Source organism: Tympanuchus pallidicinctus, unplaced genomic scaffold (assembly GCF_026119805.1).
Source record: "Tympanuchus pallidicinctus isolate F22 unplaced genomic scaffold, pur_lepc_1.0 scaffold5, whole genome shotgun sequence".
NCBI classification, from domain to species: domain Eukaryota; kingdom Metazoa; phylum Chordata; class Aves; order Galliformes; family Phasianidae; genus Tympanuchus; species Tympanuchus pallidicinctus.
In genome coordinates, this window is record NW_026294769.1 from 45,856,320 (window position 1) to 46,000,498 (window position 144,179).

A 144,179-nucleotide genomic window follows, 5' to 3' on the forward strand; every position below is an offset into this window, starting at 1 on the left:
GCAAGCATTGATGAATTTCAGTGCCATTTTTTTTCCACATGGAGGAGTTCACTGACACACCTTTGCTTCATATGCACCTCCATGTCTGACGCCATTCTGTCAGACTGTAACTCTGCTGTCATCTGTCACACGGCAACAAAATATTGGATATTGATGGGAATGTTCAGCTTCTATTGTATACCACCACCATCTGTTCCTGAACTTGTGAGCTGACATAATAAAATAGAAGGTATTACTTTCTGAACAGCCCTTGTAAAAATACCTTTTTTGGAGGAATTTTCTTATAAGTGTAGGTAAAATCAGAGGAAGAGGGAGGTTCGCCATACTTTTATAAATATATCTGTAGAGATACAACAAAGACAAGTTCAGTGAATGTTGGATTTGCATTTTTTGCTTCTTTCCTAACTGCCTTTGCTATTCTGAAGTCTCCATCACTTGGCTTGAAGCAAGAAGCTGGAAGCCCTCTCAGGGCTTGCCCTCATCTCTACAAGAGAAGTTGAACTGCAGAACTGTTCAGAAATCCTATCCAGAAGTGTCAGTGGAGCTCCCAGGAGAGAAAAAAGTGAAGTGGTTGTGCAGTGTGTCATGCCACGGGAGCCATCGCCCGAGTTTAAGCCCAGCACTGCAGGCTGTTCACAGTGCAGGGTGGGAGCTGGAGCAGGAGGCTGTGGTGGTAGTCTGACAGAGCACTGTGGGGAGGCTCCAGGTGAAATCACACATCCCAAGCTTTACCTATGTAAATATTTATTTGCTTTTTTAACCCAATGAAAGGGAAACAGAAGTAGCAGAAATGATGACGTGATGGGTGCAACTGTGCAGATAAAGATTCTGCAAAGAGCAGTCCATTGCAATTACAATTCAGCAATGTGTGAGCTTATCTTTCTAATTCACAGTAGAAGAATGAATCTTATCTTAAATAAAACGAGCTAGATCATTACTAATCATAAAGGAATTTTTCAATTTGATGAAATTGATCTGACCCTACTGGTTATTGCTAAAGTATCAAAAAATAACCTCCTGTTATCAGACCATGTCTGTGGTGAATCACTAGTTTCCTATATCTTCTTTAAATTTTTTTTTTTTTAATTGCCTATACTACTGCCTATACTGATAGTTTTTTAGATTTTGGTGTTTTGGAAAGGAATTAATTACCAGATATTTATCAAATGTGTTTTGTAAGACTGCATATCTTACTGATGCTAAAAATAAAAGTAATTCAAACTGACTGAGTTATAGAATTATTGTTTCCATACTGAAAATGTCACTGTGACAGGATAACAAATTCTAGAATAATGAGCCTCAGACATCTGTTGGTTTCTGAACTGTTACCATTCTCTCACTGTCGTGTATGATGCTTATTTTTTTCTGTACCACTTTTAGATTGTTTCTGTGCCATATGAGCATCTCTTGATATTTGGGAAAAACTTAGAATGGAGTCACTGTGATGTACAAAGTCTGATTTGAAGTGAATTCTTTCTTCTAGTTTTGCTCCAAACTGCAGGAAGCTTGGTCCATACCAGGAGCAAGGGAAGAGAAACTGGGCAATGCGTTTGTTTATGTTATAGAAGGTGCTGCCTGTTGTTGTACCCCTGTTAAATCGTTTAATATCTCCTCTAATTTTCATCTTTCCTTCCTCTCTCCTCTGCCATGTGCTCAGCATGTGCTGCATGAGCAGGTTTGTATGATGCTGTTGTCAACAGAGGTGCATGATCTGCATCATGTAATTACAGCTAAATGTTTACCAAGATGAGAATAGTCACACTGTTCAAGAGTGATTGAGAGGTCAGTTCAACTATGCCTAATACCCTATGCAATCTTTGGGTTAAATTCAGTTTATTTTTCTAGAATTTATAACATTATCATTCAGGAAGACTTTTTTTTTCCTAAATTGTACCTCTAAGTAGAAAACTCTGGCTTTTTTACCCCCTCCCCGCAGAAATAAGCTGCTAGTATGCTGATTTATTACACTCAGATCATCAGTTATTTCTGTTTCTCCGATGGAATCAAATTCCACTGGACTAAGTGTACTGTGAAGTGTATAGCATTCTTCCAACAATGCGTATCTTCAGGCGTTAGAGAAGTACTGATTCTGAAACAAAAACAAGTGTAAACCCCCAGTGTGAATGGGGAGGAAGCCAAGCATGTTTCTGCTGAACTGACAAGCTTGGGAAGTCAAGAGACAGCTTAATTGAGCAATTGGTTCATCGGCTGGATGAAGTCTTAAGTTACAAGAATGACGAAACTATCAATTATTAAAAAAATCCACAAGGTATTTATTTCTTGCAGCAGAAGCAGCATGGAGTAATTAAGGGTTGGGCTGTCTTGCTTTTATAGCTGAAGAGAAGGATGAGACTCCAGTTCCAACCAACGCAGCATGGATTAATTGTACTTTTTCATAATGCAGCTTTAGAAATGCTTCATATCTTACATTTAACTTCATGTTTTTCCTTGGTTGTAAGCAACAGTTTGAAAAAAATAGCTGTTTTACGCCAGACAGAAAACAAATCCCATTCCTACCCTCCATCCCCCTTTCCTCCTTGTGGTTATTGTTCTGCTTTACATTATTTTCCTCTGTGTTTGCAGGCAGATTGCTAGTGAACAGACCAGATAAGCAGAGTGAGAAGGTAGCAGCTGCAGCTCAGCATCCCCACTGATACCAGAGGGATGCCTCCTATATGGTTTCTATATGCTGCCTTTAAATACAAGACTCCCAGAAAAATCCAGGAAACAGAAGTGGGGGAAGGTGCTGAGAGGGAAGTGGGAAGCTTGGATCTGCTTATAGCTCTGCCCTGACCCTCTGACCTTCTGCAAGTCACTGCCATGCTCTGCCCTCCTGTACGTGCCTTTGTCCTTAGTGCTGCTCTGACAGCTCAAAAAGTAACCTGAGAGATGTCCCAAGCAAAAGGAGAACCACACTTGCAAGCTATGGGTTTATCTTTGTTCCTTCTTATCTACTTAAGCTTATCTACTATCTACTCAGTGCTACAGCTAGCTGTTTCCAAGGGTGACTGGAGATCCCTTTATTCTGTTTGCCTCCCGATTTATGCTGCCCAAGGGGCCCCCGATAGGTCTGTTATGTTTTCTTTTCACCTGATTTTTGGATCTCTTTGAAATTTCTTAGTATTGTGTGCAAATTTATGTATGGAACTCTACTGAAGATAACATGTTTTGTCTGGTTATCTTTGAGCCTCAAGGTGTTGGTGGACAGCAAGTTAAAAAATCCATTTCTGTTTGGTGAGTCCTCAGCCTTGTTAGTGCTATGAACCCCCAAATGTGGGAAATTCCAACACCTTTCTCTTTAAGTCTCATCACAAAGATGAGAAGAGCTCTCTCTTATCCCTCCACATGCTCTGTATTCTGGTGATTATATCTGAACAGTAGCATTTGGAAGTTTTAAAATGCAAATGAGACAGAGTGGTTTTATTTTCGTAGGATTGTTTTTTTTTTTCTTTCCTTTTTTTTTTTTTTCTTTTTTTCTGAAGAGCAAAGCCCTTCAAACAGACAGAAAACCCCATGCCTGCTTCCTGCTATTTTATTCTTCAAAGCTGCAAAACTTCACCAGTCATAAGGGATTTAGTAGACGGGCAAAGAAAAGAAAGCATGACATCTCTATCATTTTGCTACTAATTAACTTTCGATCCTCTCATTTCTCAAAACTCGTTTTAAATTTGAGACACGGTGATTCTATATACAATATATATTCAAGGGAGCTCATAGGTGGGACATCACCAGGACCTCATTTATATTCTTAAATTTATGAGGAAATGGACAGTATAGCAGTGATAATATTTCTAATGATACGAAATTACACAGAATAATTTTTAAAATTTGATTATTAAGAGCTGCAGCAAGATCCTACAGTAATGAATGTAAAAGGCAGATGAAATTCAGTGCTGTTGAGGGCCAAGTATGCATGTGGGGAAAAAGAAGTTTAAGCATGTCAATGCATTGAATTTTTTTAGCCTACCAGCACGGGATTTTGGGGAACTGCTGCAATTTCACGCAGTGACAGCTCAGGATGCAGCAGTGCCACATGGTGTACACACATTAATAAGAATCTCAGCAGCACTACTGGGAGACTGGCTGGTATTCGTTATCTTGATTATTAAGTTACAGTATTCTGTTTTCCAACATGGAGGATGCAAATAAAGTACAAGTTATTTGTGTGTTCTTAAGGTCAGGAGTTCTGAAATGAGAAGAACAAAATAAAACTTTATTGTCTTTCTCCTTAGAACTGTTACTAGAAATCTCAGTTCTCCAACACATTGAATCTGAAATTCCCACTAAATGTCATTTTACTTCAACGTTTTGAAATGCAGAAAAACAATGTCTCTGTTTGGAATAAAGAGGCAGGAGCTTTTGTTATTAGAAGTAAATAAAAATCTTTCTCAAAAGATTGCAGAAAGAGAAAAAAATAATAGAAAATTTAAAAAAAAAAAAAGGAAAAAGAAAGGGGAAAAGAGAAAGGAAAGAGGAAAAAAAGAGAAAGGAAAAAGGGAAAAAGGAAAAAAAAAATAAAGTGAAAAAGAAAGAAAAAGAAAGGGAAAAAGAGAAATAAATAGAAGGGAAAATGAAAGAAAAATAAGGGGAAAAGAAAGAGTAACGGAAAAAGAGAAAGAAAAAGTATTCAAAAACACAGAGCTCAGTTGTGAAACTGCTTTGTTTTTTGTTGAGCTTACTGACATCTGTGAGAGTGCTGTTTTGGCCTTAGAAACAATAAGGCAGTGAGATTAAGAAATGAGTACAATATTTGGCATTTTAATTATTGGTAGGAAGCTAAGAGACATGAACACAGTGCTTTAGGAAAAGAAATCTGAATTCAGGATGTACTCCTCATTGTTTACACCAGAACTGTGCTGGTCTGACAGTAAAATATGAACTGAGGCACTCTTTCCACTGTTTTTTAAGAAGCTTATTAAGTGTTCTCTTTAGCTGATTAAATTAGTCTCTTTTCAGATACACAGCCTGCAAGCTAAAAGTCTGTCTTTAAGTTATGGGACTTCCATCCCAAGACATTCAAAACGCATGAATCAGAATGTCAAAATCTTGACATTTTGAAATACAGTAAAGCCCTGGATTTTCTCACTTCCTGGATTTTCTTGAGCTTGGAAATGCCACGTTTTCGTTCTCTTCTTTGTAACCACAAGAGACCAACATTTTATTGATTTACGTACTTATTTTTAATGGAATTGTGCGGCTTTGGGAGTTGAAGTCTCACTTTCTAGTTCTGGCAGACACAAAAGAAATAGTAGTGCATATGAAATTATCCAAGACTTTTAACAGGAAAATGAGAGCTGACAGTTGGATGGTTAACATTTAGGTAGTATAAAAAGAACAGAGCCCAAAGTCTTACTTGCAGGGCTGTTCTGTGAGGTTGGTATGGGGTTTGGCAGCTGGACTGCTCCAGGCAAAGCACAATACCGAGCTCCTGAAGACCACTGGGTGCTCTGTTAATGGCCATGACTGCAGCGTGCTGCCCAGCCTTTCACCTATAGGCTTCTCCTAAAAGTTCGTATCTAACTTCAGAAAACTGTGTCCACTCAGTGCAATTAGAATATAACAAACATCAATGAGGTGGTACTTTGAGTACTTTTTATTCCCCTTGGGAATTCAACTGTTTCACAGTTTTCTTTCTACATTCCTAAAGTCACCCAATGTAACAGTGCAGAAATAAAAGCACTTATTAAAAAACTGCTGACATTTGTGTCCTATTTAAAATGAAAATACTGTGTAAGAAGAAAGGGATACGGATGCTGAAGATATACTAAGTAAAATAAATTCCTAAGTGAAATCTGGTGGTTGTCATCAATGCAGATCTCACGACACTGCTCCCAAAATGGAGGATAAACATTTTTCTGTATGCAACATCAGTGTTATTTGCACAGAAGTTTTAACTTAATATGGTATTCCTTACTTTCTGACAGAAGCTGTTATGTAGGATGCTGTGAGCTTTTCAAGCTGTTGATGCATTTTTCTCTGGACGTGGGTGTATTTAAGCGATAGGCATAAGGGATAGACAGATAAAGACAGAAATCAGATAAATCCCCGTGCTGGAGCCTTCCTGTATACCCACACCACCTCGCACACAGTGCAGCAGGTCACTGCTCTCTCTGCATGGCCTACCCACAGCATAGCATCCAGCCAACCTCTCCAGCACAGAGCTGCACAGCGTCAGCATCTCGCCACAGCAAATCTGCTGCTCTCACACCCAGACAGTGCCCGAGAAATGAATGTAACACCAGCTTTGCTAACTGGCATCGGCAAAGTCACTTCATTTGCTGACTATTTATATCAGACTTTTTTCTAGGCCTGTCTTTGGTGGTATAATTTTTTAGTAAGACACAGTGCAGTCTCAAAGTGCTTCGTCAGAGCCGTACATTTCTACTCTCCTCCCAAGTGCAATCATTTTAAAATACAAATTAACCTCTATTTACTTCTGGAATACAAACCTCTACCACAGTCCCTTTTACTAGACAAGCACCCTAGAGAAGGTAAAGGTGTACCCCAGGAGCATGAGCACAACCAGCAGCTTCTTTCACCTCAACCCCTTCACAGTAAAGCTGGAAACCACATTGCTGGATTGAATCCACAGGCACACAGCAGTGCTCTTGCTTTTCTAGCCCTGTGCTCAGGCTTAAAGGTCACTGCAATGCTCAGGTGCCTGCTTCTTGGCTGGGATGAGGGGTCTGGGATGCTCACCTAATGGGTCTTCTTGAAGTAATCCAAATATAGCATCCACTGAGCCAAAAAGAATAGAGTGAATGTTGTTAGAAAAAGTAAATCAATATCTCATTGATTTCTAGGTGCACACTGGCAGCTTTCTGCGCAGGTTTTTACATTATTGGCTTTCTGGAAACTAATAGGAACAATTCAGTGGAAATGGGAGGTTTTTTTTCTTTTTTCTTTTTCTCTTTTTTATTTTCTCAAGCTAATTCCCAGAGGTAGAATCTCCTGGTAAAAACACAAAATGTCCATCTTTGAAACCCCAAACCAGCCTCAGTTTAGGCTCAGGTAATAGGGGAATTTATGGAGGAGGGCTGTTCCTCTCTCCTTTAGAATTTGCAAGGTCCTATCCTTGGACGTGTTCAAGACAGGCTTGGATGGGGCCCTGGGCCGCCTTGTCTAGTATTAAATGTGGAAGTTGGTGGTTCCTGCCTGTGGCAGGGGGTTTGGAACTTCATGATCCTTCAGGTCCTTCCAACCCAGGCCATTCTGTGATTCTGAGATTCTGTGACACACAGCCCAGACCCAGAGAGGGCTCAGTGCTCCTTCAGTAGACACACAGAAGAAGAGAGCACTCTCTCCATCAGACCTCTCATTGCAGGCATTCCAAACACCCATCTCAGGATGAGATGTCACACTTTCTGGATACATCTTTCCCATAACATGCACTTAAACCAAGTCATTCTCCTGAAAATGTCCACAGTGAAAGATAAACATGGATTTCTCCAAAGTCCAGAAGTCATGAAAAGAACACCAGAACAAATAGCATTTGGGATACAGATCCTCATCCTTGATTACCAGTATAAGTCTAAACCAGCATTTTGCCAAATTTATCAGGATTCTATCAGAACATAGAGACGAGGGAATTCAGGTGACATTTTGCTGAGAACTGCCTATTTACACTGCTCTGCAACCTGCAAGAAAAGCATTATCCTGTGACAAGCCTTATTTAAATCACTCCTTAGCATACACTTGATTATGGCAATGTAAATAAACCATCTTTCATCTTGGATTAGCCATCAGTTTTCTGAAACTTACTCAGCTTGAGCGTTCACTCCAGTGAATTTGAAGCAATCTCACCTGAAATGTGTGGACATTCCTGCATTTAGATGTTACAAATGCTTTTTTTCACGTAGGGCTTCCTGAGTAGACTGTCTAATGAGGTAGGAGAATGTGTATCCTTGGGGACTAGTGGGACCCAGCTGAGCAGATACCCCTGGGAGCAGTGTAGGCACTACTGGTGCAGCACAGCTGTAGCTGCTAGGAAGTAGCAGGGAATTCCTGAGCTTACCCCCTGAGATCCTTCTCAAGTTGGTTTTCTGCAGGGTATCCTCATTGCACAGCATGGTTTGACTAGCTAACAGAGGAGCTGTCAGCTGAACCTGTCCTGGATTTCTGGTAAAATCTCCAGAGTTTGAACTTGAGAACTCATAATTCTTGAAGACAATACTATATGCAGTGAATGAATCATATAATCTGAATGAGTTTACCTAGGACCTGGTCGTATCTACAGAGAATTGAAATTTGCTACTGTTTTCATACAGCAGTTCTTCCATTTACTATGCATTCATACATGTGTTTTCTTAATGAATGTATTTTTTTGTAGCTGAGACTGTAAACACCCTAATTTATCTTTGTATTTTTTAGTTGTCTCATTTGGATGGAGTTCCAATAGACGATAGGTTAGATGTGAATGTTCATTTGATGAGCAATAACTGTCAAAATGATGAGAGTTTTTACATGCTTCTTGTCTTAGGATGCACATTATATTTCATACAGTCAACCCAATAGAAAGATTCAGAAAGCTCTGAAGGTACAGAACACAGTATCTGCTACAGATCAATTCTTTGAAATTTTGCTTCCATTACATAATTTTCCAAATATATATTTTTTAATAGTCTGATGTCTATTCTCGTTTCTGTTAACAATTTGAACTGAGTTACATGCTTCTTTCCTGCTGAATGCTTACATGAAATGGTTCACACATAACTCATTTCAAATTAAGCAGATAAATTGGACACATAAGACCCAGAGCCACCAGAAAATAGCCTGTAGTTCTAACACTTCTGTAGTCAGTGGCAGAACTAACTCAAAACTACTCAGCCTCTTCAGTTCTTGTGGGATTCTCTTTTCAGCTAGATGGAGACTTGCTGTTAGGAGAGACTCTCTAATCAAATTGATCAGATCAGCTGGATCACATGATGATCCTGTTTCTTACCTTAGCAGTGGGGATGCATCTTCTCTGAAGTCTTTAATAGCTTTGCAATCAAAACTTAGCAGTACTGCCTGTGTTTTGCTTGTTTTCCTGAGCAGTGCTGTGCCAGACTCTCAGAATGGCTTGAAGTTAATAAGTAGTATCAATAAAATGGTGATAACTGTAGTAGTGATTTAAATTCACTAATTATTCCCTGTACTAGACAACTATTCGTCAAATACATGTGAATGAGAATGCAATCAGACAGCAACAATTCTCCTTCTTTCTTCTCCTTCTTTCTTACCATAGCAGTGTTGATGCTAATGTGACTTCAGCCTATGATAATCGAACGAGATTAAAAAAAAAGAGAACTGGTCAAAACATGCAAGCAATGAATGTACAACATATGTATACCTTCTCATCCTGTGGGGCCTAAGGTTGAAGATGCCTTTCATGTACCCACGGTGCCTGCTCAATAATTGAATTTAATTGTTCTGCTTGCATCCAAACCCAAGGCTGGGGAAGCCAGGACCTTTCAGATCAGTTGCAGTGCTCCATGGAGATTTTGCTAACCTGAATTTAACTTCAGAACAAAATGCTGAGATCTAGGAGAAAGAACGAAACAACGCAGACACCGTCTGAAAAGAGATGAAGATTAAAACTCTGGTTTTGCGAGGGAAAGGAAAAAATTGGTGTAGTGGAGGTCTGCAAATAGGACCAGTGTCTGCTCCTGAGGTGGGTGCTCTGTGCTCCTGATGTGGGTACCCTCAGGGGCACGTCAAGGAAGGTGTACACAGAGCTCATGTCAGCTCCCTGCAGGATGCTTTGGTTATGGCAAGTAAATTGTTCTGGACAGAACATTTCTTATATTAAAAGAATCCTACCAACTCCGTTATTTCTAAGAGGGGAAGCTGTGCTACCAGATCCCCTGACATGAGGAGGTTTCAGGTGCTTGCTGCAGACTGCAATCCTTTCTGTAGAAGACCTCCTTGGGTTTAGAAAAAATCACATCAGTTTGCTGAGCTCACCAGCTTCACGCTCTTTCCTTTCCCTTTCTCACAGCTCCATCTGTTTCCCAGTTTTCCTGTTTGTGTGCTCTTTGGGGCTGGCTGTCAGACCTGACCCAGGCATCCCCACTGGGGAGAGCTCCTTGAGATGCGCTGTGTAGTTCAGCCTTGCTTTGCAGTAGTGGTGTTTTTGGAGCTGTTTCCTGCCAACTTTATGAAATTAGGGCACACTGACAAAGTCTGATAACAAAACCACAACTCCTTTGTTTCTCAGCTGGAAGGGAATACAGCAAAATTGCGTATGGAAGAAAAAACTGTATCTCCAAATAAACTCCAAATGATATTCCAGATCGTATGATATCATGTGTAAAAACTTAAAAACCTGAGGGGAGTTGGCTGGGGGGCAGTGTGGGCATCGATAAGTGGTGAGCAACTGCATTGTGCATCACTTGTTTTGTAAATATAACATATTATTATCATTACTTTTATTATTTCCCTTTTCTCTTTCTGTGTTAGTAAATAATTTTTATCTCAACCCACAAGTTCTACTTTGTTGTTTTTTTCTTCCAGTTCTCTCCCTCAACCCTCTGAGAATGGGCAGTGAGCTGTGTGGTGCTGAGCTGTCTGCTGGATTACACCACAACATGTTGCCAGCTTAGAAAGCATCTGGGCTTTCTTCCTCTGCTTTTTATTATTATTATTGTTATTATCATTATTATTATTATTAGTAGTAGTAGTAGTAGTGGTGCCATCTGTGAGCACATAGTCTGTCATATTTCATGGAGAACTGTACCCTTCACATCAACAATTACACATTTGCTATGCAATCATTTGTTTGCATTTGTATTCAAAATGCAAATAAATGTAGATTACTATAATCCAGAAACATCGAAGGGAATTAAAATACAAACCCATGTGAATGTCTGTCTGTAGTTTCCTTCCTTCTCTTTTTAAAATTTATTTTAGGGCACAAATGTAAAAATTTACCACTATTTAGACAGTTACCAACAGCTGTTGATACTTCATTGGAGCTATCCTATCATTACTAACATAGCAGATAGTCTCTGTATTTGCTATGATCAAAATAAATTCATCGTGTGTTCCCATCTTTCAAGCTTTAATGGGAATTTCATTGTAATTTAGCACAACTGACATGTTCATTCAAGCCAAAGTACTGTTAATGCCTGAGTTAAGCACAACTCTCTCTTTGCTGGAGCTTTGTAATATTTGTTGCACTGGATGCTTTAAAGTTGCACAGTCCTGGACTAAATACCCTAAAATGCTGAAGAACTTCAAAGGATTGTAATGCTCAAGTAATCCAACAAGCATTAACAGTCTCTCATCCCTAAAAAGAGAATCATTTATGTAACTAATTAATTTGCCATAGTAAATAATCCGTTGACATTTACGATAAGCAACTCTATTGGCGGTTGAAACAAATATTATGTTGCACATAAAACTATAAATAGTAAGAATTTTGATGCCAGGCAAGGTTTCAAAATACTATGGAAAATAAATGAGCACTGGCTACGGGAAAGAAATTTGTAGGTCTCAGAAACTTGAGCGGGTTAGGAGAGTGCAGAAAGCGGCTATCTGCGAAAGTAACCACAGCTTTGACCCAGCAGCACCCTTCTGCAGCTCAGGTGGGGCACACTGCTCAAGACATTCTCTGTCTAATCAAAGGAAAGTGTCTGCATTTTGTTTCTCATAGCATCAGCTTGTCTCAGCTAGAGATAACTCAGCACTAAGTCTCACTTTAAAGGTTGATGCATAGGGGGTGCAGGCTCTGGAGTCTCACTCCCACTGCCATGGGAGGTGAGGAAGACCTCTTGCAGGATAGATAGGATAAAGATGAGTGGTTGGCGTGGTGTTGGACTTTATAGGCAGGGTGCTGTCATTTTGACTGCTGTCACACCTGCTGATATAGCTGGCCTGTGAGGTTCTTGGCCAAAGTTGCCTGTTGTGCCCACTTCTCTCGCTGGAGGTTAGGGAACACTCCATCTGGTTCCCTTTTGCAGATGTTCTTTTTCTGTTTATGTGCTCTGTGTGCAAATTATATTTATTTAAAATGTTCTTGTGCAGCTCCACAGATGTAATGCATATAAATGTATTACAAGGCCACTAGCATAAGTTGGCAGGAATCATTTTGGCAGCGGTGGGTGAGAGAATGATACTCCACATCTCCTGAGCAGCTGCAAGGAGCACAGCCCCATGGCATGAAGGGCAGTCTGTGAGCTGCTTCCAGCCTCCATCTCAGCTGCGAAGAGGCAGCAGGACTCAGAGTGAGTTAAAGTGCCAAAGAAGCTCCAAGTATCCAAGCTGCAAGCAGAGTGTTCCAGACCAAGAGTAGGACACATAACTGGACTCCATTCCCACCCAGGTTTGAAGGCAGAGCAGTGTGGCTCAGAGTTGTCTGCAGACTTCATTCTGCAAATCCACTGCTCGAAAGAGGAATGCTGGGAGTCAGCGGATGTAGTTAGCTCAGTGGTGTGACTGGAGGAAACTCTGGGGACACAGGCAGCTCAGCAAACTGTGCAATGAACTGTACATGCAAAGGGCACATTTCTGCTGAGAAACAAAAGCTAATGCAAAGCGTGATGCTGGAGTAAGTCAGATCTCTGGGAAGTGCAACACAACCTGCAAAGGAGAATGATGTTTCACAACAGCAGTGGGATGAGGATACTCTTGAAAACAGCAGTGTTTTATATAACCTGGTCAGCAGTGATCAAACTAAGTTTAAAAAGATACTGTAGGAACAGGGGAGATGGGTGGATGAAAAGAACTGGAATACCATATGAATAAACTGTCAGAAAGAAGAGAACTTGACAAAATAAATGAAGAATAAGACAGAAATGTAACACAGCTATTCAAAAGACTAAAGAAAGGGAATTGTTCTACTAATTTATCTTTCCATTTAATGTAAGAGCAAATGGACTCTTCTGTTTCAAATAAAATGAGCAGTGAGAGAGTATGTGGATTTATTCAAAGACCTATAAACAAGACTCAAGCCCACTCCTGGATTTAAACCTGCTAGATATCAAAATGGAATCTATAGGTATATATATAGATATACACCTGGCTTTGCTATCCTAACCTCTTTGATTAGTTCTACTCTTGAACATGTTTTCCACCTGTAGTGCCTGTAAAGGGGATGCTGCCATTGCAAGACAGTGGTTTTAAGGACTTTCTCCCTTACACTCTGCTCATGAATCAGCGAAATCTCTGATGTACATAAAATACATTTTCTGCTTTGGTAGCTATTTCATTTAAGATTTAAATGGTGCACATGCCTGCTCTACTCTATTACTCATCTAAATCTTGTGTTGAAAGGGGTAGCTTTGAATGGAAGGGGTGCATGAATTCTCAGTGGGTAAGATCACTTCCATAGATACCTTTGTTAAAATGTAGTATGGTGAAGTGTCCCAGGCATAGTGTTGGAAAATCAAGATACTGCCACGAGCTTCCATTGGAATAGATCATATTACTATGAAGAGGTGTAAAATAGGCAAAAGTGGCTACTCAGAAATTGAAATCTCACATGTATTACATACATTGCAAATAACATGAAGATGCTAAAGCTCACGTCCCTCTTCTTCCAGCGAAACGTAGCTCCTTTTGCAAATGCTATCCCAAATCTGTTAGTAGGAAGACTTCAGTTTCTATCTCAAAGATGAGCATCCCAACATTTACCATTGCATCTGCCTGGAGTCACGGATTCTGCAAAGCCCGACTTGAATTTTGCTGTTTTTTTCTTTGAATTTGCTGAATGTGAGGGGAGGTTGTATTTAGGCACAGTTCCGAAGGTTGTGAAATACCCAAATTTGAGAGCTTCATTTCACTTTTAATCTTAATTTAGTCTAATCTTCAAGCAAACATGCTGAAAACAGTTGGACAGATGTGCACATGTGTATGCCCACTGATACGTCCTTTCCTCCCCAGAAGGAGTGCTCTTGAGTTTGGATGACTGTTTATTTTTTTATTCTTTAATTGCAATAACACTATGATTAAGCAGATGCTAATTACATCCTTAATGCAATTGAATTAATGTAATAAGTAATCTTCTATCTTTTTATTAGATTCCAAGTAATTATTTAAACCCTCATTACACTCTGATTTTGTTTGTGTGTTATAATAGCTTAAATTTTCTATACTTTCTGGTGAAATGTGTGCATTTCTCAATGAGAGACTTCAAGCCATCTAAAGTTTCGATCTACGTGAACTTTTCAAGTGGATGGGCATTCATTTTGAAGTCATATGATCATGACAAGAATAGTCTCTGTGAAGTCAGGGAGAAACAACGTCTAGAAACTTTGTGTCCTCAAACAAGCTGTACATTTCAGTAAATACCAGAGATTTATTGGTGGCCAAGAGGGAGATGAAGGAAAGGCTAAGGTTAAGACTATCACATGTAACTTTCACATCACTAATGAGCAGGATGAAAATGTAGCCCTTTGAAGTCCCCCAGACTGAATGGTGTGAATACTTACCATCTGCCCACTCTGCTGCTCCTCCTTGGAGCTGGGCCAGCATGGCACATTCTGCACTGACGTCCAACGTGTAGTGGTCTTTCAGGAGTTAAAAGGAAATCTAGCATAGAGTGGGGCCTCTTGCACATTCAGTAATAAAATGTTGCATTTTACATTTCTTATTCACTTTTCATTTAAGTACCACAAGGCCAAATTATGTGAATCTCTGAAAAACATGGAAAAACTCAGGATGCTCAGGTGAGACATAGGAAGCTCTTGTTTCTGGTCTGGCTTTTCCACTTGCATCACTCATTCATCCAAAGCTGCTAGCCAAGATTCTTTCAGAATCAAATAATATTTCCTTGTAGAAGGCAAATCAGCTTGTAAGAACTCCAATCCTTCTATGCCAGTAATTCTGTTTGGCTGCTATCACATTTTCTGCATTTCATAAATAATTCTGGTTAATCACCATTATCACTGAATTATAATATTAATTTTCTCGCTTAGGAGATTGAAGTAATACAGCAAAGGGAGGTGTAGGAACAGTTTCTGATGTGGACATGCCCTGTGTGGCACCTGCGCCTCCCAGAACAAAGCCTCTTCTTCAGGAGAGAGATGGTGTCTTCTTTAAAGGACACGGATCGTGAAGGATTTAAAGGCAATGTGATTCATTCCAGAGCAAAGTACGCCAGCCTGCTGCATTAGATCTGATCTCGTGCTTGACTTGGATTAGTTCTGCAGTGGTGAGTATTAAGGTTAGATGAACTGAGCGGCATTTTGAAAATCAGAACGAAACCATCAGCTGTAGTAACGGGGCTTGTGCCATTCCGGGTTAGACACATTCAGTAAACAACAGTGATAACTCAAGACTGCAAAAACAATTTATCTGTGTCATAATTTTTGGAAACAATACTTTTTTATTGAACACATTCAAGAATCCGTGTTACAAAAAATGGTCAACACACTTTTTTAGGGTCTGGGCAGTAATGCAGGAGGATGCAGTCATACAGCTACTAAGCACAGCTGTAAGCTGTTCAAATGTTCTTACCTCAGCTTTCCTTGGCCTTTCCCGGTGCCTCCATAGGACGTATTCCAGACACATTTTAGGTCTCCACTGCTGTCTTTTTTGGAATAAAACCCCATAATTCCACTCTATGTCATTAAAATGAATATACTGTAAAAACACCCCCCAGCACACTTCGTCTGCTCTGAAACAGGCTTGTATTCAGTCCCCCGACACAATGAGAAGGTCAAGAGAATAGGGAAGAATGACACAGCCCGTGCACTTGTGTCATGCCAGCTCCTGAGTGCCAAAAGTTGTTCTCAAGCACCTGGCAAGCACAATTCATTCATTTCCCAAATGCCAGTGGCCAGCCAGCTCTTCAGAACATTCCCTCCTAACATAGGGATACTCAATAGGCACAACAGGGCAGAACCTGGCACCAGCCTCACTCCTGGTCACGTGTGCAAACTGTAAGGATGGAATTGCATCTTGTTTCTGTTTTCATCTCACAAGCGAAAACTTTTGCTGTTATCCTCGATGTTTGTTTTAATTTGCCATTAGCATTTCATGGAATTTCAGCAGGGCTTTGGTAGATGCGTAGCTGGAATATTGAAAATGCTCCATAGGTACCAAGATAGAGCAATTGGCTTCTGATCTAATGCACCAAATACAAATGGCCTGCTGCAGTCACCCGGCTCTGAGGTGCAGAGCCCACCCAGCTGCAATTTGGCACGTGTGTGTGCTTGCTGTGTGCTCCACATCTATTAGTGCCTCTTCTGGAGGCATAGCCCCATCCCATGTTCTCTGTGCTGTGGGGCTGAGCTGAGGGTGCTGCTTCCCAGCACCTGTGCTTGCAGCTCCTGCCCTGCAACTGTAAATCCCATTGCTGGTCCTGCATCCAAAATCCTGCAAGTGCGGGTGGCTGGATTTCCCAGGAACACTGAGCTGAAAGGAGCCCTGTCAGCTATACAGAGGATGCTAGCTGGTTGCAGTAGGCCTGTGTGCAGCCAGTCTCACTCAGCTCCAGTAGACACAACATTTCCATATGCAAATCATCCTTGAAGTTCTCAGACATGCAGCTGTAATCTGGAAGCTCAGGTAATTTCCACCAAAAATTAACTCAAGTCATGCTTCTCCCCAAGCTTGAAAATACATCTTCTTCAAGTGTTTTCACTCTCTTTCATTTTAATGTGAAGACTACAAGGTGGGTGAAGCTGGGATTCGGAAATGTCAGGCAATTAACGTGTAGCCATAAGATGAACTGAAAGTGCTTCTCTTTTTTCTATTTTTTTTTTTCCTTTATAACACAGCATCTCACGTGTTTAAACACTTGATGCTCAGATTCCTGCCATCTGAGGCCAGCCTTCTATTATTTGTTTCAGACACTCCAGGATTTCAATTCAAACAACCACTGAAGACATTCTGATGGCTAGAATAAACAAATATTTGTACAAGTGCCCAGCAGAACTAATGACAGACTTTACAGCTGGATGTGTGCTCTATGCATGTGGTATATTACCACTTTGGCAGCTATTGAGCTACGCAAGTGCTCGGTCTATTCAATAAAGGATGAGCATCACATGTCCACACTGACATGGAACACCTTTGCTGTCTTCAGGCTGCCCAACTGAGTGAAATGTTGATACAGGCAGAAAATAGTAAAATTGCTGTTTCTGTCTAGCTGAGAAGAAACATCAATAGACAGCAGTGGGTTTGTGTTTGTGTTTGTATTAAAAACATCCAAGAAAATAAAAAAACACCCTCCCATTTCTATGAAGAGTAATGAGCGACTTTGGTCTGTCTGAAACATACATGCGAAGCATGGACACGTGCATGGGCACAAAGCATGAAATCATTGAGCTAGCTCTCTGGGCTAGGGGCTTCTGGTTTTGAGGAGGCAGCAGAAATGCTGCATCTTGTGCTGTGTGTGTGCAATCAGCCAGAATGTGGAGCTGCAAGCAGTGTTTCCAGCTGTCATTTGGATATCACTAGTCATCTGACCACAATAAAGCAACATCGATGGAGGTGGGGCTTGGGTGATGCACCCATCCCTCAGAGGTGTGTGGGTACCCACATATTCTCGTGGGGTCTGGCATAAGCTGATGACTTAGGTAAGCCAGAGATAGAAGAGGTGTGGGTTATTGGAAGGAATCCTTGGTTTAGAAGTTGTCTGCCATCTCAGATTTGTTTGTCTTCAGGGGAAAACTCTTCCACCAGCCTGGTCAGGCTGGAGACAGGCCGGAAGGTGCATGGTCAGGGAGAAGGAGAATGCTAATTCTTTGGACAACTGACATTTTTTTTTTTTGGAAAGAGGATGAAATTCATGATCTGCCCATTAAATACATGGTTTTGTCAAGGATAAGGTGAACACAACACTTTATTAGCAGCACATATGGCCATTGGTGCCAACAGAGCATCATAGCTTACTCTCTGGCTATGAGTCATCTCCCTCCGAGGAAGTTGCATGCAAATAACACTTAACAAGGATGACAAAGACTGTAGAGATAAAAGAGTGAAGAATCTGTTAGCAGTATTTCTGTAGCAAGCAGATGACTGAATGTATTTCCAAATGTTACATAATTTTTTGCATGACTCACAATAACAGAGTCTATAGAGCATATGCAACATTTGGTACAGCAGCGAATCAGTGTAAATACCAACAGCATTTTTGTTGTCTGAGATGCTCACAGAGAAGCAAAGCTGTAGCTGCGTGCTAATGTTCTGAATTTCAGACAGGCAGCTTGCATGATTATTATATGGTTGTTTATTTCTTTCTTGTGTGTTTTATCCTATATTAATAGAGAGAAAGTCCCATTGGATAAAATAGTTTTCTTAGAGTGGTTAAAGCAAAAAGTCAATAAATAATACTGCAACTCCGCCTGCATTATTGACTTCTTTTGTGGAAATCAAGACTGCTGCAACAACAAACTGTTATTTTCTATGGGCTTTGAATATAGATGTTTCTTTGAACGTTTAATAAAGAAGAGACCTCCTGAAAACTTCAATTATTCCCACAGTTTAAAAATTGTATGAAATTCCATTGGATGTATTTGGCTGAGAAAACAAAGGGGATGTGCTGCTGCTGAAGAGCCGGTGCACTCTTGAAGTTGGTTCTCTGCTCAGGTCTTCTTTAGGCTCCCTGGCTGTGTTTCAGCATAGTGCTCTTGTAGGACTCCCAGCCCACTTCTTGCTTACTCTCCTTTCTGCACTACATATCCTTCACAGTTCAGATTTTTACTATTTTTTTAAATTTGGTCAACTGTCCCCTCCTCTTATGTGTCAAATCCTCACATTCTTCTTAACTTTCTATTGTTCAGGTTTTCTTCCCTACCATCTGTTCTGTCCTTGCATTCTCCTATTTCATTTTTTGCAGTATACCCTCCTTTTGCTTCCCTCAGCCTCATGGATGTGCACTCATGTAAAGAAGGGCTCACTCTCCAGTCCTCCAGCTGCCCTTCCATCATACTTCTGCCCAGTGCCCAGATTCCATCAGAAATATCAGGAATCATAGAAAATGATTTGTAATGGTTAACTGGCAGTCTTTCAATGTGTGACCTTGTTCAGAGTAAAAATACATTGCCTTGAAATCCTACAGTTTTCTTAGTTATTTAATTGAAAGACATTATCCTTACAATTATATTTTTCTTCCTGCCTGACACAGATCTCAATTTTCATGCAATTTACACCCATCTGTTTTTGTCTCAATCTCTGTGGGCACAGAAAGCAGCTTTCTAGATCAGCTGTTATGTACCAAAGATGGTTATTTTCCAGCCTTCTAACTTCTTCACATTTCTACAGAATAAGTCTCAGTTTATTATGTATCCAGTATCGTCCCTTTTCTTTGTATTCTTTTTTCTCTCCGTAAAGTCCTTTTCCATCAGGTCTCCATCCTTCTTTTTCCCTTGCTTTCTACTCTCTTTTGTTTTCAGCTTCAACATGCCAGCACTTCCTTTTTCCTAAACACTCTCTTCCAGCTCTCCTGACAATGCATGCTCTGCTCTATATCATGGCCACATGTGGAGGCTTGTTGCAATCAATGCCTGGAATGTGTTGCCTCGGTATGGCAGGAATGCATGGAAGCCATCGGCTGAAATGTAAATGCCTTTTTACTTTCTCTTTGCAGAATGTCTTTTTTAATCCTAGCCCCTGCGGAATGCTGCTGGTGCTCAAATGTCTTCCCAGTTTCCATGGTAGCCGATCCCATACTTTCGTGACTTTCTCATCAGTGGCCTAAACAAAATCCAGAACTGTCACAATTAACATGGAAGGCAGTATACAGTCTTTTTGAAGACTGGGTGGAATTATATGATAAAAGTACTTTGTGGCTAAAAATGGCTAAGTAATTAAGCACCATTATTTTAAACTATGACATTTCAGAGATATTCTGTGGAACATGTCCTGAATACAGTAAAATTGCAATGTTAAGTACAGCTAACGACACTGTTCTGCAAGTACAGAACATAATGGTTTAATTAACCCAGAGTTAATGCAGCCCAATTTATAACGAACTTCCTCCCCTCCCCCCTTCCTTCTAGCTCCAGCATTTCACCTGTGTGCCTTTGGAACCAGACCTGGGGTTGGATTCTGACAGAGACCCCACACAGAGAGCCTGTAGCTCTAACGGCTGATCCAACATCCAGCCCTAAATGCTTTCAACCTACAGCAGAGTTGTAGGCAAGATTCATAGGCTGCAGTTCCCGGAGAAATGCCTGATTTCTTCCCACTTTCCCACCTCCCTTTCCCACACACATCTTTGAGTGGAATGCTGAAAAATGTTTCAGCTTAGGTCATTAAGCTTAGAGCGAGGGCATCAAATGTAGGCAGCCGTTCTCAACACTCCTGGCCAAGATTTGTTACTTGTGCTCTAACACCGTGCCTTTACCAAGATGCTTTTTAGTGAACTGTGCCAGTTACAAATTCAAGAAAGGTAAGTCTCTTCTTTCAAATTCAAGGACTCACCTCGAAGGAATTCAGGATTACCACACAAATTATTGCTTTGAGAGTTAGTACCTGGAATTGTACTCTTCCACTTACCTCCATTGTTTTTTTCTAATTCAGGTAAATCAGCATAAAAAAGCAAGAGTTCAAAAGCTATAGCTTAATGTCTGCAATTTCTTCTCTGTCATCTATTCTTCCCTAATTAATTAATCCCAAAGCCACAAAAGAAAATAAAACCTAGCCTTTGTCTAGGTATGCATGCCTCCGCTTCCATAAAGCTTCCTGATGAGCAAGTAGGACATAGAGGGAAACATATGAAAGCTGAAGCAATTGAGCAAAAATGATTTTCCAACACAAGATGCATTTTATTCCATCTAAAAATCCACAGGTTTGTGTACCAAAACCAGTAATCACCATACCACACAGTCACAGTAAACCACAGCCCTCAAAAGGACTCCTCAGTGTTCTTGGTTGCACTTCATCTTCCAGCTGTAAGTACAGTCCTTTTCACAGTCCTACCGTGGACATTTGTGGTGGAGTTCACAACCCGGGTGACAGCAGATTTTTTCCCTCTCTGATGACACCATTTGTTTCAATGAATTATGAAGAGCCCTCATAAATCTCTGTGCATGATTTTCAGTCATTTTCTCTTCAACTCATTAAGTACTGTGGCTCAATCACTGTCCTGATACTGGAGACAGTGAGTGTAGCTTTGCAATTAGAACACAGTCACATAAACTAGCACCAGTACTCTGCAGAAAAATGGACCAAATTGGATTTGTGTCATGACATGTAGTTCAGTGTAGGACAAGCTGCAACAGAAATACCCTCCATAGCCATACTGAGTTAAACTGGAACAAGTGTTCTCAACAGGAAAACCAGAAGTTATTGGAGTGAGTGGCAAATAGCTTTCTGTGGGGAACAAAGAATGAGCTGAATTTGCCAGATAGAGGGGTGTGGGGGCAGTGAAGGATAAAAGGCAATTAAAAAAGTAGAGGCAGCACAGAAAAATTACAACAAAAGCTGCCTGGAGGGCTGATTAAGGAAATACTTATTTTTCCATCATTGAGAAATCACTTCAAAACCTTCCTCTTGGAGAAATGGCACTGAATATACAGCCAGGTTGCACCTACACCCCCCAGATAACCCATCCCAAGTGATGATGAAAAACATTACCTGAAACAAACACATACTGACATGATGAAATTTAGATGATTGGACTAAAAAAACAAAAAACAAATCAATTTAACAAAATGAAGTAACATAAGATATTTTAAAAATTGTTTTGCATGCTTCATATTTGCCATCATTTTCATGGGGCTGAGGGGTATACTCAACTGTTCCAGTGATGGCCACATTATAAACTATTTAGACACAGAATCATAGAATCATAGAATGGCTCAGGTTGGAATAGACATTGAAGATCATTGAATCTAACCACAACCTAACAATACTACCCTAACTCTAACAACCCTCCACTAAATCATGTCCCTGAGCACCACATCCAAACAGTTTTCAAACACATCCAGGGATGGTGACTCAGCCACCTCCCTGGGGAGCCTATTCCAGTGCTTTCAACCCTGTTTTTCCTGATATCCAACATAAACCTCTCCTGCTGCAACTTGAGGCCATTTCCCCTCATCCCATCGCCTGTCACCAGTGAGAAGAGACCAACCCCGCACTCGCTGCAATCACCTTTCAACATGGCACGGTTTTACTTTTTCCTCCTAAAAAGCCTTTGACATTACAGACAGTTTTCCTTAAAGATGCTGTGTATGGAAACTAAATTATGTCCTACAAAGACGGGAGGCATAATGTCTCTTACTGAGGAGATTCTTTATTCAGGAGAAAAAAACCTGAGATGGATTCTGTGGATGGCTCAGTTACAGCACTTGGCATATGCAGCTTCATGCTCAGACTTAGCCCATTTCTATTTTTTCCTTTTTCTGTGAATATTAAATGAGAGAATGAGAAGACTACTTCATTTGAAAGGCTTATTTAATTTCCACTCTTCATTTGCTTTGTTTGCTGAATTACATTTCCATAAGAGGACAGTACATACAATGGGCTCCCCTTTCTAAGTGGCTCAAATGAGCTGTAAGTAAAGCCATTCAGATATAATTCACGACCGTGTTTTATTAATAACAACTAGTTAAGAATGTTACTGTATCTCAATAAGTAGTTTTTGCAGGCCTTTATCTTTGCATACGGAGTGCTGTCAGTATCCTTTAATCTAGCATAACTGTATCTTCAGAGAGGTTTGTATGGCTGCATAATGTAATTAAAAGTTAAGTAAATATTTCAAAACTTTTCATCAGATGCTTGTGAAGAGGTGTTTACCCCTTTCTAAGTCAGCACTCAGCTGCATTAATTATTCTAACAGCAGCTATGCATGGAGAAAGCACTTTGCTGATAAAAAAATCCTTCACATTGAAGGAGGGTAAAGCAAATCTTGCTGCTTTAAATTGTGTGGCTATGCTGCTTTTTTTTTTCTTAGACATAAGAAGTGCTTCTCCACTTCAACCGACATCAATGTAAGCCACCAGTATAAATATTTCAGAGAAGAACTATTTGTTTTCTGACAAATCATAGAACAAAAATGTATTTCTACGTCCATGTTGATTTTTAAGAATTATCAACATTTATGGGCAGGGAAAGATGCAATTTCTCAGTTGGCTGTGAAAACATCTTTTCTTCTATTTTCAGGCAAATCTTTTGCTTGTTGCTTTTAAGATGCCTGCATGTATTATCATATTCATATTCATTGAAGAAGTGCTTCAGGTTGCATTTTTGATCACGTAAGGGTATTGCGTGGATCTCAAAATGTCAGCAATCATTGTGGAAAGGCAGCTCAGTGATGTCTGCTTAAGATTCTAAAGAACATACATTTCTCTATCTGAAGTGCAGGGAGTGGGTTCTCATGTAGAAAATGCAAATTCTTAAAATTAAACTTCATGGTGATTGAGTTTAAAAAAATAAGACAATTGACAAGTACATCAACTGCTCCAAAAGTAATTCCTCCTATTTATTTCCATGAAAACTACAACAGATACAAAGATAACGACACCAAAACAATGACACCATTTGACAGAGGAAATTCTTAGCTACAAAACACTACTTTGTATCTTGGGATCAACCATTAGCTACACATTTTTCACCAGTGATGAACAAGAGCCTGTGCCACGCATGTAAAAACCCGCACCAGTGGAGGTGACCCACTGCCACCGCCACCACTGCTGAGAGGCACCACTCACTGCCTCACTGTGCTCTCATCCCCTGCACAGGGGAATTCAGCGACACACCTTTGCTTCGTATGCACTTCCATGTCAGAAACCATTTTGTCAGGCTGCTCCTCTCTAATGGCATGCTGGCGGGAAGGTTCAACCCCTGCTGCCTTACCATCAGTATCTGCCTCTGACAGCATGCGCCAACATAACAGAACAGGAGGCATTACTTTTGGAGCAGCCCTCCTACTTCAAATATTACTACAAATATGTTTCCAGTGAACAGGAACACTTACTCTCCTTTATAATTAGAATGTAAATAGAGTTGGCCAGTGATCCGAACAGGAACCAGAAAATAAAATTCTGCGTTCATGAACTAATTCATCAAATGTGATGCTCTTAAGGCAACTGTACTGGTGAATTTTCTCTGTGTAAAATATTGGTTTGTAATACTTCACTTTAACCGTGAATCAGTGAAGACCTTGAGAAGGAGAGAAATCTAAATAAGGCATTTGCTTACGAGGACAGCTCCTAATGGATCAGCCACTGATTAAATCAAGATCAACTAAACCATCTCTGCAGAGGCAGTATAATTTAAGATACGACATTTCAGAGATCCAAAATTGTGTATCAGACCATGAAAAAAAGACACATAAGGAAACTTGTCTTTTTTTTTTTTTTTAATGTATGTTTTAAATAACTTACAATAATTTCAAATGGGTCGAGACTTATATTCCTGGCTCATTTCTTTTTTATTTAGTTTGCTTGAAAATTCATTTCTGGAGAGTGACAAAAGCAATTTGTAAACAGGAAGAACCAGTCTGAAACTCTATTAATAACCAACTTATTTTTATTAGAGCAAATACAGTTGTGAAAACTGTACATTATACATTTTGGGTCAAGAATTATAAATAAACTCATAGATAAAGAGTTCATTCTTTGACAGCAAGAAACTTTAAATAGACAAAATGACATTATTAAGTACATTGGCAGGCTTCATTGTGCTGTCCAAAATGTAGTGTACAGTATAACAACCAATTATAAATAGCCTTTCATGTAAAATACAGCTGTGCACATTTTAGAAAAATACCAACAATTTGTTTGAGCTTTGATTTAAAAAAGCTTATAAATCATACATATTTATAAATGGTACTAACATGCTTACTTAAATTTATAAACATTTTCATAAGCTTTGTTACCCATTATTTCCAGAGCATAAAGTATTTTAAATAAACATTTAATAGGAATTAAATATGTCAGTTACAAAATTACCTCTCCACGTAAGGAGACAGGGGGGTGATTTCACTGTTGGATGGAACATTTTGTCCATTACGTCAAGGCTTACACAGTAACTTTTAAAACTTTGTTCTTATTTAAAAATCACCTTCCTAAATTTAAAACACAATTTTGACTCTTTAAAAAATAAATATACAAGTTTTATTCTCATTTGCTCTCTTTCTGCTTTCTTCTTTATCCACACTGGTGAAAACACAGGATTCTCAACATACTTCTGTAAAAAACACCACGGTGTTACTGCACTGCTTGGAGCTGCTTCGCTGCACTCTACTCAGTCCGCACCTACGGTACTTTAATATGCTGCATCAAAAGATAGCTAAGGTACTTTTAAGAATGTCGCCCGTTACACCATGCAAACACTTATAAAGTTTACAAACAGGTTCAAAAACTATATTGTATGAAATATCGTCTAACAGAGATAAAATAAACTGTAATACAAGCCCTTTGCTTTTTGCAGCTTCAAATTAAAATGCTTTCTTTCCAAATGATCACACCACATATTTTCAGCAAATAAGCATGCTTTTGGTTAATATAGGGTACAATAATTACAGTATAATGGCACATAAAAGAAACATGATCACATCATTGTAACAAAGGGCTGTGAAGCTATTTAAGACAAACTTTCCAAACAAAATATTTTGAGGATTTTTTAATGCTGAGGTAAAATTATAAAAGGACTTCAAAGACACTGAAGGCATCAAATCGATAAACGATCACTTAACATGTCTAAATGCTCTACCTGAATGTATTCAACACGAAACTAGTGTTCAAAAGTCACAATAGTTTATTATGAGCATTAGCTAGCTTAACTGTCACTGGCATTAATGAGCACTCAGACAAGACTTTATTTTAAATGCTGGCAAAACACCTCAGTGCTGAAACATAATAATTCAAATCACTAATTATCACAGCACCAGAATTAAAAAAAAAAAAAAAAAAAATTAAAAAAAAATCAACATGCAAACTCCGCATCTTATCTTCCTTGCATTATTCTGGTATTTCATCTCCAGCTCAGGATGTGCTGATATCGACTTCAGATTCTTATTTTTTTTCATTAAAAAGAATTTTGCTTGCTACTGGCATAAGCATTTGAGCACTTTTAGGAAGATGTCAATTTTTGCAGTTACGGTATATCGCTTCCTAAACCTTAAAGTGAATAGACTCTTCAGATTTAGGAAAATGAATTTAAGAATTACATCTTCAGATTAGAGTAAGGTTTTATCTTCTGTTTCTGCCACTAGGCAGAACCGGTAGCGCTCCCCAGGTTGGACTACACACTACATTATGGCTATACATCAGATTTCATAAACAACAAATGAACAGAATCATGCACAGGCAAATGAAATTCAATCTCCCAGAACACTGTGGGAGATGTTAAAAGCAGCAGGTAATGGAATAAGACTGGTGACTGATGCTGCTAACTATTTCTTCTAATGAGATAGGAGTGAACGCTGGAATCACTTCCACAGCAACAGAATCCACTGACCACATTCCTCTGGCAGTCGTTTTCCCATCTCCCCACTAAAAACATCAGACGGTAAAATAGTAAGGCAGCTGTTAGCTTCCATCAACAAAAAGTGCAGCTCCGTACATTTCCAGTTTAGTCACACTCTGCTGGAACAGATGGAGAAGCCAACGCACTTCACTGGTGGGGCTGCTTCAGCAGATTATTTTGTTTACTTTCCGACATGGCTGCTTGCTTCAGCTTTCACAGGACCCCAAAGCCACAAACCATCAGCAGACAAACTGATCTGGGCCCCTGGCTGAATTTTCCAAGTTTCATCTCTCTTGCGTCCCATCATCCTAACGCCAAGCCTCCTTCCCTGTGTCTGAGTATGTCTGGTGCCATTTAAAAGGCTGATGACACAACTGCAGAGAACTGTGGGCTAACACCACTAGTTGTCATGACTTCACTGAAGGGTCAAAACAGTTACATAATTAAATAACTATGTTGAATCACATTCAGGCACAGCTAAAATTAAAGTAGGAAACATTAAAAGTATGCAAATAAATTCAATCTTTATAATTTGAGGGGGGGTGGATGTGGTGAATGTATATGAAAACAAGACCTTGCTTACCTTTCCTAATTCCAATCAAGTTAGAAAATGGACAAAAAGAATGGCTAGACCAATATTCAACAGCATTACCAGGGCAATCATGACTGAGTTAGGGCCCTGAAAATAAACAGAGAGAATGAAATTAATCATAGAACCATAGAATCATTAAGGCTGGAAAAAAAACACAAAGATCATCTAGTGCAACTATCAACCTATCACCACCATGTCCACTAAACCACATCTCCAAAAATGCAATCTTTCACATAGTGCACAGCAACAAACAGGATCTGACTTTGCTCTGAAATACTATCTAAATATCAAAAGCACAGACTCTGCTTGTGAAACGTAGCCTTGGTTAAACTCTTCTTTTCTAGTGACCTAAATATCATCTGTATGAAAATGAACTAGATAAATAAAGGTAAGTATATTATTACACTGCTCTTAATCATACTGAGAATAGCTGTCTGACAAATATGACTGTGCAAATGTAAACAAAGCCATAAAAACAAGAATGGTACCAGCTTAAAATAAAAGAGAATAAAGAAGTCAAACTTGAAGCCAGAGCACTGTTCCTTGTCCATACAGAGGGTTCCTTCTCTGACGCCAACCCATTACAAGACAGAAGCAGGGTCTTGCATAGCAGTGTGTCATAAGAAAAGAACACCTTTTTATAACCAAAAGGAAAAAAAATACTATTGCCACTCCACTAAAATCCCTAGCAATATATCCATTACAGACAAGAACAAAAAAAAAATTCAATCCACAATACTAAAAACTTGTTTTGATCCACTTTGAAACTTGGTTGAAAAGCCTTATCTTATAGAAGTATTTAGCAAACATGGATGCTTTCCGATAAACAACTTGAAATAATGTATTCAACAGATGGAGTTCCTAAATTTTTCCATTCTTCTGTCAATGTATTTGGTTTACTACAACATATTTTCACATACATTTGTACGTGCCAAGGTATGTATTTAGTGCAAGTAGAAACAGAAAAACCCTTTACTCAAACAATAATTTCCTAGATCACAAAAAGCCCATCAAAAATTCTCTGCAGAAAGTTGAACTACTTAAGGATTACTGGCTTCTTGTAGAGTGAATTAATTTCATTAGAAATTAGATTTTTTTTTTTTACTTTTCACAAGAGGCATGCCTTGTAGAAGTTCATTATGCTTTATGGCAATGGCAACAATACCTATGCAGTTTCTGGAATAAGAAGTTAAAATAAATTACTATTAAAATTTTGCTAGGAAAACTAGCAAACTAGGAAGCTGCTGAACATCATTAGTGCCACTATTATATTGCATACTCTATCCTGAAACACTCACTTAAACATCCACCAGAACACACATTTACACAGTAGGTATGATAACAGGCAGGATGTGGACTGCTAAGTTCTTGAATAAGTCACAAAATATGTTTTAAGCGCTGCTTAAATCTTGGGGAAGACTCACTCTAATTAGCAGTTCTATCCCTACAGGTCATGAGGTTCCCCTTGCACCTCTTCAGAGACATGCCAAGGAAACAGGCACTGAAGTTCGACCAGTGCCTGTGACCATCAGAATAGGATGCTCCTTAAATTTTGCTGTGGGGTAATGGTATTAGTAACAACATTAGCCTTTTGCCTAGTGGCAGAATGTCAAAAACATTCACTAGGAAACTAAAGACTAGGGTTTAGGGTTACCTTAGCCAAAGGGATTTTGAATACCAAGAGCCCACTTACCAGCGGTATGTTTTAACCATTGGGTCACAGAACCAAAGTGGAACCGCGTTCCCTACTTCCTACTGGAAGTGAGCCACCATGCACCAAAGAATATGAGAAGCTTGGTGATGGAGAACAAGCATAAAAATTGAGAGTGCAACTCCAGGTATGGCCACATTTCTAATAAGAGGACTGTAAGCCGCCTAACTGTGTTCATGTGCAACTTGAGCTTCATTTCTTCTTTCTCTTTCTAGCACTGTCACAGCTGTGCTAACTGTGAATCTTCTGTGCTTTCCTGCTTCAAAGGCAATTTAAGTTCCCACCAATTCTTTCAGAACTGATGACTCTCACCAACTACATTTGGAAGAAAGTCGCATCGGGAGAATTTAAACAACTAAACTTGCTTTACTTGAAATAATAGCCCATTTTAAAATCTCTCAGTTTGGCAGTCCTGAGTATTAATGTCAATACCCTCAGTGTGAGTGACTTTTTCTTTTGAAAAAGAAAGATTTTTCTGAAAAAAATCCCAGAATCTCATATGACAAACAAGAGTAATACATACATGTTAATGTTACATCTCTGTCCACAAGGAGTGTGATTACACTACTCATTTGTGCTCAGACTTGAATTCAGCATCTGCAGGGACTCAGTTTGATCAAAGTCAGGACAATAGATTCTTTATAGTTCAACCTCCAACCTAAAACTGCACAGAAATTGTGAGGAACAGTGAAGTAGATCAACGCCTTATGCCATTAAAATTCACTGGGATTTGGGTGTCTGATATTTTGCATATTTTAAAATAAAATCCATCAAAATCAAGTTGCTTTATTCCTATTGAAGACCTACCAGGAGTTCAAGGAGCCAGGAACTTACTCATTACCTAAAATATGTCCTGAGACAGCATTCTACAGCATAGCAACAAGACAGTTTTCGATGGAAGGATAAGTTGGGACTGCAGCTCAAAGAGCAATGCAGCATCATTAATCTTAAGAAAGGTTGGTGGAGGAAGAAGGGATTTCTTTATGAATGCATCTCTCAAGTTACATGGGTTTAATTATCTCACCACAGTAATACTGGATAAATTTGGCCAAAAAAAACCCCTGGAGACTATGGTCTGAATCAAGAAATCTCATATACAAAGACAGAATAAAGCAGTACTTTAAGAACTTAGTTGTTAATTTTATATGAAGATGAAAAATAAAAAAAGTGTAATATATTTATGATAATAATCTATTGAACCTATGCTTTACAGAAGTAAATCTCATCTCCTTTAGCCTGCTCTGTGTATTTCCCTGTCTAATAACTAAGACTGTGAGTCAAAAGCAGTTTCCTGTTAAACTAAAAAACGATCAAACAATATTTGTACAACCCAGGATTATCATGCAATTAGCTACTACCTGTTCTTTAGACACCTACAAAATAAACATTTAATGCTTCACAGCAAATCCCATAAATAAGACTTCAGTGTCCTGCAAAAGCTTAAAATAGCAAAAGCCAAAATTAGTCTGAGGAGTCCAAGAGCGACTAGAACAGGTGCAATAAAGAAGCTATAGCAGAAAACCTTCAGTCCTGCTTAAAAACTGCCCCTCCATGTTCTAATACGTCAGCCACTTATGCAGTTAAAAATACAGCCATACGATTAGGTTTCATTATGCGTAGGGAAGAAAGTTATTTTCCTAAAACAGAGAGCCAGGAAGTGTTAAGACTGCTCCTGTAATCCCATTGCATTATGAATGTCTATTATATTTAGCATAAAGTTCTTGCTCAGAGTTTTTTTAGCATCAGGCAAATAGAGGTCTATTTTCCTAACATCACGGTAGTTATATTCCTTAATAACTGCATGTTAAGTGAACAAAGAGATGGAAGTAGAAACACACTGGGTAGTGTTCAGGCAAACGTAATGATAAAGGTAAAAACCAGGCTAAAAGGTCTGTGCAGCTTAAAAATCTTGATCTACGATACAAAAAACTGGGAATATCATACATAGAACATTGGTACCTGTGCTTGTACCTGACCTAAGGCAACATGGGACATGTCAGACAAATCAGATGTGTGTGCATAAGCAGACATTACAATGACATTTTATACAACTCAGTCCTATTTGTTATCCAAATCCAAGACTATCTCAAACTACCTCACATTCAAGGTGAGATAGGAGCATGCAAGTTGGTACTGGGGCTAGAGGCTGCTAACAAACAATTAGAAATAACAGTATTGGTTTGCCATTAAGTCCTGATGAAGTCTCTATAGCATATTCTTTACATAGTATAACTAGAGGGCTCCTAAGACTTGGTAAAAAATGGATGATTTACCTCCCATTCACTAGAGTCAGTTTCTTAAAATCGATCAATTACTTTGGAACAGCTGATGAACGGTGACATTGGCTCATGTTTTTATCCTTGTTTTTTACCTTGATAAAATTGTGACAGAGTCCTATTGCCCTTTCACAGAAGCTCTGGAATGATTCTAAACTTTGATTTTTGAATAGTAGAAAATAAGAATATAGAGATATACATTTGATGTATTTCAAGTGTTTTGCAGGTATAAGTATTTTTCAAGTATAATGTCAGAAATAGGGATACCTACAGAATCAGTACTATAACTGACTGCACAAATGATTTTCAATAACATTCTTAAAGATGTAACATTCACAGAAAATATAATCTACACATTTTATTAACGACTGCCACAGATTTTGCTGTAAATAACATTCTTAATCCAAATCAATGCAAATGGATGTCTTAAAGGTCTGCGTTTCATTCAGATGTGAGAAAAAACTTTGATTTAAATATGTGGATAGAAGAACTAAAAATTGTAAGTCCTATATCCATGTTCTTAATGCACTCTCACGGGAAACCTGGAAAAAGAACAGCACAACTTCATAAAGCACTTTCAGACAGTCTAATAGAAATGCTCATTTAAATGTTATATATTAAATTTTGTGTACCCAAGTCATGCTTTCTCACTTTTTTCATAAGAATCAGAGTTTGTTTCTGTTTTCTATTGTCTAACAAATGTATTTTTAAACTTTAATTGAAGATCTAATGCAGGTGCGTGCTTTCAAATCATAACAATTTGTCAGAATGAATATAAAGCAATGCAATTACTGAATAAAACAAAATAATTCTCTAATGCAGCACTAGAATTCTAAATTATCTTAATTTTCAGAACTGTCTGGGATAAAGAGAAGTACTCTAATCAGTTATTTTTTCCAGCAACTTTTCTCTTTTAGGAAATGTATTCTACAGAGTCAAATGTATAGACACAGATGGAAAATATCATTGAAAAACATATTTTAAAATGTCATATTAAAAACTATCTCCTAAACTTGACATTCCCTTCTTACTGACATGCTGATAATAAGAGTAATGCAATTAGTGTGCTCCAAATGAAGCAGAGGGCTGTAGTAGCAGTAAACAGTAGTTAACGTGCTACACCTGATTGCTCCTCTGTCTTTCCTGCTAACAAGCTCTAAGTTCACAGTCCTCATCCTGATTATTCTAGAAGGTCAATAAACAGCTGTTCAGGTGTGCTGCTTCATTTCTTAATGTGAAAACTCCCTCAGCTCCAAACCATGATTTGGTCAGGATGCAACATAAGAAAAATAAGGACTACTTCTAACCCCTTATTTTCGCCAGAGCTGAAGAAAATGTTCCAATTCAGGCTGAAATTCTGTGTGCTCACTAAACATTTATGAGCCTGACAGCTTTGTATTACCCTAGATAGGAGTCATATCTGTGAGATTTGAAAGGTTAAAGGGCTGATATGAGCTGTAATACAGATTTGCAGATTACAAAACCACTGTGAACATCTAGTTTGATCTGCACAAAACAGAACATAAGCTTCTTGCTAAACTAAAGGACGTAATTTTGGCAAAATGTTCTTTGTTGAACTACTCAGTGAGGACTGATGAAAACTGATGGTGCACTTAATTAATCTCATTAATAGCAATTTAAAATAAGACTTTTAATCTAAATCTGTCTAGCATCAACTTTCAGTTGCTCATTCTTTAAAATTGTACTGTAAACTATTTTAGGATGTGTACTTATGGAATGTGATTTAACATGCCAAACAGATTTTCTGTCTCAAATCATTCATTGTAATGAAAGTGTTTTAATCACTCTCGCTGCACTTCACGGGACCTTCCTTTTCTTTTTTTCTTTTTTTTTTCATTTTAAATCTCTGATTTATGAATATTGTATTTTGTTCCAGAAGTTGTTGCGTTAGTGCCAAAACCAGATAAAACAGACTCTCATGTACTCTTGCTTAATCTCTCCTGTTGTTAAATCTAAGGATTATATTAACGCTTCTGACCAACAGCAGACTGAGAGCTCATGCTCAGTTACCTCTCCTGATCCTGATCTACCAGCCTTTTCCAGTTCCCATCCTGTATGGTCAGGCTCTAGCAACTGCCTTTCAGTTTTGGAGCTTATGTTTTGCTGTACTGCAGATGATAATTAAATTTCATCTTTGCTATCTGGTGATTTGGATCAGTTTGTACTGGTTATCTGCTGGCTTCATTCTTTATCAGGTTCCTAGCATCTCTGTCTTTTGCAAACTTTATGGGCAACACATTTATGTTCCCTTCCATGTCACTGGTAAGCATGTTAATAAAGCAGTGCAGCAGAATTAATCCAAGAACAATCTCATCAGAATACCAAATTACTGATGTTTTCCAATTACTATTTGATAAACACCGGTCAGTCTTTTAAAAATGATTTTAATGTAACATTTAGCCTTTGCATTACACTGGCTTTCTTGTCAGAATAAGTAACTGAAAAGCAAATCAAATGATCTTCCTGATTGAAGGCATCATTCCTCTGCTTTTGAAGATGTCAGGCTTGTCTCACAAGATCTCTTACAATGCATGTTGGTTGGAAATTCTTTTACCTTTCACTTTGAAATTATTTATTAATGAAATCTGGTGCAACTCAACTGTTTTGCTTCAGCTCAGGGCTTGACTAACAGGATCCCTTAATTGAGTCACTCTGTTTATCCTATCTTAGTAATGAGATGCTGGCTTTTTTTGTTGTTGTTTTTTTCAGGAGTACCAAAAATGATTCAGAGAAGCAATGCTTATTAATAAATAACAATATCACAATTATCTAGATCTCCTAATTTGCTGCAGGTTAACTTTGGCATCTACAATTAACACATTCTTGAGTTTCTCTTGGCCAAAAACAGTTTCATAATCATTACAAGTTCTGAATTTGACAACTTTTTTTCCTTAACAGGGTATAGAAATTCTTATTAGTCTTTTCTCCATCTCAGCTGATAATTCCATTATTTTTAAACAACAATGACATTCAGATCCAAAGTAATCTGAATTATAGTATTAATTTTTTTTCTCCGTTTTCTGACATTTCTCCATTTTCAGTTTTTCATATCACATTAAAATCCAAGTCTGGTTGGAAGCAGTTCATATTTTGGCACAAAACTGCCTGTTTTCAGAGCTACGTTCAACACAGAGAGGAAAATCAAAATTGAAGAATGTCTGGACTGGGTCAGCCAGCCAGCAGGGCAGCATCCCACCTCCAAGAGTAATTCAAAGCACCTTTAGAGAATGAGATCAGAGCAAGTATGTACAGGGATACTTCCCAAGTACCCTCCAGTCTCCAATGACTTGTTGCTCATAAACTTTCCAAGCCCTAGAGGTAGTAGCTTTGTACTAACTACTCTCAATGGACTTTTCTGTCATCTCTGGAGCTCACAAAGGCTTCTGGCAGCATTTTGCTGATGATGTTCTTTGGCCTGAAGCTCTAAAAATGCAACATATGCTGGCTGAACCAGAAAATACTGTATCATGTTAATAGAACGCCAAACAATTTGTCATTACAACTGGCTTGCAAAATTACCTTTATTTAAGAACACAGCTCCTGTGTTGATACAATTTACATTAAAATGTCCTATGAGAGTAAATGCAAGTTATACAACTCCTGATGACTGTCATCATTTCATTTCTCTGGCACGTGAAGAAGTGACGGAAAAAAATTCTTTAACTTCATTTTTTTTACAACATTTTTGGAAGAAGCTACAGGATATACAGTAACTTTTACATCGTGACAAGAGCCTAGCTGTGCAACTTCTAGTACTGCCAATTATCCACCAAGATACATCAAATATTGTTTTGAAGAAAAAACAAGGAAAGATATTTATATTTGCAAATATGTATCTCAAGTAATTACACACTAATATAATTTTAGGCATAAACAATACCCTTGTATTTATGGATGCATTCGAGATTTATGTTTCAAAACTTGTCTATATCTGGCTATATCAACTGTCCCTTCCCAATTTTAAGGACTGGAATGTGTGCACCTCATTTCACTTTTCTACAGACAATTCTAGCTAGCAGACTGTATCCACACAAATATTTGACCAAAGACTGAGCTTTTCCTGTCCTTAGGCTGCAAAGCTCAGCATTAAGAGGTAGAAGAGTGGTAAAGGTGAAAAGCTCTCTTGTACTCACCGAGCTGTTTACTACTTCTTTTTCCATGGCTGAATGTGACTCCTTATTAGTTGGATTCTTTGGTGCAGCAAATTCTGGTTTCTTAATTTTTGCGTCAGGTTTGTTTTCTTTGGCATCTGGCTTACCCCCAGATCTAGCAGGGCTTGGCTTCTGTGACTGTGGTAACCGTGCAACTGTTGATGGTGATGGGTTGATATATTCATCATCTTCTTCTCCAAGCTCCCGTGGAAGCATTGGTGGATTCATTTTTACATAATAACCATGGTAGTGACCATGCAGCTCCCCATTCTCTGTGCTGACGGGATTGTGACGGGCTGAAAGCTTTGACTGGTGTTTCTCAGCCATTTCTTCCTTTATTGGTGGTTTTGAATATAAAGGCTTGTTAATCATGGGTGTTATGTTCTCCGTGGCTAAAAGCCTTTTTTCTTGATTGAGTTTTGCCCCAGAAGCGGAGTTTTGCTTTTTCAGATGTTTTGAAGGAGAAGGCTCAGAAGGAAGTGGAGGGCTCTGCCTCGGACTTGCTTCTGGGGTTCGAGGTGGTGTAGTACCTTTTCGATAAAAGTGAGGTGACTCTTTTGGGCTAGGAGGTTTTTCCTGAACTTTGTCTTCAGATTTTTCTTTTACTTCCATTCCTTCTTGAAATTTTTGCTTGATATAATCAGGGCCTGGAAAATAGTGTAAGAAAAATATTACAGTTAAAACAAAAATAAGACTTCACAGTAAAAGTATTGCACTGGGATGTCAGACTGGATGGCCTTGCTAAATTACTGGGGCTAAGGGAGTGTTATCCAAAAATTCGCTGACTTCTGTAGTGATTTACCCTAACTGACTCACTAGCTGAAGCTACTGTACTTCTGATAATTGTTGGAAATCCTTACTGATTCAGTTCAAAGATCTTACATCTTCAGGTTTGCAAATGGCCATAGGATAAAAATAATCTTCATGAAGTGCAAGGGACAAAAGACTGATTTACCTTACACCTCTTTCTCTCTTTCTTTTTCTTTTCTTTTCTTTTTTGTTTTATTTATTTATTTATTTATTTTTCCTGAGAACTATGCTTTCCTTAATTACCTTCATCTATTTAACTTACACCCTTACAATGATAGCATTTCTCTGACATGGAAGTATCCAACATTCAGCATTAAATCTGTCCTTTACCCTTACAACTCACAGGAAATAGAGCTTAAATTATTTTTCCATTTGTGTGCATGTCAGCTTGTCTTATACACTTATGTATGTCCCTTAAACTCACACAAGCTGGCTTTGTCTTCTTGAACAAATCACTTAAAATATGAAAACCCAAGTTAACACCTCTAGAGGGTAATACAGTTCTGCTTAGAAGCTAGGAAGACAAATTCTCTCACATTCAGTAGGGAAATACTTATAGAACAGCTGGTATGCAAGGATATTCCCCTCCCAAATCCTACCAAAATACCCATGAGCACATTTATCACTAGACTCAGTGATCAAGGTGCATTTTTATGCTGTTGTTCACATAAAGACAAGCAGGCTGAGATGCTTTGCTCAGGTCTGTCTGATTCAATAGAAATAAAATTGTTGTAAATCTGTCTGTATAGTGGGCAACAGGCTACAGTTTCTAAATTGCTTCCCAGAGGCCCCATACCAGATTCCAGGATCAAATCCTGACTGAAGTCAGATGCTGGGGAACTCTATTAAGAAAGAACTACAACAACCTTTCTGTATCTTCAGGATGGCTTCTGCAAAACACAGTGCAATTATTTTTCTGCTTCTATCTTTGCTAGTATGTCTACTTTTCTCTGATTTCTTTATCTTCTGTAAGTAAGGCTTGTTTGTTTTTCATGTCAAAGAAATTCTGTGTCCAGAGAAGAATGTCTGCACACATTTTCTTCCTTTGAATTTCTAGGAGACTCTAGCTGTGCTCGGCAGATACAGTGTTTTTACAGATGCCAGAATACAGGCATCACTACATAGAGCTGAGATGAGAGGAAGGAACAAAGAGTAGCATGAAGTTTTCGGAAGTTATGAATCATCTGGTAAGTAAGCAAGCGCTGCTGAGAATGAGAAGTACTTGGCAAGGAGTTGCTTTTGAGCAGGAGAATCACAGGGATTTCAGTATCTTTGAAAACCAGGGGTGAAAATAGGGAGTTGTGGAAAGAGACAAGTCAGGATTTGTTCTCAAACGATGTTTGAGGGGACTCTTTGGTAAGCCTGCATTCTGTAGCCTTCTGATAAAAGAGAAAGGCAGAAGAACATAAAAGTCACCATATATCAAGTCAGTTACAGTCGCAATTCACAAATTTTCCATCTTTGCAGAGATGTATAAGGTAATGTTGAGGTTTTTAACATACACAAACTTCAGTTTTCTTCTCTTTTGCAGGAGATAAAACTAGAGGTATAAAGAAGAAAGGGTACTTAGAAGAGCTCTGCCTAACATTTAAGCCCATGACACAGAACTGTTAATTTTTAATAAGTATTTATTACAGACATCTGCACCTATGTTCATGTTACATTCCTCCCTCTGGCTGGGTGAGAGCATCCCAATCTAGAACACTCTTGTTTCAGCATTATAGTGTTACTCAAGCAGCACCCAAACTGATCTTGCCTGTACCCCCTATAGCACACTGCTGCATCTCTGCTTCTGACCTACCCAGAAAATTCACATCCTGCAACAGCTCTCCACTACCAAACATATGTAAAGATGTGATATCTGTCAATATATCACAGTGCTTGGACTGAAGGTATTTTGATAAGAAACACACCTGAGTCACACAAATGTCAGTCTTCTCCATTGTTTCCTATGATCTATAAAAACCTTCCAAAGTTGGACATTTTCCTCCTGTGACCTCCAGACTATACTGGAATTTCTGAAACAAGTAGGGAACCAGGTACTGGCTGTCCATGTCTCCATGCAGAAGGAAAACCAAAAAACAAACAGGCTAAAAGTGATATATTTTTACTGGGTATATGGCAATATTTGATGCTAAAAACACTGAGCTCAACTAAATGAGGCTGTAGCCTCTGTATCAAAGTTAAGCCTGAGAGAGTCTGATCAGACACTGAAGAATTGCTTCAGTTTAACAAAGCAACCATCCTCCGCCCCCAAACCTTCAACACATCACATATGGCTATCAGAGATATATCTCTTGCCTCCAGTCCTGCCAGGCATATCTTTCTGTTACTTAAATTCTTGGCTCTGTTCTAATGTTAGCTTTGGAGACTGGCCAAGGACTCCTTTTTAAAAATCTGTTCATTGTATTCAGTACAATCAGATTATGCACCTGTCTGAACCATTGACTCCAAGCAGAAAGAACAGTTTCCATTCTTTTCTGAGGACTAAGAATGCCTGTCAGGATTTAGCAAGCCTCCATTGTTAAAAGCATTATCTAACAATAGAGACATGGACAACAGAATCCTCCTTTTTTTTCTGCATAAGTGCACTCTACAGCACAAGTCTAAAGGAGCCAGGGCCAATGGAGTTTGGAAAGGGAGTCATTAATTCTTGATCCAACAAGGTGGCTCAGCTGCTTGTTCCCTAAAAGAATAGGATTTGAGGCTGAGAAGAAGTTAGGGTTTATCTACTTAGCAAATAAACATGGAGTTAAGCTTTTCAGTTTCTAGTTCAAGCAACCAGTAGATATATTCCTATGATATTTCTGAATACCTGAGAACTGGTCTGGAATGCAGATCCAGTAAGTTTTTTCTAACCAAGTAAAGATAAGCTTTCTTTGTAGAAGAACCTGTCTGTTTTCCCACAGTGATTTGCAGGTTCTGCTACTGCCTTCTTAAAACTGACAGACTTTTGCTGCTCAATGTTAGTTATTAGGCAGCTTTTGGGTCATACAGCTGTGATTCGATTTGAATGGCACTGTGAAGTGAGAGTTAGACAGAAGCTTAGGGAAATAGCTTCTGAAAACCCAAGGACTGTGATTATGTGTGATATATGTATGTGAAGGTGGAAGCTGCTCTGCTTGAATAGCGCTTTACAGAATCATAGAATATCCCAAGTTGGGAAAGACCCACAAGGGTCATTGAGTCCAAATTCTCGACAACTCAAAATTCAAACCCTATGTCTGAGAGCGTTGCCCAAATGCTCCTTGAACTCTGACAGGTTTGGTGCCATGATCTCTGCCCTGGGCAGCCTGTTCCAGTGCCCAACCACCCTCTGGTGAAGAACCTTTCCCTAACATTCACCTGAACCTCCCCTTACACAGCTCCATGCCATTTCCTCAAGTACTGCTGCTGCCATCAGAGAGCAGAGATCAGCTCAGTCCCTCTGTTCCCCTTGTGAGAAAGCTGTGCACTACAATGGGGTTTGACCTTCGGCCTTCCCTAAGTTGAACAAATGTAATTTACTGCAGTAGGTGAGTTGGGCTTCGGTTTGGTTGCGGACATGCTAATTGTTCTTCTAACACTAGAATTTCTTGTGGAGTTCTTGTGTAACACGTCCTTCCTCCTGGAAGGTCTCCAGTAATGATGTGACAGCATGGCATGCCCTGAAAATGAGAAGAGAAGGGTGGCCTGGTTCTGCCACAGCATTTTTAGAGAGGTGACAGCCACATGCTTTCCCCCATAGCCTAGTGAGGTATACATATTGGCAGCAGGGCACTGTTTCAGGACTGTGGCTCAAGCAATGTCTAAAAATGTAATCTTGCAGGATGGTGCAAATGCAGTGTTTCCCAAGAAGGCTAAGAGACCTTGTGTCTTATCAGACTGGAATGAAATCTCAAGCTCAAGAAGGATTGCAGAATGTACCTTGGATAGTGAGAAAAAACTTGTAGATATATACTCTTATATTTCAGGTACAAGCTGTGCTCTTGCCTATTCAATGTAGGTAGTTCCAACTGATTTTGGCCCGTGTGAAGGAGATGGGGATACAGGAAAAGGTTGGAACTGAGGGAGAGGATGAATTCCGGAGGTGGTGCAAGTACCAGGATTCCTTACAGTAGGCTGGTGATCCTTCAGGGAATATTTCTGAATTTCAGTCGTTATGTATAACACAGTAACCTGCCAGAAATCTAATTTCCATAATTCAACATGCTTTTGCCTCACTTCAGTATAATCTATATCCTCAAAATTATAAAAGTAATATTTTTTTTATTTGTCAAAACAAGTCTGTATCGTAACGTATCAGCCATTTTGGTGTTTTGTGGCAAGACTGCCACAATGCATTTTCAAGTAACCAAAGAACATCTATTTTATTTTCTATTACCAAAAATAAATAAGTTCTTTACCATTATACAGAATTAACATGTACTAGAATACTGAATTAAAACAGTATTAGGTAAACTAAAACATACTATATTCTAGCACATTTTAATTCAACGTAGCACTAAATTCTCTGAGAATTAATATGTTGCATCCTAGTCTTTTGCAGCTTTTCATGTACTCCAGTATAAAAAGGGATTCAGGCAGCAGACATACAGATTTGAAAGCTTTTCCTTGAACCCAATTACCTAGGATAGAATTCCGTTGATATCAATAAATAATCTCCACAGGAAGCCTTTTCACGGTGCCAGATATGTTCCTTCAGGGAGAGAATGTTGTGCAAAACTTCACTAGGACATAAGGTCTCATTCTGGGGGGAGCAGTTTTTTCTTAGCTATGTTTAAGACACTAAGCAATACAAACGAGAGCCTCTCACCATAACAGGGCAGTGGACGCCTAGTCTGCAGTCCAGGACTACGTGTGATTGAAGCAGGTCCTCTAAAGCTCTATAGGTAAGTGCAGGCTATATAGAACCTGAATGCCTCTGGTCATCTGGGTTGATTGGTACTCCACCTGTAAACTGCCTGGGTCCTGTGCAAGAGGTACAGCATCCTTCGTCTCCTCCTGCTCTTATTTCTGAAGGCCAAACCATAACCTTTAAATCACTTAAAAGGGATTTGGATGGAAAGCACTGTAATTACACTCTGTGCAAAAACGCTAACTTGAGAATTACTTGGCATTTCCTGTGAGACTTTGCTTAATTAGGTCATCATAACTTGCATAACTACATTTAAAACCTAGAGGTTGATGTATTCTTTACCATAGAGACTGATTTTGTTCTTGAGACAGGCCTTCAATATTTGTTTTTCAAACTGTCCCTGCAAAATTTACTTAATTGTCTGTGGTAACAAGATTGAAGTTCTTCCACTGGTCACTGAAGTTAGATGCTGCAGTCTTTATGCAAACTTCAGTACATACTACTGATGGTAATTATCTGAAGAGATGCCTCAAATCTGCCAACATTAGAGGCCCCTTTTTTAACTTCTACAATACAAGAAAATATTTGTTCTAAGAAGTTCACAGTCTAAAACTATAACACGACAACAAAAGAGAAAGAAATTATTAGTTGTGAATAGATTTGTTTCCTTATTTCCTTATTTCCATGATTGCTACTCATTACATCCTAGTACAAAATCAGGCCATAATACCACTGAACCAAATCTCAAGTCTTTTGTTTCTAGAAGCACTGTAGTAAAAAAATAATGCTGTTTTTAACAGAAATTGCTATATATGGTTTGAGAGATAGAAAAGTGAAAATCACTTGATTTGCTATCTTCTGATGTGATCAATAGTCTTCTGAAGTATCACCACTGGCAATAATATCTGTGATCTCATCAGATTTGCTACTTTGATGAACACTCATAAATTTCAATTAATACAGTGTATTTTTTTTCCCTGCAATTATTCAAAATTGGATTTTTCACAGCAGGACACCTATTTTATAATTATTCTTCAGCATTCAGGATAGAAACTAGGTGAGGGAAATATAATAATTTATTGGTCTGTTAGAAGAAGAGATTCAATGAGTCACTAGGAAAGTGCAAATAACTATATTCAGTAAGATTTATACAGAGTTTTTTATTATTGCTTCATTGCGGATATGTGTAGGGGTGGGAAAGAACTATAATTAAGGTCACTAGTACTTCCTCTGTTTTATTCTTAATTTTCTAAAGGTTATGCTTGTTAACAGGAAAAAAAAAGCTTTTAACTGGTAGATCGCTGGCTTGAATTCAGCCCAAATGAATGGACGGTTATGCAATGTCATGTGTAGAATGTGTTGATGAACTCAGCAGAGCGTAGCTATGGTTATGGCTTCAGCAATGCTTGGCAGACGGGTCAGCCATCTTGGCAGGCTGCAGTGAGACAGAATGGGCCTGGAGTGTGATCGAGTGGGATTACAGTCATAGAGAAACTGATGACTATAATCCAAGGTGCTCAAAGAGGCGTAGGGCTCTCCATGATTATAGTTTCTGACTTAGATACAGTAGTTCAGGATGTTATCCCTCCAGATGTCTGCAGCACCTCTGTGACGATTATAGCATCTCAGCAGCATGACATGGGAGGGAACAGCTTTTTAAAGGCTTGGAGAAATGTGGAAAAATATGTGAGATGTCTGGTTCTCAGACAGCAAGAAAGCATCTGACTTGATTGTCAGTTTGGAGGTGGGATTCTCCTTGAAAAAAATGCCGTATTCCCAGTGATGCACATATATATTTCTAATAATTCCTTAATTCAGAATATTCATACTGTTAAAATTACTGTTTCCTCAAGCGATACTCCTGGTAGCTTCTTTTCTCTGACTGCACTGGAGGCAACAGGGGAAACTAACATGTGCCAACACTCACTAGATCCAAGAATGTCATGTAGAATGATGCCTACGTGCATTTATTTTTTGGACCTGTTGTGATTTGATCTGGCAGCCTGCTGTCCTTCAAGTCATGTACTACCAATGTGACCTCAGAATGTAACACAGATAGTACATAATAACATGCTATTGCTACAACCTGACAAAAGCCACATTATTAATCAGGGATGTAAAAGATAGAATACACAAATGGTTCAATTACAAATAATTTTTAAAGGTAGCATCATTAAACAATGCAGCTGTAAATGTAACTTTCCTTCCTTAAATAGGTAGCCATTGGTGAAAATCGGAGAAATTGCCCGCTATTTGACTTTTGTACAACTTCAAACACTCAAATTGCTCTTTATCAACTACTTTATCGTGTAGTAGCATAAATACCCTTTACTATGCAGTAGCATAAATAATTTCCAAGTAGATTAATACTGGAAATACCTGCCAATACTTAATTTTCCTGATTTTGACATAAAAAAAAACGACGTGTCCTTCTAAAAGCCTACATCAAACACTTCCTGTCACAAAGATCAAGAGCGTTGAGTTATTTATTTACTGAACACGCATACAGAGATATGTACACACCTGGCCAAACTGAAGGGTAGTTCTTAAGCTTCTGTGTTTACTCTGCTCTGATGTTTGCACAGCAAAAGACTGCTGCCTATGAATGGATGACTATATGAGTATCACACAGAGAGCTTGATTCTCATTTTAAAAATATATTTGTCGAAAAGTTCGTGGCATTATCTTATCTCACAGTGCTGTAAGAAATCTCTTGAAAACATTAAAGCATCTACTTAATCTACTCAAGCACCTGGACTTAGTAACTGCAATGACAAAACAAACAAACAAATAAACAAAAAAACAACAAGGAAATGCACTTCCAGCAAATGGTCCAAATCATATGCAGTATCACAAACTTTTGAGTCTAGAAGTGGGATGACAGAACAGAAACATCAATGCCATTCCGATCTGTAAGAAACCCAGACAGTTAGCAGTTCCTAGATATCTGAATTTGAGTCATTCTGTAATGAAGATATCTGAATATAACAGATAAACAGTATGTTTTTATTTTGTATTCCCCTACATTTTCCAATAAATAATTTTAAAAAATCAAGAATAATCACTTAAAGCAAGCTTTCTTTCCTCAAAAGGTTTCTAACTGCATCATTATGGAGTAAACACATGTACACTTGAAAGATTTGAAGGCAGGAAAGAATAGTCTACCGAATCTCAAGAAGTGACTGCTGTCAACACTAAGAATAATCTGTATTGACTGTCCAATCTCTGCTTCATTTCTCTGGCTGTTTTAATAGGTGACTACAGTTGCTGTAAAATTTGTAGAAAGAGACACAATTCATAATTGTAATTGCATAGTAGATTGTAGCATGTGGACTCTTACTTTTAGACTCTTTCCCACTAGAAACATGAAACAGATTTATCCCATCTGATAGACAGCAGTATGAGTGCTGTGCGTCACCTGACTGGGACATCAGCTTATGGGTATAGAAATTGCTCATGACCAGCAATCTTAATTACTGCATGGCTTTCTTTACTTACCCTAGCTCACTGCTGATGAATACTGACAGAACCCGTTTTACAAGACTGTATGTTGTTGGCATACAGCTCTTGTATTTAGAACAGGCTTCTTTTTTACTGGTTGGACAATGTACACTTTGTACTTACTGTGAATGTTTGCAGTTAAATAACACATGCGCTATAATACACCTGTATTCTTTGGAACCTGCATACTGTTTAATATGAACTAACTGAGAAAGCACGTTTTTAGCTTTTCCACAGAAAAAAAGAGCCTACTTCAGCCAAGCTGCACAGAGGCATGAGGCAGACTGAAGCCCAGAGTCAGCATATGTTTCACCGTCATTACTAAGAGTATGTGAACCTCTGTTTGTGGGAATCCATTTTCTGAAAACTGGAAAAATGTCACTGGAAAATTTAGCAAATGTTAACTACAGCAGTGGTGTTTTCAAGCTCCTTTATATTGATCATAAAAGATGTGCAGAAGTGAAAAGCTGTAATTCTGTTATCACCACAACTGCATATTCTCAGAAGAGATTAATTGCAGAAAGAGCCTGCTATTAATAGTCCTTTTTACCCAGTAGAACCACATTTCTTTACATTTTTCCCAGGGTGTCCACACCTTCCTTGCATGATGATGCCCAAAGTTAGACACAGCATTTCAGAATGTCACTTGCGTCACGCAGAAAAGGGACTATTACCCCTCTTCTCCATGACGTGCTTCTTCTCTATATGCAGACTGGAATCGTATCAGCTGCTTCTCCCCCTGTATCACATTTCAAGAGCGTGGCTACCAATCTGCTCGATGGGGGTTTGGCAACTGACCTCAACAGGAGCAGGTTCACATCTCATCTGCAACTGGCTGAGTCTGCCAGTCCCTAAGGGCTTCTCATAGCGTTTCTGAGGAACAGGTCACTGTCTTCATCTTAAATACTAAGTCCAGTAATACTACTAACTAATTTGGTGAGTAATTACTAGTGTGAATAATAGCTTTCTCCTAGATGTGAAATATTACTGAGACATTTGTTATATTCTGTTGCAGTTTGTGATTTCAGCATATCACTTCATTAGTACCTTTTCATTTCAATAATATTGTTCACCACACTATAAAAATACACAACACGCTACCCATGATATTTGGGTACTCAGTGAAGACTAGGATGAAACGACTACCAATTTCTATGTCATTTTATTAGATTTCTCTCTCCTTGCTATTTTTCACTTCCTTTTTTTTTTTTTTTTTTTTTTCTCATTAACAATCAGCAATTCTCCTCTTAGAATCAGATAGGAAAACTACCTAGACACAGCTCATCTTCCTTTTGAAAACATGAAATCAGAAAACACAACATATTCAATGAAGTTCAGAAACAAAACAGGGCTGATTTGGCTATTAAGCTTTATATTAAAAACAAAATACTTATGGCTCTGTTATTTATTGTTCTCTTAGTAGATTCTCCCCTTTTGCATAGCCTTTCTATTCCACATTAAAACATGTTCCCAGTGAGACTTTGGAATAGACTGTTGAAGATACGTCAGATACACTGCCTCTTGAGCCACATACAAACACGTAGGAAAGAGCAGGCTTTTCTTCCTTGCACTGTTTTATTCTGAACACTATTCTATTTTAGCAGTAATAAAAGAAGAAGCCTGGCACTGAGGTGCATTAAAAAGAGTATGGCCAGAAGGAGCCATGGGAGGAGATTCTCCCCCTCTACTCTGCCCTGGTGAGGCCGCATTTAGACTACTGTGTCCAGTTCTGGGTCCCCCAGTTCAAAAAAGATGGACTCCTAGAAGGAGAACAGAGGAGGGCTACAGAGATGATTAAGGGCCTGGGGCATCTCCCTTATGAGGAAAGACTGAGTAACCCGGGTCTGTTCAGTCTGACATCTCAAGGGAGGTGGGAGGCAAATGGATGAGGCCAGGCTCTTCTTAATGGTGTGCAGTGATAGGACAAGGAGCAATGGCCTAAAACTTGAACACAGAAGTCCCATACAAACATGCAGAAGAACTTCTTTATGGTAAGGATGATGGAGCACAAAAACAGGTTGTCCAGAGAGGTCGGAGTCTCCTCCTATGAAGATATTCAGGACCCATCTGTGTGACCTATGATAGTGCACCCGCTTTAGCCTGGGGGATTGGACTCAATGATCTCCTGACATCTCTTCCAACCCCTGCTATTCTGTGATTCTGCAATGTACATCCAGTGTTTGGGTTCTAGACATCAGTACTCATGCTTGTGAACTGTGTGATATTCAGATTCACTACTGGGAAGATATGAAAAATATGTCACAAAACAACTGAGATTATGAATGACTTACATGTGGAAAGTGACGTCGAAATAACTAGACAGTGTTTTGAACTCTGCTCATTTTAGTCACAGATTTATACACTGCTGTCTTAAAGGGATATTTACTTGCTACTGTGATTTATCACATCATATGATTACATCAGATTTCATTTATCCATTTGCAGTTGTAGAAATTTTGAAAATATGAACTTGAAAGCCACAAAAACAGGAGCAAAATAAAGGGATCAAAAATACACTACTTTTAAAATATGAGGTTTTATCAATTTTCATGAAAGGTAAAGAGTTAATTCAATATTTTCCAATATTCAGGATCAATATATTGTAAAAACATAGAATCAGAGAATGGCTTCGTTTGGAAGGGATCTTAACAGTCATCTACCTCCAACTCCATTGCTGTGGGCAGGGCTGCCACCCGCTAGATTAGGCTGCCCAGGGCTCTATCCAACCTTGCCTTGAATGCCTCCAAAAACACAGCAACATTCACTAAGCTGCTTCAAATTTCTAGAAAAACTGACTTCTTACATCTAGCAGTAGAATCATTGAAGAACATAGGAACGTTATGAGTCTGAAGTTGGCTAAGCGAACTGACTGCTGCACTGGAAATGTCAGAACCATACAAATTCAACAATCAGTTTAATTCTGGTAAAATTAAGGCACGTGATCTCTTTAGTCTTCCATCCTATTCAGGCATCTTTCCAAATATATTACTGAGCTTTTGTATTTTAAGATAAATCATCATGCCACTCACCTTCCTGACATAATGTCAGTTCTCCCTTGATCTCTAACATCTAAGCTAACAACACTAAACTCTTGGTTTGCAATATTCCCTTACAGAGAATCACAGATTACTCTGTTCCATGTTCCTCTTACTTTTCTTCTTACACTCTTCATCCTGTCTAATCTCATAAAAAAAAAAAAAAAAAACAACAAACCCCAAAACTACCAATTCTATGCTGGTTATGTTTCATCTCCAGATTTGCCACCTGTTTAGATTAAGATCTGAGTAAATAGCTATAACAAGACTAAAATTCAGAAATCTTCACCCTCTCCAAATTCTCACCGTGATCTTCTACAGCATTCTAAAAAATACTACATTTGTCTACATTACTCAGGTCTATAATCTGAATCCCATAAATCTTTTTTAGATCTCTCTGTCTCTAAACTCTCTCTACTTCCGCTGTATTGCAGATTTTCATGGAATAAAATGTTCTGCATGTTAGGCACTGGCAAATACGGAATGCAGCTGTAAAGATCTTTTTTTTTTTTTCTAGCGTTCTGCCATTTCCTCTGAAATACATCTCTAACTCTCCATTTCCTGTAAAAACAAAATCAAAGGAGCCCACAGTTCAGCAACAAGTGTTAATTGATGTGGTCAAGTAAAACTGAATGCACCAACAATCATTGTGTAACCCATATCATGTGTTTAAAAAATAAAAATAAGACCCTTTTTCAATATAATTCAAATGCACTAATGTAATAGAATTTTAAAATAAATTACCATCCTCTAGTGAAATTTCACACCGTAAGAAACGTTTTCACAGTATAGATTTTGTTGAGCTGAACTTCAACGTGGAACAAATATTTATGATGCAGTTATAAATAGCGTTTATAATGGAAATGTTGATTGCTGTGATAATATTCCCATGTGATAGACCCTAATTCATCTTGTCCTTGGCTAATGGACACTTGGACAGACCAACATAGAAATTTAATGGAGCAGGACAGTAGTGGTCCAGTTCTGTGTCCTGGAGTTAGTGCTTCTTTTTGGGGGCAAACGAGTAATTTTGAACTGGAAAAAGGAGGCAGTTAAAACTCTAAGGTAGCACTGACCTCTTTCTTTCATAATTCCCATAGTGGCAGCTCAGAGAGGTATACCTAGCTTTTAAGAATGTACTTGTCAGTCCAGCTAGCTTTGCAGATAGATTTGATAGCCTTTACTAGGCAATCCACAAGTTGTATCTAGATGTATATTAACTAGTTCAATACTTAATAGAAGCCTGACAAAATTACAGTGATTTCAATTGCTTTACTTCTCTACAGGAAATTGGCTCTCTGTTATTAGCTTAAAAAGTTAATTATGAGCTCTTTCCTCCCCCCCTAAGTAAGTCACTTTATTATGTCACTCAAAATCATGTTGGAAAAACTGAGAAAGCATCCTGGAAAAATGAAATTGGTTCATTTGCAACCTCTCCTCCCTTTGCTTTCTCTCAAGCCTGCTCTTTGTCCCAGGTGCATTCAGGAGGTCTGGGGAATAAGCTGAGCCAAGCATGTGTGTTTGTCAGTGCGGCAGGATGGGTGCATAAAGCCAACAAGTCCTCACACTGAGCAGGACAAAAGATATGAGTGAGGACACCCATATCTGGGACTTGACAGGACTGGTGATAAATTTGGAAGTCACGTGGCTAGCCAATAGTTAGAAAAATAAAGAACAGAACAAGAATAATTCTTGAAGCCCACCTTTTCTTTTAGCCCATCTTATTACTTTGACTATCAGATACAACTCCAGTGCCTTTATATACTGCTGCATACAGAAGTGTAAAAAGAAGATGGAAGAAATAAATTGTAGAGAAGAGGTGTCACAGAAAGAATCTAGACTACAGTTGCATGAGCATGATATAGCAGTATGTCAAATCACTTAAAAAACTGAAGAGACTTTTATATGACTAAGAATAACTAGTGAGCTTCCTTACCCTTTAAGGCACAAACTGATAGCATAGCTGGTAACTCTAATCAGGGAAAAATGTTCACTGTAATTGGCTTCTTAAATAAAAATATCTGGCCCCATCCACATGCGCTTAGCCAGAACATTCCTGTTAATTAGCACCAGGAAGAAATCTCTCCTTCCTGTCCATATGGAGTTTGCATTTAGTGAACTGGAGGAGATGGAGACGACAGAGAGAAGGAAGATGGGGAGGATGTGCTTTCTTCCGAGATTACAGACATCAACATCTGGTCAAAAGAAAGTTTAAAACACAGCTTCTCTTTAAGACATTATTTCTTTTAGAAATCAGCAAAAATTTCCTACTGCTTGAAATGCTTTTATTTCTGAAACTTTATTGCAAAATGTCAAGTAATACTATTTCTGTAACAGTACCCTAACATTATAGGAAACAATGGTGCTAAATACTAATAATTCTTTTTATTAGAAAATTTTCATTTGCTGTTCATATATTTCATCTAAAATTCTGTTCACCTCTCTAGCATGGGTTAACTGTTAAATGGCTTCTTGATTGATGTCATCCCTTGCTCAGGAGGTCAAAGGCTGGAAGAATTTTCTGGTGAGCAGTGTGTATTCTTCAAGCAGTTGGTTGGCTTGACAAATAATCTGCCATAAAACAATTCAGATTTGAATTTTCAGAGCTAAATTGCTCCATGGTAAAGTGCCCAGACTCTTACCCAGCAGCAAAGTAGTTTTACCCTCTTTCATGTAATCAAATGTTGTTCATTCAAACTGAATGAAAGAACAGCATACATTTGCTGCAGGATATGCATGCATACAGACAATTACAGCTTAGCTGTCCAGCCTGTGTAAGTTCATACTTTAGTTTACCTCCTGACAGCATGTTTACAAGAGTAAATGCTAGAGATGCCTTGTAGAATTTAGCATAAATAGGTCAGTCACATCCATTAAACTTGTTCAAGATTAGAACAATCTTCCCCCTTTTTTACTGGGTGCCAAAAGCCTTTCTTTTCTATTACATCTTCCATTAGTCATTTACCCTTCTCTAGGCTTTAACAAGTGACACAAAACAGCCTTTATTATTTTTCTCTAAGCAAAGAAAATCTCAAACTGTCCCTAGATGACTCCTTTGAATGAGAAAATGGCTCAGGTTTCATTTGTTTCCTGTCCTGATATGCTCTTTTCTGTCACATCTGCAAGTTTAGTGATGCCTGGAGGAAACAAACAGGTCAGCACTGGCATTTCTCAAAATTTGTTTTATTTGGTAATAAAGAGGCCTGTAAAGTCTGGTTTCTATAAAGACTGGAACACTTGTTCAATCTATGAAGCCTACAGCCTTGTGGGTAGCACTCTTCAAAGATATGCCATGATTACATCTATCAATCACTAGCCAAATCTGTTCCACAGCTAAAGTAGAAGTGAAATTTTTCCTGAGTCCCAGCTGAACAAGCTTACATGAAACAGCTCCTTGTAGGCTTATGACCACTTAGACTATGGCTTAGATCTTTCCAATCATATTTGCTTTCCCAATATGCAAATATTAAGGTAATTATTTACTGGCAAACTAAATTTGAAGATTTCTGTAGTGCTTCAATCTTCATGATTCAGTCTGACACTATTATTCGTACCTACTGAATGCTACTTTGCTTCCTACCACTTTGTTCTCATTTCAATCTCATTTTGAGCCACATTAAAAAGCTAGAACCTCTTGGCAGTTCTTGATGAATGTTTTAATGAACGTTACATGAGAGAGAAAAGCAATTGGGAAGTGAGAACTGTCATGGTACAATGATTTATGAATATTCACTGTAATTATAAATTGTGTATAATACTAGGATATATAGCCCAGAGTGTCTCATATTAAAAATCTGAGATTTGAGAGCTTTATCAAAGATTTTCATATTTACTCAAATGCACCTAGACCTTAGATAATGCAGAAATCACTTCTTTGGACAGAGAAAAATGCTCAATTTCTTTACAGAAAAGTGTACGTACTTTAAATTTTCTCTCTTTTTTGTTGATTTGCTACATACATTTACTCCTTACTGACAGCATACCTCCTGATCACTCAAAGCTCTTTAAGCTTAGGGAGAAAAATTACATTTTCCCATTACAAGTTATTTTCAAGAAAACTTAGCACAAAGATAAACTTCTTTTGATGAATTTCTTGGTGTTGCATTTCATACCATCATGTACTTTTTTTCTCGAGTCCCCTAGTCATTTCTTTATCTCAGGGGCTTAGCAGCTTTGAAATACTTTCAATCCAGGTGCTTTAACTCCATCATTTTTATCTTCAACCAAGTTCTCCTTTTACAGGGTCTCCACTATTAGTTCTTAGCTTGGAACAGGCTGCCCAGAGAGGCTGTGGATGCCCCATCCCTGGAGGTGATCAAGGCCAGATTGGATGAGGCCCTGGGCAGCCTGGTCCAGTATTAAATGGGGAGGTTGGCCCTGCATGTGGCAGGGGTTTGGAGATTCATGATCCTTGAGGTCCCTTCCAACCCTGGCCATTCTGTGATTCTGTGACTCTTAGCATGAACTAAAATTAGGATTTCTTAAGTTGTAACTAATGAGATGAACTGCTACTATAGACTGGAAGTTCATCAACTGATGAAAGAATGAAATAATGAAAAAAAGAAAATGATTTCAGTATCATGGGAGTAAATATGAGCCATTAATATGATGAATCCGAAGACAAGGATGTATAGAAGCGATTTCCAACAGTGAAAGGTACATACTGATAATTATGCTAAAGCCTGTAAAGTCTTACTATTCAAAATACTTCTGTAGAGCATTGTCTAGAATTCTGGTCATCTATGTGAAACAAGGTCACCCAAGAAAGACACATTTAAACCTGGATACAAATGTAGACTGTAAGACTTACAAGCCTCAACCCTTCTCCTAGTAACACTGTAGAAACAACCTCAATTTCTGTTTATTTATGTTCTCTGATGTCTTACGTTGCTATCATCTTGAATAAGCTATTAGCAAGCCAAAGCTGTAAGCCAGATTCCAACTTTTTGACACTTCACTTTTTAATACAAAGCAATATTAACAAATAATTAAAAAATGAAAACAAAATCTGGGGCAACATGCAATCTTCACTACCTAACTACTGTTTCTGAAAAAATGACAACATTCAAAATGGAATAATATTTAATATTTAACTGTGAGGAAGAAAGACTGGCCACAAACCAAAACCAATCTACAATTACCTGGTTGGTAGAAATTTGGTGAAAGTTCTCTGGCAACTGCTCTTGCAATATCACATTCCTGACGAGCAGCCTGAGCAGCCTGATCCGCAGCATCAGCTTTAGCTCTTGCATGTGCAGTTCTGTACAGAGTAGAAAACAAGTTATATGCAGAGGAGTCTCTTACATATTGCACCAGTAATGACAGAATAAAGTATTGCTTCCCTTAGCTACTGTACACTGTACTGTACAGTACACTGCTATGCTCAACGCTCTCTTCAACTGCAAATCAAAGCATACAAATTACTCTTCTCAGTTCTTCAGCCCTGCTCATCCTTGTATCATATTTACTTGTAGATACGCAATTTACAACCCAGCTTTATAAACTTTCTAAGTAAGAAAAAAAGAAGTATCTAAATGAAACAGAGATGATGATTATATGGTCAAATGCTAACACATGGAACACAAAGTGTACAGGAGGTCAGACTGGGACACTACACTCCTGAACAGGGAGCTCTGTGACCAGGACACACAATCTTCTGAGAGACCGCAGAATGCCTTTAAAAAAAACACAACACTTTTACAACATTTCCTGCCTATGCCAGAGGGGTTGGAACTTGATGATACTTGAGATCCATTTCAGTTCAAGCCATTCTATGATTCGATGATTCCATGATGCAATTTCAAAGTTAATGATCAATGCTGGGTAAAAAGCAAAATTGTGGTACACTGGCCCAAAAATTTGAGAATGTCTCCCACAGTCAGATTATGTTGGAAATGAATAGGATCAAAAACTCATGTCTGATACTCCAATAGGCATTTGTGTAAGTGGGGACTTAACATGCTTACATTCTTGTAATTCACTGAATTTCAAATCCAAAACAGTGTGGAAAAGGCAACTTTCAAAAGTCAAGAAAACAGTCCAGAATACTTTCATGAAGTAATCTGCCCTCAGCTTCTCCCTTTTTTTTCTTCTGTTTTTCTTAAAAAGTCTTAAGAATAGCTTGTCAAATGCCTCTCACTTCAGACTGTGCAAACTGATTGCTGCGTCACTGCGTGATTGCATTGCTTTTTCTCCCATCTTCCTTCATCAGTTCATTTTTAAATGGTCATCTGTTTAAAAATCCTTGATGGCAGCACTCGCTGCGTCTTTCGGTGCTAGCAGATAGCCTAGAGCTGTAAAATGATTCATTAGAACTAAGGGGAAGCTAAACATAGCAAAACAGCAGTTTTTCAGACGTACTCAAGATATGCATAACATTTCTGAAACAGTTATATTCAATTTCATCATCTCAGGAGTTTTCTTACTGTGCTCTTGTTGAAAATTGAAAAAAAAAAGAGTAAATTAGGAAGACAATAAAAGCAACCATTTGTAACCCATGGGCCTGGCAATATTATTCAAAAGAAATAAGATAAATGAAAGCCTCAAATTTTCTATTACTTCTATCTAAAAATTCAGTTTTATTTTCAAGGAATAAAGAGAAGTTCTGTGTGTTTTAGACAAAGGAAGAATTATAAGTTAGCACTGACTTGGATGAGTAGGAGATTAACAGTGTGGTAGACTTTGCATTTCTAAAAAGATGCTTAATCCCATAGGGTTCTAGCATAAACACAGACATAAAAAAAATCCCACAGTTTCATCTGTGGTGCCTGGAGAAACATCTATAAACACGTATGGGGATAAAAGCTGAATGTTATTTCAAAGCTTAGATTGTCATAATTTAATGGATAAATATCAGCTCAAGTTGCCTTCTCATCGGTCCCCCTAGGTCTCTAAAAAAAAGATTATAATAGCAAATGAGCAACAACACCTTTAACTTGTAGTCAGGATCAGGAAAGAAACTGTTACAAACACACTGTATAATGCCATATGTACTCTGTGCAGTTCATGAATGGTTGTACGGTATGTACTTGCTTAGTAACAGTAATCAAAACTGTTCTTTCTCTATAATCATTATTTTCAATTAGTTGAGCTATTCTTAGTTCCTGCATAATTATGTCTATGTAGCATAAACCTAATGAAGCAATCATAGCACTGGGACACTGTTTTATGAGACAATAATGTCTGCACATGGATAAACTAGACTCTGATCATCCTATTGTGATCACAGAACAACCAGACAATTCTCATGTAAAAATAGTCTAATGCTATTGTCACAGTTGCAGTAGACATTTTGAAAGCTAATACACTAAATGACCAGTATTGGAAAACTGTACTGCTAGTTGTTTATTGATGTGAATTTTCTGTAGTATTATAGCCAAGAAGCAAATGACACATCCTGTCTAAGCATGTATGAAAGTGGCAGAGGCACTGAACGGAGACACAGATAATGAGCTACTGATGCTTGGCCACATGCAGCTGGGCGGAAGCAAGCCACAGTAGGAACACACAGGAACAGAAGGTAAACAAACGGTGCCTTGCTTGGCTACTCAGACCTTTCATTTTTTTTAACCTATCAATTCCTGCTGTTCTGCTGCTTTCACACCGGCAGTCAGGAGCCTTAGCAGATCAGGATGGGGTGGTTGCTGAGATGTGTGCTGTCGATACTCCAAAAATCCACAGCAGAGAGGGATGAGGCAGCATGAGCTATAGGAAAGCAGAGACAGAAGAGCAGTACCAGTGTCCATGCTCCCAAGCAGACTTTCTGCCAGCCAAACAGCAATGTGTGCACATGGCCATGCTGAGACATCTCCCTAATGGCCTCTTCAGTGGGCACCAGCACGATACTTGGCAAATGGAGAAAGAACAGAAGAAATGGGAAGAGTCTGGCTTTTGTATCTAACAGAGCTGTTCATTCCAGCTGTGAACACGTGCTTTTCACTTAGTGCTATTTGCTTTCTACCACCTTGGTGTCAGGGTACTTTACTAATCGGCATTTTTTGTTTCAATTTGCAATCATATAGTCAGATTTTTTTTTTTATTTCTGCACGCTCACTTCTGTCAGACTCAAACAATTTTTCAGCTTTTTCACTGGCATTTTTTGAGCTTCACATTCTGACGGACAGTGTGCCACCTAACTGATGAGTTCACTGTAGTCCTAAATGCATTCACAGTTATTTCTGTTACAGGAATCAGGCTGTACTTACATTAAAAAATGAACCCACAGCAACGGCCACAAGTTCAGACATAGCACTGGTATGGTATGTGGAGCCTGTAAGCATAACAGCCTACATCATAATTGAAGAAGGGCCGCAGAACCACTGATTAACTGCATAACCACTACTAGTAGAAACTTCATTTAGACTCCCTTTAGTGTCAGATTTTGAAAGCCTAAGCTTTCTAGACTGTGGGACAACTGATACTGCTACTGGTATCTTTTTTCTTCTCTGGTTGGTTGTGTTGGTAAATACATAGATGGATTCTGAGCCACACTCAAGGGATTATAAGCACGGACTTAGAGAGGATCATACTGTGTCCCCTTCCAGCCACGCTACAAGCAGATTTCCATCTACTTCTGTCTCAGAAGTGACTTGGAGGGGGAATAGTGAGGGCTGAAGAGCTTAAACATTATCTAGCATTCTGTAGCAACAATGCTTCTATATAATACCATTTGTCTTGAATGCATTATGTAATATTTATCTAAATTTAAACTCCAGTTAGAACTGTCAATTACCCGTGAGATTATTTTGTATTTCCATTACATCCTTCAATGTATTTGTAATTCATGTCCAGTCAGTGTCAAGTGAAAATGTAAGCAACATATTTACTTTCTTTCATTCATGTTTCAGCTTATATTAAGCACAGGGATTCCAACATACAGCTTGCTGAGTATTATTTAATTTAATTTTCTCACTTTTCAGTTTGCCAATATATGAACCTCAATTATGTTCCTAAATACAAATTATCATAAATTAATAATCTTAATAATGTTACTAATAGGCTTCCATATTTAAAAAAAAATAAATCAGTAAAGGTTAAACCTGCATAAAATACTCAGAGATGTACAAGGGCAGCTCAGAAAGTAATGCCTCCTATTTTATTATGTTGGCCCATGACATCAGAGGGAGATGTTGCTGCTGTGGCAGTAGAGGTTGAACCCACCAACATTCCGTCACATTTCGTTGCCGTGCGACAGACGGCAGTCGAAGGGCACTTTGACAAAATGGTGTCTGACATGGAAGTGTGTCTGAAGCAAAGGTGTGTCACTGAACTCCTTCATGTGGAAAAACCGGTACGCACTGACATTCACTGATGCTTCTTGCATGATTTTGGAAACCAAAAAGTGGACGTGAGCATTGTGAGGTGGTGGATGGTGTGTTTCAGCAGTGGTGACAGCAATGTGAAAGACCAGCCATCTGCAGCTGTCACACCATGAAATGAACAGTGTCTTGATCAGCTCAGCCGTGTGAATCAGTGGGTTATGACTAGGGAACTGCATATGGAGATGAATATTGGCATAAATGCATTGGAAACCATGGTGGCAACACTGGAATATCACAAAGTTTGCTCCAAGTAGGTCTCACAAATGCTTCACAGGGGAACAGAAAGAACACCATATGCAAGTTTGTCAGGACCCGCTGAACCAACACAAAGCTGAAGGTGACAGTTTCCTACATCAGGTAATTACCAGTGATGAGGCATGGTGTCACAGATAAGAGTCAGAATCAAAATGGCAGTCCATGGAGTGGTGACATGTAAACTGATGTGCACTGCACTCTGGGAAAGGAAAGGGGCGATCCTTCTGGATGTCCCAGAACCTAGACAAGCCATCACATCTGATCACTGATCATTTGCTGGCAAAAATGCATAGCTAATGCTGGTGACTATGCAGAAAAACAGTGTTTTGTAGCTGAGAATTTGTTCTACCAAACAGTGTATTGTGTATCCATTACAGTTTCCTTGGAAATAAATAAGATACATTAATTTCAGAGAGACCTATGTGTTTAATTTATGGCAATCTTCAGGTTTGTCTGACTAACTTCACGTATTGCAGCTTACGACCTATATCATCCCTTCTGAAACTGGAATTCTATTAAAAAAAGTCCCTTTTTTTCCTCCATTCTAAAATCCACTTATTTTTTCTAGTAAGCAAAGAATCCTATGCTGTTTGTTGCTTTTTTTTTTTTTTCCATGTATGAAATTTTACAGCCTTTTCTTCTATCTTTTGGAGGTTGAACTCTGCAACATTCCTATAGATATCAAAAGAGTTTCAAGGAGAAGAGATCATGACTAAGAGAAAATTTTGAAGGAATAATTCTTCAGTAATTTTTTTTTTACCCTATTTCCAACTACGCATTTTTTGATACAGCAATTGAGAGATTGTCATTTATCAAGTGCACTAATCATCTTGCTCATCTTCTTTCAGTGATAATACTGAGTGGAAAACTATTAACTTATGGTAGGATAAAGTTATGTCCGTGCACAACTGTACAGAGTTACTTAGGAACTCCAGGCTCAGCAACTCAGTATTGTAGAATAGCTCAGAATTGAGGCTACGTCACTGAATATCAACAAGAAATGGGAGTTTCAGAGAAATAGAGCAGTAGAAGAATTATGTACAGATATTGCAACATGAGAAATTCGTGTCACTGAGAAACTTAAAGTGCTTATGAAGTGCAGATTGAACTGACGAAATGAAGCATATGTCTTCAATCAAGAGAACCAGAACTTAAACTCTCTGAAGTGCTTTATTTGATTAATCTCCATTATGTCTTGCTAGATTTCAGTTTCAAGAAGCTGCTCCCTCTCAATGAACTGACTTCACTCAAGGACTGGCCTAGCTTGGTACTACTAACAAACTTTCACGTAGTGAAGCATAAGCAGAGCTATTATATGCACAGTGCAGGAACCTTGGCCCACATAATCTTACCCAATGGATTTTGCTTTTGCAAACTCCTCTTTTCCAGTCTCAATTTGTTTCTGCTTTTTTTTTTTCTAATTTTTTTTTTCCCAGTTCTATTCCACATCAGAAGAACAGAAAAAATACTACTTTTTCTTAAAAATATGAGAAATGGATGAAATTCCATAGAATTGGCAGACAGTCAATCTGGTTTCAGTACTTGAGAAAATAACCTGAGGGTACTGACTAGTTTGCCAGACGTTAGTCCTGAGCATAAATAACAGCATAAATAAACAGAAATTACATCCACATAGATTTATAGGCTAACAGCATAGAACGCCGGAAACCGTGCCTTAACAAAAAGTAGATTTTGCCAAACACCTCATACATATATAATGATTACAGTCCTAATACTTTATCAAGATTGGCTTGACTTAACATACTTGTTTTTTTTCCAAGGTTTCTAATTTTTTTATCCTATGGCAAAATAATTAAATAATTAAACATAAACCATGTCCAATTAAAATAAGGCATATCAAAATGGCTTAAAAGCTAATTCACTGACACATCTCAAAATGCTTGCTCATCAAAATAAAGAGTTGAAACATGCATTTTATCTTAGGAACTGGGTTTTGCTCCAGAGTAGTTAAATATTTTAGTTTTATAACATCACAATAAAATCTAAAGCATACAGTATTAGAGATGGCAGATTACACAACTTTCTGATTCAAACAAAACCCAGAAGGATATTTTATTGCGTTATATCCTAAAGTTCAAGGATAACAGCTTCAAAAAGTATTGCATTTGACTGTACTGAAGCAGAACACTGTGGAAGGGAAAACCTCATCAGTACGAGAAACTAACATGGAAAGTGGCTTAGGAATATAAGATCAGCTTGCATGGCCCCACACTGCAGTAAAAGGAAGATTTAATGTAGTCTTTCTACAAGCAGGAGACAAAAAATAAGCGTAAACAAGAATTTGTTGTTGCTGTGCAACATAACTCAGAATCCACAAAACCACTGATGGAACAATACCCAACTCATCTATGTCTCAAGAAGGAAAATGTCAGAATCACAGAATAACCAAAGTTCTGAAAAGAAAAGCTGTTTGACCTAAGCTTATGCAATCTCACATCTACTCATAACTGGAATAACACTGGGAAGTCACTGATGGTGTACACATGGATACTCAATAGTGGAAATTGTAGAAGACAAAACGGAGAAGACCAACATTTCAGAAAGGCACAGCTGGTACAATCAGTAGAACACGAATTTGGATGTGCTCAACTTTGAAATGCTTTGAATAAATTTTATATTAAAAAAAAGATTTCGAAGTCTTGCAAATGATATTAGGCAGTGTACTAAAAATCTTCTTTAATCCATTTTCTGAGAAAAATAACACGGTCTTTTGTTTACAGGAAGCAAGATTAGATGATTTAGAAGCTGTTTACATTACGTATTTCAGGCATCTGACGTCAGTGCCTCATTTGAGACATCCCTTTCACTCAGAAACTTCAAACATTTGCAGTTTGATCCTCTGAACTGCATGGATGACCGCTCCTGCAGTGGTCAGTGTGAGCACACTCTGCTGTGCCTATGAATGTAAATAATCCTGCTGTGAACATCAATCTACATTTTTACTACAGATTTAATCTTAATGCTTGTTTAAAACCTGTTTGCATACTGCTTTATACACCTATGGTCCCCTTTAATAAAAACAGGACTGCTCCAAAGTTTAAGGGTGCTGAGGTAACTGTTTCTATAATCTATTCCAGTTTCTATAATTTATATTTATTTTTGGGGTAGCATCCCAAAAGAGATGGTATTCCTGAAAATCCACTTCTAACATAGAGCTGCAAGTCCTATTTCCCTTATTGGTCTTTCAGACCTGCAGACTCTCGCATGTTGAGCGAAAAACCTCACATGCAGATGTCAGAATTTAAAAAGTGGTTTTGGATTGCTCTTAAAGCATCACTAGACAAGCTGCAATTACACTGTACTCTCCCTAACCTTAGGTGTCCCACTAGCCTGGCATTATTTATGTTCACATCAGACAATCTGCCCATGGATAATACACATCTTCATGTGATGTATTTACTTTCATCTGTTATTCTGTCAGGAGCTTGAACAAGCAGAATTTTTCTTTCTTATTGATTGTATTTCATCTCAGCACTAGCGCAGAAATCTTAAGATGATACAGTCGTCAATTTCAGGAAGATGAGCAACATAATTTCACACAAAAAGCAAATTCTCCTGGGGGGCAACTTACAACTCAGTGTACAAAAATCACTCCTGTATGCTCCTAGGGAATTTTCCCAATGGTGATTTCACAGACAGTATCTTTTCATGTCACTAACTCCATGTCACTAAAGTATATCTAGAGTATACATCTTGATTTTTGTCTATCCTTCGTCATGGGACAGACTACATCCTAAATGATTTTATTACTAAGTCTTGTTAGAGAGCAATATTTTCTTCCAGTTTAGTAAGCTCTTAATGATAATTCCTGCACACAGGAGATTTTTGGAAAAGATAAAGGAAAATCTGCCAGAAGACAATTTATTGTTTCTGATCATCATGGCCAACTATGCCAGTTGACTAAATCAACTCCAGAACCTCGCTGAAAGCATAAAAAAACCAATGCACTCTTGAGCTTCAGCTGCTCCTGATGATATAAAAAAACGGGAGGTAGAAATGCATCTCTTTCCTTCATCATAAAAAATGAGTTTCAAGGAAAAAGAACTCCACGCAATAATGATTTAGCACAGAAGAAGTAAACCCACTAAAAGAAATGGGAACACAGGGACTCCTGTGATCATTTGCTTACAGAATTTCTAGGGTGCATTTAGAGCACTGCATTTTTCACCTGCCAAATTTTATTTTATTTTTAAACTGTACTGCTCTCTACACCTGTGACAAATGAAATACAATGGTAGCTATGACAAGAATGCTATCAATATATAGCAGCTCTTCAAGATCCTGCTCATAAGAAAGCAACAACAAATCACAATCCCAGGAATAGAGCTGGATGAAAAAGAACAGCTTGCAGAAAAAGGAAGAGACTAGGAGGTATCTTTGCATCAAAAGAGACTGTTTTCAATTTAAACAATACTATTTTTCATCATTCTAATGAATTTAATCACTTTCAAATGTTTGTAAAAATAAGAAAAATAAAATAAAATATGAAAATACATTTTAAATAATTTATAATTAGAATAATTCTAGAAAATTTTCAGAAGCTCCGTTCATCAACAAATTTATTCATGAAAACCAGGCCAAACATTGTCCTTGACAATGTCTGTATTCCTCAGTCTGTTCTCTATATAGAATTAGTATGCTTTTTTAGGATAAGAACTTTTTTAAAAATTATGGAGGAAAAAAACAGTCCACTGTGTCGCCTGTCTCTTTTCCAAAAGCTTAGGACAAACTTATTTCAATCATTATCATTTTGTAGGGAATTGAAATCTTAACAAATGAGGACATCTGTAAACATGTAATTCCACTTAAATAAAGAGCACAGTAGAATTACATTTGGAAATAATCATAGAAACACAGAATCATTCAGCTTGGAAAAGTCCTCTAAAATCATCTAGTCCAACTGCCAACTCATCACCATTATTCCTAGTAAATTATGTCCACCTTTCTTGAATATCTCCAGGGACAGTGACTCCACCGTCTCCTAGGCAGCCTGTTCCAATGCTCCATCACTCTTCCAGAGAAGAAATTTTTCCTAATATCCGACCCCAACCTCCTGTGGTGCAACTTGAGGCCATTACCTTTCATTCTATCATTAATTACTTGGGAGAAGACAGTGACCTCCCACTTTGCTGCAATTTCCTTGAGGTAGTCAATCATTTCAGACACAGGGCAGGTGACAGCTATTTCACAGTTTTTTGTTGTCTCTAGCATGATGAAAATCTAGGCTTACAACAAATACAATTACAACAAATACAGTTAATAGCTTTAAAATAAATCTCTCACATATAGCTAACACATGCTTAAGTAAGCATATGTGTATACATTAACCCCCTGTTAGCAATCTACACTGCTACCCAGTCTGAAAGAATGACTGCCATATCCAGCCAGCTAAGAGAAAATTTCAAGAAAAAAAAAAAAAAAGAACATTGCTCTGCTGGTTCCATGGGGACTGATGAGCTCAGCCAGACGCCTGAGGGCACTTTGCAGAGTCCACACTCTGAAAGTTCACAGCAGGCTATTATTCCTGCTTCAGAGTGGTCCTTAACTGCTTTGTTCAGCTGAAGTCATGCAGATCTGCACTGTGAGGCTAAAGATTAATTTCTGTATTCTAATGTAGTAATCACATGTAAAAGTAACAACTTATTTCAGATTCAAGGACTCTATTGTTTTAAGCCTCTCTGAACAGTCACGGTCTATTTGCTCCTTTTAATTTGCTTAGAACAGCCCTTGTAACCCTGACATTCTTCTCCTGCCTTTTCCAGCAAGCAAATATTCTCTTCTTTTCTAAGCCGCTAGTAACAGCATTTCAGTATAAATACAACAACATGCCATGAAAGAGGAAATATATCTCAATATTATCAATCCTAATTTCTTGTTTTTCTCTTTTCACATGAAGAGATTTATCAGACTTGACAAATATACTTAGAGGTTGATGGGTTTTACTGATTCCTATGAGTAGACACTGGACCAATTACTAAGACAAAAATCTGCAAAATAACCTGTCCACCACCTCCAGCAAAAAGCTCTTTCTGCTACATATCACACAAAAACACAAAATTATTGATGTGGGAAGGGTCTTCTGGGTGTATCCGGTCCAACCCCACCTCAAGTAGCGCCACTCAGAGTGCCCAGAACCACATCCAGGTGGCCTTTAAAGATCTCCAAGTAGGAGACTCCACAGCCTCTCTGTACAGCCTGTGCTTGTTCTCTATCACCAAAAGTTATACTCCCCTGTTATTTACAGAATATAATTTCTAAAACTAACATGACTAAAAACAAACACCAAATATTATTTTTGTGAGATCTGGTGCAAATCTAGGCAAATCCTGAGCCTCAAAAATTACATCCAAGGTATCCTAAATACATTACCTTCCTAAAATGCAGACTTCTGAGCTTTGATGAGTATTGGAGAAGGCAACATGTTGCATGTTCTCTCTTTTCCATAGCAAAACCACTATAGCCTTGTCAGCTTGCAAAACACACTGGATTTGTGCTGCACAGAATGATGGTGCTGCATAGGCACAAGACCTTTTCAAAGTCTTAGCCATTACTACATACGTACCAACTAAATTCTTTGCTCTCCATGTCTTCAATAAGTAACACTACAGGAGAAACAGGTGTTACTACAGCAATTTCTGTAGCTGGCTCCTGTTGGCTGAACTCTCACTGAAGGTGAGAGGGGACTACTTTTGCCTGCTATTTTTCTTGAGGACATTGAAGGAGTCTCATCATACTATGGGCATACATCATGACGGGAAGGGCTTATAAATTCTGAGAAGGGCAGTGTCCTGGAACATGCTTGTAGGCTGGGTGAATTATCTTGTCAGGTTGTGTACCAAGATAAGATGATCCTTTTTAAAGTCTGTACGAATCTACCTTCACCTAATATGTACCTTATTTTATGAATCCCATGGGCAAATATGAAAGTCAGAAGCACAGTAGGCCTCAGTGTTGCCTTAGTTCCTCTGCTGAAGCCTACACTGATGGGGCTTAAAGAAGGAGTGGATGATGCTCTTGAAGAACTACTGAAAGAGCAGGGGAAGTGAATATTTTAAGCAAAGTAAACATTGTAAGTAAAGTAAACCTTGCAGAAATTGATAAGTCAAAAAATATCAGTTCAAGGTAATTAATTGATAACCCAATTTTACATAATTAGCAAAATAACAGCAATAAAATTCTCTTACTCAAGTCAAATTTTCAGCTGTATCTATCAGTGAAGTTTACGTCCATTGAACACAACATTTGGCCTTATGCTTAGCTGACAATATATAAAAAATGTTCTGCTCAATATAGCCATCTTGCTGCTCTGTCATGAACATGCTTCAGCAGCAAGTGGATGTATATATATGGAATATGATTTCAAATTAGAAGGGAGAAGTCACTTTTATTAAATAAATAACCTTTTCACTCTCTGTGAGACAGATGCACAGTGAAATGCCTGCTGAGATTAAGGAAATCTTTGCTATGAAGCACAGCACTGAAAAGACTACTAATGTACTGTAATACGTTTTTGAATTCTATGGGACCTCCTTGAAATGTTGTGCTTGTGCTTCGGGCAGTTTCTTGTTCTTATACTTGAGCATGCAAATTCAGCTATGAAGTACTGCAACTTCTGCTTTTTCTTCAGAGACTAGCGAGTTTAGTAGTGAAGTACTGTTCCAAGTAGTCAAATTGCTGCTGAAAACACAAGATACAAAATAACCTCAATTGAAGGGGCAATATGGAAACTAAATTTTTTATAAGGCAGTCAATTTGCCATTCCACAGAAGAGGCACAAACATATACATATATATATAAGCTTAAAGTTCTTCAGTCTAGCATTTTCATGTATTGCATGTTCACTGCAATTCATATATGCAAAAATGCAACCTTTCTGGTAGTTTGTTAGAAGAATGATACACTTTTTCTCCTGTTTTCTGGATCTGAACAAGAATTGAAACTGCAAGGCTGTTCAGTTCCACGTTATTTTGACAGAAATCATACAGCTCAAAACATTCTCTCTCATCACCAAGCTATCTAGATGGAGTTTATAACTTAAACATACCATATATTTAACAAACAGTGCCAGCATCATGGAGAATTTTGAGATACAACAACCTTTACTGGTAATTCCAGGTATACCATGCATAATTCCAGGTATTCCATGCATTATCTCCCTAAACCTGCAGACTATGAATCAGTCTTATAATTATACACAAAATAATAAAATAAAGTATTAGCAGACTGCAAGTGAGAAAATTTACAGACAGCTGTGAATTGCTTTAGGACAGGAAAGAAATGGTCTTTCTTATCTACCTTGAGAAAATGCATGGCATTTACAGTGCCAAGAAAGCAGAAGCTGCATCTGTAGCTCTTAAGAGGTAAGGTCAAGCAAAAGCTCTACAGAGTAATCACTGCAGAAGTAAAGGAAATAAGAGCTGTCTCTAACACAGAAGATTGAAACTGCACGTACTAGACAAGACAAATGGTTTTTACAGACAGATGGCTTAGCTCCTAAACAATTAAGAGAACAGACTAAGAGTCTGAAAGGTTATATTTTCTAGAGCAAGTTTAACGAAGATCTCTGCATTCTTGTTAAATCTACTAGATTGTCTCAAAAGCAAGAATATTGAACAAGAAAAAAAAAAAAAAGTGACTCCAATAGCAATACTTAGAAACAGCTGGCTTCTAAGAGAAGACTGTGGCTGGGATACTGGGACATTATCCTCTTTTGGCAGTTGAACGAACAGTCTGTGTTCAGGAGCAGACGTGCCCATCTCCCATTGCTCAAGGTCAGAAGTCCCAGCTCTTCTGGTACATACAGTGCTCTTATCTACATGTTGAACAACTATAAGCTCTAAAATGGTTCCACTTCCACCAGAACCCAATGCTTACAGCTATATACTTCAGGCGATTGCTGGTGAGGATAACCAGTGTTCCATTACTTCTTGTGAAGCTACTTGCCTAACAGTGAATCCTTTTATTTCATTAAAATTAAGCTCTTCTGTGTTATCCTAAGAGTGAGGTATCACTCTGCCCTAAATGAAAAGATTTTTCTTGGCTGTCAAAACCAGTTAGCCAAACAACTGCCACAAAGCTGAGGTGTACAATTTCCCCCCACAAAAGTCAAGCCATTTGTGGCCTCTGACCCTAGGTGTGCTTTAGCTCAACAGAATTGCTCCATATAATTAATACAACTTAGGTGGCTAGATCAGAGTCCTTGTAAAAATATTCAAGCTTTTTTTCTTGCCTATTTCTAAATCAGTCACATCTTTCTTTAGCTGGTACCCACCACAGTTTTTTTTACTGAATTTAGCAGTCACTCATTAATGTGGATAATCCTGCCTGAATCAGAAACTGAAATAACATGACCTCCCAGATGTGATCCATTCCCATGTGCCTATCTTTTATGCTTTCAGACCCGTTAATGATGTGCCACAGGCCTCAACTCTTCCACATACTCATGCCTCACTGGCAAAGCAACAAGAAGATTCTCATCCCTCATTGGTGCAAATCACAGTTTTGGAAGTACCTGAAAAAGAAAAGGGATAGTACTTCATATGAAGACAAGTGGCCAGCCAGTTGTCACTCTGTTCAAAGTATCACCCATAAGATATTCCCATAAGATATCTTATTCCCATAAGATATATAAGAGATGCCAATCGGGTTGGTGCGAAGCAAACTACAAAAGAAGGAATGCCCCCCTATTCTATCACTGTCAGAAGGTTCTGGTCAATGAATCTGTGTTCAGGTGGAGGCTGGTCACAAGTGGCGTCCGTGTCCCCCAGGGGTCTCTCTTGGGATCAGTACTCTTTAACATCAGTTACCCAGATGGTGTGATCAAGTGCATCTTCAGCAAGTTTGTACACAATACAAAAGAAGAAAGGGACCTGGACAAGCTTGAAAAGTGGGCCCACATGAACCTGATGAGGTTCAGTGAGTCCATGTGAAAGTGTTGCACTTGGGCCACAGCAGTCTCTGATACGTATACAGACTGGGAAAAGAATTCAGACTTGGGGGTGGTGATGGATGAAAAGCTTGATGTCAGTCAGCAATGTGTGCTTGCAGTTCAGTAGGCTAACTGTATTCCAGGCTGCAACAAAAGAGGAATAAGGGAGGTGATTGTCCTGTGCTTTGCCCTTATGAGGACCCACTTGTAGTACCACATCCAGGTTTAGGGCCCCCAGTACAAAAAAGATGTGGAGCTTTTGGACTGGGAGGGTCACAACAATGATCAGAGGGCTGGAGCTTTTCTCTTATGAAGAAAGGCTAGGTAGCTGGGCTTGTTCAGCCTGGCAAAGAGAAGAGAATCTGGAAAGATTTCATTACAGCCTCCTAGTTCTTAAACAGAGTTTATGATCAGGAGGGGAGACTGACTTTTTACATGGGCAGATAGTGATAGGACAAGGACGAATGTTTTTAAACTAAAAGAGGGAATTTAAATTAGATTTTAGTAGGACATTTTCAACGTAGTGAGGCATTGGAATAGGTTTCCAAGAGAAGCTGTGGAAGTCCCATCCCTGCAGGCATTCAAGGCCAGCTTGGATGGGGCTTTGGGCAACCAGATCTAGAGTGTCAACTCCATCCATGGCAATGGGATTGGAACTAGATTATCTTTAAGATCTCTTCCAACCTAAAGCTATTGTATGATTCTGTGAGTTCATACAAATGAAGAGAGCAGAGACCAGAGAACCAGATCTCCTCAGTGATGTTGCAGAATTATAAAGTGCTCTTAATTTGACAGTTTTGAATCTTGTATAATTAGAATCTCCAAACCATTGATGGATGAGTTAAAGTGGCTTTATCTCATCATATATGAACAAGATCAGTATTGAGATCAATACTGGAGTAACTATGGCTAATGGTGTCCTTGTTGGGAGCATAAATGGTGCTATCGCCTCTTGAATTTAGATCTCAGTAGGCTGCAAGAGTACATTGGTAGTTCTTGTGACAGCTTGCCATGGCAGTTGAGCTGCTTCAAAAGATTAGAGTTTTGGTCATGGACCTCCCAACTTGTGCATTCCAGCAGATAAGAGAAGGTATATGAATAGCTGAACACACTTTTTTTTTTCCAGGAAAAGAATCTTTGTCTATCTTGTTGTTCCTGTGCAGGGAATATTATGTTGCTTGCAGGATGAATTAAATTTGAAGTATTCAGATTTTTATCTGTAGTTTAAAAATCACCGTGCAAGGGCATCTGAACGGAGAACACAAGATCATGACAGACAAATATTTTTGGATATGCTGGAAGATTTTTTAAATGTTCACGCCAAGAATAAGTACTTTTAATACCTACCATATTCTCTCTTACCATAAGAGGATAATAAAGAACTATCTTTATGACACTACACGCAAGTGTGATAAGGCTAAGGTAGGTGTAGATTCATGAAGGATGCTGTTATTAAAATCAAACAAAGCAACCATGTGGCAATATAACTTGCCAAAAGCATACACAATTCGCAGAGTGATATACCTGAAGAAGAAATGTCATCTGGTGAGACTGGAGCATGATCTACTGCAGAGCTTCAGCTGAATGTTGCTTGTGTGTGAATGAGATTTTTGCCAGCGCATGTCAAGAGCTGAATTTAGCTCTGTTGGAGATGAGATAATTAAGCAAAGAAGAGTCCACCTTCCTTCAGCTAATCACTTTTCCTCCTGCAGTAGCTCTGCATTAAAACCTATGAATTACATCTAACACAAGCTTTAAAAACTTGAAGAATGTGAAATAAGGAATTCAGAAACTTTATATTTTGTTTTTCTTTAGTTTTTAAGAGATATTTGGTATCCATCCTTAAAGTAAACTAAAGAGAAATAAAGATCTATTATTTGGGTTAACTAATAGAGCATAATGTCGAAGAATCAAAGAAAACTTCACAGCTTCTTTTCTGTTAGTACTGGTAATGTCAGAAGTAAAATTACTCAGTGGATTCTTGGCAGGTTATGCCTACTTGCTAATGTCCTTTTGAGTAAGTCTACACATTATCTCTAAACTTTTCTACAGTTCTTTGTGGTAACGCTGTCTCTTCAGCTGTATTTTTATTTTCTCTATGAATGAAAATGACCGCAGATTTGTTTTACATGTAAAATATATCCCTGAGTAAATCCATGAATCCTACTTCCTTCTGCAGTGAGTACCTTTCCCAACTTAGCAAAATCCAATCCACTTTCAAATCATATTAGGAAAAGGCACCGTAATCCTCAAACTACAAAAGAGAATGTAGAGTAGTTAATCCAAAACACTGTACGAATAGAAAATCCTAGCTAAAATATAATTTACCTAAGAAAAACAATATCTACATCACTGTTGTCTGTTCATTTACTTACTACAAATCAGGCATTTTTTAAACTTAAAAAACCTTATTTTTATCTCCATTTTTACAATGATTTTTGGATGGAACAACTTTTCTCTCATAAAGTGGTTTCTGTATTTTCTGGGCTGAAAGGCTGTAGGACAGCAAGCTGATCTCAGATGACAACATTTATGAAAGGTCTGACAGTTTTTCTCTCCATTATCCTTCAGATGACATTTCTTTAGAGTGCTTTAGAGGAACAAAGCATGTGTTGTTTAAGCAAGTTCCCTGAACAATGGTACTGCTTCTTAACAGTGGCAGACTTATGTCAGAAAACAGAAACGTTAGAAGGCAAGAAGCCAAGCAGGTTAGTAAGGTAATAAAATATGCTCAGCAGCAATTAAGCTGTGAAAGGGTCTAGCTACACAGTGGAGAGACAGAACTGAAAGTATTTGACAGTATCCTTAGTGAAACTGAATCTTCAGATGAATTTTACCAGTAAATCTAAATGTAAATGATACAGCTTAGAAAATTCCCTACAACCCACTGGATCTTTGACTTGGACCATTTTTGTCTTTCCCTTTGTGAATTATGAAGACAAAAAAATAATCAGTGAGGATAGTCCCTGAATTCAGGGGCAGAACTACATTCACTCAGACAAAATAGTGCATCCTTCACACTTAGGGTAGAAGCCAGAACCACAGTTTTTCACCACGTCTAGAGGACTCCTGAGGAAAGAGGATTTTGTTTTCAAAGCATTATTTCTAGCTTAAACTATTTTGATGCTCTATGTTTCAATCCACAGCAACAGCTATTCTTTGGCAGGCAGAGCTTTCTGTGTCTGTCTTTCCCTATCTGAGGGACAGTGAGAGAACACCAAGTCTCCTAGCCAGTATATTCATACTCAAAATGTTCAAAACCAAATCTTTTTAAAATTTCAATGTTTTTTGCCCAAATAACCTCAAATTTTGAACTTGTTTGTTGTTGAAGCTGTGTTTTCTGATCTGTTTCAACATCAGTATAAAATGACATTTATTATTAATTTATACTGCAGCCACCAAGTCTACTTACTTTGACAAGCAGGAGAGCTTAGAAATAGCTATTGGAATTGATGAATGACAAAATAAATTGGCTACAGGAAACAAGTAAAGTTTGGCAATATTAAACAGAAATTTGTGTGCACGTTTTTGGACATTCAAGTGAAAAGAGGAACAGTTACCTTATGTATTTTTATATGGCAAATGTAGTTTTGCTTTGTTTGGCTTTCATTGAAACATTTTTGCACCATATAAATGTGCCTGGAAGTACCGAGAACCACAATGTGGCTCTGGGAACTAGTAACAGAAGCCTGCGTGGCTATGTATCTGTTGCTCACAATCCAGCTAGAGGCGCTGCCCTCAACTCACTTCTGCAAGATTGGGCTGACCACCACCTCCTCTTGGGCTCTCTACACTGAGCTAATGCTTGGGGTACTGCAAGGTGATAGAGACACAATCCTGAGCTTCAAATAGGCAGAGGCTGTTGATATCAGCAGCACAAGCTGGCTGCAGACACGTACTGCAGCAGAGTCACAGCTCTTCAGGACAAAGTCAGGCATGTCCGGCACAACAGCTTCAACCTCAAAAGTCAGAAGCTCCCTGTCTATATCCTGGTCAGCACCCTCTTTGCCACCCTTGCTTTGAAGATTGGTCATTGCACCTCCTGACCACCATCTTCTGGGCAAGCTGGAACAGGACAGATTTCCAGCCCTGCAGATGGTGAGACGGACTGTGCTGATCACCCTGGACATGGAGAAGACACTGGTCAGTAGACAGCTGGAATCGCTCCTGCAATTTTTCTCCACAGGAAAATCACACCTGGACGAGCTGTGCCTCATACAGATGAGAAGGCTGCTGCATGGATGCTTGAAACAAACATTCCTGTGACAACCTGGACGGTGACCACCTGGCCTCTCTGACATGGCCCATTTGCTCTAGGAACTTTGGCCTCTACAAAATATTCAATAAATAGTTTGTATGAAGAAATGCTGACGGTGAGTGGCTTTCTCAAGGCTCCCCCTAGTTTCCTGAGTCAGCTGCCCAGTACCACAGTGAGATGGCTTTAGAATATTGCCAAGATGCCACAGTCTCTCTGGGCTGCTCCTTCTTAGCACAGCTGAACGAAACCACCTTCTTCCATTCTCAACCACTTGCTTTTTCACTCAGATCAGTTTCTGCTTCATGTTTCCAGCTGATCCCTGGTACTCAGGCTTAAAACACGCTTGAAACTATACGGAGTTGCCCAGTATGTACCTCCCTGAAGGAAACAAGGCATTGACAAAGCTGAGAAGGAGACTAAAGAGCTAGCTATAAAGTCTGTTCAACCATCTTTCTTATAACTGAGGGCTACAGAGCCTTGGGTCACTGTCCGCGAAGTTCTATGAGGAATCGTTTCTGGTTTTGTAGGAAATGTTGGAATCTGGAAAATGTGACAACAGAACATCCAACAGCTGCTCCTCTTTCACAAACAGATTTGCTCTCAATGCTGGAATTGTTTGTATACTTCCCACAACAAAAAATGACAAGTCCACAAAACAACAAGGTCTTTCTATGGCCTATATATATGATTGCAAAATGCAGGCAAGGATTTCATACCTTAGACAGCTTGAGATATTCCTTCACTAGGGTTCAGCTTGCACTACCATGCAGATTTCATGATATGAAATTTAGAATTGGCACAGATTCAGAAACTGAAATACCACACCTGACAGAGTTAGGCAAAGTAAGCAAGATACTATGAGAACACTGTAGGGGCTGTTTTGGCTTGGGCAACTTTATAGTGTGCTTTTGCAATCACTGCTTATCCTCTACAGCTGGATAGAAATATGGAATCCCTCATTTTCATGCATTATTCTTTGTCAGGCTATTTAATGAGCTTTGTATTGGTCAAAAGGACTAACCTTTTGGTAGTTGTGCAAGTAGTTTCAAAAGATGTAAGCAATTTGTTAATTCAAGACATCTTATTCTAGTCTTACATTGTGCTTCTTATTTGAAATATCAGTCCAATTTCTAGCTTGCTAACATGCTTACTTTTGTGCAACTCTAGCAGTAGAGAGAGACTGCTCTACAGAGAGATGGTCTTTGACACTATTCAGAAAAACATCCATCCTTGCAAATGAAGGTCAGGAACATCTAATGAGAAGTAAGCTTATGGCAGCACAGTATTTTGAGACACGAAAGTAGTGTTCCATATACAGAACCCAAAAGGTTACTAAAAAAGAAAAGATTCTCATTTTTGTACATGATAACTAGGATGTTTTCACACAAAATGATATACAGGAGTACAACCATTGAGAACATATCTCTGCCCTTTTTCAGAGTCTCTTCTGGACCATAAAACAGACAATAAATTGAAGACAGTTAATTTGAGGCAGAAATGCTTTTGCTCCTTTATTGATCATGACACATAGTTTAAAACAGGCACATGTAAAGCAGATGAAAAAAAGCCTTTAAAAAAAAAAAAAAAAAAAAGCACTGGAACATGAATAAAATCAGAAAAAAAGAGTTGCACATATGCTACCCAGCAATATAGTAAGATTGCACTTGAAAATATTTGAAATCTTATGTGAAAAGAAAAGAGACTGATTGTAATGAACACTACCAGAAATGACTACAAATACTGTCTTATAAAACCATCAATTTATGTTCAAATAAATTATTTGCAATATCATAAAAAGATCATAAAAAAGCTCCAAGGCTTGCCACAACATCTGGCCCATTTCCTGAAAATCCTTGCAGTGGGGCTGAGAGAAAGTCTCTGGAATTATTTTGATGGCCCACATGCTCATTCTGCCTCTGAGTTTCCCGACGCAAATCTCTTGTGCATGTGTATAGGATCATGTATTCATATGTTTTGCCCTCTGGTGACGCCACAACAGCTCACCTGGCTTATTCTCATCACAGCTCAGGCATCTCTCTGCATTCTCAACAGTCACACAGACTGACACTACAAGAAAATAAGCTGTTCCGTGAATTTTTACTACAGCTATCCTGTTCTCATCACCTTAGCTAACAAAGAACAAATCGCTTAACACAGATCTTGTGTGAGAGGCTCACCAAGTTTGGTACATCTTTACTCTGTGCTTAGTCTTTCAAATAAGGAGAAAAAAAGATCAATCGTACACATGAAAAATAAGCTTGCTTTCTTTTAAAAATACACATTTGAAGTTCTTGGCAGTTGCATTATTTTTATGAGTGCACAGATTTACGTACGACAAAATTAGCTATCTCTTGCTTTACATTCACTGCATCACAATATTTACAGTATGTCCCAAGACAATAGCTGTGTTGCAAAACAATATTAAGTGATATAATAAAAAAATTAATAAAGATCATGCTTTGCTTGCAGCTATTCAGTTGATGTGGAAAACCAGGTTATAGCTGATGAGATGGAAAGAGCGATCACCATAGCAACAATTTACCACTTAACAATGAAGGGGGAAGGGTGCATCCTCTTTGGCTACTTGCACATGTAAACAGCATTAGTTCAAAATTCTCAAGTTCAGCTATGTTTTTTGTTCTTTCAGTAAGACATGCAGTAAAAATTTGTGCTAATTAGTGTGCTACAGCATTACATACAGAATCATATGTTACTCCTATTAGGAATGATAAGAAATTCAGTAACAGAATAAGAATATGATGATGATTTTAATTAAAAATCCTCCTTTGTAGCTGTCAAATAAAAGTATATCTTGTTGAAGAATAACATATCCTAATGAAGTGGTGATACGTCAAAAGCATAAACTCCTTACTTTCAGCAACCTAAATAATGTATTAAAGAAAACTGATATATTATCAACTTATTTTAAAATAAATCTTTTTGTTAAAATAATTAATATTGCATACCTATCACCAAAACAATAATATGTTTTGGCTGATTTAAAAAATATCATTTTTGTGCACTTTTTTTTTTCTTTTTCTTTTGGAGTTATCTGTCTCCTGTCAGTGAAAGGGTGTGTAAATTAAAATACATTTTCACTGTTTTTTCCTGAGTCTGTTCCTACCCTTGCACACAAAAACACTTCAACATTTTAACATGCGTCACCCTGAAGTTTACTTCATCATATTCAATTCTGTCCATGCTGTTTAGATACACTCCAACTAAAAAACAACAACGGAGATGAACTGTTTAGCTGCCACTGAAGGAAATGGAATGATACAGGAGCCTTCATAGCTGTGAAAGGCCTTTGAGGCAGGCACTAAGCTCATCCACTCATTATTTTACTGGGTACTTCTCTTGCATTCATGCAGCATGCACACTTTGTCCTCAAAGCACCTTGGTAAAATAGGGAGGTTTAAACTGCTGCCATTTTATACAGAACACGGATTGAGGGGAAGGCATTATGAAGCCCAGCAGTGCAGCATTTAAACAGGAGGAATTCCTGATGCTTAGAACATCTCATAGTGAATGGGAACATACCTGGTGCATAGATTAGGCGCTGAACAGTGCATTAGAACACGAGGAATCTTAAATCTACCTGCAGGAAATGCTAGGAGATGTATTCAGTTTGCCCGCTGTCATCTGGACTTATATGAGTCTGTGATAATGAGTTTCAAGACCCACATTTTTTTCCTGAATTTAAGCTTTTCATCTACCACATATGTATTTTAATATGGGTCAGTATTTAGAAAACATTGCCAAAGGCAAAGTCTGCAACGCTGTGCATCTTTTGTGTCTCTGTTGGTGATTAGGACACTGAAGTGTGAAACCTGAGGTGTGGGTGCCTGCTCTCAGACTGAACCTGACTTACATGCATATCAGCAGCATGACATGGTGCCAAGCTGAAGGGGTCTTTTGTGGAAAACAGTTCCCACTTTTCTGGTTGAATCCTAGGCACTCTGCTGCCAGGATTACAAAACTAGTGAGTCCAAAAGGACAGAAGGAAAGAGAGGAACGTGATTTAAAACAAACAAAAGAAAACCAACAAAAAAAGTGCCCCAATCCTACAAAAGAAATATTCAGCACTGCAGGGGCACCACTAACTGTATGAGATTGCTTGACCTTTAGTCAGCAAACATATGCTGCATTGCATACTTCAATGAAGACGTGGCTAAACTAAAAGTGAAAGAAATATTTTCAATACACTGCTTAAAAATGGCAGTGTAACAGAATGAATGCCTTTAAATAAACTGCCCAGCATAAGAGAGATTTCAGAGGAAGTGTGTTGAATGTTAGAGATTGACTGGGAGTCAATTACACTTCAAAATGGTCATTTTCAGGTATCAAAATAAACAAAACAAAAAAAAGTCTTAACATTATCTGTAATATATAAGTAGTTCAACTCAAAATCCAGTTAAGAGAGAAGGCAAATCTGTGCAGAGCTGATTAATTATTTTAGAAACAGCTCAGAAAAGTCAGGAATGATGCACTCAAGTATTTATTGCAAAAAGAGTTCTTGATGAAATCTCCCTGTAAGAAGGAGGTGTCAGACTAGTCCCTGTGATCAAAGTAACTTAAGGAGAGGGAAAAAAAATATATAACTAGCAGTATTATTATAGAAACATAAAGAGGATTTTCACATACAAACTGTGTAATCACCTTCAAATGCTAAGCAAAATACTAAAAAAAGCTTGCAAAACAAACAAAAAAATGCACTACAAAAGAGAGACAAGATAAAGCACTTAGAGGTGTCAGTAGTGTGGCTGCATGAAAGCACCCCAGGGATAAAGGGATCAACCCTGCTCCTGCTGTCACATGAAAACTGCATGCAAATAAGTAATTCCCTGACACAGGGCTTAGATATCCAGAACACTACAAATGTAGATATGGCTGCAGTATAACAGTTGAGACATAGAATAAACATAGCCACATCTGTTTTGCTTGAAGCCTGCTTTTTTTTCAGTGCAATCAGCCACACAAGAGGCATTGCACCTGAACACTGCTGGGCCTCATCTAAATACGCAGACATGCTTCTTTCCCATATGGCAACAAGATGCTGCTGATGCTCAATGCTCAGGAAGATGGAAAGGCAGGAATCCTGCTCTCCCATTACTGCTAACTCTCTTCTGCATAGCGTGGGCAGCATCTAAACAAACTGGTGTGCTAATGCAGGGAACTGACTACAGAGAGCTTGAATGGTGGCTCCTGACTCCCCCACTTCACTAGATACACAGCGTGGACTGTGAGCGATGCCAATGCCCAGTCAGTCTGATGTTTCCCTTTCTATGTTATTTCCATCCAGTAAATCCCTACCCACTCTCAGCTGTGTTTGAGAACTCTTCGTAGTCAGGAGTGGGCTGCTGTCACTAAGACAATTCATCCAGCCGGTTCCCAAGCTCTCTTGTTCAAGGACACTTGGGAACCAGCTGCAGACAGCCCGAACTGTCACCCCCACTCTGAGTATATTCTTAACATCTTCTAGCTTTTGCATCGCCAAGACTTTGGCACATGATCTTACAGCGACAAAGGTAAAACTCGAAAGTGAAATACAACCCTGAAAGAGAAATTCCTGTAAGAGATCTTCTTTCCCTCACCCCTTCTCACCCTACATTTTCATGACAGGACAAGATGGAAAAGAGGAGAAAGATTTAGAGGAACAGGTGCACAGCACAGTACAAACCTTACCATGGTCTACAAATAAGCTAAAGGAAATAATAGTAGAAATGTAGAATGACAACACAGCTAATCTTTCAAACTGAGCAAATTTAGGACAGTATAAGCAAACATCTCCCCTGTTCCATCGATTGTTCAAAATCCCTGCAACTGGAAGAATGTGCAGAGGAGCCAACCAGCACCCAGCAAAGCTGGGATGAACTATGACAAGTGGGGAAATACAACTTCACAAAGGAAACATGCACCTCAGAAACACTCCTTTATAGAAAAGCGCTGTATGACATGTAGAGAAGAAAAGATCAGAAATGGTTGGACTTAAGTGAAATGTCAAGACAGAAGAAGAAAAAAAATTACAGCAATTTGTTAAACACTTAGCAAAGCCTAGCAACCACAAGCATCATTACTAGACAGTGCTGCAGCTGTTCGTTCAACTGCTAAAAGAAAAATTGCTCAAAGACACGGGGAGAATCAGAGCAGAGGCACGTATTGCAATTCTGACAGTCCTATTCAGCAGATACATTCATATCTTTAATTTGGCTTATTTGCTTATGACAGAAGTAAGGAGGAAATGCGCTGTGTTCATATACTAAGGTGCTTTCTACAAGGAGACAGAGGAACCCTCATACCCAGTCTATGCGGAGCATGGCTGCTGGCACTGCACTGCCTCTGAAAGGTCTGTTAATAAATATTTGCTTAGTATATCGTAACTTGAGTATAGGAAAGAAAATGTATCCTCCATATTAGTGCACTATAGATGACCTCTACAAACCTCACATACATTTGCCGGCAAAACAGAGAAGACCACTGCTCCCTTTCTCAGGAGGAACAGGTTCCTCATACTGCTTCCAGATCCATTTAAAAGGACAACTCAAGTTTCTGACCAATCTCCCCTCACAGCCCACATAGAAAACACCAAGATGTTCACCCCAACAGAAACTACTGCAAAGAGGCCACCTATTTGTACAACTTCTTGTTTTTTAATCACAAAAGCAACTGAATTGCTTGTAGTACATTGAGAGTTAATAGAACAAGGAAATATTTTAAAGTACAGCAGTTTATTACAAGGACAGGTCACAACAGATCTGGAATAATTTCAAATCTGTACATATTTACACATAGAAAACAGACCTTGGCCTCTTTATCACACAGCCTATGCATATTTTTTTTTAATCCTCAGTGTAAAATCTCAGGACCTGTCCTTCTCATTTACTACAAGACAGAGTTTGCAATATTTGCAATGAGATATTCCACTTAGAGGCTCCAGGTGTGTTTACATGAAGTAGCATTTCAGGGCTCAAAGCAGAATTTCTGTCTACAATGTGTAAAATGTATCTGCCAAAAGCTTAGAAATTTGAAATTGTGTTTCTGTACTGTAAGACAAAGGCTCCTGTTCTGTAAGAGATAATAATGTATTCAAGAAGGTGGAATTGAAAGAGATTTTTTTTTCCTGTCAAATTTATTTCATTTTTTCTCTGCAAGAAGCTGAAGAATGTGAATTACAGCTTTGGAAATAAATATATATATATTTTAATAGGTTTCAGTATGAAAGCTTTCAATTTGGCTTATTTTAAGAAAATGAAATCCCATCTGCACATTACAGACACTCTGTTTCTGGATTTGCAGGATTAACAGTACAGTCCATTACCAATGGACACAGATGAAGAAAATTTTGAAGAGATGAACTATCAGACACGTGGGACTTCACCAGCATTGGATACAAAAGAAAGCTCACACTCAGTGGACAGTCACATAAAATCATCTCAGAAAGTTTTGAATTTTGAAGTAATTGGGAGCATTGGCTGCACAAAGGTACAGGAAAACAATAAGACGCTGAAAAAAACAGCCTAATCATAGCAAAGCTAGGTGCTTCATTTCAGCATAAAAATATCTTTCCATGATTAATGACTGTCATTTTTTCTTCATGCTTTTATTGGCATCACATTCTGCCCAATTTACAATTCCGATCTTTCTCCTAGCTTATGAAGTGGAGGCTGTGGGTCTTTTTCTTAAGCATTAAATCATTCTTAGATATTTTCACATATACTTGTGTTTTTAGTCAAAACATTTATATTTAATGTAAATGAGAAAATCTGACAGTCTGGGTGGGGCAGGGCATAGGTCATCATCTCAGGTAGGGTGATCATCTCAGATGATGAAATGTTGTCCATAGAAGTATTTCTTTTTTAGCTCCTGTTCAGTACAAAACTAGTGACTGCATGTCTGTAACACACTGGTGCGTGATGTTAAGCTCTTCCTCTGTCTGTCTCTATGCGTGCCTAAGACACCTGCCACAAAATGCACTGGAAGCCAACACAGCAAACAAGTTTCTAAGCACAGCCCCCACGTTTGATTCTACTTCTTTTAAAGTTCAGCATAATGTTACAAAGTAAACTTATAACAAAAGCATATCATGTCTCATTCAGCAATTACAAAGACAATTACTGAATAGTTTCTGCTTTAAAGTTCAAGGACAATTGAGTAAGGTTTAACTTCCATGATACTATAAAGCTTTGCAAATTATTTCCCCTACATATGAGAAGATACTTCGGTGCTACAAGGCATGTTTTGCAGAAGGCTGAGCTGCATTAACTAGCTTCATTAGAAAGCCAGATATTTCACACAGTGTAAAAACAATAAAATATTGACAAAGGCAACAGTAGAAATAGATCTGAAATAACATGAAAATACAAACTTGTAACTCTGTATAATTAGTATGATTGAAGTACCCAAAATATTTGCAAAATACATTTTTAGAAATTAAAACAGATAAAATTCATTAATAATATTCCTGGAAATAAAAGCATCTAAGTTATTAAAGAATTTTAAGGGCTTTACTATGTTTCCCTACATAGTCACCAAGGAAATCCAGGTTCTGCATCTCCATGGACACCTCATGCATGCAGAACACACACATGCATGATACTGCATCCAGCTCAGTACTTGGGGGGTTGCTGACATTATAACAGAAAGACAAAATATTTTGAGCACAGTAGAGAAAAGGCAGTCTGAAAGTGATGTTATTTGCTGCGTGGAGGAGCTTTTATTTTGGAGGAGAGCTACACATGAAAAACAGTACAGGAGCCTTCAAACACATGGCAAACAGTCCATTACACGGCACGTCTGCTGTCAACCTTTCACAAGTGCTCTGTTGGCAAGCACCCCAATCAAATGCTTATTCATCTGGTACCATTACCATAGATGTCTCCAGAGGACAGAATGGCACGTCTCAAATATATTGCCTACAGTGATGCTTCTGAATTATGACTTCACATCAGGGCAATCAAGCCTGGCTACAGAATGCACTGCTGAAGATGGATTTCAACTAAAACTGCAGGATTTGGGTTTTTTTAAGCACTATATTTGGGTTAAAAAACAAACAAACAACAATAACAAAATCAACAAACAAGAGAAAAATCAACTTTGGAAAAAAGCAAATAACACATGCTGGGTAAACAGGATTATAGGCATCATTCCTGATCAGGCATTGGTCTATTTTATTCTCTTGCAATCCTCCATGGCACGTAAGAAATTACCACCTTTAGCAAACAGCCAGCTGGAGTGTACTGCAGGTAAGCATTCATGGCACAATAGACATTATAGTCTTCTCTTTGTCCTGAGAGTTGAGAAGGACATTTCTGAAGAAAGGAAGCCTAAATCCTCCTTCCAAGTGTAGAGAAGAAATAACAAAAAGGGAAAAAAAAAAAAAAAAAAATCACAAAAAGTTTTTTGTTTTTTTTCAATTATTATTTTAGAGGCTTCTGTCCTCTTCCTCAGGACTACGAGTGACACAAAGTTATTGACAGTATTCTTCCCTAAACTGACTTTTGAGTTTTAGTCTTCATTCTGTGTCATTCTGCATATCGTAACATGAGTAACTTCTACAAAATGTGGGGCTTCCATACAACAGTCTTTGAACATTCTGAATGTTCTCAGAAGGATTCTGAGCACTCCCCATTCCTCGTGTGCTTCCTGTATGAATGAGGAACAAGGAGGAGTGAACAATCCTGTTGGGAGAACAGGAAGATGCTAATGATGGGATATAGAAGAATAAATAAGCAAGATACTCACTTGACAAAATAGAGTATTGGGCAGCAGAAAACATGCACAGTGTGCAGCAAAAAGCCATCAGTGCACTGGATCTGATTTTATTCTGAGAAATTTATAATGTCTCCTTCACATTTACAGTAATATCACAATAATTCATAATCAAGACTACTTTTTTCAGTATAAAAACTGTGGTGGGTAAAACATCTGAGGTCAAGAAAGATGAAGAAGATTTAATATAAAAAGATAAATTCAGTGCAATTAATTAAAATAAAAAAAAAGGTTCATCGTCATTCCATCCATCTGTCCCTTCTTCCCTTCTTGACTCGAGAAGATGGTAGCAAAAGATGGTCAGGAGCAACAAGACATCAACAGCATGCTGTGGAGAACAGAAAGGCACTCCTTTGCTATTTTTGAAACACCCACTCAGAGTAAAATGCATTTATTACTTTGGGTAACAGAAACTTCTGTCAATAATTTGTTTGAATAAGGAAGGATAAGAATTTAGCATTTGATATCCCTAAAAATGAAAGGCTACCCATGCCCACACATATGCACATAAATGAATATAAGTTCATTTCTTCCATCAAAATATGTCTGCAGTTCCAAGTTTGCCTCCTTTGATACTTAATATAGCTGATCAGCTACTATCAGACCTTAAAGATGATTTATTGTCCTAATGCCTTTATTTCTGAAGTCTTCAAATTTCCAAGCCCTTGCACAATATGGGTAAAAAAATAATAATCTGACAACCACACTACATAAAATAGAACTGATCTGAAACATGAGAATGCTGGTATTTAATTATGGAAAGAAAAAAGCTCCCTGCAAATACACAAAGTGCAACACCATTCTCAGAAGGGTCACTGGGAACTTGGTCACTCATTTGAGTTCTGTCAATTCCTCACAGCAAGGAAGGCAAAATCAGCCAGGACTTGCTTCTGTAATGTTATAGATATTACTCACAACATTTCTTCATGCACAGCAGTACTATAAAGGCACCCCCATATGCATGAAGTTTCATATTTTTCATTTGTATTACCAAACTACATTGACCCACTCCAGTGTGTTTGGTGGGAGAAAAACAGGGACAGTATATCTCTTCTCTACACCCTGAAAGAGAGAGTACTTCACATACAAATACATATATGTATAGAAATGCAAGTACAAATGTAAATAAATTTGGTTTTACAAGGGTTTCCATACACTAGCACAAGTTCTCAGACAAAATAACAACAAAAAGAAATGGTAGAGGACTAAGTTTTCAGCTGAATCAGTAGAGCAGACAATAAACATACATCCGCGTGCAGTATAGAGAGCCAATGATAGCACAGAAAAGATGGGTTTCTGTATCAGCTGTTAGTGGACTATATTCCTGTCAAACACTGATAAGCTCCACTCACATGCTGCCTTATTTAGTCAGACTTCTCTGCTGACACACCAATGCACAGTAACAAGTGTGAATGATCTTCCCAGTCCAGAGAGGCTTCAGTTCCTCCTTCCACTAAGATCGTAACAAATATTATATTGCTCAGTGCCACTTCCTAAGGTGTTATGAAAAGGTTTTATCTGGCCATTTAAGAACATGCTACCAGCAGTGTAACTGTATTCTCAATAGTACTTAATATGAGAACACAACTCAGAAAAATCTGAAAACCTGATCATAAAAGAAAACGCAGACGCTTTAATAATGGAGACATTTACTCTGTCCTAATCCCAAGATATTTACTTTACTATTCCACTCTTTGGAAGGCTAAGAAACATACTGCATACTGGAAGTCATGAGAAGGTGTTTAAACAAGCCTGTAGCTTGGGAATGCTATTTTAAGATTGAGCATAAATTGGCAGTTTAGCTCTGAAAAGTAATTCAATCAGGAGATTAAACTTCACATGTTTTTTACCTCATGCACCTGCACACTACTTCTGTAATCTCTTTTCCTCAAGTACTTTTAGCTGGACCTACTCTATGGTACATGACATATGTAAAGAAAACTTTTTTAGTAATGCTAAAACCCAGTATCTATTACCTTTACAACTAATTCACTGTTGTCACACACTCATAACTAGAAGATTTCTCATTTTGTTGAATATATTAAAAAACAATCTGCATTTCATGACATCACATTGCTTTTATTAATGATATCATTAATATCCATTAGCTTCTATATTGTGAATATACTCGCAACTAAACTGCTACCAGCAAGATAAATTAGCAGAGAACATACCGTGAGAGTGTGCATCTCTTCCGTTTTGTCATCATGTTTCACTTTCCTAACTTGCTAACTTGTAAAATGAAGTAATCCATGATGAATCTTTTAAGTTCTTAGCATGAATTAGCAAGATTCTGCTGTCTGTTATCTCACTGTCAAAAGGTCAGCTCCTGAACACAGAGTATACACTAAATTCTACATATTTAGCTTCCTTTGGAACTATGGCAATATATTCTATTAAAACTCACTCTATTGCATAATCCTATTAATCATGGTAGTTTAAGCACTCATTCCCTAGCCTATCTTTTTAACGGAGCCTAAATGGCATTCACCAACGTAGAAGCACACCAGTATTCATCAGGTATTATTCTTAAAGTAGGCTAGATTATGCAGTCTTTCCCTTCGCACAAGTTGAGAGTACATATACAAACTTGCCTAAAGAATATGCACAACACAGTGAAATACTGAGCAAGTGTGCTCCACAACTGGAAGATGGGCAGTTGTACAAGGGCAGTCCTGACTGTGCGCTGGTTGCCTCAGCTGGAAGGAGCCTCCAGAAACAAGGACGATTTTCCACAATACCACAAAAATACAACAGATTCACTGCCTCAAAGAGACCAAGCTTGTTGGCTTACTTTATTCCCCACTTTGCATTGCCGTCCTTGTAACCTGGCCACATGTTTCTAACTCTGTTCCTCACCATAACTGATTTGCTGAAAGATCACACTGAAGTTTGTGGTGTGCTTGGAGAGTAAACTCATGTAGCCAAGATCAGCTGTGCACCTGATGTCCAGCTTGTGGCCTAAGGGGACACACAATATGTGGCTGACAAGGCCAACTCACCTGACCCACAGGCAGCACTGGGCTGAACGAATACTTGGGGGAAGAGCAGCATGTGAGTAAGCTGCTGATTGAGTTATTCAGGAAGTAACAGCAGCCCACTCTCGATCAAGATCCTTCCCATTGCTCCTCTTTCATACAGCTGTCTGGTTGTCACTACCAGGATTTCACAGCGCATTCCATGCCTGCCACTGAAGACCCTTTGGGACACAAGCACAGCTGGGAGCCAGCTGGCTGAGCAGTTCTAGCACCCTCCTTTCTCTCAGGAGCTTCTGTCCCACCACATGTGCAATGAGCCACCCAGCATGCCCGGCCGCTAGCAAAGCGGTATGCACACATAAGCAGGGAAATTTGGCACCATGATTTTGATGGCCTTCCAGAAACATGGACAAGCAAAGCTGAGGCAAACAAACCATGCTGAATGCTTTTTATTTTCCCATATCAGCTAGTAGGCTGAGGATCTTTGCAACAGAAAAACAAGTTCATTCCAAAAAGAAGAAACAGCAACCCATATGATCAGCTATTTCCAATGTAAACCATGTAATCTATAAATTATTTTTCTCACAAAGATGCAAAACCAGAAACGAGATCCTCTAGTAGAGCAATAAAAACTAAATTGTATCCTCAGTTAAGCTTTTCAAAGCAAAGCCTCCCTAATTTCCAGAAATATAGATATCCTTAGTAACTGAGCTGGTTTATCTTTCTAGAATAAATTCTGTCACTCCCACTTGTACTAAGCCTCATCATACTGAAATCTCAGGATTTTTTGGGACAGCGTGCAGAATGGCACAAAATTCAGCAGGAGTAACAGGAGACAGAATGTGACACATTGACTCATTACAAAAGCTTTAGAGTTTGGAAAGAGAAGCCACTGCATCACAGGAAGTTCTATTAATTCCTCTGCAACTCATAAAATAAGCCCAGAATTTTAGTCTTCCTGGGGATTAGGAAGAGCAGACACCTAGGGCTGCACGCTTAGAACTTGAAGGTTTTTGCATTGTTAACTGGGCTACCTTTGTACCTTCAAGTCACCATCTCCCACAGTACTCAACTCATAAAGAACACTGTTCCATCAGTGATGTCCTGGCATCACTAAGACCAACGGGAGTTTTTCTGTTAACGTCAATGCTCAGTATTTTCAGCAATGGATTACATGAAGAATAAATTAAAAATCTGACAGATTCCACCCATCCTTTTGTTTTCTAAAGCTACAGTTTAAATGGGTGATAAGCCAATAAAGTGCTCTTTGATTCAAACTTCAGAAAGTCATGTTTAGTCTTTTCCTAAAAAGAGTAACATCACATGCATCATTTTAAAATAAAGTGGTATTTTTAAAACCTCTCGAGAAACCTTTCCCCCTACACCTGCTGAGTTGCAGGTTCCCCTCCTCAGAAACAGCTGAGTATCAACAGTGATGAGTTCCTGATCATCGTACGCAAGATGACAAGTAAACTAGGTTTGATCATTTCAGTCATTCTATGTGTGTACAGTGGACAAGCCCCAGAGAATGTACAACCAAAGATAGATGAATTTTTTGTACCGTTGGCATTGATTCTGATGAACCCTGAGCAAATTAATATACTGGATGTATTGGAGTATTTGAACAAATGATGCCCAATTATCTTTCAGGATGTTCTCATGTCCTGTAGCCAGCTGGCTGTATGTAGTTTTTTTCCCTTACATGCTAATTGATTGCTCTGATGATATCATTTCCTTTCTCCATGCATTTGTTTTTTTTTTCTTTTTTCATTATAGCTACACAATAGAAAAACAAACAGTGGAACGGATGTAGCTGCAGACTAAGGTGATGCTTTGTTGACCTTAGGATAGGAGCTAACTCGTCTCAGCACATTCGCAAAGATGGGCTCTCGCAGCCCGACCATAGGCAATGTGATTGTAGGTAGCAGTTCTGCCACAATACAACACCAGTCTCTTGCAGCAAAGAAAAAAAGCCGGCAATTTATAAATTTATCTCATCGCACAGTTTTGATCAGTTAATTATCTGCCCTTTTAAAATGAGCCCCTTTTTCCCTTATTCACCAATGCACAAAATCCTTTGAATTATACCATCTACTTCTACCAGCACTATTTATGCACTCAAGTAGTGAAATGAACTGCTTAGAGATAAATAACAGCAGATCTATAAGGGAAATTTAGAGGATAATCTTGAAGTGAAGAAGATTTAATTAATCTTATGGAAGATGAATGATTTTCCTCATATTCTCTCCCTACAGAGACCTCTGGAACTGATTAACTCCTTCAAATTCTTTCACCTGTATGACTTAAAGCATAGAAGGAAGAAGACACCCAGTTTTACAGCTGGTCACGTTGACCCAATCTTCTCTTGTATTTGCAGTCTTTCTAGAAAGTGACTCATCTTATTTTGGACTTCCACAGCCTTCAGCCAGAGTTCTAATTTATTGTTCATTAGAAAAATATCCCCCAGACAAAACAAATCATAAATCCAAAGAAAGTAACAGGCATACCACACCAGAGTGGCCAAAAAAGAAATAACACAGCATATGAAAGAAGCAGCACTTTCAGATTTTGAAATGTTATCAGTTATCAGAAGCCTTCGGTATATTTTACTTTTAACATTTTGGACTAAAATTGAATATTTAATATTAAAAAGAGGAATAAAAAACATACTTGAATCTCTGAAAAAAGATCTGATGTAAAAAAAAAAAAGATTTTTTTTCACTGGATGTAATGTAAAATACAGATTTCTAAAATGCATCACAGCATGAGAGCAGCAGCCGACAGAAATCGGATGGTTATATAATTTGGTGGCTAAGCAAAGATATTTTTAGTACTTTACTAATCCATCTAATGCATTTCTTTCCAAGAGAAGAAAATGCATTATAGTGATAGCAATAGCAGGGTCAAAATATAGGGATATAAGCAAGGAATTTACTTTTTCTAGAAAAATGAAAAAAGTATAAAATTCCCATTAATAGCATTCATTCCTAAGTAAGGCTGCTTAGTGGTTGGAAAGTGACTTTTATACAAAGATAATTGATCAGAGAAGCTAAAGCATTTATGAAAGCTTTCAGCATTTATTTCCCTTAAAAGCAATCCCACAACACAAACCGAGACAGCGACACCTCAAGCTAAACAATCAAACAGGAAATTAATTGTACAGACAATTTTAGTGCAGCATCTGGCAAAGCACACCAAAACTATTCTTCTGAACGGAATATATTCTTGAAAATACTGACCTGAGATAATACACTCCCTACCTGTTGTCTGAAACAAAAGTGGACTTAGCTGCTAAAAGTTGTATTTAATCTATTCCCAGGTTTCATTTATTAATAGATGGGAACATCAAAGTTACCTAGAAAAGACAGCTGATTTGCACCTAAATAAATTCAGTTTCTGTCTCCCTTGAAACTTCCATTTGCAAAATGAGAGAATTTATTCCCAAAATATAAAGGCAAGAAGACTGGAATATACAAGGCAGTTATAGTGTGGAAGAGACAATCATTCAGTTTTAAACAGATTGTATCAACTGGCTTAGTGTTTAACAGTGAGCAATTAGAAGCAAATAATCCAGAGAAAATTGTCACCTTATTTCTGGTCAAGTGAATTTCTGTGCAAAACCAAAACTATTTCCTAAAATAAGCATTATGAAGTCACATACTGACTTGAATATGCGATTTCACGTATCAGGATAAATATTTTCAAGACCAATTCATTCTGTTTTTCAGAGAAAATTATCTTTTCCATGCTCAGATATACTGAAAGAGAACAGAATTCCTTCAGTAGTGAGAGACCTTGAAGAAGCAAATGAGGCTCCCCAGAACAGCTGAAGCTGGCTTTTCTCAGCTGACCAAAAACACCTGCATTATCACGAACAGTTGGATTAAATCTATTGTGAAGCATCAAATAAACATAAGGATGGATTCCATGAGGAAGCCAGCTCTCAAGTTTTGCCAAACCAGTATTTGTACAATCCTTTCCCAAGCCCCAAAGCACAGTGTTTTTATTTTTCTGGTCCAAGATGTAATACTGCTCTTTTCTGAAAGGATTCCAGTCGATCTTACCTCTGCTGGAAACAGAGAATCAGGTATCGAAACAGGTATTGAAACACTGTTAGAGGTTTTTGAAAGCTTACCTATCTATGTATTATGAGCTTCCTGACAAAGACATCAACTCCTCTGCACCGTTCGCCCACTGCAGACTCTTTGCAAAAGTTCATCTTGTTATGCAGGGACTGTACCTCTGACAACTTCATTAACAGACCTCAAGACCACTTCAACAGTATTTCAATCTTCACTGATACAAACAGCAGACAGACAGTGAATTATATCTCAAAGCTGAACCTTAAGAGTTAACTGTTGAAAGCCACTTAGAACATATTCTGATAAATTAAAATTTAAAGAAAATATATCAAATTTAGGACAAACTCCTTTACGAATATTAGAATTGCCATTTTTCCTAATCACTCTCTGCAGTCACTGTCCAGAGCCACAGCAGAGCTAAAAGATAAGTGCTTATCTGCTTCTCTAAACCTCCTGCAAACAAAGGCTAACATAAGCTCCACTAAGCAGTCTGTCCATCAGAAACTTATTACATTTATATAGACTACGATAAGAAAGTCTTCAATACTTTATCTTTATAACAATAAATATAGAAAATTATGTTTTTATAGATTTTAATCATTAGCAGGAAGAGAGCATTTTTTGCAGGAGGAGTAGTATGGTCAGAATTCAGATAACGTATGCATTAATTTTCATTTGTCCCATTTCGGTCTTTAAACAAAACCTCTTTCTCAAAAAGGTATAAACTCTGCATCAGGAAAAAAAACCAAACAACAAAACAGAACACTTCACTGATCTGGCACCCTTTAGTGGTGCCCTTTAGCCACCAAAGGAAGAAAGGGAAGCACTTTTCAACAGAAGCTATCAACAATTGCTTCAACACATCCATATAAATCAAACAGTTGGAATATCAGAACAGCTCACTAGCTTATCTGTTCTGTTGATATCTGTAGAAATTGAAAAATGCTATTCCCACTTTCTTTGCAATTCACAATTTCCAAAAACATGCTGGTTTCTGAATCAGAAAACAATGCTAATGACTGACAATCTACGTGTATGTGTATACACACCACACACACAAACAGAATGAGTGCAATTATTGGATTTTTAGTAGAAGTAAAATTAAAATCTTGGTCAATCTATATTAAGGTAACGGCAGAACTCCAGACAGTAGACGTAAGAAAAAGACGTCCTAATTCTTCAAGTTCCACTCTATCTTCACAAAGCATTCTGACAGCTGGCATCTTGTTACCCACACTATCAAATTTTGGCTTCTTTAGTATGCCTGAAATACATTTTTTAATCTTATTGCTAGGCAGTATGTACTTCGTCTTCAAGATATTCCTAAGATGCTTATATAATTGGTATCATAAATTCTAGTAAGGAAGCTTAAAAAGTGAGCTTGTGTTGAATTTACAGAGTCAGTTCCAATGAAGTTATTGCACCTTTTGTGATAACTAAGATTTATTAATTTTACTTCTCCTGCAAGGCTTCTAACAGTGACAGCCATACAACCTAAGCTCAAAATAAGCTACTATGAAGCACGTCCACATTGGCCAAAAGACTGCTAATTTACCAGAGGACATCTTTAAATCCTGCCGCTTTGCACATTTGCATTTTAAGTTCAGCATAGCTTTAAGACTGACATAATCCAATACTTTTTTCTTCTGAAATGGCTTAAAAATTCAGAGAAAGAGAAGATGTTTGTAATGAATCACCCCAAAATCTGAAAGTGAGGTAAAAGCAGCAGCAAAAAACATTCTCTCCCTCATCTTACACATGTCAGCAAACAGATGGGAGTTTAAAGTGGAGGTGCTACATTGTAGTAGTATGAGAAGTAAATAAGCCTAAATGCCAGTCCACCAGACTCGGGGATAAAAGAGAAATACACACCTTTTGTTTTAAACTTCTAAAAGACAAGACGGAGAACTCCTATTTAACTGGTTTTGTATTCGCAACATAAAAAAATTCCTAATGTAGTAATACCATCACTTTCAATCAATCTTTGTTTTTAAGGTACCAGGACCAAAATATAGCAATTTCTTTATCAGAAACCGTCTGAAGCCTACATGGAGGAATAAAGGAAAAAATAAAAGAATAGTTAAAAAACAGAATATAATACATACAAGCCTAAATCGCTGTTTTAAGCAATGAGAAAGCTGGCCACTGGATAGGCACAGGGCCTTGAGTTGAGAACCCCCTGCATACATAAAACATCCAGGAAAAATATGTCAGCAGAACAACAAAACCTGTGAACGGCAACATTATACAATGGAAAACTTGCAGATCAGTCTCAAAAGACAAATGAAGTTCAATTTAGTTGTAAGAGTGAAGCGTGAGGCAGAACAGTACCCCCTCATACATAAAGCGGTAAGATTTGTGGTGAGCTCAGCAATGATGTAATCTCGGGATGCTTCATCTATACAGAACTGGGGAAGCAACAAAGGGGAATGGCAAGAACAGTCAATTGTTTGTTGGAGATGATATAAATTTAAATGGTTTTGAGGGAATACTAGCCCGCACAGGAGAAATCTACTTCCAAATGCTAGCTACTGGAGATCAACTCTGCCACGTTGGACTTGAAAGCAGAGAACCACAGAATAATGAAGGAGCAGAAAACATAACAGTATCAGCAAATTGTAATAAAAAAGGAGAATAATAATGAAGTAGTCAAAAGAAGTTAAATCACTATATGGAAGTGTATACCAATGTTTGCTACATGCATTAGTACAGTATTAATCGCTAGAAAAAAATGAACAGAAGTTATACTACGTAACAATGATAAATTAGTATTCAAGAAAACAGCATCACTCAATGAACGATGCCAGTTTTCATGAAATTAATCAGTTATTATTTGGAAGATATTCTATGAGATCAATACAAAAGGCACAAACTACATCATTTAAATGTCCTTTGTTGCTGTTAACTGAAAAACATTTTACACGTTACAGCTAAAAAAATGCAAATTTCCTTATTGCTTTGAAGAGAGAATTTGAGAAATGTCTGTATTAGTCTGTTTAGTCAGATCAAGTAAATTTCTGAAGCTTCCACTAGCACTATGCATATAGTGCTAGCCTTATGCATATAGCTAGACTAGCGAAGATACAAAATACTTTTGTTTCTGAATATGCCTTTATAGCATACAATGAATCACGTGGCTTTACACTGTGGTTCACATGTGACTGAACACTACAAACCACACCAGATTTTATATTTTAAATGGAGATTTCTTTCCATCATAGAAATTCCCCTGAAAGACAGAGACAGATGCTGTTGAAGGCTTAGCTTTTGAACGACTGTGGTGATACAGATCAAAACTGAGATGCTGTGTAACTGACAAGAATCACAGTAACAACTCATCTGATTCTTTGTCCACAAAAAAAAAAAAAAAAAAAAAAAAAAAAAGTCTTTTCACAGAATCACAGAATTGTAGGGGTTGGAAGGGACCTCCAGAGATCATTGTGTCCAACCCCCCTGCCAAAGCAGGTTCCCTACAGCAGGTCATACAGGTAGGCATCCAGGCAGGTCTTGAACATCTCCAGAGAAGGAGACTCCACCACTTCCCTGGGCAGCCTGTTCCAGCGCTCCATCACCTCACTGTAAAGAAGTTCTTGTGCACATTTGTGCAGAACTTCCTATGCTGCAGTTTCTGGCCGTTTCCCCTTGTCCTGTCTCCAATCACCACTGAAAAGAGTCCAGCCTCGCCATTCTGCCCCCTACACCTTAGATATTTATAGACCTGGATCAGGTCCCCTCTCAGTCTTCTTTTCTAAAGGCTGAACAGATCCAGTTCACTCGGCCTTTCCTCATAGGAGAGATGCTCCAGGCCTCTCAACATCTTTGTGGCCCTCCACTGGACTCTTTCCAAGAGATCCTTGTCTTTTTTGTACTGGGGAGCCCAGAACTGGACGCAGTACTCCAGATGAGGCCTCACCAGGGCAGAGTAGAGGGGGAGGATCACCTCCCTCGACCTGCTGGACACGCTCTTTTTAATGCACCCCAGGATGCCATTGGCCTTTTTGGCCACGAGGGCACACTGCTGGCTCATGGCCAACCTGTCATCCACCAGGACACCCAAGTCCCTCTCTGCAGAGCTCCCCTCCAGCAGGTCATCCCCCAACCTGTACTGGTGCATGCAATTATTCCTCTCCAGATGCAAGACTCTACACTTGCTTTTGTTAAACCTCATCCGGTTTTTTTCTGCCCAGCTCTCCAGCCTGTCCAGGTCTTGCTGAATGGCAACACAGCCTTCAGGTGTGTCAGCCAATCCTCCCAACTTCGTGTCATCAGCAAACTTGCTGAGGGTGGCCACTATCCCCTCATCAAGGTCACTGATGAAGATGTTGAACAAGACCGGATCCAGCACCGACCCCTGAGGAACACCGCTGCTTACAGGTCTCCAACCGGACTCTGCACCGCCAACAACGACCCTCTGTGCTCTGCCAGTCAGCCAGTTCTCAACCCACCTCACTGTCCACTCATCTATCCCACACTTCCTCAGCTTTGTTATAAGGATGTTGTGGGGGACAGTATCAAAAGCCTTGCTGAAATCAAGGTAGACTACATCCACTGCTCTCCCCCAGCCACCCAGCCAGAGACAACATCATAGAAGGCTACCAGGTTGGTCAAGCACGACCTCCCCCTTGTGAACCCGTGCTGACTACTCCTGATAACCTCCTCTTCTTCCAGTTGTCTGGAGATGACATCCAGTACAAGCTGTTCCATCACCTTTCCAGGGACAAAGGTGAGGCTGACTGGCCTATAATTGCCTGGGTCTTCCTTCTTGCCTTTTTTGAAGACCGGGGTGACGTTGGCTATCTTCCAGTCTTCAGGCACCTCCTCCGTCCTCCAAGACTTCTCAAAGATGACAGAAAGTGGTTCAGCAATCACCTCTGCCAGCTCCCTCAGCACCCGTGGATGAATCCCATCGGGTCCCATGGATTTGAGAACATTGGTGTTGCCTAGGCCCACTCCTGGACCACCTCTTCCCTGACTGAAGGGAGGTCTTCCATTCCCCAGACCCTCTCACTAACCTCCAGGGTCTCAGATTCCCGAGGGGGAGCTTTTTGACTGAAAACAGAAGCAAAGGCGGCATTCAGTATCTCCACCTTCTCAGCATCCCCTGTTACCAGAATACCCCCGTCACTTAGCAGGGGAGCCACATTCTCCCTAGCCTTCCTTTTACTGTTAATGTACTTGAAAAAAACTTTTTTATTATCCTTTATCCCCTTTGCCAGATTTAATTCCAGGCGGGCTTTAGCCTTCCTTGTCGCATCCCTGCAGACCCTGACAACATTCCTGTATTCTTCCCAAGTAGTCAGACCCTTTTTCCACATTTCATGGGCCGCCTTCTTTCCTTTGAGTTTGTGCACGAGCTCCTTGCTCATCCACACAGGTCTCCTGCCACCCTTTCCCGATTTCTTCCTCACAGGGACGCACCGATCCTGAGCTTGGAAGAAGAGCTGCTTAAATGCCGACCAGCTCTCACAGGCCCCCTTGCCTTCCAACACCCTAGCCCATGAGACAGCTCCAAGTAGGTCCCGGAAGAGATCGAAGTTGGCTCTCCTAAAGTCCAGGATAGCAATCCTACTTTTTGCTTTACTTCTTCCACTCAGGATCTTGAACTCCACCATCTCGTGGTCACTACAACCCAAGCTGCCCCCGACCTTTACTTCCCTGACAAGCCCTTCTCTATTAGTGAGAATAAGGTCCAGCAGTACCCCTCTCCTCATCGATTCCTCAACCACCTGCATCAGGAAGTTGTCATGAACACATTGCAGGAACCGTCTGGACCGCGCATGCCTGGCCACCTTGCTTTTCCAGCAAATATCTGGATAATTGAAGTCCCCCACAAGCACCAGCGCCTGGGATCGTGACGCTGCTTCCAACTGTTTGTGGAAGGCCTCATTAACCTCCTCCTCCTGATCAGGGGGCCTGTAGCACACTCCCACAACGGTGTCAGCCATACCAGCCCACCCCTTGATTCTTACCCACAAGCTTTCCACTGCTACACCACTCTCCCCCAGGTGGAGTTCAATACATTCAAGCTGCTCTCTTACATAAAGAACAACTCCACCACCCCGCCTCCCTGGCCGATCTTTCCTAAAAAGCACATAGCCCTCCATGACAACATTCCAGTCACGCGAGCTGTCCCACCACGTCTCTGTGATCGCAATGAGATCGTAGCCATGCGACCGCACGCAGATCTCCAACTCTTCCTGTTTATTTCCCAAACTGCATGCATTAGTATATAGACACTTCAGGGAGGCAGCATTCCCCTGCCACACTCCATCCCTTCGAACTCCACCCTCGTCACCCATCAAGTTCACTTTTGAACCTTGAACTACATGAACCTCATCAGTCCTCATTTTGTCCCCTTCCCCCTTCTTACCTAGTTTAAAGACCTTTCAATGAGGCCCGCCAGCTCCTGGGCTAGGATCCTTTTACCCCTTGCAGACAGGTGAGCTCCATCTGCAGCCATCATGCCAGAAGCTGAGTAAATTGCCCCATGGTCAAAAAAAACTGAAGTACTTCTGCCTGCACCAGCCTCTAAGCCATTTATTGATGAGGAGGGCTTTTTTGATCCTGTCAGAGTCCTTCCCCGCCACTGAAGGGATAGAAGAGAAGACCACCTGCACTCCTGCACCATCCAGTACCCTCCCCAGACCCTTGAAGTCATTCCTGATAGCCCTTAGGCTTCTCTTGGCAGCATCATCACTGCCAACCTGAACTACCAATAAGGGGTAGTAGTCAGATGGGCGAATAAGCCCAGGCAGCTTTCTAGAGATGTCCCTGACCCGTGCCCCAGGGAGGCAGCACACTTCCCTCCGGGTGGGGTCAGGACGACATATCGGGCCCTCAGTTCCTTTTAGAAGGGAGTCTCCTACAACTATCACCCTCCTTTCTTTACCAGAAGAGGCGGTCTTCAAGCGTGGAGCCGACCGCCTCTCCTTAGCAAAGCTCAGAGACTGTTCCACCACCTTGTTCTCAGCCTCCTCACCCTCCAGTTCCAGGGTTTCAAACCTATTACTTAGAGGCACCTGAGGCACCTTTTACTACAATGTCTCAATACCACACAAAAATCACTGTGTTTTCATATACATCTGCTAGACTACCATTGTAATGATTCAGCTCCAAAACAAAGTATTCTGGAAAATGAGCAAAAAAATCCTTATCCACCTGAACAAAGAAGCATTTTTAGAAGTTTATATATTCTAAAAATAAACAGACACACAACTTTTCCTTTCATGCTTCGTTTAAACAATAGTGCAGTGTCTGCTTATGTCTTGAAAGCAGAGAACACTTTCAATCTTAAACTACCAACCTCTAGATTTTAATCAAGTTAGAAAAGTAACTAAATCTTTGTCTAGTACAAACTCATAGTGAGACCAATCACACCCCAGAACTGACTGCCCTTCACTTGCTGTTACAGAACTGTTCCTGAAGGTATTACAAAATGCTTGTTTGCATTCACTCTAGAATCAGTGCAGGCCTTTCATTTTTTTCTTTTGATATTCAAACTGTAAATAAGTGTATTTTGACATAGGCACTTCAATTTGAAAAAAAAAGTTTAAACACTTGAGGCTTTTTAAAATTTCTAGTCGAGTGTTAGCACAGTAATTTTGTAAATTTTCAGCCATGAAATCTTACTGCGTTAAGTATTAAGAAAGCAAATCTGTATAAAGAAGTTTATAGAATTTGTTATTTCAAAAACATCATTATTCATACCACAGCAAATAATGGAGAAATGGTCCAAAACTACAAAACTAAACTTTTACTAGTGAGTTGTTTCGGAAATTTGAGTAAAAATACGCCCCACTGAAGTCAGTGGCGTAACTCACAGGATCCAAGGAGCACATAGTTTCCTCTACAGGATGCAGTATTAACACAAAAATTACCATCCACAGTAGTTGAATGCTTAAGAGGCTTAAGGGCTTTTTTTGCATTCATTTTGTTACACAGAATTCACTTTGTTGCACAGCATTTTGTTACATTCAAATATACCATGTAGTAAAGAAATTAAAACTAAATTTGTTTTGAAACTGATCAACTTAATACTAAAGCAAGCAGTCTTATACAAAAATATTCGGTATTTGTTGGATCCTGTGCCTCAGCACAATGCTCTTATTTCAGCCACAATAAGTAAAGCATCTCAAAGATGTACAGGCAATAGTCTTACAAGTGTCCCCTTCAGTTTCTTGGGTAAAGCAAGCTTGGTAGAATTGGCCAAACCCACCACAGAAAGCTGGAGGCAGTGCACGTTTTTTTCAGCACTGGCTGGGAGTACTGGAAGCTGCAATCTAGTGTGAACACAAGCTGTAGGACTCAACACACCTAACTGTAGTTCTTCTGAAAATCAGTCTGTCAAGGTCAATCTGAGAGCAGTGGTCATGGCAAGGCAACAAACACTATGAAGGAACCAGCTACCGAGCAATTCCTTCAAATAAATCCATCACATGCAGCACAGCATTACCAAAACTTACTCAGAATTGAGGTTATGAGAAAGATAAGTGCTGCTCTACTGCCACCGCTGTGTTCTGGGGCAGATAAGTGAGCAGTATGGTTCACAGCAGGCACAGCCCAATCTTTAAGCCAGTGTTAAGCTGCCAGGCCCAGGCCTGGCTGGTGCAGTGCCAGGACAGGCTCTCTAAATTATCCTCAGCACTGAAAATGTCACAAGACAGCTACGAGCTCCAGAAGGCCACTGTAACCCCACGCATAACTGAATCCAAAAGCACTCTGTGCTGGGTTGCAGCTCACAGGCCAGCCCTCCCGCCCCATCCTCCTGTGGCCCTTCCACCAGGCTGATGCTGCTCAGCAACAGCCCCACAACACAAAGCTGGCTGCCCACAGCACAGTCAGGCCCAGAGTTTCAGTACTTTATACAGCAATATACAGGCTGTACTTAAGCCATACCATCTGTGGATTCAGACTCAAACATGTGAAAAATAAAATTGAGTAGTATGAAAAAGCTGCTGCGAGAAAGAAATCACTGCAGAAAAGGCACTGCTTAATCTCCCCTTAGAAGTGATCCCTGACTGGATGCTTGCAAAGTAAGGCTATCTAAGCATACACAGCTAATTAACAAGGAGAAATTGCTCTATATTATTAGCTGCACAGATTAATTTTACTGCTATCTTGATCTCAGGCCCTTTCACAGATGTGCCAGCTTTTTTCCATTTGGTGGACACAGCCATTTTCCCAGACTGTAAGGTCTTTTCAGGGTGATTTGTTTGTACTGTGCCTAACACAAAGGCACCATTATGCCAGACTGAAACCGCAGGTGCTTATGCAACAAACACTGACAATGTAACTCTTCAGGTGGGCAAAAGGTCTTGCAGCAAATTGTGACAATGCAAGTTATTAACTTATCTCAAAATTGTGAAAGAGTTTTAGAAGTGTTTGTTTCCATGGAAAGCAGAATAAAGTATATATACTTTACTTAATTCTTCTGGCTGTTGGTTTTATGAGCTGAAAGATCAATGGAGTACAAGGAAAAGATCAACAAGGAAACATTTTATTTATTTTGATTTCTTTTTTTCCTTTCTCTCCATTATCACTATCATTCAACGCCTATTTCTTTTACTGTCTTTTTATCTTTTCTTTCTTATGTACTTGCAAAGTTCCTTTTTCTCCAGAGAGACAATGCTAAAAGGAGAATTTCTAGTTGAGTGTTAGCTAGGAACAATCTGAAGGGAGAAAAGACTGGCTCTGAGCTCTCACTTCTGAACCTGTAATATTGACTTTCCTAGAAAGAATCCAGTGTAGGAAAGACTGCATATAAACAAACATCATTCTTTCTGCTTCCAGTGCTACATATTCACTTACTGTATTCATACATTTAAAAACACCCAGAGATACTCAGTATGAGAATGCAGGTTTATATTCAACTCCCAAATTCCTAAATTGCTACAGTTTATACTATTATAAGTAGTGATAGAGGCAAAGTTAATCAAACTTTGGAAGAGCTAAACTGCTCTTCCAAGGAGGACTTCAGGCATTTTCATACCATAAAAGAAGTGTTCTAATATAATTCCAGTAAGCAAAAGTAAAACATAATGAAAATCCAGTCTCTCATAGTGAACCTGCCAAGGCTTACCTCTTGTAAGTAAGAAATAACAGGAATAAAAACGAAGTTCAAAATCCCTATGGTGAGAAGTATCTGATATTAAATTTCTGTTTCACTCTTGCTTTGGTGGACCTGTGGGGATTTTTAATATCATCCAAAAGGTAAAGTATATATCCTAGCTTTTTTTTTTTTTTTTTTTTTTTTGCTTTTTTTTTTTTTTAATTTTTTTTTATTTAATGCATTTCACATGTGCTTGAAATAGACAGAAAAATAGAATTCATTAACAGTTTCTGGAAGAGAGCATCCCCTTTTAGAGACCAAGCCCTCAAAATGTATCTAAAGTAAACCTGACCACTTTCAGCACAAATTGGTGCTAAAGATGAATTTGATCTAATTACTGCTCATAATCACTTAAAAAAGGAAAAAAAAAAAAAACAAAAAAAAAAAAGAGGAAGAGGAAGAGGAAAAAAGACCTTTTCATATCTTAAAAGGAACAAGTATCTAACATACTTCCTTAATCCCTCAAAATCTAGGATTTTTGTTTTTATACCTTAATATTTTGTCTTAAGTATAGTTAGGAAAACTATAATGTACAAACTGAACTCCCAGGCTGCACTATCACTCTAAAAAGACTGCTATTGTTGCTACCATATAATCTGTTTTGGGTAGAGATCTGTGTAGCAGAGGCTAGTAACTATTTCCCTCATACACCACTTTTCCATACACTGCACATTTTTATAAAGCTTCCTCTTCCATCTTTAGAGAAATAATGCTGCTGTAATTAAACACTTCGGTACAGATACCTCAAAACCCCAAAGGATGAGCCAAGAGAGCCATGTAAATTCAGGCTCAGGAAAGCTACACTTAATCCAACTTTTAGATCTTCATACACAAACTATAATGATAAATAAAGGGTGACTACACAGATTATTAAGGACTTTTAGATATAAAAGGACATCAAGAATATAAAGCAAAACAGTGGCTGGTCTTGCTGATGACGGTGTGGACATCTGCAACAGGTCAAACTATCATTCAAACCTGGCACAATCAGCAGGGAACTATGAAGAGGAGAATGGAGTCTGGTTTCCTTTAGCTCAGCAAACATTTAGGGAATGAACAGTACAAGAGCAAGAGCACACAGCCGAAAAGGAAGGTGTCTGACTATAGTGAGCCAGGGTTTCTAGCTGTCTGGAATAGAAAACCGTGTGCGTGTGTGTGTTGACATCCATCAGTTAGGTTATACACACAGAAAGTCTTAAAGGCCATATGGGCAGAAACACTTCTGTATCTGTATTATATGTCAGAGAAATGAAAAAGAGGCACTCCTGGATTTCTCCCTCTCCCCTCAATCCATGATACTGATCATTAGGAAACAGACGACAACCATTCATCTAAGACACTGCAGAAATACTAGTATGTGAGAGGCAGGTGCAGCTGAAGTCTCTCAGACTCTTCCCAATCTCTCTCCTCACCTAAGGTTAGGAAAATAATTGCTCAGTTCCTATCACTATGCTTTCAGCACAGTGAGATTTCGCAGAAATTATGTTAGCAGAAATTTCCCAGGGGCAATATTCTGCATCAGTAATAGGATAATCTCACTGTAAATCAAAGGTGTTTTATTTTTATCAACTAGACAGCAACATTTGTCAGTCTAGTAAACTAGCAGTCACAAATCAGTAGTGAACCTCAAGTTTCCAAACGATAGAAGCAAGTTCTTTCATCCTGAAACATACTAATCATATACATACTAATACTAATCCTGAAACATACTAAGTACTAATCCAGTCAGTCTGGAACGCTCTTCTAAGGAACTGTTCTAGATGATCTGACTCCTGGATAGTCAGTATAACGGACTCTGCCAGCATGACAGTCCCTTACTTCACATAATGCCATGGACTTACTCCCAGTTGTTGATCCTAAAAGGAATTCTGAAAACTTGAGAGATGGGAAGCATCATGTTTTCCCTACCGCATGAACCTCATATGCACTCACAAGAGAAGTATATGTAATATTTATGCTTGATGTTGTCCGATTAGGTGCCAGGCCTCTTTGCCTTTGGCTTCTTGCCAGTACAGTCAGTGCAAGGCTGCTAAAAAAGAAGAAACTTCACCTGTGCTGACATCAAGGTTGCAGGTACATCATGGGACTGTGTCTGACAGATTCTCAACTGAAAAACCAAAGGAGTAGCCCATGGTCACAGGTGCACTACTACAGATGACTTCCACTGTCCCACTTCTAAGAACTTCTTTTCAAGAAATAAACACTATTTTCATGGATAGCTCCAAAGAAGCAGCAGAGAAGGAGGACAGGCAACAAAACACTTTAGAGACATATCTCTTCTTAAGGGGGAAGTGTATACACTGCACCTTGTAACTTAAGGATCTCAGACCATAGTTTTTTTTAACATCTTTTATTGATTCCAAGCGGTGATTACCCTATCCACACATTCTGTCACTCATTTTTGAGAGCTAAGGCTTACGTATTGACAAAACATGAATGGGATCCAGGAACTTCTTAAAGCTAGCTATAGCTCGGCTTCACTAATGTAATATGCTGTCATATAATGCCTTACATGTATTTATAGAAGCAGTAGAATATATGCTACCCTCTAGTTACTTTGGTGCCCAGTGCTCATAAAGCCTCTTGAACAGTACACAAATTCTTCATATTTATGTCTCAACTACTTTTTGCTATGAGCCATCCACGTATTTCACCCTTCCCATGTATGTAGTTTTCAGTCTTTTCTGTATTCTTGACAACGGCCAGAAAAAGGAGAGTCACTGAACATACACTACTGACCATACTAAATCAGGAATCAGTTGTTCAGCTGTAAGTGTAACGTGACAGCCTCTTTCTAAAATAGCAGGAAGATTTTCTTTCATGCACATTTCTGGGTTCTTTTTTTGGTCCACAGCATATTTCAAGAAAAGCCTGCCTGAGGAAACAAACCAAAACCAAAAAGAGAAACTGCCACAGAAACTTATCTGAAAGCATTAAAAATTAAATAGCTTTTTAAAGAGCCCTCAGTCTTTATAGTAAAACCTATTAACGTTGTCTAGACTGATCTAATTTATAACAATTCCATTTCAGACAACTCTGTTTGGTTGTTGGTTAGGAGCCCGAAGCAGAAGTGACATTTTCCCCTATTACTCCTAATCATACTCTTTCACTTTTCCCTTCCACCTCAAACACTTGATGGTGGGGAGAAGCCCACTGCTATTTGAAGAGGTGGTCACAAAAGCCTGATGAATTCAGACTGCAGGAGAGCAATACTTCAAAGCTAACAAAGCCTCATACAAACATTCTTTTCAGCAGACACTCTTCTGGCAACAGAAACTGCAGCCTCTAAGCACAAGAGCCTCAACCATTATTATCACACTGTTCGTTCCCTCACTCCCTCAGATAAATACTCGCATGTTAAGATCCCCAGTGGAATATGTGTCATTTTAGAGTCACAGTTGATTCCCAAAAATTATCAACACAATAAGCATAATTGCTTATAGGAAGATATACCTTTGTCACTTCACATTCCCCACATAATTCCATACATTTCTTCAGCAGTTTTACATTGCATGCAGTAAGGACATACTGCAGCAGCTCTTGACTTAAGGCAGAAATGTATGAGCCTGGAAATCTACTTATATATTATGGAACATATATGAGTAACTTCAGTCTAATAAGTTGAGGTTTTAAGTTTCATATGTCTAATTTAAGTAAAGCCAATTAGATACACATCTGAAAGTGAAAGACAACATTTAAACACTTGCACTTTTGAATACTTCGTCAACAGTAAGAGCTCACTTACTACAAGATTTTTTCCCCCAAGAAGTCAATGACAAACAAATATATTTAGCAGTAACATACCTTGAAGTTGCAATTTCCACTTTCGTTCTTGCCATGGCAGCCGCTCGCTGTGCACCCTCTATTGCTCTATCCACTTTTTCTCTAGTTTTTGTGTTGCGTATTGGTATAAGTTGCTTTCTTATTCCACGAACCAAAACATTATTTTTATATTTTCCTTCTTCTTTGGTGCCATCTGGAAACATGGTACATCCATATCCGTGCCTCCTGTTATTTAACCATTCTCCTTCATATTTCATGCCATTTGAACGCTCACTAACACCAAAACCACTGCGCTTGTCATTCTTCCATTCACCCATATAGCTTTCTGTTGTGGTGGCATCAACGTGGTCTTCCATAGGACAATAATCACAGTCACCATCTCCAAAACTAATTGTAGAGTTGGCATCACTGGAACTAATTCTGCTCATAGCAGCATCACTCCTGACGGAGCTCCGTTTGCTAGATATTGAGGATCTAGATTCAGATTTTCTAAGTTTTATACTACCAAGAAGGGATCCTCTTCTGAATAAGCCTCCTTTTTTCTTAATTCCCATGGCTTCTGCTTCACTGTGAAAATTGAGCACAAAACCTCCTCTTGTTCCAGCCGGACTGTCTGCAGTGATGTCATGCAGAACGGTGCCATTGCTCTGTTCACTTCGAAGTGAAGCTAGAGATGTTCGTAGAGGTGAACGGATCACAGTTGCCATGCCATAGGGTACACTCTGACGTACACCATATCCATGTCGCATTCCTCCTGTCCATTGTCCCTGGTATGTACCTTTTAAAGTAATTAGCAGAAATTAAATTTAGAAAGTTGTAGAAGACCTACTAGTCTACATTCAATATGCTATTGGCAACACTGTGCTGATAAGTCTGCTTTAGGAAACTAGAAACAGAAGAAAAAAAGTACAGCACATGAGACTACATAAATTACATACTTTTTGTTACTTGTTTTTTCATAAATCATTTTTTTTCCTTAACAAAGCCCTTGCTTTCCAAGCAGCAGCAACTTATTTTGACAACTAAAACACAGTAGCTATCATCATAAGTGTTTTTTGAGCAGTTCTACCCATGGAAGAAATTTCAAAAGAAATCTGAAAGGCAGAACTCCCTCAATGTTTTTTAAAGGGAACAACAAGGAAGAGAGAGAAGGGTGGAGGGAAAGAAAGCAGGGAGGAAGTGGAGCACTTGGGCTCTTGCCTCCAGCTGCTCACAAGGAGAGCTAATGGGATGAGTAAACATCCTGTTTTTTAAAGACAACTGCAGACCTCTCCCTGTCATGACATACTCAACAACCTACTAAGACGAAACTGTCTTGATCCCATGGCCCACCTGAAGACTGCTGTTATGAAGCCCTATCATACAATCAAATGTTTTAAAAAGATTTTGAATGTACTTGAATGGAAGAAAATGATAAAACACTACAAACAAAACCTCTGTATATATTGCTTTTATGAACATTTTTTTGTTTACTCAATATCATAAACAAAGTACACTAGCTACCTAAAATATTGGCAGTATAAAGCGAGCTACACTTCACTCTAGCTACCCTTTCTGAAGAAGGAGTCACAGGAAAGCAGCAGACTACCTTCACTGCCATCTCATCTGTTGAGTAATTCCCAAAAGAGTAGGTCCTTTGCTTGAGAAGTAGCTGAACTTGGGTTTAAAGATAAAAACAATATTCCAGCTATTTGACAGTCATCAAAAATATGAAAGGCTTCTGTGACATAAAAATACAGTCAGATTATTTTTCTATTTACATTCTGCAGTGTGTTGTGACAGAAATCAGAAATGTGAAGGCTTTTCTGCTTTTTTTGCCTTCCATTTTTGCTGCAGTACATACAGAAGACAAGACAGTAATAAACAGAGTATGACACACCACCCTACCTATAACTACATTCCATTGTTTATACTGTGACCATAATTATTTTTGAGTGTTTTTTCAAAAAGCAGTACAAAGAAGAGCAACACGGTATTTGATATGAGAAGACATGCTTATCTGTGTACATGCAAAGCTGCATCTGAGCCAAGAAACAGCATTATCACCAGATTACTGTTTCAGACTATTTTATTTCTTGTATTGTCAAAAAGCATTTTCATTTTGATAAGACACATACTACCATGTCTAGGCTCTGAAAGCCAAAGGAAGGTGTGAGGTGCCCCACTCCTGGCAAACAGAAGATAACTTGCTTTCTAAGATCATTTCACTGTAATCCCTATGAAACTTCTTTAAGAGACACACAAAAAAAAGAGGTTTCTCATCCACCTACTACTATTTCTTTTAAAAGCTATTTTGACTCTGAATATTCATACAGAAGTATGAATAAGCTCTCCCTAAAATATCTTTGAGCTTATTCTGCTTCAACTGAGTACATATTAAAAATGATTCTTCAGAGAACTAAAGATCAAATGTCAGATTCCATGACTGAATAAAGTTTTGTAAACGTATTTGTGAAATACCCAGAGTTTCAGATGCAGCCCAAAGATTCAGTTGCTTTGATATTCAATCTCCTTTGTATAAGCATGGTATTTTGCTGTGCTGGTGTCAATTATCTATCGATTACTGTTTTACTGTATTACCTCTTCAGCTAAGCTGCATTTCAATGTTAACATGCAATCACGTTTGTGAGATTTCTTTCTTATATAATACTAAATAGGTTTGACAACATAACTATTTTGTGTTGGTAGAAAAATTCTACTAAGTGGAAGGTTTTTGTTTTAACAGATGGCTGCTGACATAAACCAACAACCTTCTTCATTTCTTTCTCATTCTCTGTATCCTGGATACCTACTGCTGTATTGCTTGTAAGGGTGCTGAATCTAGAAACACGATTATTTTAAAAAACTCAGCATATGGAAAAGAACAAACAGAGACATGAGCGCAAAACAGCAATCTGACATATCCTGAAAATACTGCAAAAAAAATGGTCATATGGTAGTTTTTTTCTTAATTACACAGACATTTCACAGAGATATATTAATATTTTATGGGCATAAATGACTACATTTTGTCCTCAATTATAACTGGAAAAGCCCTAGAATCGTAGTGACATGCTGAAGAATCTGGCAAGGTACACTGCACTGCTACATGCAACAATCTGATATTCTGCATCAGTTCGTTAATTTCATTTGAAAATAATAAATCCAATTCTAATTGTGATTATATCCCAGAATTACATTACAGCAGTATAACTGTGGCTCTCCACGTTGCTATTTGAATGTCTGACTCAAAGCAGAAACAATCCCTTCCAGTACAGAATTTTATAAAAGTACAAATGGCCTGCCTTTGCCATTTTTTCTTACTAATATTTTGACCTAAAAAAAAAAAAAAAAAAAAAAAAAAAGCTCAAAAATAGTTAATCAAATTATGATTCACATTTTTCCCTGCTCTATAGACAGAAGTGGTTACTGTTGCCCAAAAGGGTATTAAAATGAGGACAATTGATGTGCTGCTGTTTATTTGTCAGATTTTTCTTTCTACTAGGCCAATAAAATCAATGCCAGTTTCTTCTAAAGAGAAAAGAGCAAATGAGGCAATGAAAGATTCATAGTGAACTGGCTCTTGGAAGAGATTTAGTTGGAATTTTATGCAGTCTTGCAGGCAACAAGGATATTTTCTAATATTAGAAATTTGTAAGAGAAAAGGTTCAATACTAGTGCTAGAAAGCTGATGTTTTCCTTGATTTTTTAACTTAAGTGTTAAAGGAAAGATATTTTAATGGCACGTGGAGGGCAGTTTACAGAATACAGATGCAACAGACCTGTAGAATCATAGAATGGCCTGGGTTGAAAAGCACCACAGTGATCACCTAGTTTCAAGCCCCCTGCTATGTGCATGTGACCCAGAGCCACATCCAGCCTGGCCTTGAATGCCTCCAGGGATGGGGCATCCACAACCTCCTTGGGCAACCTGTTCCAGTGCGTCACCACCCTCTGTGTGAAAAATTTCCTAGAATGGAGACTTAAGTACCGTGATTTATCATATCAGACCATAACTGCCTCATCTCCTTCATCAGAAGAAATTATAGGCATCTTTAAACAATCAAGGTATCTGGTACGTTAATACTGTAATATAATAAAATGCTACAGCATACAGTACAAGATGATAAAACAGCTCTTCTTATGAATAAAGATAGAAACATGGTATCTACTTAGCTCTATACACAGATACAAATATGAATGACAATATCAACACATCATTTCTCCTTTTATCATATATTATAATGCACTGTCTATAGCAGTTTCACTGAGGGTCAACTTTTTAATTACCACTGTGATTATGGAGCTAATTTAAAACTGTTTTTTACAATAAAACGATAACTTTACCTCCTAAAAGCCAGACTTGTTGTAATAAAAAAACCCAACCATTCAGCAACAGCTTCTACTGACCGTGGTGCCCCTGAGCAGATGTTCATATTTTCAGCCTGAGAACTAACAGAAAGTGTACTTTCAAATTTTGTTTTTGCTTGGCAAACTGCTGTAAGGTAGAATGTCATAACCTGTCTCCTCAGAGCTACATCGTGCTACACTTCTCCAGACTCCCAACTGTATCTTAGAGCTGTAAATGTCATTGCCTACTTGTGGCTCAAATGTAAAACTGTGCTGTAAAAAAGCATGGAGGCCACCGCACTAGGAACTGCTTCTCCTGCTCATAACCTTTACATTCATCTTCTGTGGTTTAATAATTTAGGTGCCACCTCAATGTTCTTACACGCTCTCTGGACTCAAACGTTAGATAAACAAACACCTAGAAAGCCTACTGCTTAGAAATCAATGAACGCGTGCACCGCTGATGGCCTTGTCTTCACATGCATTTGCCACTGATGTCCACAGATGAACAACACATGTTCTTACAGCAGTACTCCCGTTACTGCTACTGCTGGCAGGATCATAAGGTGCTAACTAACTTACACATACTGAAGCAGCAAATGAGGCTGCAATCCCTCAGTAAACAATCTGCAGGTAGGCAGGTGGATTCACACGTATCCAAGGAAATCAAGGCAGCCTAGAGGAGGCACAGAACTCCAGATCATTGTAGGGTACAACCTGAAAGGTCACTTGAAAGCCAAGCATAGGCACATACAATGAACAGAGGACCATGATCTACGTATAATTCACTGTGTTTTTCTCAAAGACTCATTGAAGTGACAGCTTCACTGCATTCAGACAAGGCACAACCTATACTACTGACAACGTGCAAAGCAGTGTGTGCAGAAACACTGAGGACTTCCACTGGTGTTTATGTTCCTTTTCTCTTCCTCAACTTCAATTACTAATATCATCAAAGCAATCAGAAATATCGTATTACCAAAACAACAACAGCAAAAGAAAACCCACAACAGTAAAAAGGCCTGTATTTTAGTGATTTTTAAAGCAAAATGGCAATTTGCATAGTAAAACCCACTATTTTCCAGTATTCTCAGGTCAGAATTAAGAAACAGCTTTCCTGTGATTATTTCACAGTGCATTAAAGACACACATGTAAATCCAGCAGCCTTGTAAAAGCATTTCAGACATTCTTCTAGTGTGCAACTACAACCACTGTACCCAGAGCATGAACACAAAGATCCATCTGCAATCATCTGACATATCGCCTGGCTTCATTCACAAATGCTTCCATTAAAATCAATGGGATTCACATCTTCTGTCCACATGAATTGAAATGTCTAAAAGACTGGGACCTTACTAGCAGATTTTAGTTAATAAAAATAAATGATTTACAAAGGAAGCTGTACATTCCAAGTGCTGTTTCAGACAAAGGGTTTCCTGTTAGTTTAAAGCCTAAAAATTTACAGAATTTACCACTGAATTATCAGTATTCTACTGAAATAAAAAGTATCCACAAGAAGTCTAAAGATGGAGATACAAGGAACTTTGGTTTGTGAAACACAGTAGCAATTTACTTTTCTGGACAAGAAAAACAAAAAACAACGACCAAACAAAACTATGGCCACTAAGAATTCAGCTTCTGAGTTACGAGACTAATTAAATCTGAACAAAATTCAAAATGTACTGTGTGATGAAAGTGAAACTGAAAATTTATCTATGTGGTTTGGTTAGGCTTTTAAATCCTCAAGACAATAGCCACGCTGAGAGTGATCATCAGAGCTTTCCACATCAGAAAACTTTTCCACGTAGTTATAAAAATGCACAATCAAAGGGATTAGAAGAGTTCAGGGTACAGAAAACATAGCACTGCATTTTCTCATGGAAATGAATCTCGCCCAATTCACTACACTCTGTACTTCAGAAAGAGCAGAAGGGGAAAGTATTCCATCTGTAAATACCTCTTCCACATAATACAAAATCACCCATTCTGTGATGCTATTTCTACAGTTCTATCACAAATGTCTTAACAGAACTCCCTAAAGAAACCAGCAGCAGCATCATTCAACAGATCTGATACACAGGCTGGTCCTTTAATCCCATCATTACAAAGTTACAAGTTACCACTAATTTTGTTAAGTTCTATTTCTTGCACGTTATACATGCAGCTCGCGCAGCATTGCAGCAAGCAGCGCTTCCTTAAAAATAGCACACCGCTAATTCTAAAACTGAGATCAGCTCTTTCATTTACAATGGGACAAATCAATCACAAAATGGCACTGGTTGGAAGGGACCTTAAAGATCACTCAGTTCCAACCCCCATGCCATGGGCAAGGATGCCACCACTAGATCAAGCTCAAAAGCAACTCCACACAGGTGAGGTGGCACTTCCACCGATGTCAATAACATTACAGCAGCAGAAAGCTAATTTAAAAACACTGGGATTACTTCTCCACACAACATGTGAAATGATGCAGGCATGGTAGGATGAGGTGGAACTAACCCATCAAGTTAGCTGAGTCCCAAGTGACCCCACTAAGCCTGAGCTCGAAAAGCACTGCTAAAATGGGTGTGGGGTGTCCGGCGCTACTGCATGCATCTGTCTTCCTACGGTGAGCGAGGGGGTGATTTATGGACTGGTTTCATCCATCACCCGTCCAGCTTCCGTGTGTTTGAAACTGCAACTGCATTTGAATGCAGTGCAAGTCATTGCATGGAGGTGCAGCTAAGTTTCACTCGTGTCATGCACGTTCAGTACCCACTTCACTGCAGTTGAGTTTATGAATGTAAACCAGCATATGTTATCAGTGAAGCGAGGGAGCACAGCAACATGCAATGAAGATCTTTCTTAAGTTTACAGTATTTTACTACGGAAACAGTGGTGAGAGAGTCACAGAATCACAGCACATCCCAACTTGGAAGGGTCCCACACGGATCACTGAGTCCAACTCCCGTCTCCTCACAGCACAAACAATTCAAGCCTCACTTCCAAGCGCCCCTTGAGCTCCGGCCGCGGTCACTGCCCTGGGCATCCAGTTCCAGCCCACCACCCCCTGGTGAACAGCCTTTCCCCAATCCCAGCCCGACCCTCTCCGAGGCTCCAGGCGCAGGGAGCTTGCCCTCCCGACCCTCGACGAGCCCGGCAAACGCTGCGGAAAGCCGCGGGCTGACTGCTTTTAGCCCGGGCTGGGAGACCGCGATAAGCCGGGAGCGCCGCGCGGCCGAGCCCCGGAGCGGCCGTTAACGCCCGGCGGGGCGGCGCGGGGCACCTGTGGCGCCCCGTGCACTGAAGAGCCCCCGCGGCCCGGCGGCGCAAGGCCCAGTGGCAGTCGGGGCCGGGTCCTCCCCGCCGAGCGCGCGCTCACGCAGGCGCGCCCCCTTCTCGCCCCCCACCGCCGTCGCTGCCGCGCGCGGGGCGCCCCCCGCCGGCGCCCACCTCCGTCGCCGTAGGTCTCGACGCCGTAGCCGTCCTGCAGCCCGTTGCTCCAGGTGCCCTCGTAGCGGGCCGGCGTGCTGAGGCTCTGCCGCACGCCGTAGCGCCCCTTGAAGCCGTGCGACCACTCGCCGCGGTACATCCACCTGCCCTTCGTCTCCACGCCCAGCCCGTGCCGCTTGCCCTGCGCCCAGTAGCCCAGGTAGGTATTGCCGCTGGGCCAGGTGTAGCCGCCCGCCACCTCGAAGCCGTGCGACCAGGAGCCGGCGTACTCGCCCTGCCCCTTGGGCCCGGTGCAGATGCCGTGCCCATGGGCTTTGCCGTCCTCCCAGCCGCCGCAGTAGGTACCGCCATCGTCGAAGTCGAACCGGCCGCCCGTCATCCAGGGCAGCGGGGCGAGCGCGGCGCCGCCGCCGCCTCCCACCCGCCCGCCTGCCTGCCGCCCGGCCCGCCGCTCCCCGCGACTGCGAGCGCTCCGCCGCCGCCCGCCCGCGCCCAGCCCGGCCCAGCCCAGCCGCAGCCCGGCGGCGGCAGCGAGCGCCGCCCGCCCCCCGCTCCTCCCCACCCGCCCCTCCCCGCCCCCGACCGCCGCCGCCGCCCCCGAGAGCGGGCTCGGGAGGCCGCCCCCGTAAGGTGTCCCGCGGGGGGACTTGGGCACTGAGCTCCTGCGGGCGTTGTGAGTAGCTGCAGCCTGTGAGGTAGTGTGCTCACAGGTGGGACCGAAATGTATCGGTCTTTGGGCTCTGACGCTGCTTTTAAGTTGAAGTCGCAGGTGCAGAGCTGTGCTTTGTCCATGTTCTCAGTCACACCCCAATCCCGCTGTCCCGAAGGGGCAAACGGCCGCAGAAACTCAAGCCTGGAGAGCTGCATGAACGCCTTCCCAGCTTGGCGCTGGGAACTCGGTACAGAAGCTCACGTTGTGCCCCAGCTCCCTGACTGCCAGGTGACTGAATGGCGTTAAACGCTGCCAAGTCTTCCTCTGCTAGGTATTTGATAATCAGATAAAAATACAGGGATGAATGACGGGAGAAACAAAAGAGCACAGAACTAGTGGAGAAGGAGCTGAAAGGTGGTGGTGTCCCAGGGCATCTCTTCTGAAGTCTGGGCTTTGTGTACGTTTGCAGCTGTACACCAAGACTGGGAGGAAATCTGAAAGCAAATGTTCCTTTTCAATGGGGATTTTGTAAAAAGCATGAATCATACTTGCAAATCTTCTATGCTGTCTGGACACAGAAGAGTGGGGAAACGGCCAGAATGATGTTAGCAGAAGTTCATAGGAATTACTGGTAAGGATAGAAACTGAACTGCAGGTGAAGAATTTCGATATGTGAATGTTTGAGCATGAACTATCAGAAGCTAGAAGCTAAGCTTCAGAAATTAATGCCAAATTCAGCCCAACTATAAGTAGTTTTGACTAAAACTGAAGGAAAATATAGCACATATTAAACATTCAATTTTAACTGAGTAAATTGTCAAGCTTTGTTCTTCGTACCACGCTGTTCTGTGCACATTTTTGTGCTCATATGGGCAGTACCAAAGAACCTGCTCTTCTTAGCAACATGCTGAACATGTCACTGCACCATGTCCCACATCATCTCCTTTGATCAGAGAAAGTGTGTGCTATGAAGCCCAAAAAGGATTTACTGTTCTGCTGGAAAATGATAGATAGATGTGTTTGTGCACACGTTTGCACACATATGAAGACAATAAGCCAAAATTGAAGAAATATGTCTTGTCCATGGGAATATGGGGATGTTTCAATGCCCCTGTATGCCCTGGGGATTTTGCTCTGTAGCTGTGGAATGTGAAAAACCAGGCAAGAATTTCCTATCTCTGTCACAGACACCAGGAAGTCTTTCCTGCATCTTTAGGCAAGGCTTTATAGTGAGCTGAGGTCTGAGACCTGTACGCAATGGGAGCTTTTGTGGAAAGCTGCTATTAGTACTGGAGCAGAAGCCTGGAAATTCAGGGGTGTTGCTGAAAAAGATCAATTCTTTGTCCTCTGGTTCTTTCCTGAGCTCATCAGGTTTTATGCCCTGCATATCTTGCATTTCTCAGCCAAGGAAAAGATTGAAACAGTAGCCATCCCAAAGGAGCTTACTGCTTTCACTCTGCTTGTATTGATCCCTATTTCCTATTTTCTTTCTTATAACACAAGAGAAAGCCATGTTGTGTTTTAGCCTGGAATCCCAGAAGACCAAGATTGTTTATCGTTGCCTTTCTGTGCATTCTTGGGCCCCCGCACAAGGATAGAGCTGGCACAGAGCAGGAGCAGAAGTGGCATGTTACAAAGAAGATGCTGAAGCATTACACTCACAAGATGTCTATTAGTTATTTTTATTTACTCCCTTGATTTAAATTACACAGAGTTAATATCAGGTGATAGGAACCAGCAAGACTTGATGGGCAGAGGTGAGCAATGGAAATTTTAGGAGGGAATTATATATGTTTTTCTGTTAGTACAAATATATTGGTGGGTCTTTAGGTGACTTACAAATGATGCTAAATGAATAGTAGTTTATATTTCCAGGTGTATTAATTTTAATGAGATTATCTTGGAGTTGATGCTTGGTGACAAGATGTATTTGTTACTAGCAGCCTTCTCTTAACATGTTTTCAGCAGGGGATAGATTTTGAGAGCTTTGAGGACAGAAGTGCTTTGCACTGAACTTTGAGTGTCATGCAGACATCTTGACAATGTAAGAAGAAGCCACAAGTGTCTCATTTCTGAGGTTGTAGGGTATTTTTCTTTTTTTTTTTTTCTTTTTTTCTGAAGTATATTGTGGTGTATAGAGAAAGTTAACCTTGTGTAGTTCCATTGCTAAGTACTCACAGCATTAAGCGATGACATTTCTGTATGCAGAATGCCAGCATCTAAGGACACTGTATATATGCAAAACCTGTGCTGCAGGGTTGTATTTAGAAATGTCCTTGATGCAGGGATGGTAGATGCAACAGGTGAAGATATTAAACTCTAGCAATTTAATATTAACTAGATACAAAACTGCTGAGTTTAAACTATTAGTCTGATAGCTATCTAATGCATGAATAAAAATTAGGCACATTTATTCTTACTCTTAAAAGCCTGATTCAGCAGGGAATTACTTTAAGTACTTTAGTAATCCCATTTGCTTCAGTGGTACTGCACATGAGCTTTAAATTAAACATCTGTAAAATATCTGCTCTCAAATAAAGCAAAGCTCTGAAGAATGTTCTTAAGTGCTTTGCAGAACAGAAGCAGGATGCTGAACTGATGAGCTATACGCGTTATATGGGGTGAGTCCACAACAGGAGGAGAGGCAGAAAGAAGCAGAGGTGGTAGAGAAGCTGCAAGGTAGGAATTCAAAAGGCATCCATATGAGCAACCACAACATTTGTGCTGATTTGTGTGTGTGTGTGTGTGTGTGTGCCTGCAGTCTAAATGCACAATTATAAATATAGTTCTGTATAACTTTAACATAAATTGTTAATTGAAACATACCACTTTTTTCAGCAAACTGTGAAATTGAGTATGTTACTGTGAATAGTGGCATAATAATGCTACAGGATTTTTTTACCCAAAAAGAAGTGAGAAATTGCTGTCCTATTTGGGAAATATTGCATTACAAAGCTACCCCCCTAGCTGCATTGATAAGCTTTGGTTCTAGCTTGCAGCTGCAACCTAGCCACTAATTTAATTCCATAGATGCTACGCTTACTCACTGAATATGAACTTATTATTTTCTTTGCAAAATTAACGATGAAGCTTATAAAACAAAGATACCAAATCCTTTTATAACTTGAAGACAAGATGGCTATGTTTTGTACACAGACATTTATTTTCAGCATTGCTCTGAACAGGGACTGATGTAGATTTGAAATAAAAATGAGGTTTATTTTTAAGAAAGGAAATGCAGCATTTATATTAATCATCTTTGTTTCTCAAGTGATTTTAACAGTAACAGAACACTCCATACAAATAACATACAGTGTATTCCAATATTGCAATGATAATTTTTTTTTTAATGTGTGAATATATTAGGTGATTTTATAAATATGGCATGCAAATATTATCATTACCTCTGAAATTACAGGAAAATAATGAAATATTGGTCCTGGCTCCTGTCAACACGATCTGTCTGTTTGTTTTTAATGTCTACAGAACAGAACTAAGAATGCATTGCTCTAGTTACTCTATACTTAAAACAAAAAATAAAAAAAATAAAAAAATCCTTCAGATCTGTTTGATTTATAATTCTTGATTTGATGAAAAGTGCTATACCCTGAGATACCACCCAGAAAATGAGGCAGCAGGAAAAAATCTACAAAATCAGTTCTGTCACTAGCAATCCACTGCTGGATTCCTGTCTATTGCTTTCTCAGTGATAATAAAAACAGTTAATTGCTTTGCTCTTTGCAGCAAATTCACGAATGTTTGAAGGCTGCTCGTCACATCTTGCTTGAGTAATTTTCTTCAAAGTAGTCTGTAGCTTTTGTTTCTTTCCTCCTAGAATGTCACTGTTACTATTCTCTGGACTTTCTCCAGTTCTGTATTTTTAATAATAAAAGTTATTAAAGTATTGAATGTTAAAGGATTTGGCTCAGATTTAGTATTTGATACATCCCTCAGGCCTCAATAATTAATAACTATTACTTAGTGACTGTAAACAACATGTACTCTCCTGCCGCAGTTTTATTCAGATCATCTTTAATGAATGTCAGGAGCTTTGCCTAGGTTGAAATAGATAGCATCCCTTATAATGGAGGCTGAAGTGAAAACACTTTTAGCACTTCAGTTTATCTCTGTGTCACATCAGAAAGCTTTCCTCTCTCAGGACAGCTTTGTCCCTCAGACTCTTCCTCCTCTTCATCTCCTCCTCCTCCTCCTCTTCCCTGATTGGCTTCCGCCTGCCCCTTACCAGCCTTACCTCATTCTGCAAGTTGGCCTTTCTGATTTTGTCTCTGCGTACTTGCACTGTTCTCTAATATTCTTCCTTTAGTAATTTGACCTACTTTCTACTTGCGTATACTTCCTTCTAGTGTTTCAGGATCATTGAAGATCTCTCAATTTAGTCAAGTTTGTCTTGTGATACTGTTTTTCCCTTCACATTGGGATGAACTGTGTGTGTTTACGCCCTTCATATTATTTCTTTATGAAAATAGATCACCCTTTCTGGAATTTATAATCAAATAAAATCCAGTAGAGAGGAAATCTAAGTTTGTGATTTTAACACAACGGTCTTGGCTGATGCTGGCTTGGTATATTTTCATGCCCCCAAGCCCTCCAGCTTGCGCATGCCAGCACAACTGTTTCTTCAGTGAGCTATGATGTGGATCAGGGAACCAATCCAGCTTAAAAATAATCCAGCAAAAAGATTTATTTTTATTTCATTCTTAAAGCTGAATCACTTTATTATACTGTTTGCAGATCATCTATACAAACAATCGCCATAACGCATCTGAAAGAATACAGAAGAACAACCAGCTTGTGTTTTTAATTCTATTCTCCTTTTTTTTTTTTCCCTAGGAGTTACAAATATTATTTGTTCTATGATTGTTCAGCCAAGTTGCTGCTAGTGCTGCTTTCTCAGTCAGTTTACAGCACTGATTAAAAGGAAAGGATATGCCAGATTTGGTGTACTCACTCATCTACTGGATAAAAAAGTTTTCCCCAGAACATTCTATTGTAGTTGTGCTGTAGTTTCACTGTAGTTGTACCTTTCTAGTGAGCCATCAGTTGTTAAAATCCTGTTTTCCCTGTTCTGTGCCTTGGAGTATGGACAGCAGCACCCAAAGCTCTCGAGTCCTGTAGATATTCCAAGGCCTGACAGAAGCTTTTCCTATTTTGGAGCATTTGTGTTAGCTCTCATGTCAGATAAAAATTGGGATTGCTTCCTGTTTTCTTAGAGATGTGCAAAACATCCATCTCCCTGGATGCATTTTGTTTTGTTTTAAACTATAGGAAAGCAGCATATTCAAGATCTCAAATCTTCAGATAATTTAAGTTAGCTAATGAGTGAGATCATTTTCAGACACATAGCTTTAGTGCCATGGAAAAAAAGAAGTTCAGCACCTCCACTCAGCACTTTCCATGCCATGATGGCCCTGAATACTTCTATTGAGAGCCTCTGCTGTCTTCCCAAAGATCTAGGCTCCTTGCCACATTTTAGGCCACCTATTCATTCTTCAAAATCCCCATTCATCAATCTGCGATTTCATAACTAGTGATTAAAGATATTCACAGAAGTTTTGGTTTAAAAAAAAAAAAAAAAAAAAAGATAAAAAGTTCTTCATTAAGTAGACAGTACCTGCTCTGTAGTTTCTATTTCTGCAACATGTCTCTGTGGTTTAGGAAACCAACACTTTCCTGATGAGGTGTGCAGTGGCCAATACATCTCAAGAAAGCATCTGTCCTTACTTTAATTGGAGATTACTGCTCTCCATCTGCTCCTTGGTCCTCAGAGGTTCTTATGGTCTGCCTTGTTTCTGTTTGATAGTGTGGTTAGTGACCGGTTTGGTGATATTGTGTGGCTGCCTGCATTCATTCTTAACTGTCTTAGCATGGACACATGAGATGTGTCCTCCGAATTTCTTTGCTATTTCTTCTTAAAAAAATTAAAATATCTTGCTTTTTTCTTTCCTTAAAAGTAGTGAGTTGATGTTAAAATAGCAACAGCTATGATATTTCTAATTTTAAAATGTGAAGTTAATTTTAAAACATTGTTAAAATATATTTTTATGGCCCTGGCCTGGAAGCCTGGATTACACCGGGCTAGAGCAGAACAAAACAGCCATTGCTTTTACCAGTGAACTTGGGTTAGTGCTTCCGATGCGTTTGGTAGTTGATTAATTTAACATAAAATACTTTTTCTTTTGAGTGAGTCCATCTATGAAATGGACTGAAAATCACTGTTATTCTAGTAATGAGTTATGGGTAAAAACCTTGGGTTTTTTTGAGATGGTGGAGAAAACACGTTATCAGTGCTGCAAGCAAGGCAAAAGCTGAACTTTTTCGCTCTTTCATATTTAATATCATATGGATATTTCTGTGCACTATAGAGTCTATTTTAAGATTTGTTTCAATTAACAAAGTCCTCAATAAAATAATTGGGTTTTAGTATTCCTAGGGTTCCACAGAGCTAGGCAGCTATGATGCAAGTACTTCTAGAAGAAAGCCACTCCCTCAATCTGATTAAATGTTGGTGAGGATAATATAGCTTACTCTGCAAATTTTTGATAACACAGTGGAAGACAAAGAGAAGTGTGTTATGCCCAAGTTTATAAATGCTTCTTAGTTACGTATTTATTTTTATTATTGATGAACATTTTTTTTCTCGGGGCAAAAGCATTATTCTCACAACATGTAAGTTGGACACTTAAATGTTTTGATGTTTTATTTTACATGGACAAAAATACTGCAATGGCTACAGTATTGTAATCAGCCTAACAAATGAATCAAAGCTCCCAAATGAATGGCATGAAATTTTGTTCATTCTTTGTTTGTTTTCATTCTGTTGGCTTTTTCACATTCCAATAATTATAATGTAATATCGTGCTGTCTTTGTGTGATGAAGACACCTCTTCTCCATGTGTACATGGAACTCCATGTGTAGCCCACTAGTGTAGCCCATTTTTTGTCTTAAAAAACATAATTCTTAGCAAATACTTTTAATATAGTATTGCATTGCTGCAAAATGGTTTTCTATTTGTCTTGTGAAATTTCACTTTAAAGATTAAATTCTTTGAAAGACGTAACTATCAAAGCAGAATATCAGACAGTTCTCACTATGTTCTAGCTGCAGTACAGTAGTTATGAAGTTACCTGAAATCATGTTTGTGGCTCTCCTTATGAATAGGTTATGTATATCTGCTTCTGGCAAGTATTAATTGGGCACATTGCTCCTTGTGTTATTCTTTCTCTAAAGATAAACTGTATGTTTGGGAGAATTTTTAACCTTAATTTTGAATTACATTGCTTGTTTTGTTTTTTTTTTTTGTTTTTTTTTTTTTTGTTTGTTTTTTAGAAAACAATCTCATGTTAAGTATGGAATCTAAAACAGGTTTCCTTACGTTCTTTATCAAAGCATCATCCTGAAGTAATCACAGAAAATAAAGTCCTGTTGTGTAAAAGTTTATGCTCTTGCTGCAATAAGATGTTAATGAAAAAGAAGCCATTATTTGAAACTTAGGTAAGTACAATTTTTTTATCACTGATTTAGATATAAGAGAAAAAAATATGATAAAGAAGCCAAAGTATCACTGATTTGAGAACTAAAATCAATTTTGAAATTCACTTGCTTCATATTATGCAACACTGCAAGACTTTTGTTAATTCATCCACATTTAATGATACTGTGATTTTGCTTATATGAGGGTCTGCCATGACAACTAAAAAAAAACAACTGGAGGAGAAGGGTTCTGAGATAAAGCATGCCAGGGTTAGAAGCTGCAGTTTTGTTTTCATATATGCAGGGATATGATTTTTCATTTATTTTCATTTGAGACTGCACTTTTTTTTTGACTAAACAATGCAACTTTTAATGAGAACTCATTTTAAACAGCTAGTTGGTCAGAATATATGGAAAATTGATCCCAAGGATTTTTGAAAATGTTAGCTATTTTTCAAAATCCTTGACATCAGATATTTCCTACACAAAATTTCAGTCTCTGTAAAGTGAATGAATTAAGCACTACATAAATCAGCAGTCCTCCAGTTTTGGTACTGAAAATACATTTGGATAGGTTTTAAAAGAAGAAATACTGTAATCCTTCCTGGTAAGTTTCTAGATTGTTAGTTTGTTTAATTATATTATCACTGGCAGAATAATAACATTCAATTGTGAAAAATATGTATGTGACTTCAATCTAAAGTTCTGCATGTTGTTTTGTTGTTCTGTTTTCCCCAGCCTATTGCAAACTGTAGTGTAGATCTTAAGCTTGGCTGGGTTTAATTAGTCATGGTAAGTGCTTCTCTCTTTCTATGGCTACAGTGGTATTTACATTTGTGTGTCTAAAATTTACTTGCCTCAAATTGGAAGAGATGATCCTACATACTTCCAGGAATGTATTTTTTTCTTTCTTTTCACTTCTTTGGGAGACAATCTGCTGCCCACATTTTGAGACACTGAACAGAGCTGGAGCTATTGTATTATGCCTCCCCAGCAGACCTTGGTAAAATAGCTCAGTGGATCTCGGGTACAATTGAGTAGCCTTATATCATATGATAATAATCTGTAGCTCCTACCAACTAAGTTAAGTTTTAATTTGTGGTGACACATGGGCTTCTGCCTCTAAACTAATCTGAATTATCTCACATAGTATTTTCTTTATAGTTGTTTGTTTGTTTGTTTGTTTTTTAATATAACTTCAAGGTCTAATTCTACTTAGACCACAAAACATTTAACACCATTATTGAAACAAGCATGTGTGTGTGTATAATGAAGTTGTTAACGTATGTCTTCTATATACAAATAAGCTTGCTACCAGTAAATTTTGTTTTATTTCATCCTGTCATGCTTGGAGTGAGTGTTGAAAGATGAACGAGCGAACATTGCTCAGCCAGATGGAGAACGTCATAGGTACCCAAGAATAGCATCAGCAATAAATATGGTCATGCTGTTCTTCACCTGAGATAGACTCAGATCACATTTGTAGCACCCAACAAGTCTGCTGGTTACCAGACTTTCAAGGCCTTCAATGAAACATTACAAATGAAGCTGAAGTTAGGAGGGATCTTCTTCCAGCAATGAGCTATCAAGAAAATGGGAGGAAACAGTATCACAAGCCAGAGTTCAAACAAAACGTGACTTAAGGGGATTACGGATTTAATCAGAGTATGAAACACTGCTCCAAGATATGAGCCTCTTCTTGTTACACGTTAACTTGATTGTGTTTTCAAGTGACTTAGAAGCACTGAAATGCTTTTGTAAAGGAGGAAAGGTCGACTAAAAAATAGTTCTTTGTCTTATGTCATATAAAATATCAAAATTGGAATTAAAATGTACTCTAAAGTGAAATCAGAGGGGCTGAGAATAAAAAGTTTTTTTCCGCATTCCTATTCAGTTATTTCTCACTTTGTGCTTAATATATTAAAGTATTAGAGCTTTCAAGGTGTTTGACAGCAGCCTATCTAAAATGTTAAGGGCATTTTTAAGTTATTGAAGTCTAATCATCTTCAAAACACAGACTATCTCATCAGGATCAAAAAGACATTCTTATTTTCTTGTCCGTAAGCTCTGTTCCTATTGATTCTTCTATTAATACAAATTCTATATCTTTTTATGGTTGTGTTTTACTATGAGGACTGTAAAATAGACATGGTAAGAATTAAATTAAACAAATAAAAAAATTTATTTAAATTTTATTTAAATTTAAAATTTATTTAAATTAAATTAAATTAAACGAATGCATCTCTCTAAAATTTGAAAAGCTAGTTTCGGCTTCTCAGTTTGGGCTTTGCCTGCCCACCCTGTATATTAGCTGGGGTGTTAGTGGAAAGGGTTTGTTATTTCAGACACATACCATCACCTGCTGCACTTGCTTCTCTGCACTTGCATAGGGCACGGAGACAACTTCATGCTTTTATTTGTATCAGTTACACACAAGGGATTTAAATTCACCCCTTTCTCTATATAGCCTAGTATTTATTTATTTATTTTTTTGTCAGATTACGTTTTAAAACATTCTGTAAGCTGGCAGTAGTACACTACATCTGTTTTTCTTACGAAAATCTCATTGAGATCAATACAACGAAAGAAGTGTGTTTTCAGAGCAGTGGCTCCAGTATTTGTTCTCTATTCGCGAGTGACGTTATGCAGTTAAGAGAAAATCATGCCAGTGTATTTCAGTCAGTGCCAAAAGAACACAGGCAGCAATTCAGTGCCCAGATCTATTGCTGCCCATAAGTGTATCTCATCCTATTTATACTTTCACAAATGAGGGTCTTGCTTACAAGAGGAGGTAGGTGAATATTGTGGGTGTGCTTTTTGATAATGCATTGGTCCAGCCACAGTTTATGTTCTTCTCTTTTACTTCAGACACATCAACAATTTGAGGTTTGAAGTGGCATAGATAGTTTTTAACAAACAAGTCAAAGAGTACTAATTTCTTAAATAATTATTACTCACAGTGGGCATAAGTCACTGGAAATACCCAGGTGCCACAAAATACCTTTGTCCACGATGCATTTGCCCATTTCTTGCTATTCAGTACACCCAAAATATACTTGATTACTGCCCTCGTAGATGTTTAAGGAATGAGACTCATCCACAGACTAAAAGGATAATTTAAATTATAGTGGAATCTCTTTGGATCAAGACTCAAATTAAAGGTTTACTAAATTGTATCAGCTAATAATCCACTTCTTTTGTGCTTTTTCATCAGCACTTTGTAAAGGGGCTGAAAACCTCAAAAATTATCAATCAAATATGGAATAGCAATTTTGTTAGTTTGAAGAAAAAAGCGGAGAAGAAATCTAAATCTAAAGGCCTAATGAAGTAGCATTCTGCTGTCTGACTGAAGAGAATGGAGGTTGTGTAACAGGAACTGTGAGTCTCCCTTTGTCAGGCATAGAAATGAGGGTTGGTACTACTGTAAGTCATGCATGCACAGGGCCCTCCACTGGGAAATATCAGGAATAAAGATTCTGGTTGGTTGATACAGATGTAGTAAGAAGTGGAACATAATGAAAATTTCTTTTCAAAATGAAGAACATATAGTAAGTATATAATATCAGAGCTAACCATTAAAGTTTCCTTGTTGCCTACGTTGTACCACAATTGTGAAAAGACACTGCAATGCTGGTGCATAATTTATGTGATTTTGGAATAGAGTCAAAGTGTTGCTCTGGAAGGCAAAATATTCTGTCCGTGTTTATGGCTCCTGTCCCTAGAGGAGAAATTCTGAACGGCCTTGCCCTGCCAGCCCCTGTGGTTTTCCTGCTGGGTGGATGACGCAGGGAGGCTCTGGCTTAGTGCAGAACAGCCTCTGTCCTTGTTTCTGCTTTAGTGTAGTGTGCCACAGAGCAGAGGGTATCCTAAGCTTTTGAAAGCACTTTTTCATCTATCAGGGATGTCTGAAATCTCCTGAAGTGCAGTTTCAAGGCTGCCAACAGAAATATTTTGCCTGTTACTGTATATTTTTCAGTCCAGGCTTGCTCAAAGGTAATGAAGGAACTGCAAGAATTAAGGGTGAAGAAATAAAAATTTCCTTATTTAAAGGAAATGTTTAATGGTATTTTTGTGTTGTTTTAGTGATTAATGATGTTATGAGGAATGGCTCTTCCTTATTGGCAGCTGTTTTTCTATTTCTCAATCTAATGTTTGGATGTTCAAGATAACCCTTTCAAGTACTTTAAAAATATTTTTGTGAAGAGTTGGTTGAAAAAGATCAAATGTTTTGCTTAAGCTCATTCTATAAGGTAAATCGACAGTTTTGACCATATTTTCAATAAAGCATGTAATTACGTGTTTGTAGAGATCTTTGAAGATTCTGAAACTTGGAGCTTGTTCCAGAGCCCTCAAATTTCTTCAATGTTGTTTTTGATTGTCATCCTAGTTACAGTGTGACTGCGTTAGAATTTGAACTGGCGTAAGACCCACTGAAATCAATATAAATCACTTTGGTGGTCCTTGTTTCATCATCTAGATAATCTATTTCACTAGTTCAAATGGAATGTTCTGGCTCTAGGCAATAGCTCTAAGATATTAATTTTTTCATTAATAGTTTGTGCTGTGTTAGTACGTGATTTTTTTTTATTTTCAGGCAGCCAAAACTTAGTGTGCTTGGTAGTGCTGTTCCATCATGATGGCAATCTTTGCTCAACAAACTGTCATCACTGCTAGATTAACAGCAGAATATAAATCAGCACCTGCATGCTACAAAGGTAGAGTGCACAGGAGAACTTTTAAATAGAGCTTTTACTAATGCAAGTAATCACATTTAAGTTGATGCAAGGAAAGCTGAGCATATGAAGCTACCCTGCCCATGGCAGGGGGATTGGAATTAGATGATCTTCAGGTCCTTTCCACTCCCGGCCATTCCGGAGTGGATTCAATGCTTCATTCAGTGAGACTGATCTACAGAACTGTTCCTAATAGCTCAGTAACAATCAAGATCCTTGGCCAACATATTATATGTACAGAGAGAGACAACAAGCACAGACAAGTACGCATAAATATGTTTATTATTTGAATGTAACTGATATGTTAGATTTTATAATTTGAAGGTATGGTGAGTACAAAAGCTTGAAAAATTAAAGATTGGATACAGCTGTAATGGTAATAGCAAGATTTCAAGTGTTATTCCTAAAAAAATTGCCATTTTTTCCTTCATATAAACATAATAAATGTATTTCTGCGCTTGATTTAAAAAACTGAAATTTCAGGAAAGAAATTTATTCAAATTGTTAAGACTGTTGAAGTTAATACAGCATCAGTACAATAGCAATTTTTGTTATGTCTCAAGAACTAGAAATGTATGCCATCACTACTACTAATTATTTTGTAGTAGGCTTTTTGTACAATTACAAAAGATAATTTTATTAAAAAAGTAATTATTAAGCAGTATTTCTGAAATGTGGTTTTCTGAAATTCCTTCTGCACAGAACATGATGCACTGTAGTATTTAGGGAAAAATTCATCAGAATGTTGTGAAATCCCTGAAGAAAACTTCATATGGTGTGGCAAATAACTTTGAAAATGAGTGAATAAATTTGATCGCTGCATTTGTTGGATGTAAAATTGCAACTCAGTAATACTTCTTAAGAATATGCATCAACTGTCAAGAATTATTTAGGCTGGCATCATTCCTACACACATATAACTCATCCCTTTTACACACACTTACATTAGGGCATGGACATTTGAACTGTGGCTGTCAAGATTTATCTTTGCTCTGTGTTCTCACTGTTTCTAAATAGTTGCATGTCTAATTCATCAGTCATATTAGAAGTCACATAAAAGTCAGTCATCAGTCATATTAAATTTTTAATGACAGTTCTTGTGTCAATATTAAATCTCACCTGTGTATCTGAATTCAATGCTATGCTCTTTCTGACTCACGTCATTGCCAGTAATGCAGAGTCTGCAACTGGGATTTAGCCAATAAATACTGATGACAGAAGGTCCAGAATAGAATCTGTCTTATTCTCCAAACTGATATTAACTCCTGCACCATTGTCCCCTTTGCCAGTTCTGCACCTGGAACTGAGTCCGTGATTCCATTGACAATGGATATGTAGATTTCAGCTGCTTTCCACATATAATGGCTCTGCATAGAGAGAAAGAGATTTTTTTTTCCTTCAGACTAATCAAATTAAATTTTGAATATATAGAAAGAACTGATCATTTTTTACTTGTAGCTCACTTCAAAGGCACATCTGGCCTAATTGTTTCCTGACAATATGAGGGAGTGCTGAAGTATGGAAGAAATCTTGACCTAATTTATACATCTGCTTATTATGTAGCAATTTGCTTTTGATACAGTTTATCTATCGGTAATATCTGTAAATGTTATTTTCACCATGAACAAATATGGGCACAAAAAACATTACAGAGGTGTATGTGTACATATAAATATTATATATACATATTTTATATATATGCATATATAGATACAAAATACTAAAAAAGTCCCAGGGGAGGACATATAGAGAAAGAGAGCACAGTTATCAGTATGGTAAGAAAACCCATTTGTCAGATGACGTTAACAGCCTGCTTTCAATGGCAGAGCACCAAGATGCCAATTTTACTTGCAGTTCAGAGTTGTCCTTTGTGCTCCTTTTGTATTCATCATATTTACTCATTAAAAAGTACCTTCACTTAACTTTCCTTTCAGTTCTGTACGTATTTGGAGGTCTATACAAATACATTTGGACTAAGGTTTTTTTTGTTTTTTGTTTTTTTCCAGGATACTTAGAGCTTTTTCATAATCTGGCACTTCTGCTTGGTTTTCTTCACGTATCAGGAGGCAGAGGGTTTGGGAGAAAACATACTTGCGTAGACAGGAGTTAATTCAGAAGTGAACGGAATCAGCTGCATCTCTTCCTCAGCATCTTGTCAGGGAGAAGTTGCTTTGCCTCCTATTCGTAGACAAGGGAGGCCTCGTGTGGTCGGTTCTGCTAACGGCTTCGTGTAAAGCTGCGGGGAGGTGAGAGCCCTGCCTCCTGGCCGCGGGGTGAGCGCCTGCAGTCTGCCAGCAGCCTGTGGCGTAACTCCGCTCTGACACTGCCTTCACCAGCACTGCTGGGCTTACTGGTTCCTCAGCTGAAGGCTTCATTCTGTATGAATAACCTGGCAGTGTTCTGTAGCAATACTGATGAGTAGATTTGAGGAACAAGAAATACCTGAATATGATCACAGGTGGTCTGTTACAGGACAGGTCAGAAGTAGGAAATACTGCTTTCCCTGTTCCTTTCTTCCTTACTGTGTTGAAACACAGATATACCTCTGACGTGAACATTTTAGTGTTTTTGGATTCTTTCTCAAAAATGCCCAAGCAATAAAAACATTTTTTTTTTCTTCTTGGATTCTCCAGCAAAAAAAAAAAGATATAGAAGTGTTCTAATTCTAAGAGAGGCCTTACGTCGTCAGAAATACAGACAGTGTTCAATGGGAACATTACAGATCCCCATGTTGGTGTTGGTTGTGAAATACAAACTGCCTATAGGTTTAAAATGTTAGGGTGTGAGAACCCAGTGAGAAATACTTTATGAATAAAACAAAAACATCACTACTATTCATTTTTACATAGTTCCTTACGAATTCATTTTGTTTTAAATACTATTTATTTGGAAATGTAAATTTGAATACATGTATTTAAAATCATTTACATACATGTAATATGTTCAATTAAAGAGATTCAGTACTTACTAAACTAAGCTTTTTATGGTGGGGGATTTTGATACATACAAAGACATGTCATCTATTACAGTCATATTACTTGTGTTATAATGTTAATTAAGAAGACAATTTGTCAAATGTCATAATTTGTACTTGACTGCAGTCTACTTGCGTGTGGCTGATGTGGTAATCTTAATCGTAGGCCTCACTTTCTTCAAATGTAGGCTTCTAAACCTTTGTGTTTTCATCCCTTTTGACTTATAAGAGCTGTTGCCTCTTTCAGTGGATTTAAATTCATTTATTTGCTTGACATTAGTCAAATTTTCCCCCAGAACTGAAGGTACTTGGTGTTGGGATGCAGTTCTGAAACATACTGCTCAGGCAGGCCATTACTTGGCATACAGGAACAGTTGGTGTGAGGGGCCCCCAGGCCCCGGCTGTACTCAGTGTTGGGGTGTAACTCTCACCGCACTGCTCGTTCAGGTCATCACGTGGTGCATAGAAATGGCTCATGTCAGGGGGCCCATGGGCTGATGGCAGCCAGAAAGAAAGCGAGCACACCTTGCCCGTCCAGCTGGGCTTCCTCCCTGAGGTGCAATTGGTGACTGCATCTCCACGCTGTGCATGGTGGGGCACTTTCTGATGATGGAAGCTGTTTGGGTTTTTTCTCATTGAATGCTCCCCAAGACTTCACATACAACCCCTTCCCCCTCACTGCAGAATAGTTCAATTTTTTTAGACTTAGTCTAAAAAAACACCACCAAAATGGAGCAGCCTTCTCTCTTGAGATTGACAGGATAGCTGGAGGCAAAAGCAACGTGTATTATTTTTCATTTATATCTTAATTTCTGTGAATGTAAATGAGAGGCATTTGGCAATGGAGCAGTTTACCCTGGAGTTATACTCAGGATCTGACCTCTGGTAACATATTTTGTTTTGTTTTCTCTTTTTCTCTCTTTCCCCTGACAGCATGATGCTGACATCCCTGAAATCCACAATCAAAATCCCTGCTCAAGAAAAGCAAACAACCCCCCCCCCCCCCCGTTTTTTTTTTTTTTTTTTTGAGAGGCCATGTGACCTTTCCACCTGCGCATCCATCTTCCCGCACCACCCCAGGGAATGTCGCAGCCGGTTTTGCGGCCGGCTTCCCCGTAGGCAGGGCCGTCCTCCGCCGGCCCCCTCGTTCCGCTGCGCACAGCAGCATCCCCACGCTGTGCTGAGGCAGGCCGCTGGCCCCGCAACGCGCCGCGCCGCGCCGGCTCCCGGAGCTGCGGGCGGACATGGCGGGGTCCGGCGGGGCGGCGGCGCCGCTGGTGCTGTACCACTGGACGCAGTCCTTCTCCTCGCAGAAGGTGAGGGTGGCGGGGAGGGGGCTCGGGGCTGCCGCGGCGGTGGGGAAGGCGGGGGCGAGCCGCCTCGCTTCGCCTGAAGGGCGGCTCCGCGACGGGCGCGGCCTGCAGGCTGAGTGGAAGGGCGCGGAGGTGCGGGTGTGCAGGGGGTGTCCGTGGAGCTCGCTGGGGATGAGCAGGGCAGAGTGCGGGGCCTGGCACGCAGAGCAGGAGCCGGCCTGCCGAGAGGAGCTGGACTGTGTGCGCTGCATCCCTATCTGCCACATCACAGAATCATGGAATGGTTTGGGTTGAAAAGGACCACAGTGATCATCCAGTTTTAACCCCCTGCTATGTGCAGGTCGCCAACCACCAGACCAGGCTGCCCATAGCCACATCCAGCCTGGCCTTGAATGCCTCCAGGGATGGGGCATCCACAACCTCTGTGGGCAACCTGTTCCAGCATGTCACCACCCTCTCCTAATGTCTAAACCTCCCCTGTCTCAGTTTAAGACTATTTCCCCTTGTCCTATCACAATCCACCCTTGTAAACAGCCGTTCCTCTTCCTGTTTATACACTCCCTTCAAGTACTGGAAGGTCGCAATGAGGTCTCCCCAGAGCCTTCTTTTCTCCAAAATCTGGTCGTATTTTTCCAGGTGCGCCTAGCCATCGCTGAGAAAGCGCTAACGTGTGAAGAACATGATGTAAATCTGCCCCTGAGTGAACACAACGAGCCGTGGTTTATGCGCTTAAATGCTTCCGGAGAAGTACCCGTCCTCATCCATGGGGAAAATATTATTTGTGATGCAACGCAGATCATTGATTATCTCGAAGCAACGTTTGTAGATGGTAATCCTATAGGCGTTTCAGTCCATTGTCTTTCTCACATATACAAGTATCATGCAGGAGTGTCAGAGCTGGATCTGTATCAATTCGTGTTTGTTTTGTTCTTTATGGCAAAATCTTCATAATCCTGCAAATAAATGGGCTGTGCTGGTGCTGGGTGGTATGGGAAAAAATGCCAAAATGCCTTCCTTTAATGTGGTCTGGTCCCATTTTCCAGTACCTTCATGAGGATCTGTAAATGAACATGCTGCTGTCTTTCTTACCCATTCTGGTAGCACGGAGAAGTAGAAAAATGACAGCACTGTGCTGTGCTAGTTCTGCTCTGAGGCTGCCACGGAACAGGCTGTATTCAACAGAATTGCAGAACTGCCATTGTCAGACAGCTCCTACTTTTCTGCAAGAGAGAGAATAGTGGACATTGCGGGTCAGTTCCAGAATAATCACAGGGATAAAAAAGGAAGTAGAACAAATATGTTATTTTTGGAGATGATATGGAATAAAGGGGTAAAATGTAGGAAGAAAATACTTGTATATGGTTGCTTTTGACATTGTTTGTATCTGTGTTACTGGAAAATAGCCTTTCTCAATTTTGAAGAAAATGAATAACTTTCTTTTCTTTGGATTGGAAGAGGGAGCATTTTTGTGTTTCAGGGGTTCGATGGTTCTGCTGTAATTTCCAAGGCATGAAGAAAACTTAACATGACGGACAGTTTACACTGGTATTTTGGTCCATGAGGGAGCAAAGCGTGGATAGATTAAGGGCAGGATAAAACTCGGTGTTGTGTGCAGGAGTACTTACAATGATGCTATGAATTGGTTTTCTCTAAGGCAGTATTCAATTTTCACAGCACTTTGGTTTTAGTAAGGTTTCAGTTGTAGTAGCTTATCTGAACCTCTGTTGTCAGAGTGAGAAAGAGTTGTGTGCCACCATAATCTGTTCCTGGAAGTACTGCATAGGTGCTGAATCAGCTTTGCTGGTTTGAAGGCCTCTTAAGTAAATGCTTGTGTAGAATGCTGCTTTGGAATGGGATTATTCAAATGACCAAAGTATGTGTGTGTACATTTTGCCAAGGTATTGAGTAACAGTGGGGAATAGCAAAGCTCTGAATGGTTGTATCATTCATGGTAGCTGGACTAACTGAGGTAACTTTGGAAGTGCTGTTCTTCTCAGTCACATGGTTCTTCTGTTTTTAGCTTTTGTTTTGTATTGCAGCAGAAGTGCCAAGACTAATGCCGGAAGAAGGGAGCATGTATTACCCAAGGGTGCAACACTACAGAGAGCTTCTAGACTCCTTGCCTATGGATGCCTACACGCACGGCTGCATTCTGCACCCTGAGTTAACTGTGGACTCCATGATTCCAGCCTATGCTACAAGCAGAATCCGTAGTGCGTACTGTTATAGATCTGAGGGCATATCATATAATAAGATGTTGTATTACGTTCATCTTGTGTCTTTAGTGTGTCTTAAGCAGAATACATTGGGCGCATATTTCTGATTTTAATTTCAGTGCTCAGTAATTTGTGCGTATACTTTTTATTTGTTTTGTAATCTGTTAGCATTTGAAAATGGAAATGAGGAAGTGTCGCTTTTGAGATGTCTATGGAATTAATCTTCCAAATGATGGAAAATATGCTGCATGAAACAAAATGGCAGCTATGACAGGTGTAAATATTTTATTTTCTGATCTCGTTTCATGCTTGTAGAGAAGTTTCCAGGGAACATAACTGGATGGAAGTAGCCTATGTTCATCCGACAAATGGAAATCATTAAAGCTCAGTTTAAACCCTGTGTGCAAATAACACAGCAATATAGAATCAGGATAAAGGATGAAGTAGAGTTCTGATAGAATCAATGGTAAAATATTCCTTGATTTCCCTCAAGTCAATATTTTATCTGGAGGACTTTTCTACACATACCATTTTCCCATGGAAAAATGTATTAAAGGAGCAGAGGAAATAATTGCAGGCTATGTAGTTCATTTCCCTGTATATCAGAGAAATCAGAGAACCTCTCCACATGAACCTGGTTTCAAATCCAGTAGTTTTCAGACGTGCTTAATTTAAACTCTTAGCAAATAGTCTTTCAGTTCTCACAGCTCTCTTTTCCTTTCTTCTCCTCCTGGAGAAGACATCAGAACTAAATTTTGTATTGTGTTCCCTTTGGTATCAATTAGAGGCTAACATTTAATACTTTATTTGCATTTTAATACTGTATGTATATTCAAGAGCTCCACTGTTCCATTCAGCCACAGTGTTGCATGAGGAATCCTTGTTCAGCTGATTAATGAACATGACTTCAGTTTAACTTTTCAGAACTGCTTTCAGACTTATAGCATTCTCTACAAGAAACTTGGCCTGTATCTTCTGTGAACTGTACCTTTTGCTTCAAATTATACTTCATATCGGATCACACTGAAGCAGATAGTGCTCGCTTAGGCTCACTTTAGCAGCCAGTCCAGGCCATTGGATATCACTGCCATGCTGAATATGTAATATAGAAGATGATACCGTCTACCATAATTGAAGTGCCACTTCTCAATTTTTTTGTGTGGTATTTTTACACAAACTACTAATAAATTCCTGTGAATTGGAGTGGATTTGGATAGCTAATGTAATTCCTTTGGTTTTCTGTGTTGTTTTTTTTTAATATCAGGTCAAATAAGTAATACAGAGTCAGAGTTGAAAAAGCTTGCAGAAGAAAATCCAGACCTTCAAGATGCCTACATAGCAAAACAGAAGCGCCTTAAAGTAAGAAAGCTTTTTTGTGTTCCAGCCCTTTATTATCAGCTTGTTAGTGTCAGATTTTTTCTGTCATGATATAAACATTTGTTTCACCTGTCATTACCAGTATAGTCATGCAGTGGTTTAACTCTACAAGGCGTGAAGCAGTCTATCCCCCAAATCAGCTACACGCTTCAAGTGTGTGCTGAAGTGTTGGACTGGTTCCACTGACTTCATAGGTAAGTAGATATCAGCATTGGTGTTGGGATGTTGAGCACAATACAGGACGAGGCAAACTGTGCTATCTAACATCTCTAATATAATTTCTTGTGCTATCTGAATTGTTAGGAGTACCCAAAAGTTATGTGGAGAAAATAACTACATTTTATGAATAAGCACTGTAGTATCTTAAGTAGAAGTTTATCGTATAGAAATGTGAACTTTATACATTAAGAAACTAACATGTACATATGTTTAGTCTAAACTGCTGGATCATGATAATATAAAATACCTAAAGAAAATACTGGATGAACTGGAGAAAGTTTTGGATCAGGTTGAAACTGAATTGCAGCGTCGAAATGAAGAAACACCGGGTAAGGAATTGTTGTTGCTAAATCCTGTTGATGCTTATGTTTGGGGTAACTGAGTAAAGTGGTTGACAGCATCATTATGGGCCTGTTTTAAATACATCCAAAGTGATACTTTTAGCATACAGTGATCTGACTTCATGGAACAGATTAGTACTGTTTAAAATACTTGTTCAGTTTACTGCTGCTGTTAGTGAGTGGAAATCTTAGTGCCTGATCACATTTCAGCATATTGTGAGTATAATTAGTTGCACAATTTTAGAGTATCTTGTAAACAAAACAAGAATAGCTGTAACTACAGAATGTTATTCTTGATGTTGTAGTTGTGGAACTCAGTTTACTATAATGATCTTGACTTTAATGGTAAACACAGTTTATTTAAAAGTAAGGTCTCATTTAAATACTATAAGGACATAGGGTGCTGGTATTTGTGGCATGTTCAGAATTAGCAACTTAGATAAGTGCTTTAATCATTGCACAAGCCTGCTCTCTTGAAAACCTTGAGAGTGTATACCTGCCATCTGTCTAAATGAAAGTTGAGTTTTGTTTGAATGGGAGTAGCCATCTTACTGAGATTCTGGTCCAACTCCCAGTAATGCTAATAAAATTTCTTCCTCTGACTTCACTGGGATCTGCATGAAGCATCAGTCAGTATCAACTGCATCTGCTCAGGTCAGTAATAGTGCATTTGGCTCTGTAAATAGCTGTTGTAATAATTATGGGTTATCAGTAGATTTGTACTAGTAGACAGTAGATTTGAAAAAGCAGATGAAAATCTAGGTTAACTTTTCTACTGAATCAACAGTGAAAGAGTTGCAGAAAGTGGTTTAGCTCACATAGGATGGTAGAAACCTGTTCAGCCAACAGCCTGTCACCATTCCCAGCAGCCCTTTACTTTCTGTGCTACACAGGCTTTCCAGTGAATCAACTTGTATGACATTGATGAGCTTATGAAAATTGGCAGACTTTGTAGGATTTAAGAAAACATATGACTATTAAATGCCTATTTTAATTTTGTCTGAGGTATTGACGTTTTGGGAGCTTGTGAACAGTGCTTTTATCAGTTGCTGGCAGATCTCTGAGCATTTGCTTCTCTTAGTACTGCTTAGATCCCTCATTGGTGCTGCCACTGCAGACAGTGGCTTTTACACAGGTTACCTTATTTGGTCTTCCTTTCTATCATCTTAATGCACTGGGTTAATTCCCAGATGGCCTTTCCGCAATACAGGAAAGACTTAGAGACCATTCTTCCAGATCTGTATAGCTGGTTGAAGTGGACCAAAAGTGTCCTGTTTTGTGGGGTGCTTTCCTCAGGTGACAATTAACTTCAAAGGGATATTGCAAAGTTTCACTTTTTCTGTAGAGGTGCTGCTGAACATTCACGCCAGTGTTTTTGCATGTCTTCTATGTGGGAAAAACTGCAAAAAGTTGTAGATAGGGAGGGAATAGCATAGTCCTGTTTGAGATCTAAATTAGAGCAGAGTGCTCACTGGCAGCTAGATTTCATATCCTAGGTTTCTAAAAGCTTCCTATATAAGTCAGTACAGATATGCCCTTCCGATGATCTGCATATCAGTGTAGTTAGAGTAGTGCCTGCTAAGTCATCTCAGGAAGATTTTGCTCCTTGCTTTGACTACACAGCTTTTGGGTAATGATCATTTCTGAAAAATCTTGATGTAGACAACACGGTTTTGGGTCTAGGAGGCACGGAAGGACAGGTGGCAGAAACTCTCCTCTTGTGGAGCTGGTGTGTTTGGTACACGTTAGTCATTTAATTTGTTTCTTTTTGACTTGAAAATCTTTAGCAAGCTAGAAGCTGTTGAGTGAACTACCATAGGGATATTTCACTTCAGACAAGATAATAAATTCTGAAGGCAAATAGTAGCTTTTCAGCAAAAGCTCAGAAGTCTTCTTTTTTGCTCCTGTTTAAGTTACTTCAGTTCGGAGAAATGAACTCAAGAAAAATAAATGTTTGCTGTGGGTTTCAATTTCTGAACCTGAAATGCGGTTCTTTCTTCCTTTACATATGCAGGCTAGGCTGCTGAACCTAAGATTTTATGTGATTGTGTGAACAATGGAGAGAGGGTGTGATCAGTGAGGACTGGTAAAATGTTCAGATCCTAGTGTAGCTGCAGTGTTAGTGTTGTTTGCTAGCATTTTGAAGTAGCACTGAACTAACCTAGGCAGTTTTCTACTTGCGTTTGTACCTTTTCAGCTCTTAATTCTTTATGTTTTATCTCTGATTAGAAGATGGAAGTCAGCCTTGGCTATGTGGTGAATTCTTCAGTTTGGCAGATGTATCTCTTGCTGTCACGTTACATCGGTTGAAATTTCTTGGATTAGCAAGAAGAAACTGGGGAAATGGAAAACGGCCGAACTTGGAAGCATATTATGAGCGTGTCCTGAAGAGAAAAGCATTTCACAAAGTTTTAGGACACGTCAACAATATATTAATCTCAGCAGTTCTCCCAACTGCATTTCGAGTGGCCAAGAAGAGAGCGCCCAGAGTTCTTGGCACCACCCTGATGGTCGGCATGCTAGCAGGAATGGCTTATTTTGCTTTAGTGTGTCTTCGGAAGAGATTTGCCAACATGATGTTATCAATTAGAACCAGACAAAATTATTCTTAGATTTGTTTGCCCCTGGTGGTAAGTGGAGGCCATCTCTACTCCACCAGTAGACTATACCCAATAAAATATAAGGGTATAAGAAAGGTTATGTTTGTGAATTGGAACTTTCTCACAGTAATCATCTCCTGCAGTTGTATAATTTGATTGACAATGCTGACATATTTGCAGAAAATACATTTGGGGGGGGGGGGGGGAGGGGAGGGCAACAGGGGAAAGAATCATCATACTCATAGAATTGCTTGGGTTGGAAGGGACCTCAAGGATCATCAAGCTCCAACCTCCCTGCTGCAGGCAGGGCCACCAACCTCCCCATTTAATACCAGACCAGGCTGCCCAGGGTCCCATCCAAGCTGGTCTTGATCATCTCCAGGGATGGGGCATCCACAGCCTCTCTGGGCAGCTTGTTCCAGCACCTCGCCACTCTCATAGTAAAGAACTTCCCTCTGACATCCAACCTAAATCTTCCCTCCTTCAACTTAAAGCCATTTCCCCCTGTCCTGCTGTTATCTGCCCTTTCAAAGAGTTGGCTCCGCTTCCGATTGTAGGCTCCCTTTTTTAGGTACTGGAAGGAAGATACTTTCTTTTCAGGTGTGGAGATGTAAAGGCTGTGATAGTTTTGTAAAAGTGGTTAGTGTTTCTATCTCCTTTACCTAGTAGCTGACCTGATTATAATATATTTATTTAATAGCTGCAGGAGTGTGACAGCTTTTCACTGTGGGTAAAATTCATTACTGTGCAGAAACCAGCATTGTTAAAATACTGAAGATAGTACTTAGTTTAAATGCTCAGAGTAGGATTTGAGTGCCATTTAAGCTCTGTGCCTTTCATGTATGAGTTGAATATCTCTACTGATGAATGTCTACTGATTTGCAGTTGGATATTTAAGAATGTATTATTAAGCAGCCTTCTAGAGCCACTTTTCTCCAAGTATGTTATTCATTCAGTAATGCAGGAAGAGACCTGAAAAGCATATAAATATCCATGATTTGTGGGCCACTTGAGTGAAATTCTTTAGAGGCATCAGCAGCCAGCAGATTCTGGACTTCTCTTGATACACAGATGAGAGTGAAAAACTTGATACTTGGCTTTTTAATGTCTTTTGGGCAGCCTTTGTCCCAGCCAGATAGCCAGTTCAGCTACAAGGCCTGGCTGAGTCACGCCAAACTATCCCAGTGCAAATGTCCTACTTTCATTCCTATCTCCTCCGTCTATTTTGCTCTTGTGGTGGCTTGATGCAGTTTTCTCCATATTAGTGTCCCACATACACCCTCTTGTTTCCACTTTGAGTGCTGGCTGGAGTTTTTTGCATGTGACTTAGCTATGTTAGCAATTGCATGAGCCTCTATGAAATGTTTGCCCACAGTGTTCCACAGCCAACTAGATAATGTATGTACAACAATGCATTCTGTAAAAACAATTTAAGATAGTCTGGTTGGATAACCTATGTTGCAGGTTTAGCAACCTTTTTACTTAGAGAGTTATCATATTGGTGATAAGTGAAAAATATAGGTTGTTTTGGGAATAGATTCAAATTTCTTTGCAAAGCTCAACACTCCCTACAGTCTTGTAGGGAAGGTGTAGAAAAACACCAATACTTTCCACGGCTCAGTAAGTATTAACACTTCCATTATGTTTGAACTGAGCTCCCATTTCAGAAAGAAATGCCCATCTACCTGAAGGTAGACTTTGAATCATTTTGCTGAGAGAAAGCAGTGAGTAATTGCTGAGAATTCTGACAGCTGTTTAGTAAGTTTTCTGTATTCTTTCTGAATGTTCCACCAAGTTAACAAACACAGGGTAAACCTTATAACTTAATGCTTCCCTGGCATGTTCTTATGGCAGGCCATCTGTAAAATACACTCTGATCAAGTCACAGTAAAGTTCAATATTTATGACAGCTCCCTGTAGGATAGATTTAGTTTTTATTTTTTTTCCATTTTTTTCTTTTTGAAATATATTAGTTTTAGTTAAGAACACACATTTCACTTCTGTGCTGAGATATGGGGTAATTATTGATGAAGCTGTTCAGTTTTCCTTCTCCCCAAGCTTGATCGCTGTACGTCAGCTAGTGCTCATTGCTTCCCAGGGTCTGCAGATATTGTTGGGAAGGACTGAACTGTCCACCAGATGTCAGTGGTCCTCCAGGGCATGCATGCCTCTGAGATGTACTGGAAATCATGAAGTTTTCACAAACAAGATGCTGATGATCTCAGTGTAAGATGGATAATGTGAGCATGCTCACAAAACCAGAAGTCTCAAGAGCCTTGAAACAACTACTTTGGTCTACTGCAGGCTAGTTTTGTAATATTTATATGTTTTGCTTGTGAGTAGTTTCTATACTAGTTAATTGAGATTGTTCAACAGAGAACAAAGCTCAAATGTTAGCTCACATTAAAATGAATGCTACTGAATAGCAATTAAACTTGTCTGCAGGAATGAACAGGGATAAAACTTGCTGAGAAAAGTTTGGGTCCCTAGTTTTAATAACGTTCTATTCAACTAAAGCTACTCACTTTCACAGTCCTGAAGTACAGTGCACAACGTTGATTTCTGTGCAGGTGGCAGCAAAAGGCTTATCCATGATTGTATTCTAAAGATTTTAAAATACATACACTATATATGACTCTTTGTGCACAGTACCTTCTGTGTGGTTCTTGTAAGTTTTCTTTTCAGCCTGCCTTATTTTCTTTGCTGAGTACCTCTGGATACTGTTTATATTGGATACACAGTCTTCTGATTTTCATTTACTATTTGCTCTCATATCATGCATCAGATAACATTTCATATCATATCTTTATATGTGGGACCAGGAAAATAAACATAGATTCTGAGATTACTTTCTAGATTGGTTTATGTATTCTTTTGCAGTAAAACAAAGCACACAAAGCACATTTGAGATTTGTACAATATTGCTGTGAGTAGTCTGAAGCTGTTCAAGGAGAAAAGCCTTTGATATTTGAAAGGTGTCCAACAGATTGATCTGTGTGTACCTACAAACAGCAGTTCCAATGGTAGTTTTCTTTGGCTGGTTGGCTGAGCTGTATATGCACAAGGCTCAACAGAAGCTATTTAATGTTAAAATCCCACTTGAAAGAGGGTAAATTGTTTTTGTGTTTTCAATTAACCTATTAAAATACAAACAAAAATTTTTCCCTAGTGATGTGACTCTTGGTGTACATTGTTGCACTAGACACTCCATTCTGTAGGTTACTGTGACAAACAAAAAACATGGTGTGTCTACACTGATGATCATAAGATGGTCATAAGTTTTTATCCAATCTGCATTGGATAATCTCTCTTGTTAAGCAGAGGAGTAGATAACAATACTTGTGGACTGCATATGCTTTCAGTGTTTAGAAAGTCAGCAGAGCTGCTATAATCAGAGCTGACAGAGCTTAACTTTAAGGATATTACGATATGCATGGTCTCTGGACCAGCTTTGAGTTGGCCGTGATGTTAGCGTTAACCGGAATTACATGTGAAGCCCTTGCTGTGAAGAGTTTTTATCATCTAAACAGGAAAGAGAAACAAGACTGAATGGAAGGATAAATACAGAGAGTATAAACACGTTTTCCAAATTGGCATAGTCATACATCCACTGTTGCATTTGAAACTGTTGCACATGAACTGTTGCATCACATTTTTAAGAGCATTTTTCAGTTAATGTCAATATTAATTTCAGAGAAAGGAGTTACTAGCATGTAGAGAGCAGACTGGTATGCCATGCCAAATTGCCAGTGTAGCAGGAAATGGAGTATCATAGAATCACCAAGGTTGGAAAAGACCTCCAAGATCATTTAGTCCAACCATCTAGCTATCACCAGTATTTCCCCACTAAACCATGTCCCTTAGTACGTCTAAACATTTCTTGAACACCTCCAAGGAGAGTGACACCACTACCTGCCTGAGTAGCCCATTCCAACTCCTGACCACCCTTTTGGATAAGAAATTTTTCTAATACCCATCCTGAAGCTCTCTTGGCACAACTTGAGGCCTTTCCTTCAGTAGTTACACAGGAGAAGAAGCTGACCTCTATGTTACCTCAACCTCCTTTCAGATATGAGGTCTTCCCTGAGCCACCTTCAAAATAAACCCAGTTCCCTTATTCGCTCCTCATAAGACTTGTGCTCCAGACCCCCTCACCAGCTTTGTTGCCCTTCTCTGGACACACTCCATGGCCTCAATGTCTTTCTCGTAGAGAGAGGCTCAAAACAGCAAAATATTCAAGGTGCATCCTCACCAGAGTTGAGTACAGGGGAGCAATCATCTCTCTGCTCCTGCTGGCAACACTGATACAAACCAGGCCACTTGGCTACCTGGGCACACTGCTGGCTTTTGTTTAGTTGAGCACTCACCAACACTCCCAGATCCACACAATCTTTCAGACACTCTGACCGAGGCCTGTAGCATTGCCTGGTGTGTTGTGGCTGAAGTATACGATTTAGCACTTGGTCTTGTTGAACTTCATTCCATTGGCCCAGCGATCCACCTGTCCAGATCCCCCTGTAGGGCCTTCCTACGCGCCATCAGCAAACCTACTGAGGGTGCACTCAAGCCCCCCAACCAAATCATTAGCAAAGATACTGAACAAACAGCCTCCAGTACCAACCCCTGGGGAACACCACTTGTGACCGATCACCAGCTGGATTTAACTGCACTCACCACCACAGTCTGGGGCTGCCCCTTCAGCCAATTCTTTACCCAGCAAAGAGTGTACCTGTCCAAGTCATGGGCTACCAGCTTGTCCAGGGGAATAGTTTGGGAGAGTTTCAAAGGAAAAGGAGAAGGAGAAGGAGAAGGAGAAGGAGAAGGAGAAGGAGAAGGAGAAGGAGAAGGAGAAGGAGAAGGAGAAGGAGAAGGAAAAGGAAAAGGAAAAGGAAAAGGAAAAGGAAAAGGAAAAGGAAAAGGAAAAGGAAAAAAAAAGAAAAAGAAAAAGAAAAAAAAGTACTGCATCTACTCACATCAAATCTGAATTTGATTTCATTATGCTATGAATCAGATTTTAAGACTTTGCCTTCAAAAGTTTTGCTTTAATTAACCTGTTAGAGACTGAAAGCTGCACAATACCTTACTGAAACAAAGGATATATGCACAGATTAAGCTGTTGAAAGCTGTTTAAACTCTTAATATGGACAGCAAACACAGAATAAAAATACTGTAATATGGAGTTATTTTTGGAATATATAATTATTTTAAAAGAAGTCCAAGAATGTATGTTTAGGGCAGATTCCAGAACAGCATCATAAATTTTTTATTCTTTGGTTTTGAAACAGAGCCAAAAAGCTATGGCTGACTTCATTTTTCTGTTGTGCAAATTGTGACTGTGATATAAAGAAACTTCATCAAACAAAAAGATAACAAATTTTCTCATATACACACATATATGTTAAAAAAGGAAAATAGCTGTGTCCTGTTAAGAGTAGCATAATAGATAAAGATTATGACTATCCTTGGTTGCTCTAGGGAATTCTCAGAACTCTTTTGCATAAAGGGAAAGACGGAAATCTTCCCCAAATGGCTGGCAAAACAGCAGTGCAGCAACATCAGTTGAGACTGCAGCTGTACATTTGTAGTACGGAAGTGGAAGTCTGGCAGTAAGAAATTCATTGCAATCCCCCAGACTTGTGTGAAATGTGGGAGGAGAAGCAAGCTAAGCTTCTAACCCAATGCAAGTGGCAATGCTTAAACTCAGAAATCCCTGTTGGACAGGTGGATGTTCAACATGTCCTAAACATCTCTGTTTAATTTGGAATGACAGGATATATGAGTGTTTTACTCAGGCTGTATTGCTAATAGCTGTATCTGTTGTCAGCCCAGAGAAAATGCTTTGGTAAAGGCCCACATATTGAGACCTGGAATCAGAAAAGAACTCATGTCTTGTGTTTATATTTCTGTGGAGAAAGGCTTAGAGGTGCATTTGTGAAGAAAAAACATACTCATATCTTGTTCTTAAAGACACAGGAGGAAGAAAGAGGATTTTATGAGGTTAACTGTTACAAGGCTAAGTTATTTGTGCTTAACATTCTCAAGACAGTCCAAGTGAGCGTTTTCAGAGCAGAAGCAATGAAGACAAGGCACTAGTCAGATCAACTGTGAAATTACCTTCATACATCTTTACTTAAATAAACAAATATTACTATTTAAAGACAAAAGACACTTTGTTTCCTCAGAGTAACTGCCTTGAAGAAAGACTGGAAATATTCTCTTGGTCTTTCAAACTTCAAAGTCTTTTGGCTCTTATAGAAGATCATGTTGCATAAACGAAAAACCAAGAGAGCTTTCTGCAGAGTAAGGATTCTAAAGGAGAGACAAGAATTACTGAATTACTCAGCAAGAATTAGATTTGAAATACAGGCTTTAGCTTAATTGGCACCCTCATGTTATGGGAGCGGGAGAGAAAATGAACTGGGAAGATAGTTATGGAAACTTTGAAATAAGACCTGAATAAAGGAAAGTTGCATTAGCAGGCTGATTACCCTAAAATTTATTTTTACTTTTTCACTGCTTTTGTTTTTGAATAAAGAATATACTATGCTTGATGATAGAAACTACACTGCAGTGTGTGCAGTACCACAGCGTGGAGGAGAAGGAATCACAAGACATAATCTTTTGTTAAGCATGTAGAGACTTTGCTTATTGTTTGTGAGAGTTTATCTGAACATCATTCTTTTAGAAGTTCTATAGGCAGAAAAACAAGCATTATTACACATCACTGACACATTCAGTGACGATTCTGTTTACTGAGATGCTCAGTAATTCAGCTAGTGTTTAAAACATTAATCCATAACAGTGTGAACTTCTGTGCTTAATTCTATCAATGATTTATTAGGTAATAATAAATTATATGGTTTTGCATGTCTTGAAATTAATCTCACCACAAACCTTGCCTCAAAAGTAGCTTTGTCCTGCTACACTGCAGTCCTTCATGTTGTGTTTGTTTGTGTATGGTTCTAACCTGGGCTGGTTGCCCTGTAACCTACAGTTTCCTAGGTTACTGCTGGCTGCAAACACTTCCTGTAATGTTCCATCTTGTTGACAGGCAATTTTGGAGCAAGAGCAGTCATTGTCTAATGTTACTGTATCACAATTATATGTTGTACTTTAGCAGTGATGGGCATTTGGCAATCTAAGTGGTGCTTAACAAGAGTAAATGAGATTAATACTCTAATAATAAAATATTTATTTATTTGTGTCATGAATAGAAAAAAAACAGGAATAGAATGCTTCCTTATTTTAACAGTTCTATCAGAGCTGGTGTAGTCCTAGCTTTGACTGTGGGAAAAAGAAAACTAGGGGAGGTTGGAGTCCACTTAAAAGAAGAAAGGGGACAAAACTTTAGACAGATTTCCATTTTTTTTTTTCTTCATGAAATAATTATTTTAACGTTGTGTATTAATCACTGCTGGTGTAATTTGTATTTACAGTGTTTTGAGTGAGGACAAAATGGTTTGATGACTGACTGCCAAAATGGTTTAATTCAAAGTAATTGCTTGCTGAGGTTAGGAAAGTAAGGAATTTATCAAGCTTTATATGCTCTAAAGCAAAGTTCTTGGTAATAACAGCTACTTGGCATTAGCTGTAATTGATATGACAAATACTTCTGGTATTTCCTAACTTTGCATGAGAAAAATATATGCATATTTATAACTTTAATTTTCTTGAACACACAGATTGCATCATTTACAGAATCACTGAATCACGGAATTGTAGGGGTAGGAAGGGACCTCCAGAGATCATCGAGACCAACCCCCCTGCCAAAGCAGGTTCCTTACACCAGGTCATACAGGTAGGCATCCAGGCGAGACTTGAACATCTCCAGAGAAGGAGACTCCACAACCCCCATGGGCAGCCTGTTCCAGTGCTCCGTCACCCTCACCATAAAGGAGTTCTTGCACACATTTGTGCAAAACTTCCTGTGCTGCAGCTTATGTCCGTTACCCCCTGTCCTGTCTCGACGTACCACTGAAAAGAGACTGGCCTCACCACTGTGGCCCCCACACCTCAGATATTTATAAACCTGGATTAGATCCTCTCTCAGTCTTCTTTTCTAAAGGCTAAATAGACCCAGTTCACTCAGCCTTTCTTCATAGGAGAGATGCTCCAGGCCTCTCACCATCTTTGTGGCCCTCCACTGGACTCTTTCCAAGAGATCCTTGTCTTTTTTGTACTGGGGAGCCCAGAACTGGACGCAGTACTCCAGATGAGGCCTCACCAGGGCAGAGTAGAGGGGGAGGATCACCTCCCTTGACCTGCTGGCCACGCTCTTTTTAATGCACCCCAGGATGCCATTGGCCTTTTTGGCCACGAGGGCACACTGCTGGCTCATGGCCAACCTGTCATCCACCAGGACACCCAGGTCCCTCTCTGCAGAGCTCCCCTCCAGCAGGTCATCCCCCAACCTGTACCGGTGCATGGAATTATTCCTCCCCAGATGCAAGACTCTACACTTGCTTTTGTTAAACCTCATCCGGTTTTTTTCTGCCCAGCTCTCCAGCCTGTCCAGGTCTTGCTGAATGGCAACACAGCCTTCAGGTGTGTCAGCCAATCCTCCCAACTTCGTGTCATCAGCAAACTTGCTGAGGGTGGCCACTATCCCCTCATCAAGGTCACTGATGAAGATGTTGAACAAGACCGGACCCAGCACCGACCCCTGAGGAACACCGCTGCTTACAGGTCTCCAACCGGACTCTGCACCGCCAACAACGACCCTCTGTGCTCTGCCAGTCAGCCAGTTCTCAACCCACCTCACTGTCCACTCATCTATCCCACACTTCCTCAGCTTTGTTATAAGGATGTCATGGGAGACAGTATTTATAAATACAACTGAAATTTTTTTGCAGTAACATGTGATGGATGGTGCCAATTCTCCAGATCCTAAATAACAGAGATCCGTTTACTATTGTGAATACTTCATCTGTAGCATAATGGTCTTTGACTGACTGCATATGAGAATATATCAGTCTAATCATCAAAGTTACTGAGAATTTAAAGCTCCCACCAAACTGTGCAAGAAGAGTGGTCCTCTGCAATCAGTCTCATGGTTGATGTACATATTATTACTGCATATGATGCAATTCATGTAGGAATAATGTACAAAGGTAATCACAGAATCAGAGTCACAGAATCCAAGGTAAGGCTCAGAAGCAGATCATTTTCACACAACAGAATTCCTTAAACCACTTGCAAATAATAGGCATATCTGATGCAGTGTGGTGTGACCATGATCAGTCTGATGGAGTGACAGTTTATCCAAAACCAGAAGATTCACTTTAAATAGGCTCATGAAAACTTTTTTCTTTTATAGCTGCACCAGCATTTTCTGTGTTTTATTTTTTGAAACTCATATTCAAAAAATCTAAATATGAGATTGAACCTTTACTAGTTAATTCACTCATTACCAATTGTAATTTTCTTATTCACCGAAGTTACTATGGAAGCCACAAGGTTCAATGTGACTTCTGAAAAAGTTTTAAAAAATAGCAATAATTGTTCAATCTGGCTCTCACTATTTCAGAGCTTCTCTATTGGAAGTTCAACAGAAGTGCAAGTACTTATTCGTGCAGTTTTTAAATTAAAGTTTTTCACTTCTGTTCTTGCAATGCAATATTGAACTCAGTGCAGATTTAAAAAAGGTGCAAGTTAGCTGCTTGGGAATGTGTATTTTTTCGTTCCTTCTACTAGAGAAGAGACCATTAAATGCCTACATATGTTATTTTAGCAATGATCTTATTCTTCACTGTGCTACATGGGGGACAGCTGGATTTCAGGTGAGTACAAGTGGAATTTTCCTTTCTAGCCCAGCCATACAAAATGTTTACGGGTTTTACATGACTACACTTGAAGTTTTGATGATGAAGTGTATCCATTGTATCCAGCTTTACCAAAAGGAGCTGAGTACAAGTACTTCGTTTATGGTCAGAAGTGTTTGAGTAAGGCATTTGCATAATTTTCTCAAGTGGCAATGACTCCACTCTGTCTGCTCAAGTAGCTTTAAAAAAACACTAGATAGTTTTCCAAATGGTAGTCTCTCTGTTTGAATGTGAACCTTTCTGTCTGCATTTAAAGAGAAAGTTTTCATGCATAATAAATGGTTTTTCCTTTGTTCTGTGGAATCTGACTGATACAGTGTGTATAAGGAAGATGAGGATGTGTGATTTCTGAAACACTTTTCCAGACCTGTATCAGCAGAAGCCCACCAAAGAATGAGGAATGAATGTATACTTTTGCTTTATATTTCAGCTAATACTATCTACTGATAAATTTTGTTATAATTAACAGCAAGAGTCAAGTGTCAGAGAGTGTTCTATCTCTTCCTTACTTCACATTCAGGAATAAAAAGAGCATTCTAAAAACTCGTCTAAATATGTCCTGGTATTTTGCTTTTAGAGTTGTGTGACAAGTCTCTCCTAAGCTTTGAGCCACAGCTAATTTAAAAAAAAAAACAACCTAATCTATTTGATATTCCAGAGTTGGAATGCTAAAAAGAGATCTTAGTTTCAGAGCACTGCTTCCCCTATTTATTACAAAGAATTTTGACAAGTCCATTTCTATTCATCTGAGGCAAAGTGCAAAGTGGACAGAAATAAAAGCAGGTCTATCACAAAAGCGAAGCACATTTTTTCAAGTACTTTTTGTTACTTTTCCACTTTTTCAGTTTACATTTCATGTCTCCCATGCCTTCTCTTATTTCCCTGTTTTTTTTTTTTT

General features: G+C 39.0%; 2 protein-coding genes across 7 annotated transcripts; one reads left to right on the forward strand and one right to left on the reverse strand.

Annotated features, from left to right (window-relative positions):
* Positions 1-23,327: 23,327 nt before the first annotated feature.
* JPH1 (junctophilin 1) lies at positions 23,328-109,983 on the reverse strand. 5 transcript variants are annotated; one of them, XM_052703839.1, is made up of 6 exons: positions 109,544-109,976; positions 101,803-102,559; positions 52,422-52,540; positions 35,080-35,744; positions 26,930-27,025; positions 23,328-25,065 (listed from the first exon to the last, which is right to left on the reverse strand). In XM_052703839.1, the coding sequence occupies exons 1-5, from the start codon at positions 109,920-109,922 to the stop codon at positions 26,945-26,947; spliced, it is 2,001 nt and encodes a 666-aa protein (XP_052559799.1). In that variant the 5' UTR covers positions 109,923-109,976; the 3' UTR covers positions 23,328-25,065; positions 26,930-26,944. The 5 variants fall into 5 exon arrangements, with proteins under 5 accessions (XP_052559799.1, XP_052559800.1, XP_052559798.1 ...); XM_052703840.1 differs by having other exon boundaries at positions 23,328-26,372; XM_052703838.1 differs by having other exon boundaries at positions 23,328-26,764.
* Positions 109,984-126,439: 16,456 nt separating this feature from the next.
* On the forward strand, positions 126,440-136,308 carry GDAP1 (ganglioside induced differentiation associated protein 1). Of its 2 annotated transcripts, none has more exons than XM_052703850.1 (6): positions 126,440-126,710; positions 127,344-127,536; positions 128,747-128,920; positions 130,188-130,282; positions 130,734-130,848; positions 133,090-136,308. In XM_052703850.1, exons 1-6 carry the CDS (start codon positions 126,639-126,641, stop codon positions 133,470-133,472), a joined length of 1,032 nt encoding a protein of 343 aa, XP_052559810.1. In that variant the 5' UTR covers positions 126,440-126,638; the 3' UTR covers positions 133,473-136,308. The 2 variants fall into 2 exon arrangements, with proteins under 2 accessions (XP_052559810.1, XP_052559811.1); XM_052703851.1 differs by having other exon boundaries at positions 128,750-128,920.
* The last annotated feature ends 7,871 nt before the right edge of the window (positions 136,309-144,179 follow it).

What these genes read in the sequence shown, in the direction of transcription:
- JPH1 (XM_052703839.1), bottom strand. Translation starts at nt 109,922, where the DNA reads ATGACGGGCGGCCGGTTCGACTTCGACGATGGCGGTACCTACTGCGGC. An exon ending in CGAGACCTACGGCGACGGAG is followed by an intron (nt 102,560 to 109,543) that starts GTGGGCGCCGGC and finishes TTACTTTAAAAG; the next exon opens with GTACATACCAGGGACAATGG. An exon ending in AAGAAGTAGTAAACAGCTCG is followed by an intron (nt 27,026 to 35,079) that starts GTGAGTACAAGA and finishes GTTTATTTTCAG; the next exon opens with GGCCCTAACTCAGTCATGAT.
- GDAP1 (XM_052703850.1), top strand. Translation starts at nt 126,639, where the DNA reads ATGGCGGGGTCCGGCGGGGCGGCGGCGCCGCTGGTGCTGTACCACTGG. An exon ending in CGAAGCAACGTTTGTAGATG is followed by an intron (nt 127,537 to 128,746) that starts GTAATCCTATAG and finishes TTTGTATTGCAG; the next exon opens with CAGAAGTGCCAAGACTAATG. An exon ending in CAAAACAGAAGCGCCTTAAA is followed by an intron (nt 130,283 to 130,733) that starts GTAAGAAAGCTT and finishes ACATATGTTTAG; the next exon opens with TCTAAACTGCTGGATCATGA.